Source organism: Hermetia illucens, chromosome 1 (assembly GCF_905115235.1).
Source record: "Hermetia illucens chromosome 1, iHerIll2.2.curated.20191125, whole genome shotgun sequence".
Taxonomy (NCBI): Eukaryota; Metazoa; Arthropoda; class Insecta; order Diptera; family Stratiomyidae; genus Hermetia; species Hermetia illucens.
The window spans coordinates 220,298,813-220,442,991 of record NC_051849.1 but is presented as its reverse complement, the minus strand read 5'-3'; the positions used below and the strand labels follow the sequence as shown (position 1 = coordinate 220,442,991).

Genomic DNA, 144,179 nt, shown 5'->3' with positions numbered 1-144,179 from the left:
GTGCACAGACTTATGTTATTCTGTCTGAGTTTATTAAAACCTTTAGCTGTCATCAAAAGTTTTAATACTAAAAACATCTATCGGGTCTGATGCCTACCATGAACTGCATTTGAAACCAAGGGCAGTGATGTCAAGAAAATGATGATCAACGAACCCAGCTATCGTTAAAGTAATTATTAGGTTTGTAAACATTCTTCTACGAGGGTAAGCACTTATTTGCAACGGATTAAAAAGGATTTCCTCATCTCTTGACCCCTGATTATGGCAATGATCCATTTCGGTCCAACTTTATATACCATCTACATGGACGTGGCTCCACCCTTGAGATCGGCACTGACCTGATACAACTTGATAATCATCTAAATGCTTTCTTCGAGTTTCCAGCTAAATGTAGCAAAATATTATAGGAACTGGGGCATAAAAAATGACGGTCCTGGAATCCAATTTGACGTAAATTTTTATTCACAGGCGAAACAACTAACACTAAAAATTGGATGATACTCGCCATCAGTGAAGTGTGAGGAACAGTTTGCGGTACTTCCCCCTTTCTCTATAAGAAAATGAATCTGAATATAAAAACCAAGCTGATCATCTATAGGAATTGAAGAAACCACATTATTTGTTACAAAGGTCCTACAATTGAAGAACAAAGAAGACCTCTTCGAAAACACATTCCCAACTCAACAGAAATATTCTTCAAAAGAACGGAGAATCATCCTCTTCTTTACCTTCAGCCTTTGTCCCGTTCACAAGCGGGGTCGGCTCGTCCAGATCGGTTTTGCCATTTGGCTCTATCGAATGCCTGATCTAGGTGCAATCTCGAGGCTTTTAAATCCCCATCCAGTGTATCAAGCCACCGTTGCTTAGGTCTGCCTTTTGGTCGTTTACCATCGACTTCGATGTTCAGACCAATCTTGGCAAGTGAATTCTCGTTAGCACGAATTGCGTGATCATACCATCGAAGACGCCTCTCTCGCAACTTTTCCACGATCGGTGCAATCCCATAACGATCGCGGATATCCTCATTTCGGATGTGATCAAAACGTGTCACGCCACTAGTCCAACCTAACATCTCCGTCTCCATTACCGCAAGACACCGTTCATTGTCTTTTATGGTCGGCCAACACTCAGAACCATAGAGAGCGACAGGACGGACAACATTGCGGTAAATTTTAGATTTGAGACGTTCGTTGATACGTCGATCACAAAGAAGACCAGTTGTGGTCGACGTATCAACGAACGTCTCAAATCCTAAATTTACCGCAACGTTGTCTGTCCTGAACGGAGAATCATACAAATCCACTGATTAGACAAAAGATACCATGAGAGTAATATTTCCCTTTTGTCACATTTCTAAGACCCAAACGGCATCACCTTTATTCTTATTCATTCTACTTGCCTAGCAGGGATGCATAAAAAATACGTAATGTGCTCTTTTTCAAATCTAATATTAAATAGAGTCGGATAGCATAAAAGAAAGAAGGGCCGCTTCCCATCTTACGTTGCTGAAGTTTCTTTGGCAGCCAGCGTTTGTCACCTTTAAGAATATCAAGTTATCACCTGTATTGCATTGGGCGGCGTCCAAGTATGCGTCTGCTGCGCAGGTCAAATTATTAATGAAACAATAGTGAAATATATTGTATTAAAGTGAATTTGAGGTGAAAACCGCAACATCCACCCCTTACTCCCTTTCTGGAACTGTACAGGATTACTTTGATATAATTGCAATATCAGAATTTCGCTAAATACCAGATGACCTCAATATGCAAAGTACATAGACGTAAATATACATAAATATTACTCAGTAAATTTCCATTGTTTTTCTTTTTATTGCCACATTAAAAGATATTTATCTATTTGTACACATTCGCCTAATTTTCGTTATTGATCATTATACGAAACTTGTCTATGAAAATAATATCAACAATATCGAAGTATAATTTTGGATATCTCAAATGGTTTTCGGCGTTTACAAAAATACATTCAAATATTTCCAGCGTGGTGTTCTGTGCCGGCTGGCCAATGTATTTCATAAAAGGCCGAGTGTGAATTAATTAATTTTTTCAAGAATGGGGGGTAATACATTGGATAAGAGTCATAGTAGCGATAGCGAGAAATAATAAGTGAATGCGGAAGATACTTTTGAGAGAGTTCCTCCGCACAAGCTTTTGCAGGCACATATGCATATATGCACTTTTGTATTTGCTTATCCATTGTATCTTCTACAAATATTTAGCTTTTCTAAATAAGCTCAGTAATAAAATCGAGTCTTTCAATATCAAAAGGTGAGGAAAGTGAAAAGCACTCTGAGGTTCATTGTTCAGTAACTGAATTCTCTCAGCTTTTCATCGGAAAGCATACTATATATATTGTACAATATGATGAACACTTAAAAACTTCGTAACCTTTGCAAGATATCATATCTTTTCAAAATTCCAAAGTGTCCCGCCAAGATACTTATCTGTCCCGGTTTTAGAGAAAAGTTTCATCATAATACTAACAGAATTTGCACCAAATTTTTCAGTATTGAGCTCAAATATTATTTCAAACATTTCGGCAATGAACTTTAAGGGGGAAAGCATCGGGAAGGGGTGTATGTTAAGGACACCTTTTTGTGAAATTTTTCGTTTGCTTAGTTTCTGAGAATGGGTCTTAATTTATCTGGTTCTTTTTGATTCTGTACAACCCCATACTTTTTAAAGCTGATCTCAGAATGAAGGACTACTTAGAAAAGTATAAATTGAGACCTTGAGATGACTGAAGAAGTGCATGGGAATCCAGAGACTAATTTCCAACAGTCAAGGTCTGCTCGCCAAAAAGTCTGGAAAGATAATCTACAGGAGGCCGGGTTGTAACAACCCCCCACCAAAGTTGTCAGTCTGACTGGTCATCGCACTCTTCATTCTATAATGGCCAGAGCATGGAACGCGTTGATCAATTTGTGTATCTAGGAAGCTTGGTTTCTACCCACAGTGGTTTCTATCATAATTTAAAGTCGCTTGACACATGACAGCGCTAGATCCATCTTTGCTGCATCGCCTAAAATCTGGAAATGCATTACCTCAACACCAAGATCAATATGTGTGCTAATGTTTTTTCTGTGTTGCTATATGGGAGTAGCACATGGAAAGTACCCACCAATGTTACTCAAAACCTCCAAGCTTTTGTCAATACTGATATAGTTACCCATGAACAAGTTGATGAGAAGCCAGCGAAGTTGCTGACTGCGTTTTAAAGTGGAATGAACGCGAATGGTGGACGGGGTTGCACCGGGAGCGTCTCGAAAAGTTCTGGAGGGAGCTGAAGTGCATTAGGTGCAGTTGACATGATATGCCCCCTAGGCATTTCCACCGAAGCAATTTTCAAATTTAGGCTGTAAATGAAAAACATCTCACTCGGAGTTGAAATCGACTGACGATATTCATTCGATCTAAAGTTTGTACTCTACAAAATGTTTACGAAAAATGCATGTGTATCCCTGTAGCATTGGAGCCTGAAGGGGCACCCACGTATGCACTTGACAAAACTTCAGCAAAAGACAATGAGTTGCACATATTCCTATAGACTATACAAAGAGGCCTAAAAATCCAACGCCCGACGTGGACTGGGGACACTTAAGAATATAAAGATAGAAAAACAAGTCGAAAAACCGGAAGCTAGACGCTTCAGGTATGAAAGGTTTTGTGTATTTCTTTTATGAAGGTATTTGATTGTGCATTTGTCCCATTTGCATGTAGCACGTAAAATATGCGTATATTACGTGAAAATAGCCACTTTCAAGTGATATTGACATTCATAGTCTTGAATTTGCAGAGGAGCGACAGTTTTGACCTAGTATAACTTTGTTAGTATTAGCGCGATTTTCACCAAATTTGGTGGGATCATGTTCTATACTGTAGCCTATATTGCTGCAAAATTTTGTGATTCTAGGGTGAACTTAAGGGGGGTTTTCCCAAGGAAGGAAAAAACGAGCGTCGACTGTCGGCACGTTGCAGGCAGCAGCAGATGCCCAGTGTTTAGGCGAGCCTTGAATGCAGTAAAAAAATTAGGTTGATGCAAATCAACCTCAACCACTGCGAGGCAGCGCAAGACCTTCTCTCACAGACCATCTATGAGAAGGGAATCGAAGTTGCCATAATCAGCAAGCCTTATCCCAACAATAAGAGCGGTGCCTGGACTGCAGATAAAACCGGCAAGGCGGCAATATGGGCGTGTGGAAATCAGGCCATTCAAGAAGTGATGGAGTTTCCAGAAGTTGGATTCGTCAGGGAAAAAATAGCTGGTATCTATATATATAGTTGCTATGCTCCACCAATCGCGACGATAACAGAATTCGAAGGAATGCTAGGTATGCTAGTCTCGGATGCAAGAAGTCGAAACCCCAAGATCATAGCTGGTGATTTCAACGGGTGGGCCGTGGATTGGGGCAGTCGCACTACGAACACCAGGGGCCGTATCCTGCTCGAGGCTTTCGCGGTGCTAGATTTGGTGCTTGCCAACACGGGAAACGTTTCCACTTTTCGTGGGACAGGGTCGGGCTCAATAGTCGATCTGACATACGTGAGTACCACATTGGCGAGGAGAATGACATGGCTTGTCAGTGAGCATTATACTCACAGCGACCACCAGGCGATTTTCCTCCAGATCGAATATGGGCCATGCGTCGATGCGTGTTCCCGTGAGGCTGGAAATCGGGGCTGGTCCGTGAAAGGACTTGAGGAGGATGCATTCATAGAGATGCTATTGGGAGGCCAAAGTTTCGGTGGTGCGGCTACGGAAAAGGTAGAGCAAATGATGGGACGCATAACGAGAGCATGCGACGCTGCTATGCCGAGGCGACGAGTTCTCGCAAAAAGGCGCTCAAACTATTGGTGGAATCAAGAGATCGCGGTGTTACGGGATGCATGTTTTCGTGCTAGAAGGATCTGCCAACAATCTAGAGCAAGACCAGACTTCGACGAGAAATTGCTAGCGTATGTGAACCTTCGAGGTAGGCTTAAGCAGGCTATACGGACCAGCAAGCGAGAATGCTTCAAGGAACTTTGCACAGAGGCAGACCAAAGCCCCTGGGGAACAGCGTACAGGATAGTTATGAAGAAGATGAGAGGGCGAACACCACAATTGACCTGCCCGCATCTTCTGCTCGATATCGTGACGGCACTCTTCCCCCCGGATAAAGGGGAGTACAAACAGCACAAGCGAGCACTGGACGTCTACACCATACCTGCGGTAACTGAGGAGGAACTTACGCAAATTTGCCGGAGAATTGGTGATAACAAAGCACCCGGTCTGGATGCTGTTCCCAATAGAGCCCTTAAACTCGCTGTTAAGACCAGACCCGACTGGTTTATCAGCGTGTTTGAAACATGCATGATAGAAGGAGTTTTCCCCGACCGGAAGAGGCAAAAACTAGTTTTACTCCCGAAGTCGTATAAACACCCAGGACACCCATCATCATACCGACCGATTTGCCTTATCGACACGGCAGGAAAGATGCTCGAAAGGGTCATCTACAACAGACTGCTCCCCATCATCGCAGATAAGGATGGACTATCGGAGCGACAATTTGGATTTCGTCAAGCCCACTCAACGATCGACGCCGTAGACGTTGTTTTGAAGCTGGCTCGAGACGAGATGTCGTCTAAAAAATGCTGTGCCGTAGTGACGTTGGACATCAAAAATGCGTTCAATTCCGCAAGCTGGGAGTGGATAAAAAGTTCACTGGCTAAAACGGGTGTCCCTAGTTACTTGACTAAGCTCCTCAACAGTTACCTTTCGGAGAGGACACTGTGGTACGACACGGGTGAGAGATCCAAGCAGTACACCGTCACCGCAGGAGTACCACAGGGCTCAGTGTTGGGTCCTCTCCTGTGGAACGTCATGTACAATGGGGTCCTTTTCCTCCCCGTGCCAAAGGAGGCCACGATAATCGGTTTCGCAGATGATCTAGCTGTGGTTGTCGTCGCGAAAGAACCTGAAGACGTTGAAATGTACGCTAATGTCGCCATAAAAGCGTAGCTGGAGATGGTTCAGCTTGAGCTTGCGGAACAAAAGACGGAGGCGGTCTTGATTACCAATCGAGGAAGAGGAATACGGCTAATATTCGCGTTGGTGGTCACGTCGTCACTTCGAAACCGGTTATCAAATACCTAGGGGTGATGATTGACGCTAAAATCAATTTCAGGGGACATCTATGCCTGTGAGAAAGCGGCAAATACCAGCGTATCATTAGCGCGGATGATGCCTAACATTGGAGGTCCAAAGTACAGTCGCAGATTACTTGTGGCCGGAGTGGTTGGCTCCACACTATTATACGCGGCACCAGTTTGGGAGGAAGCACTAGCGTGTGAGAGTAATCGTAGGAGAGTGAATATGACTTACCGCTTAGTGGCGCTAAGGGTGTGCAGCGCCTTCAGAACAATATCAGGCGAGGCAGCGTGTGTTATTGCGGGAATCATCCCGATAGACATTCTGGTAAGTGAGACACGCTGTCTGTACGAGACAAGGAAAATGAATCCTCTTGAAAAGGATGCGAAATACCGAATGGCGGCAAGGCGAGAGTCGCTGGAGAAGTGGCAGAAACGGTGAGTCGACTCGCAGAGGGGTCGCTGGATCCACACTTTGATTCCCCGTATTGAGGAGTGGATCCAGCGACGACACGGTGAGATTAACTACCATCTGACGCAATTCCTGTCAGGACATGGCGGTTACAGGAAGTAACTACACCAATTCAGGCTGGATGATTCTCCCTTGTGTCCTAAATGTGGTTGCACACATGAGGACCCGGAGCATGTTATGTTCCACTGTCCACGATTTCTCTCAGAAAGGAGGAGTCTGGAAGACTCCCTGAAAACCATCCTAAGCCCGCAGAACATCGTCGGGGAAATGTTGAAATCGAAGGGAAACTGATGTGCGGTGAACACCGCAATCAAACGAATACAAGAGGAACTTGGACGCGAAGAACGGAAGGCGTGGTCGCGTAAAGCGCAGTCCACTCCGCGAAGTAATGCTTTGCGGCGGTCCCGCGGGGAAGGAAAAAGGAGAAAGTGGGGGTGGTTTTAGTGGATGAGAATCCCACACGCTGCTGCAACCTGGCGCGGCAGTGTCTTTCTACGATTTCCACCTCCATCCATAAAAAAAAAAAAAAGACAGACAGACAGACAGTAAACCGATTTTAATAAGGTTTTGTGTTTACACAAAAAAAAAATGTAGATTAAAATCGGTGAAAAAAGGTCCAATTTACTGAAAGTGACAGTGGAGGTTAGTGGAGGCAAGGGGGCGATGGATGGAAGAAATGTTCCAAGTTTATTTTACTTACATGCTTACCTGAATGACAATCTTAATTTAGTTAGACTGTTGCTCGCCAAACTAAATGTTTTTGTAACTTCAATTTATCAAAACTATTCCAATTTTCCAAGTTCTAAAAGGACTTGAAGCGATGAATAAAATTTCGTATCTAAGCTCACCCAAATTTTCGGGAAACCAATAGTGTTGTAAAAGAATTGAATGGATGTCGTATGAATGATTAAAAAGAAACCATGCAGGACAAATTATTAAAAAGATAAAATGTACTTTTGTAGATCAACACTATATCAGCTTTCAGGGTCTTTTCTGATTCAAGCGCTATTTCTCCGCATCCACTCAACAATTGGCCTTCTACACGAAAGGCACTTACATATGTATCTGCAAGGTAATCTGCAGGTAGTATTCAACGGTCATTCAATAGAGCACCTTCTGTAGGACCTAGTGATGCCGGAGCTCAAATCCAAGGTGAATATTTTCAAGGTGTTCTACGTTTAATATAAGCGCCGAATTCATAATCCAATTAGTACCAAGTCAGTCCCCACACAATTTTATAACGCAATACATGTTACTTCGACCACAATTTATAACAATAATCGATGGAATATTAGCTAACTTTCATTATGTGATTTATTTGTAGGTGTTGAATTGTACACTATGTCCACAGATGGCAATTTTCCGGATTGTGTCCATAATTTAGTTACAAATGAAAGTGTATCTCGAAATTTCACTCACTCTCCTATTCAGAGCTCAAATTTCACTAATGATTTCAGAAAATGATAAGTCAAAACGTTGGAAAATGAAGGATAATAAAAAGGACTTGTACAGAATAGGAAAAATCGAAGAGAATGCGTAGTTTTACAGCACGCGCTTCCGAACAACTGAATCGGTAACTGGTATCTTTTAGATACTGATGCAGGCAAGCTTCCCCCGGATCTAGATTCTGCGCTTTATTCGTTCAGGTTGTTGTCATTCGTGCATACTATTGTATGTAAACAGTCAGCAGTGTTGCTCCTCAATTCACTGCAAGGCCTCTTGTCGGGAGCATGCAATCTACAGGTGCTACTGGTGAAACCTTACTACACAGATATTGTTAATGCTTACCACCACACTCTGTGAAAGAAAAGTTTTTCAAATGAATTTTTGGTGAAGTAGTTCTTGAGCTAGATATGAATGGATATAGATACTCGTATGTAAATGGATTCGTAAAAGTACCTGACATGCAAATATATTTCTTATTTTCTCATAGCTCAAGAAACTTAGCAAAGTAAAATCAGGTCATGACAGAATCTTTTGCTTTTAAACGGTTTACACTCTGGATCTGAAGAAAAGTGGGTACCAATTTACGTGTGTCATTGGTAATGCTAGTACAAATACGAAAGTTCAACTTTGATTGAGGCTATGAGGCGGTTTGTCATCGATTAACGTAAGCGAGTCGCGAGAATTCAAATGGTGAAGGTGAAGGCAACCTTAATTATATTAATTAAAGGTATGCTGTAGATATTATAACTGGGGTTTTCCAGGGAAAAATAGAAAGGCCTTTGGAAAGTTGGTTACGAAGCAAAGTTCGAATGATACGAATTCTACAAAAACTGGCTTTTCCCTAAAGTTCTGTAACTGCATTACATTTCAGACCTAGAAGGATATTCATACTTAAGGCAGCCTATTTTCCTAGGATAAGTTGCCAAGTATTTTTTTTGTATGGGTGGAGGTGGAAATCTTAAACTCACTCCCACCCACCAAAGCCACCCTCACTTCTCCGCCCATATCCCCGCGAACGACCGTGAAGTATTACTTCGTGTAGAGGGCTCTGGTTTACACCAACATCACTATGTAAGTACTTACTGTATCCACCGTATCTCGTAAGGTGTTGATTCAACTCGCCATGCTCGAAATTATCTCACCGTTGCTGCCATCCCCTGTAAATCTCCTTCCTAGTGTCTTTTTGGAAGCCCGGAGTCACTTCGGCCGGATTCACCCTCCTTCTCCGGTAGAGACAATGTACCTCATTTGTTAGAAGATCCAAGGGAATCATCCCCGCGATGCCTCACCGGATGCTGTCCTGTATGCACTGCACACAATCAGCACGATTCGCCGGTATGCCGAACTTACCCTTCCCTGATTCACTGTGTTATTCAGTGTGGATGCCAAGACAGGAGCCGCGTATGCGGGATGGATTTCAGCACCCCTGCGATAAGCAGCCTGCGACTAGATTTTTGCCCTCTAATATTATATTAGGCATCATCCTTGCTAGAAATGAGCTAGCCCATTAAAGCTCAACTTGTCATCGATCATTACCCCCAGGTATCTAATGATCGATTTTGACAGTATTGCTTTTCCTGCAATTGGTAATAGAGGTGCGCAAATCCTTAGTTGTTGATATGATATCGTATCACTTGAAAATAGGAAAGTGATATCACAAACATTACTTTTCATCACCTTCACCGTATATATGATGTTAAATCATGAACATTATATATTAACATTCAGCAGCCCATAGTACCAAATATTACTTATTACTAGAATAATTCGGCATAACTCCGCCATGCTATTAACATAGTATGCTGGTTCCAAGCCCAGGTAAAGGAGGAGGGTTTGAGGCAACGTACTCCGTACTATCTTCAGTAAAACAAAAATAAAATGCTAATATCAGGGAAAGAGATAAATAGAGTATAGTTGGAGTTATTCTACTATGCTAAATCCTACCTGATCTCTCTTGGTGACAGGCCCCGGGACAGGTCGACCAAGAAAATGCATACAATGTCGTTACAAACATGATGATCGGATTGAGTCACAAGCCTTGGAGAAATACTAGGGCGTCCACCTCAGTCGACGCGGCAGGACGGGCCCCGGTCTTGTCGAAAAATGAGCAAGGGTTCTTGGCGCATGGACGGCGTCAGGACGTAAGCAAGTTAGTCCGAACAAAACAAATCTGTGTCTGCACGCTGAATGTTGGTACCCTAACTGGAAAGACGGAGGAACTCGCAAGAGCCCTTCGGAAAAGGTGCATTGACATCTGCGCTCTGCAAGAAACCCGATGGTCTGCTGCCAAAAGCTGCGACATTGAACGCGAACGCGGTAAAAATGGCTACAAACTTCTCTATTTTGTTAGCCCACACACTTAATATGGTGTTGGCATTGCCATCTCAGAGGGTTTCCGTGATGCCATTAAAGAAGTTGAAGAATATGATGATCGGCTGATGAAGCTCACCATTATATCAGCTGATTGCACTATTCACTTCTTCACCGCGTATGCACCACAGACAGGTGGACCTGATGCCGAGAAAGTTGCCTTCTGGCAACTTCTCGATGAAAAGACTTGTCACGTGCATGCTGACGATTACATAATCATTGCCGGCGACCTTAATGGTCATGTTGGTGAAAAGGCAGACGGTAACATGTGCCATGGGGGAAAGGGGTTCGGAGCGCGCAATGAGGATGACGAGCGTATAATCGATTTTGCGGGCACCCATGACCTTGTACTTATGAATACATGGTTCATCAAACGATGGTCTCATCTTCCCACATTTTATAGTGGGAACAATAAAACGCAAATCGACTATATTCTCATAAGACGCCAACATTTTACCACTGTTACTGATTGCAAAGAGAGACCATCGCACCTCAATATCGACCGTTGATTGCCGTTCCGCGAATTAAGCCACCGATAAAACAGCGTGAGGAACGCACTGGCTCGCCGCGCATTAAATGGTGGCGATTTGGTGAGAAGAAAGAAGAAACGGTCTCACTCATACGATTGCCGACCATTACGAATGTGGAAGAATCATGGAATCAAATGAAAGACATGATCCACAAAGTGGTCTCTGCACCCCTGGGGGTCACCAAGCCGGGTAAGCGGTACATCAACCGAGATACCTGGCTTTGGAATGATGATGTTGAAATGAAGGCCCGTGAAAAAAAAAACGCCTCTACAAAATGCTTGCAAATTGGCAAATTTATAAGAATGCCAACCAGAAAGCAAAGAAAGCGGTCGCTGTCACCCGAGCGAACCATTTCAAAAATCTTTACGATAAACTGGACACTCGGGATGGCGAGAGAGATCTGTATCGACTTGCTAAAAGCGGTAACGAACGTATACAGGATATCGAACACTTCTGTTGTGTTAATGACAAGAACGGTACTTAGCTTACCAACCGTCGAGCCGCAACGGATAGATGGCGAGAATACTTCGAGCAGATTTCAACTGAAGAATTTGCTCATCCTCCACTTCCACAATCATTGCCGACATTTGGAGCAGTTCCACCAGTCAGCGCAATTGAAGTCGAGGAGGCAATAAAACAAATGAAGTCGGGGAAAGCAACAGGACCTGACGACATCGCATCTGAGCTCTGGAAAGCGAAGAGCTGGGACCCAACACTGTGGCTCAGTGAATTCTTTAATCGGGTTATTCAGGAAGGAAGTACACCATCTGACTGGCAAGAAAGTACCATTGTTCCAATATGGGAAACAGAAAGGTAGTCCAGCAGAATGTTCAAATTGCCGTCCGATCCGGTTACTTTCCCATACCATGAAGATTTTTGAACACATTCTTGACAACCGTATTCGCGAAATCGTTGAAATAACCATGAATCAAGCCGGATTTGTCAAGAACTGCGGAACTACTGACGCAATACACGTTGCGCGGTTACTCATGGAGAAACACCGTGAGAAGCATCGCCCTATTTACATTGCCTTTCTGGATCTAGAGAAAGCGTTACGACAACACTTAGTGCCAGAAGAACTCGTGCGGTGGGTTCAATTGCTCTACCACGATCCGAAAAGTAAAGTTCGAAATATGGCGGGTGTATCAAAACCGCTTCGTGTCTCTGTTGGTGTTCATCAAGGAAATGCCCTCTCACCACTCCTCTTTGTTCTTGTTATGGACACCGCCGCACGGGATATCCAACGTCCAGCGCCCTACCCACTGCTTTATGCAGATGATGTTTTCCTAGCATCCGATAGCAAAAATGATCTCGAGCAACTTGTTCAAAAATGGAATGATCGCCCCATGCAACTCGGTCTCAGATTGAATTTAAACAAAAACTGAATTTCTGACGACCGATCCCCATGAAACAGGCACAATCACTGTCAGCGGCAGTGATCTGCCCAGAACTGAGCGATTTAAATACCTCGGGTCAACGCTCTCAGCCAATGGAGAACTGCGTTATGAAATTGCTTCACGCATTAACGCAACCTGGATGAAGTGGCGTTCCACAACTGGTGTTCTTTGTGATCGACGTATCAACGAACGTATCAAATCTAAAATTTACCGCAATGTCGTCCGTCCTGTCGCTCTCTATGGTTCTGAGTGTTGGCCAACTATAAAAGACAATGAACGCCGTCTTGCGGTAATGGAGACGAAGATCTTACGTTGGACTAGTGGTGTCACACGTTTAGATCACATCCGAAATGAGGATATCCGCGATCGTTATGGGGTTGCACCGATCGTGGAAAAGTTGCGAGAGAGGCGTCTTCGATGGTATGGTCACGCAATTCGTGCAAGCGAGAATTCACTTACCAAGGTTGGTCTGAACATCGAAGTCGATGGTAAACGACCAAAAGGCAGACCTGAGCAACGGTGACTTGATACGCTGGATGGGGATTTGAAAGCCTCGAGATTGCACCCAGATCAGGCATTCGATAGAGCCAAATGGCGAAGCCGATCACGACGAGCCGACCCCGCTTGTGAACGGGACAAAGGCTGAAGAAAAAGAAGATTGCGATACAAGAAGGAAAGCTGTTTGTCCCATTCTTCCCCCATATACAGTAGGCGCTAAAGTACTTTTTTTTTCAGGAGGGTTTCTAGTTTAGTCTTTACTATTGATACAACATCATAAGCATGGTGTGTCACACCAATTCCCAAGTATTGCTTTGGGAGTTGCAAGTTATCCTCGAGTTTATTATGGTAGTGTCTCATAAACACCTCGCAATTGATCGGTTATCGATAATTATTAATGTATACTATACTAATGTGTAGCCTTGATATAAAATGAAGAATATTTCTGTTCACAGGACACTTGTAAGCCACTTTCGTCACTGACGTTCCACTTCTATCTAAAAGAAATTCTTTTTTGTCACCATCCATGCAAAGTATATTTGCAGATTGTCAATTCTTAATATTTATAGATTAGAAAAAAGACAAATTCCTTTTGTTTTCAAGATTATAAATATTTATTATTTTTAAAATTAAATGAAATTTAAACAAATTTTAACGCAAAATATGCATAAAAGTACTATATCTCCAATGAATCTTTTCGTAGCCAAATAATATCGAAAAAAGTCGTTCATATTATTTTTAGAAACTATAAAACTCAAACATACCCGAGTCAATGATAATTGATCGTATCACAAAATTTGCTTAAAACTATAACATTTTACACATCCCTTAAATATTATCATTACAGCAGGATTAATGCATTGTTTAATTCTTCGTTTATGTCATCCTAGTTATGAATTTCACATATATCCTTTATTTTTGCGTTGATACTTTTTTAGATTTTCAGAGTTAAAAGTTGTTTTTTTTTATTTTAATTTATTTTCTGGCAATTATATAAAATCCTTACTCACTATTCAGTGGTTGATAATAGCTTTGTCCTGTTGTGTTTTGTTTTTCATTTGATTCGTTTTAATTTGAGGAATAATTTAAGGATAAATTGAAATTGCTGGAGATTCACTTGGGGTCGTCTAAATATTTAAATTTTACTTGGTTTATATGCATTGTCGTTATGTTACTTTTAAACTAGGTTCCTAAACTTAATATTTGTCAGGCAGTTAAGTATGAATTTTTAAACAGTGTTTTTGGTTTTTGCTGCTTGCCTACTCTATTGCACGCTAGTGGCTACCTTACCAAGCGAGAAGTTCAGATAATTCAAATTCACTTTGGGTAAAATAATGTCTGACTTACGAAAATATTGGAATTTCTTTCATTTTTCAAATCATGCTTTCTATATATAAAAATATATGCAACTCTTATCATGTATCGTTTAATTTAGACATCAACGTTTCGCACAATGGAAAACATTAATCTTATTCTCATTGTCGTATCCTTAATATCAAGTTAAAGCCAATTTTTTCAATAAGTTAAATTTTTAGTTTCTTTTTTTAGATTTAAAATTTAGCATTTTGAGGAGGTCGCCAATTTGTGTTGATTGTGAGGTGCACAAAGAAGTGGGTTTGCTATTGGCTTCACCAGAGGACTTGGGTCAGCTAGACGAGGTGCTTTTTATTATTCAAGATTCAGACTAGAAAATATGGGTCAGATTATTAGGACTTGAAAGTAATATGAATTCGTAATTGACAGAATGATATTCTCGTTGCAGATGATGTCCTCCTGCGAGGGCTATGAGTATGAAAGTTAGTGGGATTGATGTGAAAATCGATGGGAACCAAATTCTGGTCTTTATACATATTTCAAAAATAGAAAAAAAAAGTAATTTAAAACGTCTATAGGAAGCGTAAGGCCAGAATGATTAGGATATATATTGAGGAAGTAGATACTGTCCTAGGAAAAAATCTTTAAAATGCTGGAAAGTTTGATCTAAAATATTTTAATTTGCTTCTAGGGAATCACATTTTGGTTGTAATTTTTTGATATATAAATGAAATATTTTATGACTTTTGAAATTGTGATACTTTCTAGGTTGCATTATTTGTCGATATATAGGACGGTCATGTATCAACTAATTTAGTTCTCCAATTAATGTGAATAATAATTTTTGGACTAGGAACACAATTTGTATTGATGGTTGCAGGACAATAGAAATTATAAGATAACTATAGAATAATAATATAAAATACAAATTATGTATATTATGACAAATGTAAAGCAAAACTAGACCAGAGATAATTACACAAGAATTAATCAATGGAAATTAACGTCAATTCAAACGGCTTCAAGGATTCACTTTACGTTTACAACTGCAACGTTCAAAAAGCTGGGACTGAAACAATGGGCGGCTTGTCACTCAAGAATGAAAGTGTAAACTAACTAACTATAATAAGGAACAATACGGTTATAGTCGATGGCAATATTTTTATAGACTTTTAAAAAACAGCTGAAACTATAACAATTAAACTAAATTCAACTCATGCAATGCATGATCGGATGCAAAACTTCATCCGTAAATTAAGAAATATGTCTAAAGTCAACAAAAACAACGGAAGGAGGACTCAATTGCCGTAACAAAAGTTCACTTTTAAAACTAGAGAACGAAAATTAAAGTGTATCATTCAGATTCTTCGAAATTTTATAGTAGAAAAATCATTGCGCATCTTCAACCGCAACGGTAATTGCGGACGAAAAATTTCGCCTCTAAGGTTTGGTGTTAGTACCGTATATGTAATGCAGTACATTGATGTGCATTCACGGGGTTGCAAGCACATGACTGCAGGCATGTGGCATTGCATAGCTGTTTATGGCTTGTGACATGAGATGATGAATCGCACACACAAAAGTCATCTAAGCGCGATCGACACACCGACACACCAATATATCAATTATATGGGTGGTATGGGTCCTAATAGACAAGGAGATCGATAAGGTCATCATCTTGGCTACTGATACCATCAATTCTGCTACATGCAGAAACACAAAGCACCTCAAAGTCGATGAGATTCAGTTTAATAAACTGGCGCACGAGACAATAAAACATCTGAAAGTCAGGCAGATCTGGCGCAGAAATCTCAAGCGAAACTTCCACAAAAATGGCAACAGAATTAACACCGAATATAAAGTGTTAATTCCTCGGATTAACTGCCTTAGTACATTAATTAGTCAAATGGTATGGCAGCAGATGTGAAACCGGACCTTATATGTTTGAACACATAAATAGGCCGTAACAGATCCAAAAACTTCATTCCCACCATGAACAACGAAACCATCAACAGCGACATTAGGAGAGCCCAAGTACTCGCGGAGTCTTTCCTAAATCAACTAAACTCGCTTTCGCCTAGAAACAACCAGGCCGTCAGTTCGATTATAGACTCGACAATCAAAGACATCTTTATGAGCATTCACTCAAATTAACAACCTTCTCCATCTGTAACCCATCCTGCAAACCAAATGACCCAACAACCTTTTTGAACTTATCACAGCCCGCAGCCATCACAGCCTTAACGGCAAAAAATCAACCGGACCAGATGACTATTGTCATCAAAAACCTCCCCAGGGCATCAATGAAGTTTCTCCTTGCAGTCTTCAACAACTGCATCAATAATGGTTACTTCCTCACTACTTGGAAAGTAGCGAAGATATTCACCATGAAAAAAAAGGCGGCTCTCACGAACCATAAAACTTCAGGCCCGTCTCTCTCCTTTCCAACTTGGGCAAGCTTTTCGAGAAAGCATGGACAGTGGGATTAGTCCAACATTGCGATCAGAAAAATATTATTCCGAATCACAAAGTTGGGTTTCAACACGCACTAAGCTACCTTCACAACTCAGTGAGCAGCAGGCTTAAAGTCAACAACAAATCCACAGTAGTGTGTGCGTTAGACCTTGAAAAGGCATTTGATTCCCTGTGGGACTCATTTTCAAAATAATCAGCCTTGAATTCCCTACACCGGTGATCAGACTTATAATAAGTTTCTTCGAAGATAGGCATTTTTACGTTAGCATAAGAAATAATTATTTCGATCTCCTACCAGTCATTTCCGGTGTACCGCAAGGATCGATTTCAGGACCTAGTATACTCTATAACATTTTTACGGCCGACGTTCCAATCCCAGAGAGCGGCACCGAACTATTACAGTTCGCTGACGACATGCCCATCTTCTCGTCGAGCTTCCGACCCGGTGAGGCAGCTAATGCTATTGAGAAATATTTATCAGATCTCTGCATGTACTACCAGACCTGCGGGACCAAAATCATCTAGGCCAAAACACAGGTCATCACTCTTCGGAGAAGATCCAGATACTTGGGATCTAGATCTATCCACAGAAAAGCTAGACGCTTAAAAATACGCATCGGGAATACCGTAGTGAACCGTTCACAAAAAATGAAATGTTTGGGAATGCTATTTCATATACACCTACGATTCGATCCCCACCTCAAACTTGCTCTCAGCAAAGCACGCGGTGCACTAAGTAATATCAACCCTTTTCTTCGTATGGATCACTTGCTCGACCAAAGCTATGAAGAAATGTGAGTCCTTCGAACACAGAATTTTGAGACAATGCACCGGGCTTGTCGTACAATTGGAAAACCAAGAAGTGGGGCCGCAACACCGAAGTGTACAGGCGAGCAAAAGTTAAAGCTCTTCGAGAGTTCACTCTTAACCTGTTAGAAAGATTCGTCGAAAAAACGGAGAATCATCTCAATCCACTCATGAGCTAACTGTATCTGGAGGGTAACTCCACCCCATTGGCCACATTCTTAAGGCTAGAAGTAAGAAACAAATGCTCTGTATTAAATGCAACTGTTGACTCTTAGAAGTATATCCATAAAAGGTGAACATTTTTTAGGACGTCCCCCAAGATAATCGAGCAAATTCGCGATATGGTTTTGGTGATCGACGAATCGAAGTGCTCGAAATAGTTGAGATCATAGGCAATAGTATTTTCGACTTTGCAAGAAAAATTAGGCAATATGGGTACCTCATTTGCTTTCAGTGAGGAATGTACGCTAGGGTATAGTCGACTCTGATGTTATTTTGGTGGTTTTCCGTCATAATACTGATAAGTTTCTGCGTTGATAAATTACTATGGACGAAAAGGGGATACATTATTACACTCCAGAGACAAAAGAACAGTCAAAACATTGGGTTATTAAGCTTCGATTATAGGATGCACGCGCGAGCATCTATACCGATTACTTGGAAAACAGGAAAACCATAACTGGTCAAGAGAATGAAGAAAGAATGTCCCCATTTGAAAAGAAAAAGATTTTTCGGTTGGGTAGTTTCTGAGAAGGGCTCCGTGAGAGAAATTATCGCTTTCCTGAATCTAAAAACGTAAGACTACGGACAGCCCGACAGGTGAAATGCAACCAGACAACACTGACGACGGAGGGGAGACTGCGTCTGAGGTAACGCCCTCCAGCGACTGCGAGTCCGCCTCGCAAACAAGCTCTGACGGGACGGTCAAGAGCTCAGTGTCAGTGGGAAAAATCTGCAATTCTGTCGCCCTGAGCAAGCAGAACAAGCGACTCATGAGGCAACTCGGGGAAGCCTTCGAAAATAACCGCCAGCTCACGGCCGTCATCAAGTCGCTCGAAGCGACGATCACCCGTACCTTCGGGACACCCAAACTCCCCGACCCTCAGCGAGGCCAAGAAGCGACAGCCCGCCAGCACAACCAAACAGCCGCCATTTAAACAACAACAACTACAACAATCGAGGCCAGCCCCTGCAGCCCCAGTCGAGCAGGAGGTAAGTCCTAAAATTCCTCCACTCGTGGTAGTCGAAAACTCGGCTACCTTCAAAAATACAATACAATCCTTTCTTTCCCAACTTCAACCTCTTCCGGACTGACCGGCCACAGTCCAATCCTCAAGGCTGGGACACTTGTGGCGGAACGGCCGTCCTTCTCTCCGACAAATCCCTAGTCACCCAAATCCACCCACTTCCCAACACCTTCAAATCCATCGAAATCACACTAATCTCCTTCGAATCCCAATCCACCTCGGTCTTCGTCGCCTCTGTATACTGTCCCAACCAATCCCTGGACACCCACGACTTTCTCCGTATCAAGTCCCTCTGCGCGTCCCAACATCGCACTCCCGGTAAAGAATTTTCCCTGATTATAGGTGGAGACCTCAACGCCAGACACCCGTCCTGGTTCGATGCACGGTCGAACCAGAACGGGGATCAGCTCCACCTGTTCCTCACAACCTCAAATCCCGCTATCAACCTAGCCCATTTTAGTCCAGCACTTCCGACCTACAACAGATCGCACTACCATTCCTACCTAGACCATTTCCTGATTAGCAGTAACCTGACTGTTATTCCCAACCCTAATACCTTCCCCTTCCTCGAAACGGTCCCCGGCATCAGCGATCACGACGCCATAATCCTCCACATAAAACTCCCGGAGAGAGTCGTTCGGTCCACCCCACCCTCAGTTCCCGACTTACAGCGTGCAAACTGGAAACACATCAACCTGGCCCTCAAAACCAAACTTCAACCTCTCCTACTCCCATCCAACCGTATAGTTTCTAATGAGTCCATCGACCTGACAGTTCGTTAATACACCGAAGCAATTCGGCAAGTATGCGACGAATTGATCGCTTCCCGTCCCTTAAATTACCGCAACTTAATCACCCTTCCCGACGATATGCTATCCGACATCCAATACATCCGCAATCCTCTCACGGAAATCCGCGAACTGGACAAGTCCATCCGCGAAAGAATCCTCACCCTATCCACCTAATATCTCCACAACCGCCTCCCCAACACCGAACTGAACCCTGGTACATACAGGAAACTCAGGAAAACCTGCCCGCGTTTGGGCAAATCAGTCCAACAAAACGCGATCCTACCCCAAAACATCCCACCCACAGAAAAAGTGAACGTCCTCGCTAACCACTTCCTACAAGCCCACCACTGCACCATCCACTTCCGTGAACCAAGTTTCGATAACGAGGTAAACGGAAAGATCTCCCAACTCCTAGCCCACCCCTCCTACCTCATTCCCAACCCGCACAAAATCCCTTCACCCATGCCCTCGTCGACCCAAATCAGCGAGAGAATATCCTCCCCATTCACTTTGTCAGTCCAGACTCCGTCAGGGCGGTCATCGCCGCGTCCACAAACAAGAAATCGGTTGGACTTGACAAAATCCGCTCCATCGTCCTCAAAAAATGCGCCCCAAGCATTGCTACCATTATGTCCTCCATCATCAACCACTGCCTTATCAACGTCCACTTCCCAACAGATTGGAAGAGTGCTGGAATTGTTCCTATTCCCCAAAAAAAAAAAACCAAAATCCACTAAATCCCGATAGCTACAGGCCTATCTCAATCCTCTCATCCTCCACCGAACTCGACGGGTGGTGCTCCTCGTAACGCTTGACGTCAGAAACGCCTTCAATTCCGTAAGATGGAAGGACATTCTAGGCACACTAGACAATACCTTCAACGTGCCGAACTATCCTTTACGGATTTTGAGGGACTATCTGAGGAACCGCTCCCTGCTTTATGAAACACTAGAGGGTCAAAGGTGGATGGAGATCACGTCGGGGGTAGCACAGGGATCCATCCTAGGGCCGGACCTCTGGAACGCTACCTATGACAGTCTGCTTAAACTCGACATGCTAGAAGAGTCGCGCCTGGTCCGCTATGCAGATGATGTCGCAGCGCTTGTTGCTGGACGCACTGTCGAACAGGCGCAAAGCAGACTCGGCATATTGATGTGACGGGTAAGCGGATGGATGACTACTCATGGTTTCAACCTTGCACTGGAAAAAACCGAAGTAATCATCCTGACTAAAAAGAGAATTCCGACCCTGCGTCCCATATCGTTCGGCGAGTCGATTTTCGAGTCAAAATCAGCGGTCAAGAACCTCGGGTTGACTCTTGACTCAAAGATGAGCGTTTCTGAGCAAATCCAAGCAGCAGCGAACGAGGCTGTGGCTGGAGTTTCGGCGTGAAGTAGGCTAATGGCAAACATATGGGGTCCTACGTCTAGCAGGCGACGTCTCCTGATGAGCTCAACGCAGTCTGTTCTGCTCTACGGCGCAGAGGTATGGGCTGGCGCTCTTAAAAAGGAGGTATATCGTAAACGCCTCGCGCAAGTACAGAGACGGGGAGCTTTACGGGTGGCGTCTGCATACCGCACTGTCTCTGGACCGGCCGTGATGGTGATCGCGGGAGTTATCCCCGTTGCCCTTCTTGCTAGGGAGCGTCAGGCCATATACAAGCGCAAGGGAGATGAGCCAAGGGAGGTGGTTGCTCGCGAAGAACGGCAACACACTCTAGACGAGATAGATGGACTGCGCGGCTCATCGGCAACTTAGGTGCGTGGCTGAATCGGAAGCATGGTGAGACTGACTATTTCCTTACCCAATTTTTAAGTGGACATGGAGGTTTTCAATCTTACCTGCACAAGATTGGAAAGACGCGTTCTCCGGATTGTGTGTTTTGCAATGGAGTCGTGGACGACGCCCATCACACTTTTTTTTCTTGTGCAAGATTTGATGGGGTTCGTCAGCAACTCTATTTAAACACAGGGGATCTCTCTCCAGACAACATTGTCGAAGAGATGCTGAGGACTGCTGACAGGTGGAACCATGTTGCCCTTCGGGCCCTTCTCGTTGCTAAGAAGATAGAACTCGACCGGTGGAGGAGCCGGATGGCAGGGGGCTCCTTGAACTGACAGTTCCCTTCCTCCTCTCCCCTCCCGTTGGTGAAAGGAATTCCCTGATTTGAGGGCTCCGCAAGGCGGGAGAGTTCGGGGACTAGCCCGAAGTAATGTGACAAACGGTTCCAGGCTAGCTCTCTGACGATGGGGAGGTGTTTAGTTGGTAGTCCGACGACGTACCGAATCGGGAGTCCAACACTGTGTGCCTAAATGCATTCACCTACCCTACCCCAAAACAAATAAACCTCTGCAAGCTAATTCTTAGCTTTCTTGATGGGCGGAAATCCTAAGTCCAACTCCGTAAACACCTCTCTTCTCCGTATTCTAGCCCGGCTGGCATCTCTCAGGGGTCAGTTCTCTCTGGTATCCTCTTCTCCCTGTTTACCGCAGACCTTCCCAAACCAACTCCACACCCAAACCCAATCCGAATCCTCCTCACCTCAGAAAGTCAAGCTGTTTTGCTACAAACAGCTTATCCGTCCCCTCCTCATTTTCGGCTCCATTTTCTGGTCCGACACCTCCCCCCACCAAATCGAACGATTCCGCCGCAAAGAGCGCAGAATCCTCCGCCACTGTGTCAACATCTACAAGAACGAAGACCGCTCCAAATACATCTCCAATCAGATCCTCTACGACTCCGGCAGGTAGCAATTAGATAACATTATAAATTAATGTCAGTTAATTCGGAAAAGTCGAATATATATGGTCCTCGTTGACCCTTATAAGAGATTATGCCTTAGTGCCAATCGTTGTCGGTTTCCGGGAATATGTTCCAGCTTCCTCGAGACTTTTCCAGAAGCGTCAAATCAGATTCAAAATTAAATCAACTAAGAATATGCAAACAATGATAACTAAAACCAAAATAGATTGCAAAATAATGCAGAAGAATTTTAGATAATCGTGTATTTCATTTTCTAATAAATCTCAACATGTTTTTTTTTCTAATTGAATATAACACAGCCCATTCCATTTTACATTTCCATATAAAACACAGTATTTGAGAAAACTAAAGCAATAATTAAAAATGCGAATAAAGAGGCAAATAAAGCTAAAAAGGATGTAAACGTGTGATATCCCACCTAGATCAATACAAATTCCTTGTTCAGATAAATCAATTTGAAGTCGACGTAGTGGTTTGGCCACACCCAAAACCCATTCTGGTAATTGAAAATAAAAGTTCATTCTATCTATGCATGCAACAATCTCCAACACAATAAGATTTTCCGTTTGTTATCTTTCCTTGGATGATATTCAAAATTTGCAATATTGTATCTTTCATTGTTTTTTTTTCGCTGAAAGTGAATTCGGAAGGTATCTACCCCGCAAGGATCTTATAGTACGTCTTATGTGTATTGCGAATGTTCATTACATATGTATGTAGATTAATATCGGCGCTACAGTCATCTTTAATTATGATATCCGTCTAGAATGCATTTATTACTTATTGTTTACTTTTATCATATTGGTATGGTTTTGAATCTTTCTTTTCCTAGAAAATACTGATTTCGTGTGTTGTTTTGTTAAACGTTAATGCTAATATGTTATGCATAGTAAATTCTATTTGAGTCAGAAAATAATGCGGTAAAACTATTGTGATAATTAGCGAACAGTTTGGCTATTGGGCGGGACTGAAGGTACTATCGGAGATGCAAAGGTAAATGTTGGTCTGTTGGCTCTTGACAATATCGATTAAGGGGGTCATCCCGTGTGTCGGATTCGAATTTTTTTTTGTGGCATAAATTGTATCTAGATATAGTGTAGAATATATGGGTAAAGTGATTTTTTAATATTCGGAGTCGTTCGGAAATTGTAGTGTTAAACGCGTGATAAGTCACTTGCCAGATTTATGTCGATCGCCGTAATAAAGCTCGTATTTATCGGTCCGAATAACGTTCGAATGACTTCGCTAAAAGGACAAGAATTGAAGCCAAGGCCGTACATGTGTTTCCTCAAGAAAGCTAAGGTTTATGGATTAGGTATAGCAGATTAATGGTCAGTTAAAGTTTTATGGCTAAAAATCGCATTCTACTTTTTAAATGCTATTTTCTCGAAACTGCATGTTGAAAATCGGCTGCCACCTAGCCCAAAATCCGTCCAACGGAATTCTTTAAAATTTTCACGACTTATTCAGAACATATTTCTACGGTCCGCAAACAAGGATAATTGCGATTCATTCAGAAGTTTTTTTTTTATTCATTGAAAAAGCCGTAAAAAAACACCAAAATTCAAAAAAAAAGTTTAACAACGCACCAAAAATTTAGTTTTTAATATTTTTTAATAATCCTAGTTTGCGGACTGTAGTTAAGTCTGTACGTTAAAATGCCGTTTACTTTTTTTCTCTAAGATGATTGCAGCGTCCTCTAGCGTGGCAGCAGGAAAACACCTTTTTTTTTGGAGATGGGTGTATAAATTGCTCTGTATTTCAATAACGAACTATGTGATTGAGCTGGAAAAATTACTATGCACGCTCAAGATATTAATAAATCGATGGTGAAAAATTCGTATTTCCATCTTTATCCAGTTTTTTAGAAAAAAATTCTAAAAAAAAAGCCAAAAAAAACGGCCTTCACACGGGATGACCCCCTTAAAAAAATAAAATAAAATAATGTAATGTAATAAATACGAGGAGTTGAAATCAAGGTGATTTTTCTGGATCAATAATCAATATCTGATCTGTAAAAAATATGACCCGAATTCCAGGATAAAAGCAACCTTCGAAAGGTAATAATAGAATAAATTCGAGTCCACGTACCCTACCCAATAGCCAACTACTCGCTGCCAAATTTCTTGTTATATAAATTCCCTACTTAGCATACTTCAGATTACTGATTTTGCCTAAAGCTACAGTTGAAAAAATTCTTCCTCACAGATCTATGTACTGAATGATATATATATATAGTATAGCCTGCTAATAAATATGAAACTGTAATCCTTCCTCTTGAGTACATAAAATCATAATAAAATCCTTCTTATGTATAGAATATTTCTTTAAGATGCAGATGTGTCCGTGTACGTATAAAATAAAGTAAATATTGTTTTACTTTTATTACAATATTAATCCTAATTAGATTATAGTCCTATATTGAATTATAAAGAAGATGCTAAATATTAACGGATGGAATGTAATTTCCAGCGTAATACAAAGTACGCGATGATCCTTAATGCAAAGAAAATTCCTATTAACGCTACGGCATCAATCCAGTACTCGGCTGTATCCATAGACATTTCTTCCAGGAATTTCTTTGGGCTACGGAAGTGACAGTAAATCGTTGAACATTTGAGTTTTTCCCGACCAAGACCGTAGATTGAAATCATTGCACCTAATAAAACGGGACATAGGATTAGAACCACTTTTCAAAGGAAGCTTTATTGAGTTTTAAAAGGTCTTCGTCGGAAGTATCTTTTCACTTACCTTCGAATCCATATCGAACGTAACTGACATATGTGACCCACTGAAGATAACCAGGGATTGTATCGAAATTGACGAAGAATCCCGAGAATAATATTGTAGGAATCGTTGAGACTGGTCCCAGGAATACACCAGCTTCCACATTAAGTCCAGCTCCGATTAGTAAACCCAAACTCTGGGCTACCAGCGATGTCAGTACATTTATCACTACGAACATTGTTATGCGTTGTGGTTCCATTGGTTGTGATGTTAGATAGTAAACAACTATTACGTATACACTTGAAAAGATAATCTGAAAAAAATGTCAAATGTTAGAATAATAGGAATAAAAATTGGCTTAATTGAATTTAGAAATCCAAAATGAGTTTTGCGAAATATTAAAAGTTAAAATTAAAAACAGTTGCGACGAACTACTAGTCTAAACCCTAAGACAATCTAATTTGGCAACGAAGTCAACTAAAGCGAATCCAGCTTCCTATGAACCTTAGGCTGTACAAAGTGACGCTACTCTAACTAAACTTTACGGATCTAGAATCATCATCAACGGCGCAACAACCGGTAGCCGGTCTAGGCCTGCCTTAATAAGGAACTCCAGACATCTCGGCTTTGCACCGAGGTCCACCAATTCGATATCGCTAAAAGCTATCTGGTGTCCTGGCCTACGCCATCGCTCCATCTCAGGCAGGGTCTGCCTCGTCTTCTTTTTCTACCATAGATATTGCCCTTATAGACTTTCCGGGCTGGATCATCCTCATCCATACGGATTAAGTGACCCGTCCACCGTAACCTATTGAGCCTATTGAGCCGGATTGTTGATGTCGAATGGTCTTGGGAGTGATCCTGCTGCTTTTATCTGGCCTCGCACATTGGCCAGGGTCAGCCTAGTCAGGCTAATTAATTTCGTCGGGATACCGAATTCTCTTATGGCCGTGTACAGTTTTACCCTGGCTATGCTATCATAGGCGGCATTAAAGTCGATGAATAGATGGTGTAACTGTTGTCCATATTCCAACAGTTTTTCCATCGCTTGCCGCAGAGAGAAAATCTGATCTGTTGCTGATTTGCCTGGAGTGAAGCCTCTTTGGTATGGGCCAATGATGTTCTGGGCGTATGGGGCTATCCGGCCTAGCAAGATAGCGGAGAATATCTTATAGATGGTACTCAGCAACGTGATACATCTATAATTGCTGCACTGTGTCATATCTCCCTTTTTATATATGAGACAGATAATGCCTCGTTGCCAATCGTCAGGCATTGATTCGCTGTCCCATACTTTGAGCACAAGTTGATGAACCACTTGGTGTAACTGGTCGCCTCCATATTTAACCAATTCGGCTGTAATTCCATCGGCTCCTGGCGACTTATGATTTTTTAGCCGATGAATTGCACGGACTGCTTCTCCTAAACTTGGTGGTGGCAGTATTTGTCCGTCGTCTTCAGTTGGTGGGACCTCCAACTCGCCGATGTTCTGGTTGTTCAGTAGCTCATCAAAGTACTCATACCATCGCTCTAATATGCCCATTCCGTCGGAAATCAGATTTGCCTCTTTGTCTCGGCAGGTTGAGCATCGAGGTGTATAAGGCTTCATCCTGCTGGCTTGTTGGTAATACTTCCGCCTTCTATGCCTGTTGCGGTTGCTCCCTGTACTTTTCTAGTTCACAGACGTGTTGGTTCTCCCAGGCTTCCTTTTTCCGTCTTTGTATTTTCAGTGTTTACTTTCTAATCCCCACTTCCGACTTAGCACCGATGTCAAAAAGAAAATCTGTTCCGCAAAATACTACTCGCGACCTTCCAAATGATATCTCACATGGCAATGTTCAGTGAAAAAATCACACCACTTTTCAGCATGTACCTTGACCATTTTCTCCTAAAGTCAACCTAGAACCATGTCTATAAAGGTGTAAGTTCATTTTTTCCTGATGCCGTCTCCAAGAACATGTGATCATGCCGAGGCGTAGATTTTGGAGGCCTCACCACATTTTCTCCAAAGATGCCAAAATGTCAGAGGGACAATTTACCATCCTCCGGAAATCCCTGTGGACAAAAATGCTGGACAATCAAGGTTTTCGCGTTGGGGTTCTCCATTTGGAGTGCTGCCTTAAAGTGGCTCCAGTAGGTGATCCTGGCTTTGAGTTCTGCCTCCCCCCCCCCCCCCCCCCCCCGTATGCGGGTTCGAACTGGTGAAGAAACTGCATAGTGAATCCTACCTGCTAGTAAAAAGGGCAGCCAGAGACGTAAAAGAAACTGACTTAATGCCAGTTAGAGTGGTCGAACCTATGCAAACCAGTGATGGATAAATGGAAAACAAACGAATGCTCTGCGAGGTGAGATGAAACTGTTCATGGATGAGGATACGGGAACTGCTATACCTCCAAGTGCGGCTTTTCTCAGAGAAATAAAATACCAGAGGATCGAGTTTCTGGCGGTACGGTGTGAGGGAAACCCAAATCATACACGGTCCGTGGCATACGCTTCTAACAGTTAGACTAAGTTTATGTCGAAAAACATAAAGACTGGTCAAATTAACCTGCAGCATGCCAAAACCTCTTCCTATCTGCTGCCAGCAAAGCTGACAAAGGGTTTGATTTAATAGAATCTGTGGCATTGGATTAGTAAAGGGGGCTAAGATCTCCTATGATGAAAGATCCATAAGACTGAGGGCTTGTGTCCTGAGGTCAAGACGATTACATTATGATTTTTTGTATCCTCCACCGACGTAAGAGCTAAGGGTCTGGTATCGTATGCAGAAGCAAGTGGTCTCGAACTCTTAATAGGTTGCGATGCGAACGCTCAACATTGTCTTAGAAAACCTGAAGGTTAAGGTAGTGTTCATACCGAATTCAGACATATCAGGTTGATTTCATTCTTGGTGAAAGGCTTGGAGAGACTGGTTGAGCGTCACATTCATTGGAAGGCGCTTAGGTTGCACCCACTTAATGAAAACCAACATGTTTACCAGGGTGGAAAGTCCTGTGAGGCTGCAGTTCATTCCTTGGTTTCCAAGATAGAGGATACAACTCTGAAGAGCGAGTACGCGATGGGGGTGTTCGTGGACAATGAAGGTGCGTTTGACAGTGTGTCTTTTCAAAAACTTTGTGTGGCCGCGAGAGCGCAAGGTTTTGATGATGCTTTAATTAAGTGAATCCATGCTATGCTAATCCAGAGATTGCTGTGTGCTTAAGTGGGTGTCGATTGCTACCTAATAGCAGAAGCAACGAAAGGCTGCCCCCAAGGAGGTGTACTGTCGCCACTTCTGTGGAATATGCTGATCGGCTATACGAACTGCAAAATTTGCCAATACACGCTGAAGGGTACAACCCTTCAACTTTCCGAAGAAGTAAAATATCTGCAAATCGCTCTAGATAAAAAGGAAACAAACATGTAGAGGTAAAGTTAAAACAAACTCTCGCAGCTTAAGGATTGTGCAGACAGACCTTTGCCTTGACATGGAGACTCAGCCCTCATGTGGTAATGTGGATATATGTTCCTATTATTAGCCCGATATTTGCTTATGCATCCGTAGTGTGGTGGGTTAAGGTGAGACAAAAAGGTTATCACCGTAAACTAGCCGCACTGCAAAGAAGTGTGTGTCTGGGTATTACCCACTCTAGGAGCACGACATCCGGCGCAACTCTGAATACGTTACTCAATTTGCAGCCCCTGGATATATTTATTTAAAGCACTGCAAAGAGAGCAGCTCATAGACTAATTCGATTAGATCTATGGGAAAACAGAGAGAGAGCATTGGAAGAGTTACTGGGAGTATTGAATCCAGTTCTTACAATGCCTTCCGATTGTCGGGCCCCCATATATTTGTTTGGTAGAAGATAGGAAAGTATCCTGAAACACAGAGAGGACTGGGAAGTCCCAGAGGAATGCGGGATATATGGAAGTCTTCTACTCCGATGGCTCAAAAACAGAACAGCGCTCTCGGGCCGGAGTCTACCTCTCGGATAAAAACGAGAAATGGGCTTTTCCTTTGGGACAATATACAACGATTTTTCAAGCCTTATGCGATCCTAAGGACGGCAAACTGGGTGATTGACGAGCAGTTAAGGGCAGGCGCATCACAATTTGCAGTGATAGTCAGACTGCATTGAGGGAGTTGAGTAGTCCTTTGGATCACCTCGAAAATCGTTTTCGTGGGTTCCCGTAGCAGGTATCCACCAGCCACATTCAGCTTGGTCTATCAGTTAAGGTTGGAGAATCCATATTTGATCGGTGGCCGTAACGTGGATGGGAAGCAGTTGGTCTGTCCTTTTTGACTATTCAGGGGACCAGTGATCGAATGAAAAATTATTCCAACAACTGGCCAGATATTTTTGTTAAAGCTGGGAGCGAGGATTTAATGGGCGTCTTATCGCTGGTGAATATTTTTGAAAAGTGCTGAGACCCAAAACTATCTAAAATTTGCATCTCAACGCCTTTCACGTCTAGAGTTGACCTAATGATGTTGCGACTTGCCAGTAAGTGTATGGTGCATTCAGCTCAACTGGCGGCCAGGTGCATTGCGGGCTCTTTCGGCAAAATCGACAGGACGAACTGAAGGTGGACGGCGGGCTTTCGGTTTGCAAATCTTGGCGGCGACGCAAGGAGAAAATCCCTTGAATAAAAGTATCGATAAATACAATATTACTCAACCTAATTATCGAAATATTGGTCAAACGAATTTTTAAACAAGTCAGGAAACCGGAAGCTGGACGCTTCAGGTACAAAAGGTTTTGTGTACTTTTTAGTATGTAGTACGTAATATATCCATATATTATGTGCGAGTATCCACTTTCGGGTGATATTGACATTCATAGCCTTCAATTTTCAAAGAAGCAACAACTTTGATGTATTATAACTTTGTTAGTAATAGTGCAATTTCCACCAAACTTGGTAAGATCATGCTCTACATTATAGCCTACATCGCCGCAAAATTGTTAGGATGAACCTAAGTAACATACTATTATTAACATTATTTCAATAGATATTGATATGGAAGGTATTTCGGAGCCCAGCCACCATATAGTGGCAGCTTCCTGATTTTTCGGTTTGGTAGTTTCTGAGAATGGCCCCCTTAAATAAATGATCACTTTCAACCCCCCGCACTCCCACCTTTCCAATAAATGACAAAACTAAAACCGGCTTTGAAAAGTACTAACCGACACCTTTAATTTGATATCCCACATGATTATATTTGATGAAAAAAAATTTTACACCCCCCTTTTGCATGTATGTGGACCCCCTTAAATTCGACGTAACAGGATATAACTCACTGTATGCGTGAGCGTTCACAGTTCCCACCTTTCTACCAAATTTGGTGTCAATCGCTATTACCATCTACTCAAAGAGTAGTACCAGCAAATATTGCGTGGTAGTAACCCTGGATGTGAAAAATGCATTCAATTCGGCTAATTGGAATCTAATACGGAAATCTTTAGCGAAGGTTGGTATTCCCGCCTATCTCGCTGCTATCGTCGATAGTTATTTAACTGAAAGGATCTGGTATGACACCGATGACGGACCGCAGGAGTACGTTGTTTCCGCAGGTGTCCCGCAGGGCTCCGTGTTGGGCCCACTAGTGTGGAACAATATGTACAACGATGTACTTAACCTTCCCCTTCCGGAGGAAGCCACAGTGGTGGGTTACGCTGACGACATAGCACTGGTTGTTGTCGCAAAGCATCTCGAAGATGCTGAGTTATACTCAAGCGAGGCAATCAGTGCTGTCAAATGCTGGTTAGAGAGCTCTGGTCTGACGCTTGCAGAGGAAAAAACTGAGGCGGTCCTCATCACTAAGCGGCGGAAGAGAAATTACGCCTGTATTATAATCGGGAATCACATCATCACTTCCAAGCCGACCATCAAATACTTGGGGGTGGTGATAGACAGGACGCTTAGCTATAAACAACATGTGCGGTATCTTTGCGACAAATCATCAACTGTAAGTATGGCCCTGGCAAGGATGATGTCGAACGTGGGAGGGCCAGGGCATACCTTTAGGTTGCTTATAGCAAGGGTGGTGATCTCGATTATGCTCTATGCAACCCCAGTTTGGAGGGAGGCGTTGCGGATGTCAGTTAATACTACCAAACTGAATGCAGTCTATAGGAGGATAGCTCTGAGGGTATGCTTTGCCTTCAGGATTGTCTCAGATGATGCAGCATTCGTCATCTCTGGGATGATGCCGATTGGCATCTTGGCAGATGAAATGGCGAACATATACTATGGAAGCCAACCTCTTCCTCATCGCGAACGAAGAAGACTGACAGGGAGAGATCCATAAATAGATTGCAAGAGCGGTGGGCACGCTCGGGAAAGGGTCGATGGACTCACAGGCTCATTCCTGCCATCAAGGAGTGGTTGGAGAGACGACACGGTGAGATTAATTATAATCTCACCCAGTTTCTCACGGGACATGGAGGATATCTCCAATACCTCCAATACAGGTTTAAATTGGAGACCTCACTCGACTGTCCAAATTGTGATGGAGTCCCAGAGGACCCAGAACATGTATTCTTCCACTGTCCGAGATTTGTGGAAGAAAGGAGGAATCTAGAGGAGACTCTAGGAGAGGTGCTGGTACACAAAACCTTAAAAAGGTGTTATCGTCGACCATGAACGCGACTGGGAAGTGCAAAAATGCTAAGTGGGCATACAACTTCTGCGCAGTAAGATATGACCAGTTCTTAGAATACACGCTCCTATCATAAGATTTTTGTTTTTTTGAAGATTTAATCACCTAAATTTATTTCAAGTTAATTATACCCCTTTCTTACTTATTCTAGTTTCAAACTTAGTCATAAATTATTGGATTAATTACCTGAAATGGTAAATCAGCCAGTGTCTTGGCAAAGTAAAAAGCTTTTAACGAGTACCAGTAGTTCAAATGTTCTCTTATAAAAACAGCCATTTCCATAGGAACTGAAATTTTAAAAAATTCCAAATTATTACAAAGAAATTCATCTGAAAAATTTGTTTACGCGCACATTTAGGTGTGGAAAGATTGTTTACGTGTATAAGAACGTCTGATGTTTACTTACAAGTCAGAATTGTAGGCATCATTGCCGTGAACATCGTGAATAGCGTTGTGAAAAATATGCAACCGGCGTTACTCATCACTTTCGATGCTTCATTTCCGATATCGTAATAAATCATACCGATTATAGCACCTGCGTGAATTGTGGAGAAAAGGAGTTAATTGGGAGTCGTTTTTAGGAAGAAAACATCCAGTTTCCATTTGAACTAAATGAGCCCTACGTACCTACAATAATATGTGACACTAAGCGCATTTGCGTTAGCATCTTATCACGCATGATTGTGAGGAAGGCTCGTTTCAGTAATATCCAAAACTGAACCCATCCACTCGTTGGGAATCCGGCCTTGTTAGGCAGAGTAACTACACTTTCATTCGAGTCCAGCAAGGATGTTGTACATGTCGCCACGCCTGACAACCCTATTGGATTCTTGGTCACTCCATCCTCATTGTTTGGCATGTTGATGATGGTGCAGTCCGACTGGTTCGATGACAGCGAGTCCTGTTGCTGATATTTCGGTGGTTTAAGGCTATCACTGTTCTGTGTTTCCGCAACTGGTCCTGTTGAGGGCAGTTGCCCCTTGTTACCTTTCAAGAGATCATTTGAAATGTTCGATGCAGTCGTGCCATTCGTTATGGCGTCAATTCCATTTGATAGATCCGTTAAATTCGAATGATTATAATTCTTACATTTACCGTTGTTAACGGCCATCACTAGCTTATGAACACTTTCGCCATATTCCCCGCACGCCACCTCCATCACATAGTCCGCGGGATTGTGGTAACCAGGACATTCATATCCCATAGCAGCAAGGAAGGGAACCAGCCCTCTGACACGTCCTTGGTATATGCACTGTCCCTCTGCCAGCATATAAAGGTTGTCGAATTTCTCAAATAGACGCGCTGATGGTTGATGAATCGTACAAACGATCGTTCGGCCACCCCGTGCCAGGGATTTGAGCAATGAAATTAGTTGAAAGCATGTCGAACTATCCAGACCTGAGGTTGGCTCGTCGAAAAACATCACAGGAGGATTATTGACCAGTTCTAGGGCGACTGACAGCCGTTTACGTTGTCCGCCCGATAAGTTCAGAGTTTTCGTATTGCTCGATTCTATTAAGCCTAGAGTTTCGAGGATTTCGTCAACAACTACTTTCTTCGTTTCCTTTGTCATGTCTTTGCCTAGCTTGAGGTTCGCTGATACCATCATGGCTTCGCGGACTGTAAGGTATTGAATCAGCTTATCATCTTGCATAATGTAACAGGAAAGCTTCCGAAAACGACGTAGATTTCGCTCTTTGCCATTTATCAAGACGGATCCACTCAGTTGTGATGTTCTGAAAAATAGGAACATTTGATTAACATTGGATTCATGAGTATCTGATGATTAATAAAAGATACAATGGCTTTCGGAATCGCAACCCTCGTTTTAAATGAACGTAAACTTAATTCAAAGGGTCAAAGGGCGAAACGTGGATTGGTACCCACGATGGAACATAAAACCTGGGAAATGCCTGCTGAACCAACACCAACAGCTCTACTACCAAACCCTATCTCTACCTCCACGTGGTGACCGGTGGGAGCTCTTTCTTAACGAAAAGCAGACGAAGAAAGATGAAGGCGAGTCTCCCGCGCCTAAAAACGGGACAAATTGTACCAACTGGTCCTCCAGGTTGGGGGTTGGGTAGGGCTGACAACCCTACACGGAAAAGAACTTGCTACGAAGCCACAACAGGAGCCTCGGACAGGACGGATTATACAACGACGAACCCGGCAACGACAACGGAATAACGATTTGCGGATTTTCTCATGGAACGTGCGCTCTCTGTACAGCGATGAAGCTGATGAGCAGCTAGCCGATACCCTGTCCCAATATAGGGCTGATGTAACAGCGTTACAGGAGATGCGTTGGATAGGGACCGGTTTCCTGGAGAAGAGCCGCTACACCATATATTATAGCGGTCATCCAGTAAACCATGTGCTCGGAGTAGGTTTCTTAGCCAGCCAAAAAATGAAACCTGCTGTTATCGGCTTTGAAAGCATAAGCGAACGGGCTATGCACTCTGCGCTTGCGAGGCAAGTTTAGAAATATAAGCCTCATAAACGTTCACGCCCCTACAGAGGAGACTGCAGAGTCGGAGAAGGATACCTTTTCCGAGGCAGTAGGACGAACCCTCGAAGCCTGTCCCAGATATATCAAAGTCATACTTGTGGATTTTAACAGCCAAGTAGGGAAGGAGCCTGTATTCAGGCGATACGTTGGCTCCCATAGCTTACACGAAAAAACAAATGATAACGGACTGCGGATTATTCAATTAGCAGGGTCACACGAAATGGTTGTTGGAAGTACCTGGTTTGCGCGGAAAGCGGTCCACAAACATACGTGGGCCTCTCCAGACGGGACCACTTTCAACCAAATTGACCACGTGTTGATTGAACGCTGCCACCTGTCAGCCCTGATGAATGTCAGAACATATAGGGGGGCCAATATAAAATCGGACCACTATCTCGTTGGCATAGTGCTCCGGGCTCGACTTACAACACCACCTAGAATCCCCTGTGACAATCAGGTGGGAGTTAACACTGAAGCCATCCACAACACAGCCCTTCGCGACACCTATAAGAGGGAAATGGATGCCGCAATAACCGCAGTCAACAGAGGACCTGGAGGTGAAGCATCAACAAATGATCTTTACAACCACCTGAAGAACGTTATCATTGATACGGCCACAAACATACTTGTCCCCAGCCGCAAAAGGTGTCGGAACGGCTGGTTTGACGATGAATGTAAACTAGCAACGGAACGGAAGAATGCCGCATATCGAGTAATGTTGCATTCTCAAAGAACGCGGGCACGCGCAGAGACTTATCATGAACTCCGTCGAGCGGAGAAGCGACTTCACAGACGGAAGAAGGAACCCTGGGAGAACCAACAAGTCTGTGAACTCCAAAAGCACAGGGAGCAACCGCACCAGGCACGCAAGTTTTACCAACAAGTCAGCAGGATGAAGCCTTATACACCTCGATGCTCATCCTGCCGAGACAAAGCGGGAAATCTGATTTCCGACAGAATGGGCATATTGGAGCGATGGGTTGAGTACTTTGATGAGCTACTGAACAACCAAAACATCGGTGAGTTGGAGGTCCCGCCAACTGAAGACGACGGACAAAAACTGCCACTACCAAGTTTAGGAGAAACAGTCCGTGCAATTCATCGGCTAAAAAATCATAAGTCGCCAGGAGACGATAGAATTACAGCCGAATTGGTTAAATATGGAGGCGACCAGTTACACCAAGTGGTTCACCAACTTGTGCTCAAGGTATGGGACAGTGAATCAATGCCTGACGATTGGCAACGAGGCATTATCTGTCTCATACATAAAAAGGGAGATATGACACAGTGCAGCAATTATAGAGGTATCACGTTGCTGAGTACCATCTATAAGATTCTCCACTATCTTGCTAGACAGGATAGCCCCATACGCCCAGAACATCATTGGCCCATACCAAAGAGGCTTCACTCCAGGCAAATCAGCAACAGATCAGATTTTCTCTCTGAGGCAAGCGATGGAAAAACTTTTGGAATATCGACAACAGTTACACCATCTATTCATCGACTTTAAAGCCGCCTATGATAGCATAGCCAGGGTAAAACTGTACACGGCCATGAGAGAATTCGGTATCCCGACGAAATTAATAAGACTGACTAGGTTGACCCTGACCAATGTGCGACCATTCGACATCAACAACGGTCTACGACGAAGGGATGCGCTATCATGCGTCCTCTTTAACCTGGCCCTCGAGAAAGTGATCCGTGATGCCGAGGTAAATGCAAGAGGTATGATTCTCTTTAAGTCCACCCAACTACTGGTCTATGATGACGATATCGACATCATGGGAAGAACCACCCGAGACGTAGAAACTGCCTTCATCCAGATCGAGCAGGCGGCGATTGGCGCGAGATCTTGGGCTGCACATCAATGAAGGCAAGACAAAGTATATGGTGACAACGTCAGCACCGAAGACGAATCAACCAACAACATCAAACCGCACTGGTCAAATACAAACACGAAGAAGAATAAGGATAGGAGAGTACAACTTTGAGATCGTTGACAATTCCTCCTATCTAGGGTCGAAAACAGCTACGATGATGAAATCTGCGCACGGTTGTTGTCAGCCAACAGAGCCTATTTCAGCTTACAAAGACTGTTCCGCTCGAAACGTCTCACCATAGGGTCAAAGCTCTTATTGTACAAGACTATGATCTTGCCAGTCCTCATGTATTCCTCGGAAACTTGGGTTCTAAGCAAGAAGAATTGCGAACTCTTGGCCGCGTTCGAGAGAAGAATCCTCAGAAGAATTTTTGACCCCCCACATGAAGATGGACGATTCCGTAACCTACACAATGACGAAATCTATGAGCGATACCATGACCGTCCGGTTGTGGATAAAATCCGGCTCAATAGGTTACGGTGGGCGGGTCACTTAATCCGTATGGATGAGGATGATCCCACCCGGAAAGTCTATAAGGGCAATATCTATGGTAGAAAAAGAAGACGCGGCAGACCCTGCTTAAGAAGGAGCGATGGCGTAGGTCAGGACGCCAGACAACTTTTAGGGATGTCGAATTAGTGGACCTCGGCGCAAAACCGGGATGTCTGGAGTTTTTTATTAAGGCAGGCCTAGACCGGAAACTTAACTGGCTTTATGTGCTCTAACGCACCACATTCACATAAATTTACTAAGCGTATTCTCAGCACGTAGCATGCAAGTAATATTTTTACAGGTGTAACGTTGGAAAACAAGTAGTGCATGGATTTCGATACATAATTAAAGCACCTGTTTTATAATACCAATAGCGAATGCTTTACAATTAACCTCCTAAAATATCCCGTGAAAAACATTTAAAAATTTCCATTGAAAACTATCTCCAATGCTCCGTAAAATAGCAAAAGGACGAAATCAGTTCACAGCCACTACCAAGGGGAAGCAGTTACTGCTTTTTTGCTTGTACGACAAATCCTCATTAATAATTGCCATTGTATCGGTATTGATTTCAGCCTACATTATACTCACTTGTATCCTGCTAAAATATTCATAAGAGTACTTTTTCCTGCACCTGATGGTCCCATTATAGCCGTCAATTCGCCCGATCGAAATTTCCCACTGACGCCTTTCAGGATTGTTTTGAATCCGCGTGCTCGTCCCTCCGATACGGAGTAGGAGAGATCCGTGAATTCAATATCAACAGGCGGCCGTTTTGGTAAATGTGTCAGCGTCACGTCCGGCTTCTTCTGTCCATTGGGACTATTATTGTGAACTTTGCGGGCCAGGATATGATTACCGGACACGGATCCATTGCATATGTTATTTTGTGAGCTGAAATGAATAAACAAAACTGAATTATTAACGACGAATATTTCATTTGAGTAGAACAGATGGGTTCATAAATATAAAACGATTATCCTTTTTCCGGTGTAACTGATAATTGTCAAACTACCAAAATGGGAATTCCCCCAAAACACACGTGAAATACATACTTAATCCGTTTAATCCAAACATTTTCACAAGGCAAACTTTCAATGCTGTTCGAAACTTCACGCAACGGATTTCGATAGATATTCAAAGTGCGCCTAGGAGAGCTATCCTTGCGGCTCAGGCGAACGTTCGTAGACGACGAACCAGGCAACGTTAATTCGATACTTTCGAGACTACTACAACCCGAATACGTTGCCATAGTTTATGGAACTAATAGTCGAACTCCGTCCGCACGAAACCAACTAAACTTTCAGCACGCTAGTAACTCCTTTTCTGTAGTTATCCGTTCCTTGCGTTCTTTACCAACCAACAGAGAGTTATTGGGCCGAGGCCCTGTATCGTGTGTGGTAGCAGGAAAACTGAAGTAATAACACCAAACTGGGAGCATTCCTATCGGCTTCAATCGCCCTACTCGCAACAGTCTTAAGTGGTTTAATAAAATCAGACAATGAATGAAATATGAGCTCCTCTCATACACGAAAGCTTTGTTTTAATTTGAACTCCGTTGACATGTTTAATTGTCGAGTTAAAGTTCAATAAAATTACAGGAATGGATGCGCGATTGAACGATGCTTTGTACATGGTTCTACCCCAGACGGAATGCAAGTAGGTGCAGAATACGGTTGGAGAGAGCTATATTTGAAAATAGAGCACCAAGGATAGTCTGGAGTTATCATAGTTGGTATGTAGAGTCATTCGTTACCCTGTATTTGACAAAAAAAAGGAGTCATCTCAAAATAACGTACTATAGTTCGGGAACCAGTTATTCTATTCATTTGGGAGAGTCTTAGTTCCCAATGCTTTTACATTCAGTTCAGGTCGATGGGTCGAAAAAAATGAGATGCAACTCTGTAGAAGATATGGCCAGACACGCAGAGATAGGGCAACATCCCTAGATTCACAAAAGGGGTCACTGTTACTGACAGTGTTAAGTAACTCCCTGTAAGGTATAATAAAACTGCACTTTTCCGGGAATCGACAGCAATGACACGCAGGTTTGGCTGACGCGCTGTGCCCCACATAACTAGAACCTCTTATACCACATAAGGTAGAATGGAAAAACTTAGTTTTTCCCAGCAAGTAGAGCTGTCAACCCCCGCCCACAAACTCAATGGGTCTTCAGTCTAGGGATTTTTACATTCGTCCGTCTTAAACTCATTCACTAAAACAATCTAATTGTACTTTTCCCAACTGGGACGAAACCATATATGCACCTAAATAGGCCAATTCTCCAGTACGAAGTCGGATACCGAATGCCACGACTCCTCTTCAGCAAAACAGAAAATAACATCAGAATATAGTCGTGTGGTGACTAGCGTCAAAGAACAAAGTGCCACAACAGAACGATAATTCCTTTCTTGTCTTCAAATCGATATTTATCGATTTTTATTTATTCTAAGGAGCAGATAGCTACCTATCGCAATCTTTTAATGAAATTCCATTCTATGTAGAATTTGTAAAGACGGAGGCGCTAACACACCAGTCAATGGAATAAGCTGCGTTCGAGTCTGAAGTCTGAAAGTTTATGTTACGTTGCACTTACGTAGTTGGTGCAAATGCACTATGCTTGGTGCAACCAATTCATATTTTCTGATCCAATAATATTTTTCAATAATTTATGCTGTTTACTGTAGATGTGTAGGTAATGGAGTGCTTATATAATTGGATGCAATTATATTCGTTGTATGAATTGCAATTTAAGGTTTTAATTTGTGAGATCACGAGGTGCTGTCTGTATTAATAGCAAATGAAGGGGCTTTTTATTCAACTCAACAAGATATTTGCATGAAAGTTTTTAAACTAATTATATATCGAAAGCAGCCCTAGAGCGACTATCTAGCCATCAACAGCGGATTTCAAGGCTACATGCTTCAAATACAATCTTTAAGATAGATTACTATCTCACATAAACTTGGATCCTTCGCTAGTTTCCAACTAGTCTGCACACTGGTGCTCAGAGGTGGCGGGGAGGAAGACAGGGCGGCAACCCTGTCGGCTGAATCAAAACCAAGTGGCCGAGGAGAACCTCCACGTGGTGGCACCGGCAAACGCTATATCGCATTGGCTTGCCGGTCGTGATACAGTAGGCGAATGCTCCAAGGCTTAATTAGGGCGATCAGACCCGAGTCTGCACAGGGACTCATCTGAAGTGGCTTCCGCCACGAAGCCTTACCAGGGGTATACTGGTACCATGGGAACCGGGGTAGCCTCTGGACTCATATACTTCGGGAGAAATCCTGTCGTATATGAGTACAGCTCGGTTGGTTGCGGTTGGCCCCCTAGTGGGAGCTTCATGGGGGTTGTTGGTGACGCTCAAGCGAGAAGAGACCTTCGGGCCTCGGCGTGGTGTTGCGTTTCAACACGGGTGCCGTACTCCTTAGTTCGATAGAGATTTAGGTAGGTCTTGCATCCACCAGTATGAATGCTAAGTCATGTGCTTGGTATAGACTGGTACCTTTGTTGGTTATCACAGCGGGGCTCTGATTGTGATCACAAAATCAATCCGTGTCTTAAGAAGACCATAAGATTAAGTCTCCACGACAAGTACCTACGTTAAACACCCAAGGACTTAGTCTGCACACTCGTTTACAACACTTGACTCAAGAAGAATCACATATTTTTAAGTTGATGATTACATGGCCAATTATGGTCCCCCTCAAATAACGTTGGTAGGGTAAAGTGCATACCCTGCAGACTCCAGAAATATTGACTACTTCAGAGACCAAGACGGGTTCGAACTGCTGTGGTTAAAGCCACCCTGTATAGGCCGGGCCTTCTGCAAATGAGGGACAGTGATAGCTTGTTAATCTGGTAGAGCAGCAATCCATCTGGCCATCTGAGGAACAAATTCATTACGATGAATCAGAACAAATCTGATGAAGTTAATATGCAGATGATTGAACAGTCTCTCAGGCGAATCTCAATTACAGGTGGTTATTCCGGCATGTTGCGGTAAACGGGGTACCAAATTTTCCAGACGTTAATCCCCACGATCCTGAGATTTGATTTAAAATCCTGGAGGCAAGCTTTGTGAGATATAACATAAAAACACCACAATAGCAACATTTGGAAGTTATAGCGCTCCTGCCACCGAAGTCCGCGACATAATTACAGAGACCGTAACAGACAGCTCATTAACCGCTTACGCGAGCAATTAATTAAGCGATTGTGAGCCAGGAGAAGATAAGATAGTTCATAGAGGACACGTATGTCAGTAACGAGAAACCCTGCCCGTTCCTCTGCCGTCTGCAGTGTCTCGCTGGTATTACAATTTCGGAGCCGCTGATGAGAACTCTATGATTAAGACGCCTGTCATCTGCTCTTCAACCTTTTATGGCGACGATGGATGACTAGCCACTACAAATTGCAGCCGACATAGCTGATAAGCTCTACGCTACACTACGTCAAGTATCGTGAAAACAACTTCCTCGCCTTCAACAATGGAAACCAGTTTAACGCAGTTAGTCTAGAAATTATTAAGTCAGCTTGGAGAGCTGCGGACGGAGCTACACAACGATCAAACAGAAGTCCCAGCCCGAGGATACTTCCGGACGTAAACGTCGACGCTCTCATTGTGATCGCATTCACAGGCCAGATCCGAAAGTCTTCGTCCCCAAGGTATATGTTGATATCACTGGAGATTTAATGTCGAAGCTCCCAAATGTGTGAAACCGTGTAAGTGGAGTTACGTTCAACAGAAATACGAGAACACGGCTCCTCATAGACACAGGTGCCAACATTCCAAGGACCATGTAGAAAGATACGGTTCGAACTTTCAGCTGCCAACGGAACACCAATTGCAACATACGGAATCGCTAACCTCACCCTCAACCTCCCCCGTGGAGATATATTATAGTGGACGTTTCTAAACCCATACTTCGATCAGATTTTTTAGCACATTACGGACTCCTCCCAAATCTTCAGCACGGTTGGCTTCGCGATTCAATAACTCAACTTACCTGCCAAGGGGAGATGGCAGAATGTACAATCCCGATCATCACCACAATTACTGGAGGAACCCATTATCATGATATCCTACTTGAGTTTCCGAAATTACTCGCCCCTTTTCAATAAATGTCAAAATTAATACCGGCTTCGAAAAGTACTAATCGAGACCTTTCATTTGATACCCATGGCTATATCATTGTATCATTAAACTAAGCACCATAGAGTCAGAACGCCAGGACCACCAGTTGCTTTAAATCTCAGATGATTAGCTCCGGACAAGCTGAACATTGCGAAAAAGGAATTCAATACTATGATCCAGTAAGGATTGGCGCGTCCCTCCATGTCTCCATGGACTGCACCCTTGCTTATGGTGCCTAAGAATAATAACGAGAGGAGACCATGCGGAGATTATGGCGCACTCAAGGCTCGGACTTAGTCGGCAAGTACCCAGTTCGGCACATCCACTATTTCGCCCAAACGCTCTATGGTAAAACTGTCTTCTCAACAATAGACCTGATAAGAACATTTAACCAGATCCCGGTAGCTGAAGAAGACAAACCAAAGACTGCCATTAAAACACAGTTCCGCCTTTACGAATTTCCGTTAATGACATTCGGTCTACAGAATGCGGCGCAAACGTTCCAACGATTCATCGACGAGGTTTCGGCTTCTGATGTGCCTACATTGATGACGTATTAGTCGCTTCATTTTCACGTGAAAAGCATGCCAGCCACTTAAGAACTCTGTTCCAAAGGTTGAAACAATATGGAGTAGTCGTGAATTCAAGCGAATCCGTTTTTGCTCAGCACGAGGTTAGTTTCTTAGGATACTTTGTCTGAAAGGAGGGGACACGTTCCTTGCCAATCAAAGTCAAAGCGATCTAATCGAACCCGCAACCAAGCAACGTGAAGCAGCTTGGAGCATTCTTGGGTATGCTAAATTTTTACAGAAGGTGCAGACCCAGATCAGTAGCAGGACAGGCACCACTCAACGAGATTCTTCACGGCTGCTTGCACATTCAAAATCTGACCCACCTTGTGCCATTTTCTGCGATACATCTAACTTCGCGGTTGGAGCAGTCCTTCAACAGCGGATTAATTTTTAGCTTTCTTTCCAAAAAAGCTCGGTCCAGCGGAAAGTAAATACAGAGCGTACTACCGGGAACTATCTAGCGATAAAACAATTTCGTCATATGGTTGAGACAAGGGAGTTCACCATCTTTATGGATCACAAGCCGCTAACTTTCATCATCATTAACGGCGCAACAACCGGTATCCGGTCTAGGCCTGCCTTAATAAGGAACTCCAGACATCCCGGTTTTGCGCCGAGGTCCACCAATTCGATATCCCTAAAAGCTGCCTGGCGTCCTGACCTACACCATCGCTCCATCTTAGGCAGGGTCTGCCTCGTCTTTTTTTTCTACCATAGATATTGCCCTTATAGATTTTCCGGGTGGGATCATCCTCATCCATACGGATTAAGTGACCCGCCCACCGTAACCAATTGAGCCGGATTTTATCCACAACCGGACGGTCATGGTATCGCTCATAGATTTCGTCATTGTGTAGGCTACGGAATCGTCCATCCTCATGTAGGGGGCCAAAAATTCTTCGGAGGATTATTCACCTTCCATAAAAAGAACGAGTGTTCACCACGTCAATTTCGGTATTTAGATTGTATTGGACAGTTTACCACCGATATCAAGCACGTATCCGGTTGCGACAACGTTGTCGCGAACGAAGAGTTTTAAAATGCAACAAGGAAACACAGCGCTTCGATTAAAGCAATTCCAGGTTCCGAGAGTCAGCTGCAAGCATGTGTGATATATCTACTGATACCATCCGATCTTACATCACTCACCCATTCCGAAAAACTGTTTTCAATAGGTTACACTACTTATCCCACCCAGGAACAAACGCCATCGTTAAACTGGTAACACAGAGGTATGTTTGGTAATCACTCAAAACCAATTGCAGGAATCAAAAGTGAGTCGTCATGTGGCTGCACCAGTCGGTACCTTTGCCCCACCACCATCTAGATTCGAGCACGTTCTTCGGGATCTTATCGTTATGCCTTATTGCGAGGGGCAACGCTACTGTCTGACCATGATAGACCGTTTCTCACGTTGGCCGGATGTAGTACCAATCCCCGACCAAGAAGCCATCACGGTTGCCAGAGCGTTCCTTGGCACATGGATCTCTAGGTTCGGTATACCACTTTGGATCACCACAAATCAAGGGAGATAGTTTGAATCGAGGTTGTTTCATAAACTGGGCAACCTGATCGGTGCAACCCATATCAGAACTACAGCATATCATCCGGCAGCTAATGGCATGGTCGAGTGTTTTCACCCTCAGCTCAAAGCAGCAATAAGATGTCACAATAGCTGCTGGATGGAAGCATTGTCTGTCGTGCTGCTAGGCATTTGCATAGCTTGGAAGGAAGACCTCGGTGCAACTACAGCAGAAATGGTGTATGGTCAGCCATTACGCTTCACTGGCGAATTTTACAATTTACAGTCCAACAACGCCACTGAGTTGAAAGAGCGTTTTCAAAGGTTACGTGCAGTCAATGGCAGTCAACATGACAGCGAAAGAATCTTCATATTCAAAAACCTTTCAACAGCACGATGGCCGATGGTATTGAAAGGAACCTCATCTAGGACCAACAACAGTAAACCTCCGTGGCAACGCCACCCCCAAGAGAGATATCGGAAACATCGTTCAAGTTTCCGTTCAACAACCTGAAGTAGAAAACTCAACGAAATTTGGCAGACGGGACAGATTTCCTGATCGTTACCAGGGAGGCTATCAATAATTTAACAATAACAAATAACAAATATAAAAAGCCAGTTTCATTTAACTATAAAGCCTAGTGCGGATTTGCTGAGGGAGAAGACTCATGGCTTTGGGTTTGCGAACGGCCAAGGCAACGATATTATCTAATCTCTTGCGTTAGCCTACTTCTTGGCATGTTTCGAAGCTTGCACTGCGGAGGATTAAAGATATTAAAAATCTTGTGGACGGTCCGTGGAAACGATGGTGATATCATTCAAATAGGTTCTCTCTTAAGAATATGGCCCTCAGTTCGCTGCAGTGAATATCCTGAGATAACCATGCGAATCAACAGTGTCCAACGGTCTTTGGAATGCCCTCCTCTGCAATGAGGAATTGATAAGAAACCTTTTTCAAGTCCATAAATTGGAAAACATTGCCACTGACATCTCTCGACGATGAGGCGATGATGGCTGTTTGATAAGGTACAGCGGGTTTGCCAAGTAAACAGGCGGGAACAGAATGAGGTTGACTCCGAAAAAGACGTCCAATAACATGAACCGGTCACGCATCAATTCAAGTTCTATCCTAAAAGTGTTAAACCGAACAAACTTGATCTAGTTGGGATTTATGTTCTGGTCTGAGGTCTCCCTGTGATATATGGAGAGACAGATCTTCCGCCACTGCACCCGCATATTTAAAAATGATGAAGGCCCTTTATGATTCCGCCCAAACACCGCGTATCGACGGTTTCACAGTCAGATACGAGGGGATATTCCTTGAAAGATGTCTGCCGCATTCAAAACCCCCACTCGTCTAGTTGACAGGGAAAGTTTTCACCTATAGCCCCCCCTCCCCCCGATTTTCTAACACCATTGAAGAATTGTGGTGTTTATTCCTCGTTGAAATGTCATAGTGCCTCGGAAAAGGGGGGGGGGCTATTTTTATGTAAATAATAAGTTTATTAGTAGGAAAATCGTCGTCGCGATGAACAAGGTTACGTAGGCAGACAGCCCCTTTGCCCAACTTCCCCTCCCCACCCGTGCGGGTGCTAGCGAGAGCGATGGATAAGAAAATGGTCCTAACAAAAGACCCTGAGTGGTTGGACCTGCGCCTCCCCCCACTGAACTAATTAACTAACTAAACAGGCGAATACGGACTGCTTTCCCAAACAAATTAATGTACCCAAGTGAATTTTCCAAAGAGCAACGGCTACATTATTGTGCGGTTTCTTTATAATTCATGATGTCTCTACGGGACACATGACCCCTTGCATGTACTATGTTTTACTATAAAGCGCAATACTATTTTTCACGCAACATTCTCGAAATTCCATATTCAATCAGAGCCAATTGAATATATTTATCGAAAATTGAGTTCAAATGTTTCCACTTTTTTCAGCACCACTCGTCTGATGACTGGAATTTTCCACCTACGTATATTTGTGTAACATGTACAAACATACATCAGACTCCATAGAAATTAGGTTAGCTTTAGTTCACTAAATTTAGGTTCCGATTCGACTGTAATTATCCAAAAAAAGATATTTCTGTTCATGTTTCAACTAAGGCAGTGTTTAGTCTGTTGCATATGAAAACCATAAAAAAGTGAAATTATACCAAAAATCGAGCTCCATTACTTCATATGTATGTAAACGTGAGTTGGAAGATACAATGGAAATTCGCGTTTAGGTTTGATTGTGTTTGTGTAACTAAAATTAGATTTATAAAAATAAAACCGAATTTTATCGTTAGTATCGATTTGGCAACAGAATAAACAATTCTCCATAGGCTAAGTTTAGACGGGGGGGAAGATTCGTTCTTTGCGGGGGCTGCGTACCGAATTCAATTTCCATCTATTCTAAAATATCATTTGAATTTATAGAAATAAATAGGATTGGCTTCACAAATATGTCGCCGAGATTATTAGCTAGAAGTGGATGCAGTTACATTTGCGTTCGGAAGTGAAGCTTATTTCAGTATCCCCCGGTTTCCCTGAAGGCTCAGAATTTCAATGTTTGGTCAGATAGGGGGGGGGGGGGGGAGGCTACCAAATAAACACCTTCCCATCGTCAGAGAACTAGCCTGGAACCGTTTGTCACATTACTTCCGGCTGTCCCCCAAGCTTTTCCGCAATGTGCAACATGGCTCCACTTCTCTGAGCTCCTCAGTGTCTCCCCGAGAAGGTGTGATCGGCCGTCGTCCATCATCACGCAGGTTTAAAAACAGTGCAATAGACAGACCCCTACTGCAAAGCTCCCCGTCTGTGTACTTGCTCAAGGTACTTACGGTATACCTCCATGTCAAGAACATCAGCCCATACCTCCGTGCCACTGACAGACTGAATTAAACTCATGGAAAGAGGTCGCCTGTTACACTTAAGGCCACCTATGTTTGCCATTAACCAATTTAAGGCCAAATCTCCAGCTGGAGCCTTGTCTACTGCTGTTTTGGTTTGCTCGAGAAAGCTTATTTTCCCGTCGAACGTCAGTCCAAGGTATTTAACCGTTGGGCTTGACTCGATTATCGACTTGCCGATCTCGTATATACATATATAAAGGGTCAGAATCCTCTTTTTGGTCAGGATGACTTCTTCGGTTTTTGCCAGTGCACGACTGAAACCATGCGCAGTCATCCTTCCGCTAATCTGTCCCAACAATATGCCAATTCTTGACAGAGCACCCGGAAACAAGTGTCGTAATATCGTCTGGATAACCGACCAGGTAGGATTCATCTGGTAGGTCGAGTTTTAACAGACTATCGTAAGAAATACTCCAGGTGTCCGACCCTAAGATGGATGCCTGCGCTACCCCCGACGTGACCTTCATCGTACTTTGACCCTTTAGCGCGTCATAGAGCAGCGAGCGTAGTCTCGGGTAATCCCTCAATATTCGTAAGAGATAGCTCGGCACGTGGGAAATATTGTCTGGTGTACTTAGAATTTCTTTCTATCTTACGGAACTAAATATATTTCTGACATCAACCGTTACGAGCAGCACCACCTATCGAGCTCCACTGTGGATCGCCCTGCTTTAATATGGAACTGCCGTGGCCGATGCTAGAATACCAGTTCATATACTTTTGCCGGGATACCATCGGGTCCTGGCGCCTTTCACGATACGTACGGGATGTGCAGCTAATAGTGTTCGTACAACACGGTCCATCTGCTTCGCCCCAAATGAATAGGGTTTCCGCAGGACCACGATTTTTCTAGTTACCTTTCTAGTTATAATCGAGTCCCCACCTTGTCGACTAGGTCATGCCAACAGCGAGCTTCGCTTCTATTTATCGCCCCGCAGAGTCTCCTTTTGGCTGATTTATACTCTGTTATTGCATTACAAATCGTCTCCCGGTCGTTTAGGCGTTATATTAAGCGGCTTTTATAGGGTCAAGATCGAAGATAGCGGAACAGAAGTATTTCCCATTCAGAAAACGAAGCCTGGTGGTGGCCTGGTACGTATGCAAAAACTGTGACCCCACGTTGGGCGCCAACTCTATTAAGTACGCGAAAAGTGGCGCCCAATGTGGGACCACGGTTATTGAGTACGTTACAGAGTTGGTGCCTAACGTGGGACCACAGTTGTTGCGTACGTAACAGAGTTGCTAAAACAAGTACTGGAACAGGCGTTGTGTGATTAGCCAAGTATGTCTGCCCAGAGAATCACCGCTGTGGATCTCGTGGGGGCGAGCAAAATAGAGACGAGACTAGAAGACCCAGTTTGGGTAAAAATAGTAGAAATTCTCGGAACGATACTGATGGAAGGCAACGAGATTACAGAGACTCGAATGAACAGCGCCGACATGACCACCATGATCGCGAAGGTAGAAGTCGTGCTAACTCCAGAACAAATCATTCACAAGGTCCCACCCTAACTGCCAGTATGACGAAAACTATCATAAACAACCGAAAACGATCGATAGGAAAGGAGATCGAAAACGTGGCATGGCAGCATTTGCTGCCATTTGCAAACACGTAGAAGGTTTGCCACACTCGATACCATCCTGGGCATGGAATCTCTACAGACTGTCGTTGACAGGTTCATAACTGAATTCACGTCTTTCAGCGCGACCCCACCAACTCGAGATTCGATGAATTTTCCGGGGTTCACCTTCGCGACGTTTCACACACAGAGAGGCCACAGGGGTGGTGCACATCAAGAGGTTGCGTCATCCACTTCAAACGTGATGTATTGATGGCAAGGTATGTAAATGATATTTTCACCATTGTCCATCAACACAAAGTTGAGGAAATACTGGAAGTCCTGATTAAGGTACATCAGAACCTAAGATTCACAATGGCAATAGAGGACAATGGAGAACTCCCATTTCTTGATTTAAGGATCACTAGAGAGGAAAAGGGGATCAATTTGGTTTTCTATAGAAAGCCTACCTACATCCAGCGAATAATTGCGGAAAATTCGAACCACTCCCATTCACATAAAATGACCCTTTTTTCGTACGTATTTACAAATAAATAACCTATCCCGTGTTAGGAAGAAATCAACTGTTTTTCCTTTTTTTATTTAGAACTTCAGAGTTATTTCAATTGACCACTTGGGAATTTTGATATCCAGAAAAAAAAAAACAAATCGGATGAAGGAAGGAACTAAATTGATAAAGTGGGGGGTGATCAGAAAAAACCGCGAATGGTAGGCGCACTCTCCCATCATTTCATCAGCTTGGTTGATTACACCAGCCTACAAGTGGATATCAAGAGAGTCGATAAGTGGGGGGGTTCATAACTCGTCAGAGAAAACAGAAAATGGTTCTATTCGCTGACCCGCCTGTCATTAGGCCGAGTACTGTCTGAGCTGATTAGTCAGGGATTTTCTCGGCCGAACACTCGGTAGGTGTAATTGGGGCTTTACCACTGGCTTAATTCTCAATATTTTTTACGAAAATTTTCTGTTCGCTTCCCTCTGGTGTCTGGGTGAGGCATGTCGGTTCAGGAGCCGGCATTGAAGCCACCCTCGACCAGGATCCGCCCCAGGACAGCGTCGATCAGAGCATCTAACCTGTGTCGAAAGGTCGGCATTGTCTCATTCAGTGTTGGACAGAGGCCGAAAAACTTTACTCTAAACACCGAATCTAGACAAAGCCCGAACCCAGAGGGCAGCAGTGTCTGATAAGTCGAGGTGCCATTAAGCTGGGTCCTTGTTTCGGTACTGTTCGCTGGTGAGCACTAGATCACGAGCGGTTTCACTCCGATACATCTGTAAGATGCGGATCATGTTAACGGCTTTCTAGCTTTTTCCAGTTCTGCTCTGGAGGTTGAACACCGCCCCGAGTCTGAAGTACGTGCAGCGTTCTTACCAAACGAGCCACGATCCATGCATAGAACTCAACTCTCCTTTCCGTTGCAGATATTCGCCTTATAATCCAACTAGCCGCGTCTACGGCATGTTGCCCTACTGTCAAGTCCCTGGCAGGTTGCCAACGTGTACACATAATCTAAACATCTGTAACATTGGGTGCATTCCTATCCTACATACTACCTAAAGAAATCAAATTTTCACACTGTTAAAAACTTTACTTGCGTACGGTTCGGCAATTTCCACCATAGCGAGTTTCGGCCTCAAGAATACGCAGAGGTGATACCAATCCAGGCATTGACTACCTCCGAGCATTCGCGCTTAATAGCCTTTTTAACTTTGCTCTTTCCTGTGAGCCAGTCAAGATCTCGGATTTCCAGAGAGCACGTGGGTTCCAGGCTAGAAACCAAAGCTTTCTCTCCCAGTAGTGGCTTGATCACTTCACAAAAAGGTATCTTTGTTTGTGTTCCCCAGGCCTAATTCGACGAGGCTTGTTACGTACGCAACAACTGTGAGCACCAGCTCTATTACGTACGCAACAAATGGCGGTCAACATGGAACCACAGTTGTTGCGTACGTAACAGGCCTCGTTGAGTTAGACAAGAAGAAAAAAAAAACAAAGGAACGATTCTATGAAGAGGGCAAGGGCTACTGGAAAAGAAGGCTTCGGATTCTAGCCTGGAATGCACGTTCTGGCGCCTAATGTACCCCACAGTTGTGTACATAACAGAGTTGGCGCCCAATGTGGGGCTCCAGTTGTTGCATACGTAACAGAGTTGTTAAAACGTGTACCCTAAACCCTCAGGACTTATTGTGACGTATTGGTGTGATCAATATGCATTTCAGTCTGTCGATATGACAACGGTTCTGACAAATTTCGCTTCACTAATTTGACCTTGGCGTGATTGCTGCTCTATGTCACCCAACGAGAATTCATGACAATCATTAGTTAGACCACGATCTTCATTTCCTTCAAAAATTTCAACATTAGAAGTCTTTACATCTTTCCCGGTGCTTTTTGAGCTTCACCTATGCTACCCTTACCTGTATTCAACTTGTCAAGTTGTTCACACTGAGTTGTTTCTGTCTATTTTCAGATTTTTCATTTAATTTCTTTACATCAGTCCCTTTTGGAATATATTGCTCTTTGTGATTCGCGGGAACAGCCTTGCATGCAGACGGTTCCGAGGACTTATTCAATTCTTCATTAGTGGCGAGTTGTTTGCCTTCTGGAACCAAATCATAACTACCTATTTTGGACAGGCGATCTTTTCTGTGATAATTTTTCCGAATGCCTCCACGTTGATTCAGGATGCCTATTTAATGTTGCCTGTTTATGATCTGTACAATCATTCTCCATAAGCTCCAAAGGCTGGCTTGCGTGTGTATCAGTGGGGCAATGAGGACATGCCCAACGGCATCCCTCGAGGTCCTTCTGGGATTAAACCCTCTTCATCTGCATATACAGATGCAGGCAAGGAGAGCAATATTCAGGATGCCGGTAGTATGAGTGAGGCAGGGAGCTGCCTAAATCGAAGGAAGATTGATATTCTTTCGAGGCGGTATCCCGAATTACTGATACCAAGGGATAACATGACAACAAGGTTTCACTTCGATAAGAAGTTTGAAACACGTTGGGGTAACAAGGCAAACTGGGAGAGCGTGGCTGCGACATACGGCTTAAACCAGCAACTGATTACTTGGTACACTGACGGATCTCTCACAGCAGAGGGAACGGGTGCCGGTGTCATTGGTCCAAGGAAAATGTACTTTGAGCCAATGGGTAGGGACACTAGCATATTCCAGGCGGAAATTTACGCCATAGACAAATGTGCCTCCTTTAATCTGCAAAGGAGCTATAGGGGGCAGAACATAGCTATTCTCACCGATAGCCAAGCAGCGATCAAGGCACTTAAGTCCAATCAGGTGAACTCTAAACTGGTATGGGAATGCCTTGAGAAACTGAATACACTCGGCTCGTCCAACAAGGTCTGGATACTTTGGGTTCCAGGCCATGCTGGGTTGGAGGGCAACGAGGCAGCGGACGAACTAGCCAAGAAGGGGGCAGGGACGCCTTTACGCGGGCCAGAACCCTTCTGTGGAATCGGAAACGGTTTCATGGCTATGAATCTAGGAAATGAAGAGGAACGGTTGGGGGAACTATACTGGGCGGATCTACCAGGGATGGTGCAGTCCAGGGTGCTTATTGGGGTATACGATCCCTACGCGCAAAGGATTGCTTAAACTTCACCAAAAAGAACCTCCGAATCATAGTGGGAATTCTCACTGGTCATTGTCGGCTGAACTACCACCTAGGAAAGCTAGGGATATCTACGAACACTGCCTGCAGGTTTTGTGAGGAGGAGGACGAAACTTCTATACACGTCCTGGGACAGTGTCCGGCACTTGTGCAAAGTAGGTCGATACATCCCGGAGAACACTTAATACCAGATGCAAAGCTGAAAAATCTGGAAGTAGGGAACATACTAAAATTCCTAACGGTTATAGGCCTGCTTGAGATACTATGATCAATAGGTACACTATAACCAGTAAAAGGGGCACAATAGTTCTTCAAGGACGCAGTGCGACTTTCCCTTAACAGAACAATAATAATTGTTGTTATCAATACTTATTGCAGTTTGCCTTTTCGGTGAGTGTAACTCCATTTCAGGTATTTTGGACTTCTCTGTCTTCTCTTCAGCGGAGATTTTCATTTCCAATTGTTTCCGGAGTGCATTTAGATGACCTTCACTATACTCATTAATGTCTACTTGGTCTTTTCTTTAATCTTGAAGTTTCTTCTGCTTTGGAGGCCCTTGTTACTTTTCTCCTCGTTATATTTCATTCGTTTCCTTGAACTATGAGCTTCATCCACTTGCACTTTTCTATTTATATTTTCCGATAACTGCTCATCATCCCTGGACGAAGCTGTGTTCCTCCTTTCTGTTGAATTTCGCATAACATCTACTTCTCTTCGATTTTCAATCTCTTCTGTCGAGCTTCTATGGCTTTATTCCCAATTGCGATTTTTATCCACTTTCTGGCCCCGGTTTGAGTGCTCCATATCTCTTCTACTCCTAGTGTCAGTTCTTCGTTCTTTGCGATATTGTCCATCACCATGTGTAAGCCACGTTTTCGATCTCCCTGCCTGTCGATCGTTTTCGGTTGTTTAGAATAGTTTTCGTCCTTTCTATGACGATCACGCTCATACCGGCAGTCAGGGTGGGAACCTTATGAATGATTTGTTCTGGAGTCATCACGACTTCCACCTTCTATTCCATAACGATCATGCTGTTTGTCTCGATCCCGATCGCGATCATGGTGGTGATGTCGGCGCTGTTCCTTTGAGTCTCCGTAATTTCATTGCCTTCCATCAGTATCGTTCCGAGAATTTCCACTATTTTTACTCGAACTGGGTCTTCTAGTCTCGTCTTTATTTATATTTGGTTAATCACAGAACGACTGTTCCAGTACTCGTTTTAGTAACTCTGTTACGTATGCAACAACTGTGGTCCCACGTTAGGCACCAACTCTGTAACGTGCTCAATAACCATAGCCCCACGTTGGGCGCTAGTTGTCGCGTATTTAATAGAGTTGGCGCCCAACGTGGGGTGATAGTTTTTGCATACGTATCAGATCATCACCACGCTTCATTTTCTGAATGGGAGGTACTTCTGCGCAGCTATCTTCGAGCTTGATCCTGTAAAGGATTTCGCTGAGGACCTCGGCAAAGCCTTCCAATCCCAAAAAGGCCACCACTACGCTTCGTTTCCCGAATGGGAGGTACTTCTGCTCAGCTGTCTTCGAGCTTGATCCTGTAAAGGATTTCGCTGAGGACTTCGGCAAAGATCTTGCCTTCCGACCCCCCCCCCCCCACCTTTCATTCCATAATCTGCCATTCTTGCAGCGTGTTGTTACCTTCTGTCCGTCTTCGCCTGCCCGTTGGGGAGTTCCGTCCCCACGTACTCGAGGAGGGTGATCAGACCCGAGTCTGCAAGGAACTCATTTGAAGTGGTTCTGCCACGAAGCCTCACCGGAGGTTATCTGGTACCATGGGAACCGAAATGACCCTCTGAGAGCATATGCTTCAGGAGAATTCCTGGAGGATGTGTTCTCGGCCCGGTTATTTGCGTTTGGCCCCCTAGTGGGAGTTTCATGGTGGTTGTGGTTATGCCTACATCGCGAGCAGAGCTCCTTGGAGCTCAAGCGTGGAGTTGCGCTGTACAACTCGGGTGCCGTACCCCTTAGTTGCGACAGAGTTGTTAGATAGGCCTCGCATCCACTGGTATGAATACTGAGCCTGCACTCAGTATAAACCAGGACCGCTGTGCTTGCATGGTGGGGCTCTGATTGTGGTCACAAAATCAATCCGTGTCCGAAGAGGACCGTGGGATTAAGCCTTCACGGTAGGTACTCACGTTAAACCCCCAGGACTTTCGTCTTCGCCTGCTTCTTTGACGCTAGCTGGGGGCCCAGTTTCAACGGTTTCCTCTGTGCCTCTTTCCGGAATAATAGCGCACAAATCTGACTAAAAACTATTCCCGCAATCTCTTCATAATTCATATCTTCCCAAAAAAGCTTATTTCGAACCGCTCCGCTTATTTTGGACACTTTCCAACATTATTTCCGTCATTTACCTGTTTTATAGTCTTCACATGGGGTTGCATTATTGGTGATAAAATATTCGTCGCTAACAATAGCCTCATTCTATCGCCGCAGTCCAAAATGGTGAATAATTCACAATTTCGCCGGGCTAATGTTGACCTAGAAACTAATTTTTCATTACAAAAAATTTGCATATTTAATCGATTTATTTTGATATTGGCGTACGGGAAAGTGCAATTGGACGTCGCATACAGGAGTGCAGTTGCACTTCTGAGGAAATGTAGGGCGAAATTATTGCACCCGTATGAGTTTGTATAAAACATGCATGGATATGTAACCCATATGGGCTACAATGCAAGTGGTTATCTTCAGTTTTATTGCACTTGCATAATTGAAGCTGGTGTGGAGAGAGCACTGAATTTGCCACAGTATTTCGTGCTTTCAACCAAATTCCGCCAAAGTGTTTTATGCAGATATTGTTTGTTTTATGGCGAAGGATGCATCATTGAAAATTTTTTCTGATTTTTCAGCAGACCTAAATCCTAAATCCTAAATCCTCCGTTCGCCATATCAGATACTCGTATAACATTTTCCTGCAATTGCTCTCTTTAGGTTTCACTACCGCCCACTACAACTCGGACTGATATTGGCTAATAATCAGTGCAACTCGTTGGGAAGTATCTGGAAGAGAGCCAAAAGGCAACTCCAGGAAGTGGAAAAGGAACGTTTGCAGGGTGACTTGTGCAGCACTTGTGGTTCTGTAGCTCCAGCTTAAATGTTCATCGAGGTATGCAAGTTTCCTGTTCTACCGCTATTAAACACAAATATTTCCAAATGGCATCAAGTTATTCCCTTGCTAATCTATCTATTCTGTATAATGTCTCCGTAAAGGATAATAATAACGAAATAGAAACACACCTCAATCGATAAGCATGATGGCGATGAGCTTGGAAATATTACGCGAGAGAATGATGAAAAAGTGCAAAAATACTTCTGAACTAGGCTATCAATGAGCTCAGTGAGGTTCAATAGGTCAAAGTTAATGTTGGGTAATAATAAACTTTATGCCTTCCGATCGTTTCCAATATTCCACGACCCAATATTTTAGTTTATTTGGTGTAATCAAGTTTGTCCTAATTTTTGGGTCGAAGGTCTTTTTGCGTTTTAATCTTTCATTTAACAGGTGAAGGTAAGCCAAACAAAGTTTCTCGAAATTGTTATTATTACTAAACGAATCTCCCGGTGAACGGTGAGGGTTTAACATGAGTACCTGATGTATAGGTATATTCCCAAAGTCTTCTTCAGAAACGGATTATTTTGGCGACCATAACCGAGCCTTACCGGTTTCTATGGTATCAGATACCCTCTGATGAGTGGTGACAAGAACCACTTTAGATGAGTCCTTTGTAGACTCGAGTAAGATCACGCTTCTCGAATGCGTGGGGAAGGCACACAACTAGAGCTGGCTCCGTGCCGTAAACCGCAACGAAATGTTTTACCAGTCAACAATCGATGTATATAATACAACACATGAGGCATCTCAAGACAGCACTAACACTGCAAGAAGATGAACTACTTTACCTCGCCAGGGGGGAGCTCATATCAAGCCCAAAGTCCACGACAGAGATCCCAACGGCAGACACTTCTGACGTACTCATATGACGACCTTTCCTACTTTCGTTCCATCTAGGTAATATGCCACTTAGGCCCGCCATCCACGGTCAGATCGACCTGTTAGTTAGGCCACAAGCGCTCGCAATGCCACCGCCCACCAGTTGAAATGATTGCATCGTCCACGTATCCGCAAGCCGCAACATCATTAGTTCAACTCTGAACGTGGAAGGCGTTGAGATGCAAATTTGAGATAATTTTATGCGTGAGCATTTTGTTTAGGTACAACATTGTGATTTTTTTCAGATTTTTCAGTTGGATAGGTTTTCGGGGTGCACATTTTGAGACCTCACTCTTCTACGTTTCTTGCAATATGAGAAATCAGATCAGTTTCGAAAAATACTAATCGAGCCGAATCATATTATTCCCCACATGACCATATTGTATGAAAAAAAAATGTACACCCTCCTTTCGCATGTATAGAGCCCACCGCCCCCCTCCTTAAACTCAACACAAAATAGCGCCACTTGCTATATGTAAAGGGATTCATAAGACACATCTTCTCATCAAATTTCGTAGCAATGGCATCAGCCGGTTCCGAATAAATGGGGTGTGATAGAGAGACAGACATCGAATCTATTCTAAAAAGATTTCGTTTCACACAAAACCTTAAAAACATATCTGGCCGGTTGGTTGAATCAGTTTTCAATTAATCGCCGCCTGAACAGTCAAAACTGGAATCCAACTACACCGCATCTCTTCAGGCGTCACTGACAGGCCGAACTGAATGTGGATAGCGGGGTTCAGATGTTACACTTTCATCTAATAACTTTTTGACCGCAACCCCTTCACCTGATTACTATTCATGAGATCTGATTTTAGTAAAGGTACGTCCGGCCTGATCCTACGTTCTGGGGCATGCCGGACTACCTCCATATCAAGAAGAACACCAAAAAAATACCTGCATGCTGCATGCTATGTAGATACAAGATGGCTTACCAAAAACACTACTCGCTCAGTTAAACGCGTCATGACCTCGATTTGGCGGGGATACAAGTGAGATTGTGACTCCCAAGTATGACACTTTCTTCCTGTATTTTAAGCACGCTCCGTATTACTTGGCCAGAGGCGAGGGATGTAAGGTGCCTTTCAGCAACATCAGGACGGTTTTTTTCGTTGAGGGAATAAGCCCTGACAATACGCGGTATCCTGCGGCACAAATTCAAGTTGTGAATGACAAAATCATCCAAAGAAGTAACGCAGCAATTTAGGTAATTAAATGCGTCTTTGAAATCTACAAAGAATCCAGACATACATCAAGGCGCCGTCGGTGAAACCATACAGTTTGTCCGACGGCAGATGTGATGTTTTCATCTTCAGTCGCTTAGCCATCATCCTATCCATGACGTTACCAAAGGTAGGTAGAAAAAATATGGTTTTTTACGAAGTCACTCACTGCTCACTTAGTAAGGCACCAATCTCCTAATACGAAATGTCATCATAATCCCATCGTTCACTTCAATGCCAAAAAGTCGTTACGTCGTTTCCTTTTGCATATCTGGTAGACTCTTCACCAGGAGTGGTCGCTATGCTCAACGACTGTTTGGTCGACTTTTGTCTACAGGATTCTTCCTTAGATTGCATCAATAGCTCCTTGTTAGACGATGCCCCCCCCCCCCCACTTGTTAGCGAGACTAAATTAATCAACATCAACAAGGAGATTAGTGTCAGTGAGTGGTTAGAGCACAAAGCTGTCGTACGGAAGGTTGCGGTTCAAATCACACTGGCGACAGTGGCATTTGTATCGTGATTTGTTGTGGGATACCAGCCGCTCTCGCTTTGAATGAGTACCTGAGTCAAATCAGGGTAATAATCTCAGGCGAGCGCAATGCTAACCACATTGCCTCCTACAGGGTACTGTAATCCTGTAGCGTACCGTTACGGTCTTGAATGAAGTGCTCTAATACACTTCAAGGCCCTGACCCAATTTGATTGTTGCGCCAACGATTATTATTATTTCACAATGGCGGCGTACGCTTTGAAATTTCTTCCTCAGACTGTGGACTTCCCTCTGCTTACTGTGGAGATCACTCGTTCACCACATGACATGTTTCAGAGCTTTCCGTTTAGGTTTTCCCAGCATTCAACAACTCAATTTTCTTAAGCACTGACACAAGTGGGTACTCAGGGAAATAAGGCCGGCCGGCTAACTCCTCCATACGAACAACATATTCCACCCAGTTACACCCATGCGGATTTCAATGCGGTAATCAACAGATAATATTTGCACTCTTGTTAACCAGCACGACCTTAATAGGAGTGTGGTCACTAACATTGCATCTATTCAACGGCATCCTCTACGACTCGAAAAACACCTTTGCTGCAACATGCAATACGCGTAACATTGATGTCACTGACGCCCCTAAAGTTTGAAGATCTTTAGGAAGCGTCATCATATGAAACTAGACTTTTTCTTGGAAAGATTGAAATTCAATCATATCAGGAAACTGTGGGATGTCATTTTTGTTTGGAGAGTGAAGAACGATTATAGTCTTTGACTCGAACAAATTAAGGCAAATGACAGCATCATCAGTGCCCTTCTCCATAATGGATCTACATAGAAAGGACATGACATCTAGTGAACTTAACTTCGCATCACAACGTAGGTTGGCGTGATCATCAACTGACTCCGCAAAAATTAGAGTCTTATCAGCCCTTGTGCTTTTAAGGACGCTTTGAGACCCTTTTTCTTGAGGGTTTTCAAAAATTTGGCTACGCTGCCCCCTTGAGGCACTCACCCACAGGCAATATTAAGCCATCTTTCTCAACCTAGCTCAATTAAGATTAAAAAGGTGAAAATTTCTGAAATCAGAGGGTATAATATCAAAGCACCTAAATTTTTGAAAACCCTACTGGAAAAAGGTCTTGAAGCGTCCTTAAAAAACGCATGGGCTGGTGACTCTGATCTTTGCGGAGTTAGTTGATGATCACGCTCATTAGAGAGCAAGGGCTCAAAGCCACCACTCGAATCCCTCCCACCCTAAGGGCATTGCCAATGATTATCAGAGGTCTTCACAGGGAAACACACCATGAAGATATCATGTCTGAACTAACTGCGAAGCGCCCATAATTAAAACTACGTTCGGTTGCAAGCTTTATGACCAGGTTGGATAGCACTCTTCACAGGGAGAAATCTCACGCTTCCAATCAAATCTCGATCCGGACTTTTCATAGCTACTTTCGGGGGAATGAGTTTTATCCCATACACAGGACCAGGAGTCATGAAGTTTATACGGATGTGGGGTGAAAATTAACCAGGCCCTGTATTATCCTCTTTTTCATGGAAAATTCCCCCTGTCTATCCCCTCTCGTGAGTGAGTGAGTAATAGATTATTATTATTCTGTTAAGGGAAAGTCACACCGCGTCCTTGAAGAACTATTGTGCCCCTTTTACTGGTTATAGTGTACCTATTGATCATAGCATCTCAAACAGGCCTGTAACCGTTAGGAACTTTAGTATGTTCCCCACTTCCACATCTTTCAGCTTTGCATCTGGTATTAAGTGTTCTCCCAGATGTATCGACCTACTTTGCACAACTGCCGGACACTGTCCCAGGACGTGTATAGAAGTTTCGTCTTCCTCCTCACAAAACCTGCATGCAGTGTCCGTAGATATCCCTAGCTTCCCTAGGTGATAGTTCGGCCGACAATGACCAGTGAGAATTCCCACTATGATTCGGAGGTTCTTTTTGGTGAGGTTTAAGCAATATCCAATCCCTGGACTGCTCCGTACTCTGTATGTGCAGATGGAGAGGGGTTAATCCCAGAAGGACCTCCAGGGATGCCGTTGGGCATGTCCTCACTGCCCCACTGATACATACTCAAGCCAGCCTTTGGAGCTTATGTAATTCTCTGCCTTGTGTGCTGAGTTGGGTTCTTTCTGCCCAGATTACCGCTCCATAGGTAATCATTGGCCTTACTATTGCAGTATATATCCAAAGTAGTATCTTTGGGCTGCTACCCCATTTTTTTCCTGCTATGAATCTACAAGTCATCAGAGCCCTCGTGAGTAATAGATACAATGAGACTTCAGTGGTAATACAATTTAACGATGACAGTTTTAGGTGGCCTTTTCAAAAAGAGTCTTTAATTTCAACTGTGGTATTGCTTCACTGTGTTGTCAATCTCCTTTGCACTGTGCTGGATTTTGTTTAAGTGTCCAAAACCACAATTTTTGATGAATGGAATCGTCCAAAATACGGGTACCATGGCGCTATATTGAATTATTCATTGATTTATTAGTTTTATTCGCAGTGGACTGATAAGTTAGCACCCTCCTGACGCAGCTAATAAGCAACAGTAACAGCATAAATTACAGCAGAACACATAATTGCTTAACGAAACCGATAATATGATACAATAAGTTTCAGGTTCCACTAATTTAATAATCGCGTCATGTATACAGAATCACTTGGAAGTTATTTAATTATGAGCACTGGTCATGGTCGGCACCTTTACGACCTTTCGTTCATATCCATATCGCGTCTTGGGACTCATTTTAGAGTTCAAGGCTTTGCCAAATTGAATGGACACATAAGCGAACTATGAACACATTGTGGATTTCATTCTTTTTCGTCCTTTGCACGTCAGGTGAGCACGAGAAAAAATCGATATGACACGTGGCACTTGGTACCTATAAAATACAAGAAAATCCGCGGTTGGTGAGCAGATTCCCTTTTTCGCAATATTCCTTGGGAATGTGATTCTCTTAATCCTAGAGTTTCTGTCTTTGTTTCCTTGCGGCTATCGGCTTACTCAATCCTCCAATTTGATAATAAATTGTATCATCATAACCAGATGGATAAATTTAGTATCTACGGAATCATTCGATTCGAAGTAATGATTCCAAGCCGTTTTTAGTTCGTATGCATGTTCAACGAAGTTTACACAACTGTTCAAGGACATCGTCATATCCTAGGGTTAAGCATGTCCTTTGAAGGAGGAAAGAAGGACATTAAACTTTTGCGTGTGATTTCTATGATGAATAAAAATGAAGTGACGCATGGATGGATGATTAATGACGTTGAATGTTTGTTAAGTATCAAATTAACAAAAGGAACTACAGAGCTTAAGCCAAGGAGTAAGGTAGTTGAATGATAAATTATGCATGGAATTTGGACTAGTTCAAGAGACTCGTGGTAGCGACCTTGTTCGATAGTTTCAAAACAGCGTTTCCAGACATTATCCGCACGTAATGTAGATTTGATCGTATATGCCCTACCCACGTGGCCCACATCTTTAATTTTAGATAACACCTACCCCAGTTGACTACTTACATAGTAAACCGATTATAAATTAATCCGGTATTATTTTCAGATTGTAGATATGGGAATGATGGAAACAAAAAACTTCATTAATCTGAAAACAAAGCTTGGGACTAAGTGCCACAGTTTGAATATCGAAGCGTTTCTCAAGAGAGGAGAAAGCGCACGTTATTATTATTCTGTTAAGGGAAAGTCGCACCGCGTCCTTGAAGAACCAATGTGCCTCTTGTACTGGTTATAGTGTACCTGTTGATCATAGTATCTCAAGCAGGCCTATAACCCTTAGGAATTTTAGTATGTTCCCTATTTTCAGATCTTTCAGGTTTGCATCTGTTATTAAGTGTTCTCCCAGATACCTTGACCTACTTTGCACAAGTGCCGGACACTGTCCCAGGACGTGTATAGAGGTTTCCTCCTCCTCCTCACAAAACCTGCAGGCAGTGTCCGTAGATATTCCTAGCTTCTCTAGGTAATAGTTCAGTTGACAAAGACCAGTGAGAATTCCCACTATGCTTCAGAGGTTCTTTTTGGTGAGGTTTAAGCAATCCTTTGTGCGGAAGGGGTTCGTATCCCCCAATAAGCACCCTGGACTGCACCATCCCTGGTAGGCCCGCTCAGTATAGTTCCTTCAACCGTTCCTCTTCATTTCTTAGATTCATAGCCATGAAACCGTTTCCGATTCCACAGAAGGGTTCTGGCCCGTGTAAAGGCGTCCCTGCCCCCTTCTTGGCTAGTTCGTCCGCTGCCTCGTTACATTCCAACCCAGCATGGCCTGGAACCCAACGTATCCAGACCTTGTTGGACGAGCCGAGTGTATTCAGTCCCTCAAGGCATTCCTATACCAGTTTAGAGTTCACCTGGTTGGACCTAACTGCCTTGATCGCTGCTTGGCTATCGGTGAGAATAGCTATGTTCCGCCCCCTATAGTTCCTTTGCAGATTAAAGGAGGCACATTTGTCTATGGCGTATAGTTCCGCCTGGAATATGCTAGTGTACCTGCCCATTGACTCAAAGTACATTTTCCTTGGACCAATGACACCGGCACCCGCTCCCTTTGCTCTGAGGGATCCGTCAGTGTACCAAGTAATCAGTTGTTGATTTAAGCCGTATATTGCAACCACGTTCACCCAGTTTGCCTTGTTACTCCAACGTGTTTCAAACTTCTTATCGAAGTGAAACCTCGTTGTCATTTTATCCCTTGGTATCAGTAATTCGGGATATCGCCTAGAAAGGATATCAATCTTCCTTCGATTTAGTAGCTGCCCGCCTCTCTCATATTACCGGCCATCCTGAATATTGATCTCCTTGCCTGCATCTGTATATGCAGATGGAGAGGGGTTAATCCCAGAAGGACCTCCAGGGATGCCGTTGGGCATGTCCTCATTGCCCCACTGATACACACGCAAGCCAGCCTTTGGAGCTTATGTAATTCCCTGGCTTGTGTGCTGAGTTCGGTTCTTTCTGCCCAGATTACCGCTCCATAGGTAATCATTGGCCTTACTATTGCAGTATATATCCAAAGTAGTATCTGCGGGCTGCAACCCCATTTTTTTTGCTGCTATGGATCTGCAAGTCATCAGAGCCCTCGTGGCTTTCCGATAAGTGTTTCCGACATGTGTCTTCCAGAGTAATTTTTGATCTAGCGTAATTCCCAAATATTTGACCTCTGTTTCTCGTTTCACCTCCATATCATGTAATGTTGTGGCTCTTAGGTGATCAAGCTTACGTCTCCTAGTGAATGGTGCTATGGTGGTTGTGGCTGGGTTGATCCGCAGTTACGCGCACGTTACGATTATATTCAATCCCGACTTCAAGGGGGTGCAGCGAACGAACGTGCTAAAAAACAAAAAATTCAGACGCCATCAATCAATGAAATAGACACAGGCCTGAATTTTTGTTGATTAATTTTCAAAGGCTATCGTACGGAAGGTCACGGTTCAAATATCACTGGTGGCAGTAGTACCTGAGCCAAATCAGGGTAATAATCTCGGGCGAGCGCAATGCTGACCACATTGCCTCCTACAGTATACTGTAGTGTACCGCCACGGTCTTGAATGAAGTGCTCTAACACACTTCAAGGTCCTGATCCAAAATGGAGTGTTGTGCCAACGATTATTATTATTAATTTTCAATGAAAGCATTTAATCTAAAATGTATATTTTTTAATTTAATTCGAAAATTCTAACGTTGCTGTGAGATAAATTCCATTTATATATGGTGGCCAATAGCGAGGCATAGCGTATCCGCCATACGTACACACTATCATTTCTGATTTGACGAAATGGGCTGTATCCTTCCCAGACCCTTCCGAGAAGCCTGCATTCATCCTCTATTGCTCTGCGCCATGTTATTCTAGGGAGACCCACTCGTCGGCTACTCTATGAAAGTGGATTCCATGGCATGGCATTGTCCCTCAAATTAACACATCTACCAGTAACTAATCGTACGGCGACTCAAGTTATCATTCGAGGTTTCCTCAAGCCAGAGTACACCAATGCCATGCGGAGAGAGGTATTAACGAAGGTTTAGAGCTTTTGAGTAATATTGTTGGTCACTTTCCATGTGCTGCACCTAGATAACAGCACAGGAAGAACTAAGAAGACTATGCACAGGAGATTCAACTCCCAACACATTCTTAGAAATTTTATGGAGACCGGAAAGCCTTGCATACGTTTGACTGCGGGCGGAGTTGCGTGACTCAAATTCCACACATAAGGGCTGGTTTAGTGCCGTGTCGTGTGTGTGATGCAACCGCTTCCTGCTAGGGTAAGATGGAGAAGCACACACAAGAAAACCATCTAGGCGACATCGAAACACCATTACACCAATACCACTTACCTACCTCGTCCCTACCCGAAAGGTGCTCAATGAGATTCCTTGCTCCTTTGCATTTCTAAATTTTAGACAAAACAGTAAGTGATAATGCTGCTAATGCGTCAGGTGACCACCGTTGGCCGAGAGACGCTACCAAGATAGACAAACTGATCGACACCCTCGGTATTTTACCCATTAATACAGATAGGAGGGGCTTGATGACCAGTCAGACTGTGAGCCTTAGTTTTGTTGGTGTTTATCTTCAGTCCCACTCTGCGTGCTTTCCTTGACAGATTAGAATTTGGGAGGAAAATTAACTTGATAATTAGCGCAGGGAAAGTGTTGAAATCGCTGATCTTTTCTAGGTAAAAAGAAGAAAAAATTCTGGTAGCAACAGAAGGATACATTTACTAGGAACACGGGGTAGAGGGATCGAATGAAATTACATTGAAAATAACCACAGTTGCAGGAAGAGTACGAGATCACCCCAACTAATTTGTAAGGCACACGTAAATCAGAGTATCCAAGTTCGTTTAAAATTACTGGAAGTGTATTGAACAAGAGAGGAGACCAAAGAGAGAGGATTTTTTCAAAAGAAAATCAAAAAATCTGTTAAAAACAAAAAACTCATGGTTTCTATCAACGCTGCTTCAAACCATGTACTGATTCCTGAGGGGCCGTGAGAAACGTCCTTACTATTCCAATTATTGGCCCCCTACATGAGAATGGATGATTCCATAGCCTATATGGAGACGAAATCTATGATCTATAGCATGACCGACTGGTTGCGCATAAAATCCGAGTCAATAAGTTGCGATGGGCGGATCACTTAATCCTTATGGATGAGGATGATCCAGCCTAGAAAGTCTATAAAGCCAACATCTATGGTAGAAAATGCCGAGATAGACCTTGCCTGAGATGGAGCCAGACAGTTTTTAGGATATCGAATTGGTAGACCTCACCGCAAAATCAGAATATCAGAACTTCCTTACTAAGGCAGGCCCAGACCGGATACCGGTTGTTGCGCCGTTGAGGGGATCATCTCTCTTATCCCGCATGTTTCGTCAAAAAGGCTTTCCCCGTCAGTTCTTGATGAAGAACGAGTTCAATACCTATGGTCCCGGTCACTACTTTGTACGTTCTATAAAATCTTCCCAAAAATTCTATAGAGAAGAATTAGACTGTACATCGATAAAATGATTAGCGAATACCAAGGAGGTTTTTTGACTGGAAGATCGGCCACTGATCACCTATTTACGGTTAATCAATTATTCGTGGACTGAAGAAAGCATATGACAGTATTGGCCGAAATATACTGTATACTGATTATGCTGCAGGTTAAAGTTGTATAATCTGACAAGTCCTCACACAACCTCGGGGCGGCCACTAGAAACGGTCTTCGGAGAAGGCAGGAGTGTGTAGAGCCGGGCTGAGAACAGGCTCATCCAATTGACGAGAATCTCCTTGCCTGCTGGTCATGTGTTAGGAGCAAGTGGATCTGGCAAGAAGATGAGCCGGAGTAATAGCCCAGGGATCGTTTTTCCTGCACTGAAGAAGCTGCGAATAGGACCCCAAGTCAAGGTGGAGCAGCATACGCCGGGGACTGTAGTGCCAATGAGGAACTTGGCACCTTCAGTTTCAAATAAAACCTTCACTCTCGGAATCGAGCTAGCCAGGGTCGACATTCCTGCCGGACTACTCGTGTGACCAAGACTGAATTAACAAAAAACAAAATAAACCGACTAGAGAAGAAGAGGTGGTGATACCAGACGAATCATCGGAGGACGAGCTGCTGGCATCCAGCCAGGAGACAGTAGCCATCGAGAGCAATACAATCGGTGTCAGTCGTAGCACCGCTGTGCTGAAACCAACCGCAGACGGGCTAGTGGCTTCCACTGCCTCAAGCTGCGTGTAGCGAGTACCAGACATAGTACTCCTAACCCGAAACCGTCGACGCCGAGGGATCCTTCTAAAGTAAAGACCGACAAGAACATCGGTCACCGGAAACCGGCTCAGAAGCGAAGGTTTACTGGAGTCCTTCTCAAGAGCCACTACCAGGAGGCCAGGCAAATTCTCAGCAAGATAGCTAAGATTATAGAGGCCGGTACTGTCGACGAACGGGATCAAAAGGACCTCGTTAAATGCCAGGCGATTGTTGAGGAATGTAACAGCAAACGCCTGGCAAACAAACAGAAGGCCAAGTCCACCAAACGCAATCGATCTCAAGACGAGATCAGATCGAACAAAAACACAAGCGGAGCAGAAGGGGCAAGACCTCGGACGCTAAGTGGCCTTTGGAGGAAAGTAAGCAGGAACAACCAGCCGACAAGCCACGAATTGCGAAACTCCTCAGTGATGTGGTCAGGAGCCACTTACGTGTGGCACTGGCGGATGTCCATTCCGCTAGCCATGAGGCCAGGCTGTCGGAGAAAATCATTAAGTATCTCCTGGACGCCAAGGGCGAACAAACGGGATCTATCCCTTGCTTTGATTCCTCTGAGGTGATCCATGAGTTCCACATTATATGATAGCTTGCGAGGACCAATGTGGCCCGCTTACAACATAACCCGATCACGAGAGCTCCTATGCTAGACGTGTGCAAATACGGCGGTTGGAGATCCGTCCCGGAGAAAAGAGAGAAACCCTCCGGCACTTCCTTTGCGATTGCCCTGCTCTAGCTATAGTCACGCTACAAACATTGGGCAAAATTATACTTTGGGGATCTTAGGGAGATTTCTAGCGTCAAAGTGGGAGAGCTGCTTTCCTTCGTGAATGCTACGGGCTGACTCTGAGGATCTGAGCTCGCTGGACTCCCCCTCGTTTCATAATAGCAGTCACGGTCTTAGGAGTTTGTGACATCAAAATGGAACACCACAGCGCTAACTAGGATCCTCGGAGCAGCCATTGATACCTACCTACCTACCCATAATAAAACGTGTTCTATGCTACGGATATGAAACATGGATCCCAACATAAATTTTCAAAAAACTGGTCAATATCTTCGAGAGGAGGATGCTGAGGAGGATGATTAGAGATAAACGAGAGGACGACCAATGGCGAATCAGATAAAACCATACCAAATCTGTGATCACCCTGAAGTTTGTAAATTAATAAAACTTTGGGAGTTTCAACGGTCTGGCCACGTTTAGCGTATGGACGACATGCGGATACCTAAAAGAGTATTCCAAGGCAGGAAAGAAGGACAAAGACCGCTAGGAAAAGCTCGAAAGCGCTGAGCCGTTTCTGTAGACGAAGACAGGACACGGAGGATGCGATCGATGGATTGAGATGATTGGAGGGAGGATATCCTGAAAACCAAGGTCCGAAATGGGCTGTAGTACCTCGATGACGACAACTAATCTGATTTGACTTAGGCACCCATTAACAGCTGAGTCGACTGATATCCGAGACCTGGCCTACAATACATATTTTGTCGCGACCATCGGTGAAATTTGAATTCTGATTTAATGCTTTGAAGAATATCTCGCTTGACCAAAACGTGCTTTTGTTTTACTGGAAAGGTTTAGTGGGCTCTGACACCTTAAATTGTAGATGTTGACCTTAAATGGTCGATCCCAATATAGACACCGGTTGTAGTATGTAACTTTATTTCCTTTTGTTTTATCAAACTGCGTCCTTTTGTGTCTGGAATTTATAACTAAACCACAAATATTGGCACTAGGCTGTGTTTATTCGTTATGTTTTATGGATGGCACATATTGTATCGGTCATTAACACCAGAATACTTCTCGAACAATAGGTTTTGTGCGGTTCCTGGAATTCCCGCAAAAATTCTAAAGGCACTTCATAATACGTATTGCATTACAATCTTCTAACTTTAGATGTAATAGCATTCTCCCAGTTAAGGTTTTCCTTATCAGACATGGAGACAAAATAGGTTGACCAACCATTCTCCTGGGAATTGTAGGGCAAAGCCTTAACTCATAAGACCATGGGCTCAATTCGAACCATTGTAAACAAGATAGTAACCGAAAGTTCCATAAGGAATACAATCTCGTTTCTAATTATTCAGAAATGCTCACAACCAACCTAACCCCTCCCCATCCCGCAAGAGGAGACATGGCATGCAGATTATTTTGAAATTCCCGAAGTGTCACTTTTTGCTTTGTGTGCTGGAGCACCAAATGACTCACATTGGACGTTCTGTTATAATTAAATTATCGCATAGCATACGATGGCGTCAAAACATGATTAAGGTGAAATAGTGATTGAGGGGGGCGCTTAGTCATGACTGAACAATTTGGAAAAGGTTTGAAGTGAATTTGATTTGTGACAGAGTATGACATCGGGTGCTTTTCCCTGTTCACAAGGGGTAGCCTCTTTGATTTCATTCATTTTCAATGAGATTTGCTTCAGTTTCATTATCATCGGACTTAATGATGATACAAGTTAGCTCCGAGCACTCAGGCCATTATTAGGCCCATTGTACTATCCCCGTAAGTTGCCTATTCAATGGCTTCCCGCCTATGGTGTTCGCAGGCTTTAGCGAATCTGGGAACATTCTCAAGAGGCAGAGAGTGTGCAGATTCTTCATTGAAGAAGCTGCATAAAAAGTGCAGGGCTGTCTCCTCCTCCTCCTCACATTGGTGGCACACAGCCGAAACCACTACCCTAATCTTTTCCATATGTTAGTTTAAGGGGCAGTGTCCCGTCAAAAGCCCTACTAGGGTTTTCATGTCCCACTTTTTAAGGGACAACAAAAATGCCGCTCTAGTGGCCCTAGGCTCTTTCACAAGGATTTTCGCTTGCCGGCAAGAGTCCAAATTTCTCCACTTGGTTGCGTGAATCCTTGTAATTTCACCCTTCAGAGTAGCCTTGGCAGTAGATGGTCGGATTCCAAGAGCTGGTTCTGGCTCCACCATTGTGGATCCAGACCCTCGGCGAGCCAGTCTATCAGCCTCCTCATTACCGGCGTTGTTAGAGTGCCCCGGCACCCACATCAGGAATGTTTCGTTCAGTCGGCAAGTTTCAGCAGCAGCTGATGACAACTCCACACCAACTAGCTTAACATGTTGTTGCCATTTAGTGCTGATAATGCCGCCCGACTGTCGAAACAGATTCGAATGGTGCGACCCCTCCATTTTTGTCGCAGACATTCTTCTGCTGTCAATGAAATGGCATATATCTCCGCCTGGAATATGATCGTCATTTTTCCAGGGGGTCGGGCCAGTTCTATAATCGGATTCTCCGAGAACACCCCTGCGCCCGATCCATCCTCCATGACTGACCCGTCGGTGAAGATTATTAGGTCTGTAATCTGAAAAGACTCATGGCCACTTGTCGACCATTCTTCTCTTTCGGTGATTACGACAGTGTATGTCTTTTCAAAGACGAATCTGGAAACCATATGATCGGTCGGCATCAGGACCACCGGATGTGTTTCAAGAAATTTCCAGATAGACGCATCCCGTTGGATTGGCCGCCTTTCCACGTCCCAATGGTATCGAGCCTATATGCGTCGTTGGCCGCTTTCCGTTTCACCTCCAAGTGAATGGGGGGTAAATTTAGGATAGCTTCAAGTGCCGCAGTCGACGTAGTACTCATTGCTCCAGTAATATTTGGGCAACCAAGTCTCTGAATCTGCGTTAGCAGCTTCCTGTTGTTAGCAAAGTTCAGTCTTGGCCACCAGACGATGCATGCATACATCAAAATGGGTTTTATTATGGATGTATACATCCAATATATCCGTTTAGGTGAAAGTCCCCAGGTCTTACCTATCGCATTCCTACAGCACCAGAGCAATCTGCAGAATTTCTGATATTGTTCCTGGATATGATGCTTCCACGAGTCAAAATGTACTCCTAAGTACTTGACTGTTTGTGCCAGCTGGATTTCCGCCCCTGCTAAGGTGGGTAGCGTATAGCTGCCCCACCTGACGTTCCTAGTGAACATAACTAGTCCAGTCTTCCTAGCGTTCACCATGAGTCCATTGCGGAGGCACCAGCTGTGGATTACATGCAAAGTTGCATTCTAGCGGTCGCATACTGTGTCCGCAAACTTGCCGGTAATTATTACGGCTAGGTCGTCCGCAAATGCTTGCGCGAAGACTTTTTTGTCCTCCAGGAGCCACAGCAGAGTATCCATCACCAAGAACCATAACAATGGAGAGAGAACCCCTCCCTGTGGGAAGCCCCTGAGACATCCTGCTTCAATAGACTTCTGGCCGACCGATATGTGGATTTTTCTCCACTCTAGCATGTGAAGGATCCAACTGATTAGCAGCGGTTCGATTCCATGCTGTCTTGCCGCATCACAAATTGCCGCAAATGAGGCATAATTGAAGGCACCTTCGATGTCCATGAATGCGCCTAAGGCGTATTTTTTTTCGGACATCGCCTTTTCAATTTTTGCCGTAAGTTCATGCAGTGCTGTCTCCGTGGATTTGCCTTTCTGGTAGGCGTGTTGCCTATGGTGAAGTGGCCACTTAGGAATGTGTGTCTCGCTTATGAACCGATTCTAGTCCTTTTAGCAGAAAGGATGTTAGGCTGATCGGTCGAAAGCTTTTTGCGTCTGTGTAGGTGGGTTTTCCTGGTTTGGGAATGAACAACACCTTCACATCACGCCATTTAATTGGAATATAAGCGTGTGCTAGGTATGCACGATATATACTCCGAATGTGTTGACCCAGGGCATCCATTCCTTCTATTACTAGCGCAGGGATGATGCCATCCGGACCTGCAGACTTGTATCTATGGAACGAGTTAAATGCCCATTTCACTCGCTCCAGTGATACTACTTTGCATGCCAGATTCCAGTCTCTCGGTTGAGGGCTGTATGCACCTGTTGGCCCCGAGATTAGATTTTGGATGCTGCCTGGGAAGTGTACTTCAAGCAAATGATTTGCCGTTTCTTCATCGCTTTCTGTGTACTTTCCATTCTGTAAACGTTAATAAATGACCAGAATCCGCTTCAGATTTGAGGTTGCCTCAAGAGAGTTAGTCTCTTTGCAAAAGCGTCTCCAAGATGATCGTTTAGCCGACCTTATGCTCTTCTTTAGAGCCGTCTGTGCCTCTTTATAGCGATTCCAGCTAATGCTTGATTCACCCTTCAGAGCACGATTAAGGAGCATCTTTGTCGTTCTCCTCTGTTTTGCCAAATCCGAGTTCCACCATGGTGTTTTACCCTACTTTGGCATCTTGAGTGGATAGCTTTCTTCGAAAGCGTCTCTCATGCTAGTTGTGATCATCTGGGTTGTCTTCTCAATTCCAGCAATGGATTTGATGCGCTTCCCAGGGATCGTGACTCGGGCGCTAAATTCTATTTGATACATTACCCAATCTGTCTTCCTCGGATTCCGAAATAGAGTGGGTGGAGGTGGATCCATCCCCATAACGAAATCAATGCGTCTGTGATCCGAGAGTGTGATATCGTTTGATACTCTCCACTCTCCGATCAGAGCCGCGATGTCAGGAGATGCCACCGTGATGTCGATGACCTCTCGCCTGACCACGTTGAAGAAAGTGGGTTCATTACCCACATTTAGGATCTGCAAATCGGTTTCTATTAGATACTCCAGCAGTCTCGATCCTCTTGCATTGATGTTCGAACTTCCCCAGCATATGTGGTGAGCGTTGACATCACATCCTGCTATTACCCCCACTACTTTTGACATATTAGATAGCTCTGAGGAATGTTCCACTGGGAACGTCTTCTGCGTCGTAGGGGAAATATGCAGAGCACCATAGTATCCCTTTATCTCCCTGTTGACTTTTTATGGTTAGCTTAGCCGATGTGGTGTCGCTATCACATAGGTCGTTAACCAGGTTAGCCTGGAAGTCTTTGGAGACTACCATGCAGGTGCGGGGTCGATCGCTTCCATTGACATACAATAGGTCAGCATGTTGGAAGTTTAGGCCCCTGACTGCCCCACCAACAACCCACGGTTCTTGTATGAGATATATAAATGTCTTGCAGCTATTGATCCGACGACTGATAAGTGCAGTCGCCGCTTTACAATGCTGCAAATTTACTTGGGAAATGTGGCACCTCATATACGTTTCAGGTGTAGATGCCGGGAGCTGCATGTCCCCTTCAATGGTTTTAGGAGCCGACACTTGTAACGTGACGGTCCCCAGCCCATAGTAGAGCCGGCAACCCGATTTTTCCCGAACCTTCTTAACAGCAGATTCGGGAACGCCGATAGTGAGAAAAGTGCCCGGCCTATCGGTTCTCTCTCCTGTTTTGCTGCCTAGCAGCAACCAGGTGGAAGTGTTAAGGTCGTTCTGTACACCAAGTTGTTCCAGAACCCCGACACCATTTCGCTCTTCTTCTGGAAACCAGAGAAAACACTTTTTGAACGATGGAAGCTCAGAGACCCTTTTCAAGGTAAGTCGCGCACCCTCCCACACATCGTTAAGGGAGGAGCAGTACTGCCTGAGCCACTCGTTCATGTCTTCGTCGGCAAAGTTCAGCCGTAACATTTTACGGTATACACCTACCAACTCAAAGCAAAGCTTAATGCCTTGCGCGGACGCAGTCCTTACAGCTAGGAGAAGTTTCCTCCTAAGCTGTTCGCACTGCTCAGTATCGTAGCCGGATGGATTAGAGTCGTCATACAGGACCCATCCATCGGCTTCGATAGCCTTGACTGCAAATGAAGGCCTAGCCGCTGTCGGCCGAGCCCTCTTTGCTGCCTTTTGTGTCGAAGAGTTAGGATCTTCCGAGGACCGCTGCCGCTTCGGTTTCCCCTTAGCCGCAGGTGCCCCGAACGCTCCTTTCCCCCCAACGTTGGCACAGCTCTTGGGTTGTGCGTTGTCCGGAGGCGGTTTGCCCGAAGGCGGTTTGCCCGGAGGCGGTTTGCCCGAAGGCGATTTGCCCGGAGGCTGTTTACCCGAAGGCGGTTTGCTCGAAGGTGGTTTGCCCAAAGGCAGTTGCTGATACAAACGATACAAATGCAAGACGAACACAATCATCCATGACGACGGATTCAAACCCAGAAAAAGGAGACTGAGGGGCTATCGATCTACCAACACAACTAACGCACTGTGCGGGAAGTAAAAGCATCAAGAAAAGTAAAAAAAATAATGGAACATGAACCAAGTGATATCTTCTAAGAAGCCTATTAAATCAGATATTTACTTACTAATAATCAAAATAATCCAAAAATAAATTGCTGATGACAGTTGTCATCCAATAAATTCCAAAAAAAATCTATTTCCAAATGCATAGGCCACCTTAAATTCAGGAAAATAAACAAACCGACATTGTGATTAGGCTGGTTCGACTACTTTACGGATAATGGGCAAATGTGTCCACTATTTATAGATATGTACATTGCCGTCATGGATTCTATCGATTCCCAATTGCCGACCTTTGATACTGAAATTCAACACGAAATGCCAATTCGCACTCGTGCCTAACATACTGATATGATGGCGATAGTGTCGTCACTAACAAATGATTTTATATTTATGTACTTAGTTTGTATGCAAGAAGATACCCTGGAAATAGATGTAGATTTTTTCGACTGTTGACTTTCGATTTCAAGTACACACTGTTGGGTTTATTGAAACTATTTTGAAGGACATTCATAAATGGGTGCGTACAATGAAAGTTCATAGAATGTTTAGAGTTCATGCATTAAAAGATATAAATTCAGTTGAAAACTAAAACAGAAATGTCGCCAAGTAGCATTAGCTTTGTTTGTTCTTTGTCATTCTGAGAGCATTAGATACTTAATGCTAGAATGACTTCATAGAAATGGAAAGAGTCAACGAGTCACACGCAGACACGCTAGGCATATCTAGCAGTGGAGTCAAGGTTCATTAGAAAGCTTTGGAGGAGATAAAATATGGCCCCATCTGTCTCACGGCGACCATATATGTATACATTCATAGAACCGCTAAAAACTGAAGGTGTCATGAATGCTCTATGAAATTTTAAAATTTTAGTATCTCTCAAAAATTCCACTTGAAATTGCCTTCTTAGTACTTTTAATTTTCGCTAACGAAGTGCATTCACTCACCAATTAACTGCCCGAATTTCCCACTTCAGACCAGAATAATATTGCGCCGATAACGTATCTTTATTGTTCACGATAGCAGATTTATCAACAGTAGGAATAAATCCTATACGTAAGTCCAATCTAAAGATTTAAATGCTGCACTTGGCAAGGTCATTTGTAATCTTTCTTTGAAATATAAAAAAATCTAAAGGGATTTGCGACTGCGGTGGCAGCATTAGTGCCTAAGACCGTGACTGTTGTTATAGGAACAGGGAAGCAGAGTCCAGCTGGCTCGGATCTTCAGAGCCAGCCCGTAGCATTCACGAAGGGAAGCAGCTCTCCGATCCTGCAACTAGAAATCTCACTGAGGTCCCCAAAGAATGGTTTACCCAGTGTCCGCAGCCTGACTTGAGCCAGAGCTGGGCAATCGCAGAGAAAGTGCATGAGGGTTTCCCTTCCTTCTCCGCAGCTTCGGCAATGCGAGTTGTAGGGTAAGCCGAGCCTAGCGGCATGGTCCCCTATGGGCTAGTGCCCCGTACAGGCCGCCGTAATCTTGAATGCATTTGCACGCGTCTGGCACAGGAGCTCTCGTGATCGGCCTATGTTATAAGCGGGCCAAATTCTCCTTGACTTAGCACAGCTTGTAAGCCTTCGCCATCTCAGGCCCGCGGCTGTTAGGTAGTGCGAGTAGACTCGGCCCCCGACAGCCACCAGCGAAACACCGACTGTATTCGCCGAGGGACTGCCAAGAGCAGAGCCTTGTCTGGCCAATCCGTCAGCCCGCTCATTCCCCTCTATGTTCCTATGCCCGGGAACCCAGCAGAGTGTTCTTGAGCGTGCCGCCCAGATGGTTGAGCGCGTCTCTGCACTGCCCCACCAACCGGGAAGATGTCGTCGTTGAGTACAAGGCCTTGATGGCCGCTTGGCTGTCGGTCAGAATGGCTATGTTACGCTTGGGGCTCGAATCACGCTCCAGCCATCGACAGACTTCCAATATCGCCAGTGCTTCCGCCTGGAATACACTGGTGAAACCTAGGAGACCATATGACTTGGATACACCGTGTGTATTCGAGAAAACCCCCGCGCCGACTCCATAGGCCATCTTTGATCCGTCCGTAAAGAATACTGTGTCATAGTCTTGCAACACGCCGCCGGTCTTTCACTTTGCCCTGGGATAGGACTAAAATTTAGTATTGCTCCTACTGTATCGGTATCTGAGGAAGGAACCGGTGAAGTCCAAATCACACAAGTTAAAATATCAGCAAGTAACATTCATCCCCATTGCAGCCAATTATGGCAAAATCCGCAACACATAGAACCACAAAAGCAAAAATTAAAGTTAAATTCGATCATGACAATTCAAACCCGAGTGAAAACGCATCCCTCAGTTCATCAACGGAGAGCCTGGATCTAGACTTAGATTCTCCACCTATTCAGTTGGGGGGCAATTCTCCACCTATTCAGTTGGGGGCCAATTCTCCACTTGGGTAATCGGAGTGGTATCCGTGGACATGTCAGAGGTTGCGAAGAATCGAACGATATCAAACCCTCAGATGACAGGCGCAAGAATTTCGTAATGAGCATGGACTTCAGACCGCTCCGTACAAAATAGAACCCCAGCATCCGAGTTACGATCCTTAGCAGGCACATCAAATCCAAACCCGGAATTCAGAGCACAATCCAGATGGTCACAACTAGTATAATAGAAGCTTTCAAAGAGAGCTACCCTCTCAATATGCGAAAGTGTGCTAAAACACCATGTGTGTCAGATTTGGCAAATCAGAGGAGGTCGTCTAGGACACTCCTCAATCGATACAAAGAGACTATGAAATCTCAACAGTGGTCGATCATCATGGATACGATTTTGCGTAGAGACTAATCCGATTGAGGTGACATCGAAGTTGAAGCGAATCCTTGCTAAAGAACGTACTCAGCAGCTAGGTAGCCTACATTTACGGAGCGGAAGGTACACAGAAAGCGATAAAGAAACGGAAAACCAACTGCTTGAAATGTACTTTCCAGGCAACATGCGAAATCTCGACGATAGCCGAATACAGTCATCAATTGAGAGACTGGATTGTGTCATACAAAAAAGTGTAATTTGAGCGAGTAAAATGAACTCGATCCATGGAAACACCGGGATACCACCATTCCTACCCTAGTAATAGAAGGAATAGATGCCTCAGGTTTACAAATTCAAAATTAAGTTCCAACTTGTTGGTGTAATCGGAGGGTGATAAAAATCCCAGAGACCCACCTATACCTTTTACTAGGAAGACTGGAAAGGCTAGTAGATCGGTTTATAATTGATACATACAATGCAACATGCCTACCAGAAAGACAAACCCACGGAGACAGCACTCCATGAGTTTACTGCGAGGCAGGCAATATGTCAAAGCCTATTCCTCGCTGTAGACACATTCACGTTCATCGAAGGTGCCTTCAATTATGCCTCTTTCGCAGTGATTTGTGACGCAGCAAGATAGCATGAAATCGATCCACATATTGGTCGAACGGAAGTCTGTTGAGACCCAATGTCTTAGAAGTTGCTCACTGAGAGGAGTTTTCCCTTCTCTGTTATGGCTCCCGGTAATGGACAACTTGGTATGACTTCTGAGGCACACACACGTCCTTGCATAAGAATTCATGAACTGTCATGCCAGATCTAGTGTTTGCTCATCTCTGGTGCGTGGACAAAAAATGTGATAACACCCACCGCGTATGTTCGAGAGGCGTCGCGCCTACTACAGGACCAAGAAAGAGACCCATTCAAAAGAAGCTCGTCAACTCTGAAATCTCCACCAGTGTCAAAGACGGTAAAAGATAAGATACAGGCAGGGTCAATAAACGCCAAAAAATAAGGAGCGTATAGAAGGAGTAACCCCGTCGAGGCTCATAGAGAGCAGAGTCCCGATCCGGAGGAATTACTATTCACCCAGCTTGGGGTAAAAATAGCTAAGCTGTTCGAGTTTATCAAGGACAAGCACAACATGCACCAAGCCATAAAGAATAAGGTGAGGGCTACTACAGTCATTTATAATATATCGCAGATGGAGGAAAAGAATACCAAGGATACGCCGAACTCTGCTGTCTAAACATTGTCACAAGCGACCCAAGTTACGTCTCACGGAACTGTCATCGGATTATGGCGAAATAAACAACTACGCGAAAAAGATGGGGATACTCTAAACAGGAAAAACATAATTGCGAATTCGTCCAGAGGCGATTGTTATTTCTGCTAAGGGCAATCTGTCCTATGCGGAGATACTCAAAAACCCAGAAAGGGGATCTCATGGTCGAGTTGAAAAGAAGAACTTGCGTAGGTGTCTATTGTGGGATGCATTAAATACCTCATGTTTGGGTAGTTCGCGAACGCATGCACCATTCATTGATCCGATTGATGCAGAAAGTGTGGGGAGAAATACCATATTGCCAGGGAGTGTAATAGGGACCTAAAGTGCCTATTTTGCGGACTAAAGGAGGGATGTCCGGAATTTAGCAAGCGGCTGACTGCACTAAAAAAATGAGATTTATTCAAATAAACCTCAATGGTGGGCTTGTGATCGATAGGCCATTCAATGTACTGCAAGTCAGGCCAGTGCCTTTGTGTCGGCGAAAATAAGTGGTGATTGCTGGTGAATTTAACGCTTGGGCCGTTGAGTGGGGTAGCAGAGCATCAAATGCAAGGTAGCGCAGCTTATTAGCAGCTTTTGTACAGATGGCCATAGTTTTGGCTAACGAAGGTGTTGACAACAACTTTCAGAAAGGGTATGTTCTGGTGTATCAACGAACGCCACACCCACAGCGATTACCAGGCAATCTTCTTCGAGGTATGTGTGTAGCCACAAGGCAAGGAACCATCCTATCCGAAACCGAGAAAGATTTCAAGTTGTCTGCAGAAGGTTTGGATAAGAATACCTTCATAGAGGAGTGGTTAGACCAACCTGATAAAGTAGGCGCCTCTACGGAAAGAGCTGTCCACGTGGCCCAATGCATAGCCAAAGCATGTGGCGCTTCCGTGCCTAGGAGGTGCTGATTCCCTAGTAGAAAACCAAACTACGTGTGGAACGTTGAACTGACCGGCTTTGAATCAGCCTCCTATCAAGCCAGAAGAGCGGCTCAGAGGGCGCTAAGTAGAGTCGATGAGGGGCAAAAAGAGTGCGCCTATAAAGGCACCCAGCAAAATCTTCAAGTTCACCATCCAACGAAGCAAGAGGAAATGCTGATTCAGAGGCCATCTCCGCAGATCACGTGTTCCACCCTCTTGCTGAAAATCATCCAGACGTTATTCCCCCAGCAAGAGGAGGGTACCGACACATTCCAACGACCTCTCAATGTCACGGCGATTTCGCCAGTCACCAGAGATGCTGGAGATATGTGATAGAATAGAAGACAATAAAGCCCCTGGACTGACGAAGTACCGAATAAGGCCCTTAAAGTTCCAGACCGGATATGTTCGCTAAGTTATTCGAAGTGTGCATGTCCGAAGAGATATTTCCAGCGGCACGGAAGCGCCAGAAGCCTGTATTTCTGCTAAACCTGGTAAACCTCCAGGTGACCCACCTGCATGAGGCAGACCCATATGTCTTCTGGACACTCATTCACTCATCTATAATAGATTACTCCCGGTTGTTGAGATTCAAAGAGGCCCATCAGATCGGCAATATGAGTTCCGTAAAGCCAGATCAACCATTGATGCCATCAAATTAGTTTCTGGTTTGGCAGAAGATGCAATTCAAGGAAAGAGTAACACAAGAAAATATTGCGTGGTATTTACCTTGGACGTGAAAAATGCATTCAATTCGGCCAATTGGAACCTAATACGGAAATCCCTAGCGAAGGTTGGTATTACCGTCTATCTCGCTGATATCGTCAGAAATTATTTAGTTGAAAAGAGGCTCTGGTATGACACTGATGACGGAGCCCAGGAGTACGTTGTTTCCGCGGGTGTCTCGCAGGACTCCGTATTGGGCGCAATACTGTGAGAAATAATGTATAGCGATGTACTTAATCTTCCCCTTCAAGAAGAAGCCACGGTGGGGCAACATAGCGCTGGTTGCTGTCGCAAAGCATTCCGAAGATGCTGAGTTATACTCAAGCGACACAATCAGTGCTGGTAAAAGTTCACTAGAGAGCTCTGTTCTGACCCTTGCGGAAAAAGCGGAAGCCGTCCTTATCACTAAGCGCCAAAAGTGAAATTACGACTGTATTAGAATCGGGAATCATATTATCACTTCCAAGTCGACCATTAAATACTTGATAGTGGTGATAGGCAGGAAGCTCAGTTACAGGCAACAAATCATGCACTGCAAGTATGGCCCTGGCAAGAATAATGACGAACGAGAGAGGGCCACGGTATATCTCTAGGTTGCTTATAGCCAGCGTCTCAATCATGATCTATCCGACCCCAGTTTGAAGGGAGGTGTTGCGGATTTCAGTTGACGCTAACAAACTGAGTGCAGTCTACATGAGGACAGCCTTGAGGGTATGTTCTGCTTTCAGAACTGCCACAGATGATGCAGCGATCGTCGCCGGGATGGTTTCAGTCGATTGTAATAAGGTCCTGTTTCACACAAAGCCTTAAAAAGTGGAAAAATTTACCAAGTCCTTGAACTTGGTACTCCAGAAAGGCTGATCCCACAAATGAGCTACTCACAAAGATTCACTGACGGCATAACCTTCTGAGAGCGAAAGGTTACACAGGTTAGTAATTTTTAATCTATCTAAACAAATTACACATTTTCCGAAAACATTTTCCTCCTTTGCCTATTCATTATTGAACATAAATCCAACCTACTTTCCAATCAATTTCCTTCGTAAGGCAACATAAAAACGACTGGTTAAATGGAAAATCACCAAACACTATGCATATAGGCGTACACGTCACTTAGCCCACCCATCAACTGTTGGATTAAAGTCACTCGTTGAGTGAATGCTAGTCTATCACGCGATTTTTACGAACACAACACTAATCTCACTTACCCTTTCATCCTAACCCCTTCCTTCGGTTGCCTCATATTCAAAGTGGCTAAACTAAAAATAAAGTCGCAATCATAACTGGTAATCGATTTCCATTGTGACAGGGTTGACCTTGACGGGGTGTTGATGGGAGGGGGTGAGTTATATTCTTTCGACTGAATGGATTGAATACCATTTCGTTCGTAGGACCATGTGGGTTCCAATTGTATGCATGGTATTCAGTGGTAAGGCTATTTTTAATTCATGCCTATTAGTCCTTGCGAATAGATAGAGCCTTTGGAAGTGATTTCATAAAGCCAAAAGGACTCGTTTTAATTTATTGTTTTGAATGCATATGTGTGGGTTTTCGTAATTACTTTCAAGGATGAGGATCGGAGATGGTTGCCAGTTTTTAGCAAAGGGATCACATCAAGGATAGAATTTCTCTGTAATTGCATTCTAAATATCTCTCCATCCTGACAGGATTCTCCTCCTTCAGGACTCTCATGAAACTCAAAAACGCAGTGAAATAAGTGAAATACTTACCCAAAGTTCGCTGCACCATTTTTAAGGTTTTCCACGAAATCCGGTTGCATTTTTGCTGTGTTCAGAACAGCTGGCGTGTTGGTTTGGTAGGTCACAGCACCCACGGGAAGTATAACGGCTGAATTTGGCTCGTCTTTGGTGAAAAGTGGCAGATGAATTTTCCCCTCGTCCATTCTGCCACCGCAGCAATTCGTTTAAGATTTTAAGAACACAATAAGATTTTTACCGGAGTTAAATGCTTCTAACAAAAAGTTTTACGTAGTAATTATACATAAGAGCGTCTCGCACACGGCAAAACCATCTAGAACTTCACATATGTATCTATTAAACTCTTGAGTAACTTCCTTAAATCTTACTTCATTAATACTACGTTTTACTCTTGTACACTTCGAGATTCATTGGAGATTAGAGCATGTAAATTACTTATCGGGAACACACTGAACAACTGGCTTTTTAACATTATTATCATCACAACAATACGAAATATTTAATATGAAGTCATTGAAGATATTAATTACTGCTACAAACCGCTCGTCAAAATCCGATGCACTTAATTTACTTGATCTGCAATAAAAGAGAAATTAATCGTTTATTAGAAAACCAAGGATTATCGAAAATCTTTTATTACGGATTCTGATCGTTCGTACCGAAGAGAGCTCCAAATTGAGAATGAGTTAATACAATCAACAATTGAAACATGTTAATTCCGCCTACGAAATTTATCTCAGGTCCAATATAGATAAGAGATAAAGATATGGATGGACAGTAGCCGAAACAATGTTGCAATCTTTACAGCCAGCTGCCAGAGGAAATTTGATTTGGTATCGTTCGTTTAAGGAATATGGACAAGCAATTGGCAGATGATTTATTGTCCTCTATTATTGGATTAGAAACAAGACGATTTGTTGGATTTGGTAATAATTTTTCTTGGATACGTATCAAGAAGCAAATGAGCTATCGCCAGCCAAGATAAACAGCTGGAAAGTCCAGTTTACTGAGGACAAACAAATGGATTAGCAACGTTCTAGCTTCGAATGAAATTCATGTAGGCAAATGGGCTCCGAAAAGATTCTTTAGTGGAGATTATTTCTATTCTTAAGATACATAGTAGAATCGCTGATTCCACAATATTTGCTCAATACAGATATGATCCAACGTTCCGAGGGGGGGGGGGGGGGTCATGTATCATGTCATGTATCAAATTAAAGGTCTCTTAGTACTTTTCAAAGCCGATCTTAGTTTTGACATTGGTTGGAAGAGTGGGGAGCGCGGGGGGTTGAAATTGATCACTTCTTTAAGGGGGCCATTCTCAGAAACTACCAAACCGAGAAATATGAAAAAAATCAGGAGGCTGCCACTATATGGTGCCTGGGCTCCGAAATACCTTCCATGCCGATATCTGTTTAAATAAAGTTAATAATAGTATGTTACTACAATTTTTTGTAATTGGTTAGAAACACCCCTTAAGTTCATGAAATTTTGCAGTGATTTACGCTATAATATAGAGCATGATCTTACCAAGCTTTGTGGAAATCGCACTATTACTAACAAAGTTATAATACCTCAAATTTGTTGCTTCTTTGAAAATTGAAGACTATGAATGTCAATATCACCCGAAAGTGGATACTTTCACATACAGTCTGTCAAGTAAGAGCGTGGTCGTGTTAATTTATAAAAAAATTTATTTGATGAAACTTTCATATTCATATATTCATTGTACATATTACAAACAATGGTGCAATTCGGTCAATAATGTGTCCAGTCACCACCGGCGTCGATAATTGCCTGGCATCTCCGAGGTATGCTTTCTACTAATTTGACAGCGTATTCTAGTGGTAAGGATCTCCAGATCCGACGAATTTCGTAAGACAACTGCTTGAAAGTGTATGTGCGTCTTCCACGAAGCTTCCGTTTAATATATGCCCACACATTTTCGTGACAATCGGTCTAACCGTTTCCGAATAAATCGGGTGTGACAGACAGACAGACAGACAGACAGACAGACAGACAGACAGAAGAATTGTTAGATGATCTTGTTCATGACGCAAGGGGACGAGGTCCAAAGGTGATAGCCGGTGACTTTAATGCGTGGGCTATCGAGTGGGGCAGCAAAGAGACTAACGCAAGGGGGCGGTCCTTATTAGAAGCATTTGCCCAGTTAGATGTAGTTCTGGCCAACGAAGGCAATGTAAACACTTATCGGAAAGGGGGAACTGGTTCAATTGTAGATCTGACTTTTGTCAGCCCTGCGCTGGCACGTGGCATGTCCTGGCAAGTTAGCGAGGACTTCACGTACAGCGACCACCAGGCGATCACCTTTGAACTAAGGACCGAGCCACAAGGCAGGAGACCCGCACCCCGGAAGCCGAAATCCAGAGGAACACCAGGATGGTCTGCAAAAGCGATGGATGAGCCAACATTCATGGAAGTGTGGCTAGACCTGCCTAGCAAAGCCGGCACGTCCACGGATAGAGCTCTCCATGTTACACAAAGCGTCTCCAAGGCATGTGACGCGTCGATGCCTAGGAGATGCTCATTCTACACTAGAAGACCCAATTATTGGTGGAATAGTGAACTTGCCAGTCTTCGATCGATTTGCCACAGAGCCAGACGAACGGCTCAGAGGGCAATAGGTAGGATCGATCAAAGGCAAAAGGAGTATGCCTATAGGGAAGCCCGCAAGAACCTCAAGCTCGCCATCCAGCGGAGTAAGAGGGAATGTTTCAAGGAGCTCTGTTTAGAAGCGGACATAAATCCGTGGGGTAGCGCCTATAAAATCGTGACAGGGCGATTCAGAGGCCGATCATCACCGCAGATCACGTGCCCTATGCTCTTGTTGAAAATAATCCAGGGGTTATTTCCCCAGCAAGAGCGGGGTACTAACACTTTCCAGCGTCCCCTGAATGTGACGCCGTTTCCACCAGTCACCAGGGACGAGCTGCTGGAGATCTGCAGTCGAATAGGCGACAGCAAAGCCCCGGGTCTGGACGGCATACCGAATAAGGCGCTCAAACTTGCCGTCAAATGTAGACCGGATATGTTCGCGGAGCTGTTCGAAGCGTGCATGTCCGAGGGTATCTTTCCAGCGACGTGGAAGCGGCAGAAGCTGGTGTTGCTGCCTAAGGCTGGCAAACCGCCAGGGGAACCGTCCTCCTATAGACCCATATGTCTTCTAGACACTATGGGGAAAATGTTGGAGCGGGTTATTTATAATAGACTACTCCCAGTCGTCGAGAGCCAAGGCGGCCTTTCAGATAGGCAGTATGGGTTCCGCAAAGCCAGATCAACCATTGATGCCATCAAAATGGTTACTGGCTTGGCCGAAAATGCAATTCACGGAAGGGGTTCTACCAGCAAATATTGTGTGGTGGTCACCCTGGATGTGAGGAATGCTTTTAACTCGGCCAATTGGAACCTTATACGAAAGTCTCTGGCGACGATTGGTGTTCCCACCTACCTTGCCACTATCATAGATAGCTATTTGCACGAGCGAACATTGTGGTATAATACCGATGATGGACCCAAGGAGTACATTGTCTCCGCGGGTGTCCCACAGGGCTCTGTACTGGGCCCACTACTGTGGAACATCATGTACAATGATGTGCTTAACCTTCCGGTTCCGGAGGAGGCCACGGTGGTGGGTTACGCCGATGACATAGCACTGGTTGTGGTCGCAAAGCATCTCGAGGATGCTGAGTTGTACTCAAGCGAAGCAATCAGTGCTGTTAAGGCTTGGCTGGAAAGTGCTGGACTGGCACTCGCGGAGGAAAAGACGGAAGCGGTCCTCATCACTAAGCGCCGCAAAAGAAATTACGCCTGCGTCAGAATCGGGGATCGTATCATCACTTCCAAGCCGGCCATCAAATACTTGGGGGTGATGATAGACGGAAAACTCAATTTTAAGCAGCACATAGAGCATACTTGTAAAAAAGCATCCACCACGAGTATGGCTCTCGCAAGGATGATGCCGAACGTAGGAGGACCGCGGCATACTTGCAGGCTGCTCATAGCCAAGGTGGTGAGTTCTATCATGCTGTATGCAGTCCCAGTTTGGGGAAACGCGCTGCAGGTTTTAGGAAATGCATATAAACTGAGTAGGGTTTACAGAAGAACAGCCTTAAGGGTGTGTTCTGCCTTCAGGACCGTCTCAGACGATGCAGCGTTCATCATTTCGGGAATGATGCCAATTGACATCCTGGCAACCGAAATGATGAACATTTATAACACCAGGTCCATCTCTCCCTTATCGCAGGTGAAAAAAGCCGAAAGAGAGAGATCCATAAGCAGGTGGCAACAGCGATGGAACCAGTCAGAAAAAGGTCGTTGGACTTACAGGTTGATCCCTTCCATCAGGGAGTGGCTGGAGAGAAAGCATGGGGAGATCAATTATAATCTCACCCAGTTTCTCACCGGCCATGGAGGATACCGTCAATACCTGTACAGGTTTAAATTGGACACCTCGCCTAATTGTCCAAACTGCGACGGGGTCCCGGAGGACCCAGCGCACGTATTCTTCCAATGTCCTAGGTTCGTGGAAGAAAGGAGGAACCTAGAGGAAACTCTAGGTGAAGTGCTATCACCGGAAAATTTTGTCCGGAGAATGGTAGCTTGCCAGGAAGACTGGGATGCGATCAATTTCATGATCGCAGTGATCCAGGAGAAACTGCGAAAAGCAGAAGAAGTGAGGAAGGCGCGGTTACGGACCCCGCGGGAAGACGGAAGGAGACCTAGCTAAAGTAAGCTAACTCCGCCCCGTGATGTAATACCTAAAGGTGGTTCCACGGGGTAGGGGGGGAGTCGGGGGTGGTTTTAGTGGGTAAAAATCCCACACGCTGGTGTGTCCAGACCAGTGTCTTTTGAAGATTTCCACCTCCTCAAAAAAAAAAAAAAAAAAGACAGACAGACAGACAGACAGACGGACAGACAGACACCGTCTCGATTCTAATAAGGTTTTGTTTCACACAAAACCTTAATAATATATGGATATATTACGTGCTACGTACTAAGAAATACACAAAACCTTTCGCACCTGAAGCGTCCAGCTTCCGGTTTCCCGACTTGTTCTATCGTAATATTTGTTGATCAAAAAATATAGCCAACAAAAATTGTTGGAACTTCTTTCCCAGAGAGGCAGAGGAAAAAGACCAATTTAATTTTACTTTCAAAAATAACTTCGCATTCTAAAAAACTACTTGAAGAACAATTAATTATTAAATCCTTGTTTTGGTGAGAACTTCTTAGCTAATTTCGAGAAAAACAAAATTTTATTAAAACCTGTTCACTGGCTATCTATCCACTCATCTGTCTGTCTGTCATCTGCACTTTTTCAGAAGTAGTGATACCTACTGACAGGAAATCCAGGGGACAAATTGGATTTGTGAAACCACACGCATGCGCTGAATAACATCGTTCTAAGTGTACGTTAAAGGGACTCTGCACATGTGCAGAAGGGAGGTGTAAAACTTTGACCAACTATACAGTGTGTGTGTGTATGGTGGGGGAGAAGCTTCAGCTTCTGAGCACTCAGGCAGTGTTGGCCCATTGTACTCGCCTCGCCCGTCTAACGGAAAATTCCGGATTCGTTAACGTATCGTAGGATTTCTGTTAGTGGATGTAATGCTACTCGTCGCAATTGAAGAGCATCGGCACCAAAGATCTGATGCCTGATGCGTCCATAGGCGGGGCATTCACATAGGAAATGCTCCGTGGATTCCGCTTCCTCATTACAGGAGGGACACGTATCATCTTCGGTAATTCCTATTCTGAACATATGCCCAGCTAGTGAATTATGGCCTGTCAGAATGCCCACAATACACCTGCAGGTCCTCCTGCTTTTCGACAGGATAAACTTTGCGATACGTATGTTCGGTGCTGGCAGGAAAAGTTTGGTGTGTCGAGCAGCATTTAGGCTCTGCCACCTGTCATTATGGGAAACTTCTTCCCAGTTTTTGAAAACAGATTTAGCCAATGCTACTGATACTCCAATTATTGGCTCCGATCCCGGCATAGGGGAGATTGACCACTATTTCGCTAAAGCGTCCGAGATTTCATTTCCCTCTATGCCACAGTGACCAGGTACCCAGAGTAATTCCACCGTATTGAATCTAGACATAGAGTTCAAACGGTTTTTGCATTCCTGAACGATTTTCGAGGTGATCAAAGGACTGCTCAATGCCCTCAATGCAGCTTGACTGTCACTGCAGATTGCGATGCGCCTGCCCTTCAACCGCTCGTCAATCACCCAGTTTGCCACCCTTAAGATCGCATAAACTTCGGCTTGAAAAACCTTTGTATATTGTCCCAAATCAAAAGCCCACTTCTCGTTTTTATTCGAAAGGTAGACTCCGGCTCCAGAACCCTCTTGTGTTTTTGAGCCATCGGTGTAGAAGACTTCCGTATATCCCGCCACGCATTCCTCTGGGTCTTTCCAGTCCTCTCTACGCTTCAGGGTAACTACATATCTTCTACCAAACAGATGCATGGGGACACGAGAATCGGAAGGCATTGTAAGAACTGGATTCAGTCCTCCCAGTAACTCTTCCAATGCTCTGTGCCCCCCCACATCCGTTGTTTTCCCATAGATCTAATCGAATTAGCCTATGAGCTGCTCTCATTGCAGCGCTTTGAATAAATATATCCAGGGGCTGCAAATTGAGTAGTGCATTTAGAGCTGCTCATGGCACCAGTGATACCCAGACAAACAGTTCTTTGCAGTGCGGCTAGTTTACGGTGAAAACCTTTTTGTCTCACCTTAACCTACCACACTACGGATGCATGCACATTACTACATGAGGCCTGAGTTCCCATGTCGAGGCAAAGGTTCGTCTGCACAGCCCATAAACTGTGAGAGCTCGTTTCATCTTTACCTCTACCTGTTTATTCCAAAGAAGTTTTTTATCTAGAGTGACTCCCAGATATTTCACTTCTTCGGAGAGTTGAAGGGTAGTACCCCTCATCTCAGGGAGACAAAGTCCATCCAGTTTTCTCCTTTTTGTGAATAAAACCAATGCGGTTTTATTTGGATTAACTGACAGACAATGTCTAAGGCACCAGCTGTCTATCAAATCAACGGCACCTTGTATATTCCTACACACCGTTCCAAGATCCCGATCAACAGCAAGTACAGCCACGCCATCAGCATAAGCTTGAGCGTGTATTGGCAAATTTTGCAGTTCGCATAGCAGTGAGTCGATCAGCATACTCCACAGAAGCGACGAAAGCACACCTCCTTGGGGGCAGCCCTTCGTTGCTTCTGTAGCCAGGTAGCGATCGACCCCTACCTCAGCGCACAACAATCTTTGCGTTAGCATAGCATGGATCCACTTAATTAAAGTATCATCAACACCATGCGCTCTGGCGGCATCACAAAGTTTTTGAAAAGGCGCACAGTCAAAAGCCCCTTCAATATCCACGAACCAACTATACAGAGTCTAGCCATAAATACTGTCAGTAGCGTTGCCTAACGGGAAATTATGACGGGTGGAAGGCGGTAACATGTCAAGAACATTGTTGCCCCTCACCATGCCCATTCTTAACGTTTGCCGGCTGCACATAGTACCAATCGTCTGACATAAAATTAGCGCCACGAACGATATACTGGCATCTACCCGTGTTGATGACTGAACGTCGGATAATCCCTGGCTGGACCGGCTGGACCACAAATTGTGAGACATTTTAGTGCGAAATGCACACCGAATACCCCATCCAAATGTCGAGTTGCTCAAACCAAATATCGTCGCAGAAAAACCGTTAGAGGTTGCGCGTAAGTGTACTGCAATGGACCATGCATTCAAGGCTCTTCCCCTTTCCAGAAATAAATCGACATTATTTGACTGAACTATGTAGGAATATAGGGGTATCAAGCAAACGGTCTCGAATTATACTTTTCGAAACAGGTTTTAGTTTTGACATTAGTTGCAAAGGGAAGGAGTCAAGGGGTTGAAAAAGATCACTTAAATTAGAAAGTCAAAACCACGATGATGCTAAATATTCTCATTCTGTATATCCTAAAATTAATGCAATATGGTCTCAGATTGAATCTGAAAAAACTTGAATTTCTGATGACTGATCCTCATGAAACACTTTCAGTGGCAGGGACCAGAGCAATAAATATATCGAGTTGTTATTAGCCAATAGAGAACTGTGTTGTCAAATTTCTTCACAGATTAGCGCAACCGCATCTTGAGGTAATGATAACGAAGATGTCAAGTTGGACCAGTGGCGTAACACGCCTTGACCACATCCCAAATGAGGATATCCACGATCAATATGTGGTTGCATCGATCTAAAAAAATTGCGAGAAAAGCATCTTCGATGGTCTGGTCACGTAATTCGAGACTTCACTCGCTCAGATTGGTCTGAACAATGAAGTCGATGGTAAGCGACCAAAAGGCCGACCGGCCGAAACAACGGTGGCTTGATCCGCTGGATGGGGATTTGAAAGATTCGCGACTGCATCCAGATCAAGCTTTTAATAGACTAAAGTGACGCAACCGATCACAACGAGCCGACCCCGCTTGTGAACGGAATAAAGGCTAAAGGGAAAAAGGAAGACGAATACAAATATCGATCATAAACCGAAACTCTATCTAGAACACGAGATCGAGAAGCTGACGCTCAACCAACTCGGCCACGTTTGGTTTAAAAAATTGCTTGTTTCGAAGTTAGACTCCTTAAGGCTTTTGACATAACCATCGCACCAATCAAAACGCAATACTTTATGTGAGATCCGCGGTTAGAGGTAATCAGAATATGTACAAAGTCAGCGCTACCCTCTTCTAGAAGATTGGGGCCACTACTTAGTCTTCCACGTACTCATCTTGAAGCACTTTTAAGCTTTTTGAAATTATTAGCCTAAACCTGCTCCATCAGCTTATTAAAGGGCTTTTTGTTTTGCACTTACGCGCCTTCTTCTACTTTTTTTTAGAGCACCAAGAGAGCTACATAAATTAATCCCTTTCTACTACCACCAAGTTTACGACTCTTCCATCACCGCTGGTTTCTACTGACTACTTCGGATTACTTATCCTTGAGCAGCAAGGCACACTAGTGTTCGTCATCAACCGTATACCGTGTACTGACACAAATTTGGTTTTTAAATATACGCACGTTCCTCGAAAACAATATCGAGGATCCTCAGATTGCTTGCTTCATCCAATTAGAACAAGAGTTTCAGCACTATAAGCTGGACATTCTGAATTTCAACCGGGTTAAATTTACGGGAGAGCGTCGCTTTCCCTCTCGTATTATTGGTCCCCAGGAAGCCTGACGAAGGCCAGCGTAAATCCGGTTTTAGACTAGACTGGAGAAAAGGCCTTGCAGATATGGGTTGAAAAAGAAACTAACAAAACCAAGGTTCTCAATTTGACGATTATGATAATTTTGCTATCTCTATTAATGGGCAGAGCATTGAACGCGTTGATCATTTTGTATATTTAGAAATCAGATCATCAGATTCGATTTCGCTGTTTTGACTAAAATCTGAAAATGCAGCTATCTCACTATCTCAACATCGACTTCAATTTAAAATTGCTTCTGCTAATGTTCTTTCCCACTGTCGCTTAAAGCTCCAAGCGTGGTCATCGAGGTCCTATTGCTTGACAAAATTTCGAACAAAGAATTTCGACGGCCTACGGAGAAGACAACAGTAGACAAAGTGGGAGGAGTAAGAGAGCTTCATTGCTGGCTATGACATTATCCAAGAATGGCCGAAATATGATTCGCGTCGGAAACATATGAGACAGAATAATGGAGGATGAGTGCAAGCTTCTTGGCAAGCAAACTTATTAGCGGCAGCACGATGCTTCGACGGTGGACAACAAACCCTAGCTCAAGGTGAATTTCCTGTAATAGAATCAAATATTCGTGGACTTCAGCCAGGCCTAACGAATTTATTGAATTACAGCGAAATTGGAAGGCCTTAACAGAATTATGATGTTTCCCTCAACAGTTCAAGTTAGAATCAACAATATCCTGACGAATGCATTTGCGACAAGGCGATGAGCTTGCTTTCCGTACCCTACACAACGATGAAATCTGGGAGCGATATCATGACCGCCAGGTTGTGGATGAAATTCAGCGTCATAGGTTACGATGGGCGGGTCACTTAGTCCGTATGAATGAGGATGATCCAGCCCGAAAAGTCTATAAGGGCAATATGTATGGTACAAAAAGAAGACGAGGCAGACCCTGCCTAAGATGGAGCGATTGCGTAGGCCAGGACGCCAGACAACTTTTAAGGATATTGAATTGGTGAACCTCCGCGCAAAACCAGGATGTCTAGAGTTCCTTATTAAGGCAGCCCTAGACCGGATACCAGTTGTTGCTCTGTTGATGATGATGATAAGCTTCCAGTTCTTCTGTTCAATTTGGCACTGAAGCAAGTTAAACGGAAGTCCTGCTCTATAAGCCCTGCGAAAATGTACCTTCTGTAGTGTACGGTTAATAGGGGAGATGCGGGCAAGACAGGGTAGCGGGCAAGACGAGGTACTCGGTCTTTTAAGCACTTCTAGTCGGACAATTACGATCGTTCCAACGCGTCACGATGCAGCGCTATGTTGGCTGTCACTGTCGTTTGGTATAACACGTATTTTTTTACTTATCAGTAGAGGGGCAGGGCAGGCAGGGTAGGGACAGTTTGCTCATACTTTGCTGCTTCACTTGGTGCGTGTCCACTACGCGGATTATAGTTGTATGTATAGTTTTTACGGAAGACGAAGAAAAAAAACTGTGTGGATTAACAACCAAAGATCTACAGAACCAAGCTTACAATCTAGTAGATCAAAATTGTAAACCCTACCCTTTCAACACTCAAAAACAAGAAGCTGGCAAAGAGTGGGTTCAAATGTTCTTGAAAAGACATCCTGAATTGTCACTAAGAAAACCCGAGAAGTCTTCTCGTCTTCTCGTCTCTAGACGTTAGGTATCCCTTCTTACCCTCCCCTCCCCTATTATTATTATGATACGGATGTAAAAACACAAACTTCCGAAAAACTGGTCAATACCTTCGAAAAAACGACCAATCGCGAATCGTATACAGCCATGAGTTGTATCAAATATTCGATGGCCCTGAAGCCTCCAAAAAATAATTAAAGTTCGGAAACTGCAGTGGGCTGGTCACATGCTACGTATCTAAAAGTATATTTGAAGGGAGAACAGAAGAACAGAGACCACTAGGAAACCCCTGAGAGCGCCGGGCAGAGTCTGTTGACGGATACATCGCATCGCTGCGGATTTAAGGGACGCGATCAATGGGGGGGTGTTTGGATTAAGCACGTCCTGTAGAGCATCGACGACATGCTAAGTTTTGAGAAACTAGATTTTCCCAAAAACTCACTTTGAAAGAATATTCTACCACTTCTGGACGTTTGATATGTTCAAGTAAAGATAAGGGGCCAAATTTCTGGATTCACCAAAGGGATAGTATGGGAAGGAAGCACCTGAAGAGCACATTCTTGGTGCTGAACAAATTGTTAGATAGGTTATTTTTTATTCAAGTTTAATTAAAAATAATCACTTTTCTAGGGGAGTTCATATATTAAAAAGTCGAAGATAGACTTTCTACGCTCGGCGCATTGTGAATGAAGCAAAACAGTTGGCTTGACCTCTTTTAGTAACTTTTCGTGTAGTTTCTTTTACAAAAGAAAATTTTATTGAATTATTGAATAGGAACAATATCTGAATGCATTTAGTCGTGTATTGCCTACTTTGTTTTTTAAATTTGTGATACGTTCATACAGTAAGCCCTCATATCAGTTAACTGATTAACGCGACCTTTGATATACACAGGTGTTCACTTCCACGATTAAAAAAAAAATAAAAGAAATTATTAATTATAGTTTGCAGGTGGATTTGATAGTATAGGAACGCCAGCCGTCTATGATATGTGACGTATGTACACACTGAAAATGTTGTTACTCAGCAGATATTAGCGGGTTCAGCTGACCGTAATTGGCCGGCGTACTTATATTCTCTATTGTTCAACATATTAGCTCGTAATTTTAAGGGTTAATCGATCTTTTGTGCTTAAGGAATCACACTAACCGACATTTTTGTACAAAAAGGGAGTCCTAAGTCCACCATCCAAAATTTCTCTCTTATTTCCTAAACAAATACGTTGGTGATATGCCTCGTAGTATTTTTGAATTGTATATAAGAGGACAAACCATATCCGGTAACCAATGTGGTCAAAGGGTAGTATGGGTCTAAGGGCGAAACGTGGATTGGTACCCACGATGGAGCATAAAACCTGGGAAATGCCTGCTGAACCAACACCAACAGCTCTACTACCAAACCCTATCTCCACCTCCACGTGGTCTTAACGAAAAGCTGCAGACGGAGAAGGATGAAGGCGAGTCTCCCGCGCCTAAAAACGGGACAAATTGTACCAACTGGTCCTCCAGGTTGGGGGTTGGGTAGGGCTGACAACCCTACACGGAAAACCGATGTTACTAAGCCACGATTTGCGCATTTTGTCATGGAACATGCGCTCCCTGTACAGAGATGAAGCTGATGAGCAGCTAGTCGATACCCTGTCCCAATATAGGGCTGATTTAACAGCGTTACAGGAGATGCGTTGGACAGGGACCGGTTTCCTGGAGAAGAGCCGCCACACCATATATTATAGTGGCCATCCAGTAAACCATGTGCTCGGAGTAGGTTTCTTACTCAGCCAAAAAATGAAACCTGCTGTTATCGGCTTTGAAAACATAAGCGAATGGCTATGCACTCTGCGCTTCAGAGGCAAGTTTAGAAATATAAGCCTCATAAACGTTCACGTCCCTACAGAGGAGACTGCAGAGTCGGAGAAGGATACCTTCTACGAGGCAATAGAACGAACCCTCGAAACCTGTCCCAGATATGATATCAAAATCATACTTGGGGATTTTAACAGCCAAGTAGGGAAGGAGCCCGTATTCAAGTGATACGTTGGCTCCCATAACTTATACGAAAATTCAAATGATAACGGATTGCGGATTGTTCAATTAGGCTGTTGGAAGTACCTGGTTTGCGCGGAAAGCAGTCCACAAACATACGTGGGCCTCTCCAGACGGGACCACTTTCAACCAAATTGACCATGTGTTGATCGAACGCCGCCACTTATAATCCCCCCCCCCCCCCCCCCCCCCCCCCCCCCCTCGAATAACAATACCACCTAGAATCCCCTCTGGCAATCAGTTGAGAGTTACCACTGAAGCCATCAACAACACAGCCCTCTGCGACACCTATAAGAGGGAAATGGATGCCGCAATAACTGCAGTCAACAGAAGACCTGGAGGTGAAGCATCAATAAATGATCTTCACAATCACCTGAAGAACGTTATCATGGATACGGCCACAAACATACTTGGCCCCGGCCGCAAAAGGAGTCGGAATGGCTGGTTTTGACGATTAATGTAAGCTAACAACGGAATGGAAGAATGCTGCATACCAAGTAATGTTGCATTCTCAAAGAACGCGGGCACGCGCAGAGACTTATCACGAACTCCGTCGAACAGACAAGCGACTTCACAGACGGAAAAAGGAAGCCTGGGAGAACCAACAAGTCTGTGAACTAGAAAAATAGAGGGAACAACCGCACCAGGCGCGGAAGCTTTACCAACAAGTCAGCAGAATGAAGCCTTATACACCTCGATGCTCATCCTGCCGAGACAAAGAGGGAAATCCGATTTCCGACAGAATGGGCATATTAGAGCGATGGGTTGGGTACTTTGATGAGCTACTGAACAACCAGAACATCGGCGAGTTGGAGGTCCCGCCAACTGAAGACGACGGACAAATACTGCCCCCACCAAGTTTAGGAGAAACAGTTCGTGCAATTCATCGGCCTAAAAATCATAAATCGCCAGGAGCCGATGGAATTACAGCCGAATTGGTTTAAATATGGAGGCGACCAGTTACACCAAGTGGTTCATTAACTTGTGCTCAAGGCATGGGACAGCGAATCAATGCCTGACGATTGGCAACGAGGCATTATCTGTCTCATACATAAAAAGGGAGATATCACACAGTCCAGCAATTATAGAGGTATCACGTTGCTAAGTACCATCTATAAGATATTCTCCGCTGTCTTGCTAAGCCGGATAACCTCATACGCCCAGAAGATCATTGGCAACAGTTCAGATTTTCTTTCTGCGGCAAGCGATGGAAAAACTGTTGGAATGTGGACAACAATTGCACCATCTATTCATCGACTTTAAAGCCGCCTATGATAGAATAGCCAGAGTAAAACTGTATACGGCCAGGAGAGAATTCGGTATCCCGACGAAATTAATAAGACTGACTGGGCTGACCATGACCAATGTGCGAGGCCAGATAAAAGCAGCATGATCACTCTCAAGACCATTTGACATCAACAACGGCCTAGGACAAGGGGATGCTCTATCATGCGTCCTCTTTAACCTGGCCCTCGAGAAAGTGACGCCAGACAGCTTTTAGGGATATCGAATTGGTGGACCTCGGCGCAAAACCGGGATGTCTGGAGTTCCTTATTAAGGCAGGCCTAGACCGGATACCGGTTGTTGCGCCGTTGATGATCATGACGAATGCGGTTACGCTGCTCCCAGGTCAGAGGTGAGACAGCATCTGATGAGTGGTCTCTGCCCTGGACGAAACCGCAAGATGTCTATAAATTGTTTAGTGTTACGAGACCATGTCTAAAAGACCAAATTCTAACGTATATTCCCAGCAGGAACCCTCAAATTTCCAGTGAAATTTATTTCGATATATGATGCATTCCTCAGATGCAAATCACTTCCAATATAAAATATAATTCAAACTCTTTTCCAAATTGAAACCAGAATAATTTCACGGAATTCTAATTCGTTTCTGAAAAGTAAATTGAAATATCGCCTTCGTTACTAATTTATTTTGCAAATTATTCAAATTATATTTCGGGTAATAATATCTTGCTCAAATGAGCTAGCCCACTTAGCATCAGCGTTATCGAATAGATATAATTGGCTATCTTGAACTGATTTCCAACACCACTTCGTCCCCAAATTACCCTCTTATTGTTATAAACAATGCATCCTTATGTCCCCAGATGAAATAATAAATCAATAAATTGTGTACTGGCTGCACCTTAAGTATCTATAATCCAACGGTCGATTATATCTTACCGAATCACTAGAGGTGCTTTGTAGTGACGTCATATACTCATTAGTGTACCTGTGATTGAAATTTATATTATTATTAAGTGGTTTGCTGTCGTCCCGGACGACTGACACGCTCAATGTTTATTTGAACGCGTTGTCGTCCATTGTACCCAGAATCGATGTTGTCATTGTCCCCGGGTTGCGTTCATTCGCACTCGGTTATTCATTATCACCGCGTCACGTATGTGTTTATCTGGGGAATGTTCAGTTTGTGTAAATTCGAATGTTTTGTAAAAAGTCGGGTGTTGTACTGAGGAGATAGCACTGACTTACATACATATTTATGTGGGGTTAATCTAGTATAATAAGTACGCACTTGGAGTCAAATTTGGATAAAAGATTGTGTGTCGCCTGATTGCTTTAAGCATGAATAATTCTCTTTTGACTGATTGTCTGATCAGGACGAATAAATTAAATTAAATTAAATTAAATGAAAGTTTTTTTATAACTGACTGATCAACCAATAACTTATGAGAAATCAACAATTCTTTTTCAAAAAAAGGAAACGCTTTTGTAATGACAAATAGGAATGGTCAGTCTCCATCCGGAGACGACCAAAAGAGGAGAGCTAACTCGAAAACTGACGAAAAGATGGCGAAATTGACCATGAAGGTCCGCCTATAAATATTGAAGCCCCATCAACATGTGCTTGAACGCCCCTATGCTAGCCAGGCTCGGAAATGTGGGAGGGTCATTTGAGCGCTTTGATCCCTCACGTGTCATTTCACTTCAATTCACTTCACGTATTCAAAAATAGGAACTAACGATTTCGTCCAGGGCAAAGGCAACTCATTAGCCGCTGCGTCACCTCTGCCCTGGGAGTAGCGTGACCGAAACTGGCAACAAGTGGAAATCGCTCCTTTATGTATTCGGAAAAACACCGCAAGGGTGCGAATTATATCCAAGTGAAACCGCCAGTAGTTTGAGCCTAAGTTTTCCATTTGGACCGGTGAACTTAGGATCCCTCAATATCCTAAACAATAATTCACGTGTGGATCGTGAAAAATAGTCAATAGTTAATGAACTACTTAATGATTAAGTCTCAAGACAGGTACCTACGTTAAACACCGAGGACTTCTACAAGGAAGGAGGTGCTCTGAGGTGGCAGAGAGGAAGATGGGGCGGCAACCCTATCGGCCAAACCAAAACCAAGTGGCCGAGGAGAACCTCCATAGTGGTGGCACCGGGAGACGCTGTACTCACTTTGGTTTGCCGGCCGTGATGCAGTCGGCGAATGCTCCAAAGGCCTAATCAGGGTGACCAGACCCGAGTCTGCACGGGGACTCAACTAAAGTGGCAAATTGGTCACGAAACCTTACCAGGGGTATACTGGTACCATGGGAACCGGGAAAGCCCCTGGACTCACATACTTCGGGTGAACTCCTGTTGTATCTGAGTACAGCTCGGTTGGTTGCGGTTGGCCCCCTTGTGGGAGTTTCATGGTGGCTGTGGTTGTGCTCAAGCGAGAAGAGACCTTCGGGCCTCGAGTGGCGTTGCGTATCAACACGGGTGCCGTACTCCATAGTTCGGTAGAGATTTAGGTAATTCTTGCATCCACCAGTATGAATGCTAAGCCATGCACTTGGTATAGACTGGTACCGTTGTTGTTTGTCTCAGCGGGGCTCTGATTGTGGTCACAAAATCAATCCGTGTCTGAACAGGACCGTAGGATAAGTCTCACGACAGGTGCCTACGTAAAACACCATGGGCTTCTACAAGGAAGGAAAATTGAGACTTAGGAACACTTGCTTCGGAGGAGAAGGCGTGAAGCCCAATACTTGAAAGTGCACGTAGAGCCTAGCCGAGGACCATGTTGAGAAACTTTTGTTTCTCTATCCGAGACACCAAAACGAAATTCTGAGCTCCAATAGGCTACCTTCACTGATTCAAGTAACCAGAACTTAGAAAATGTTGGACCCCACGTTGGGCGCCATTTGAAATAATTAATTGAAAGAGTTATGGTCTTTTGACGATCATTATTTCAATTTGTCATTAGACTTTCTACCTTTTTGAGCATTCAACTTTGTATATACCATTTCCAAAAATTTACTCAGACTAGAAATCCATTATGCAATCGACAGTGGTCTGACTGTCTCACACAATCCGCTACATCATTTTTGGGGCTATATATCTCGCTATTTCAAAAGTATCTATCTATATATAGACTTTCATTGCTGACTCTGTACTTCCAAAGATTACAGGCATTGTCTAGCTTTTGATAAAATACTTTTCTATTCTTATCGCACCACGCAAACAACACTCACTTTCGTCAAACCTACCCCATTAATTGTAAATTATGTTTTTACTTTTTTCGCAGAGCAGTTTTGAAAAATAAGATACTTTGCTCCGTTTCCGCTTGCCATTCAGTTCTAATTATTGCATGGGAATTCAAGTTGCCTTGCCAACTACCGCATGCTTCCAGGGTAGATAATGTTTCTGTTTTTCGCTTTCATGTTTTCCTCTTTTATTCGTTTTTAATAGTTTTAAGTTCGTCATTCAACTATATTTCCACAATGGCGATATGGTTTTTTATACATACGTACATATGTTGGTGTCTGGCAGCAATTAGGTCGTTTAAACACTTCATTGTTCCCAACCGTTGTCAGCATAGCTAATTGAACGAACAGGGAAAAATCATGTATCATTTTCAATGGGACAATAACTGGTTCGATTAAAGTATCAAATTTAAGATTTTATTGGTGCCAGTTAAAACAAGCTTTAATTACAAAGATCCAATTATGTATTATACAACATGGTACGACTTAATCAGGAGGTATCTAGCTTCTAAGAAAAGTGGGTGTCCCAAACCGATCAACCTATGAGGAGTGGTCAGATTTTGGCCACCGTGGCATCCAATGCTACAAGTGACTCCAGCAGAAATACCCATAATAAAGACGAAGAATGATGGACTGAAAGGAGGACGCTGGTCAACGAAGGCTATTACGACCAGAATCAGGAAACGGATCCATTCAGAAAGAGCCCATCAGTTTTAAGATCTCCCCCAATGCTTAAGATGACAAAGGAGAAAGCTTAGAGAAGGTCAGCAAATGCTTAAGGCGAAACTGTGTGTAAAAGGAATAATCCAGCTAAGACTCATCGGGAACAAGGCTCTGACCTGGAAGAACTACCTTTCAGATAGCTAGGAACCAAGATAGTTGGGCCCTTTGAGCTTATCAACGACAAGTACAACATGCACTGACCCATTAAAAGCATGATCACAGTCATTAGAGCCTTTTATACTAGATTGCGAGAGGAAGGAAGAAGTCCCAAGGAAAAAGAGAAACCTGCTGCCCCCCTCCCTCCCCCTGCGGTCCAAGTGACACTAACTCAAACGGCATCAACCTGGAGCCAAATAAAAGAACGCAAAACAACGTGGGAGACCTTTATGGAGTCAACACGCGCTTCAAATTGAAAAGTTCATAAGAGGGAAAGCATGTGCCCTAAGTGCAAACGTTGGCTAGGCAAGCTGAAAAGAAATAAAAACTATGTATGAACCAAAATCCTAAATTCCGATCGATTTAGGAGATGTAGGAACAAAGGGCATATTGCCAAAGAGTGCAATATCCTCCTACCTGTGGAATGTCATGAGGCTGAACACTGAAGTTCGTCGAAGCTCTTCGAGTAGGCAGAGCTGCGCTGGAGAGCGCTTCAGGGGATGGTAGCGTTGCAGCTGATACTGTCGTAGATTCAGTAGTGAACCTGATAGCATGTGAGGCTTCCATGCCCCGGAGAAGCCCTAGCCGTGACAAGCCATCTCTGTACTGGTGGACGGCAGAAATTGCCGACCTACGGAGGGAGTGTAATAAGCTCCGCAGTTTGGCACAACGTTTATATGGCCAACAATAAGGCATACGCTATAAATACAAAGTATAGTTCAGGAAAAAGGAGACTCCGCAGCGCGATAAATAATGCCAAAGCTCGCGGCTGGCAAAACCTGGTCAGCGAGGTGAATGATGACCCGTGGAGACTTGCCAACAAGCTTGTCACCCGGAAATCGGGGCTCTGCAGAAGCCCTGCTTACTAAGTACCAAACAAATGGACTGCTTTGTACGGGAATTATTCCCCAGATATCTTGTACAGGTTGATGTCAATAGCGCGGAAAGTGTCGAAGATTGCTCCCTTTTCACAATGCGAGAGTTCGATGAAGCGATTCTCACCATGAAAAACAAGAAAGTGCCAGGTCATGATGGTATCCCGGCGGTAGTTCACCAACTGGTGTTCCGCCAACGGCCAAACTTCTACTTGGGTCATTCAACGCTTGCTTGAAGGAGAGCGTTTTTGTTTGTCGCTGGAAGGTAGCCAGACTCGCGCTGATTAGCAAGGAAATAGGAGACCCAGATCTGCCGTCTGCATATCGATCGCTATGAATGCTTGTCATGACCGGGAAAGTGCTAGAGAAGCTCATCAGGAATAGACTCGCTGAAGCGATCCACGCTGCTCGGGATTTATCCCCAAGGCAGTTCGGCTTCAGAACAGAGAGATTTACAGTGGATGCTGTTATGGAGGTCGTGGATGCGGTTCATCAAATCGAGGAACACAGCTACAGATCTACTTATAACGCTTGATGTCAGAAATGCCTTCACTTCCGTAAGATGGACAGATATGCTAGGCACATTAGGAAACTCATTCCACGTGCCAAGCTATCTGTTGCAGATATTGAGGGATTATCTGAAAGACCGCTCCTTGATCGATGTCACCCTAGAGAACCAGAGGAGGATAGACATCACGTCGGGAATAGCACAGGGATCCATCCTAGGCCCGACCTCTGGAACGCTTCCTACCATAGTCTGCTGAGACTCCATATACCCGAAGAATCGCACCTGGTCGGTTATGCAGACGATATTGCGGCACTTTTTGCCTGACGCACTGTTGAACAAGCGCAAAGCAGACTTGGCATATTGATGCGACAGATAAGCGACGGGACTGCTCATGGTTTCAGCCTTGCGCTGGAAAATACTGAAGTAGTCATCTTGACCAGAAAGAGAATGTGTCCCATATCGATTGGCGGGTTGGCTATAGAGTCAAAACCAGCGGTTAAATACCTCGACTCGAAGATGAGCTTCTTTGAGTAAATCAAAGCAATAGTGGACAGGGCTGCAGTTGGGAGTCTACAGATGTCTTTTTATGGGAGCAACAGAGTCGGTTCTGCTCTACGGCCCGGGGGTATGGGCTGGTGCCCTTGAGAAAAAGGTACATCGTAAGCGCCGGGTTCAAGTGCAGAGACGGAGAGCTTTGCGTTTGGCGTTTGCTTATCGCAACATCTCAGAACCGGCCGTGATAGCTTTCGCGGTAGTGATCTTCGTTGCACATCTTGCCAATGAGTGTAAAGCGATCTACTGCCATAAGGGCGAAAATTTAAGAGAGGTGGTCGCCCGTGGAGAACTTCAACGCATCCTTGCCGGGTGGCAACTCTCTTGGCGAAATGAGTCAAAAGGCGGATGGACAATTTACACCCATGGCTGAACCGAACGTACGATGAAATTGATTACTTCCTTACCCAAGTTCTAACCGGGCATGGAGGTTTTCAATCTTACCTGCACAGGATTAGGTAGGCGCGATCTCTTGAGTGTGTGTTCCGCAATGGAGTGACGGATAACGATGAACATATCTTTTTCTCTTGTGAAAGATGGGACGCTTTCGTCACCAGCTTTATGGAGGAACAGAGGAGTTCTCTCGCGACAACATTGTCAGCGAGATGCTGAAAAGCGCCGGTAGCTGGAGTCGTATTGCGCATTATGTTTGGGCTCTTTTTAGTGCGAAGAAACTGAACTCGACCGACAGAGGGACCGGATTGCAAGGGATTCCCTGAACTAACACTCCCTTCCTCCTCTCCCTTCGGCTAGCCCGAAGTAATAAGTCAAACGGTTTCAGGCTAGTTCTCTGATGACAGGGAGGTGTTTAGTTGGCTGTCCAACAGCGTACTGTTGCGGGAGTCCAACACTCTGTACGTAAACGCATTCACCTACACTACTCCAAATAAAAAAAAAATGTTTTCAAAGCTCTGCCGAGACTCTCAGTTTAGGACTCAATAGCTAGGAAAGATTGAAATTCCTGAGGTTATCTCCCCATATCCGTCCATATGAAAAGCCAGATACTACTTCACATAGATGAAACGAGGGCATACACACTTCGTGTTCCTAACTATGGAAAAAAAATCCTTCATGCAAATCTTCAGTAATCTTGTGCCCAACTGGTGGAGTTAATATTGATGTTTTTTCCAATAAAATTGCTGGTAAAGATTGAATTTTCAATTCCAACCCCACGGGAAGTTGAGTGATAGGGGAGGTCCCCTTCCTTAGTTACCGTATGCAATCTCGTGGCGATCACCCGAGGGGTGCCTGCTACACGTTTTCGGCGGGTCTAGATAGGAGAACCTTCGCTTTCCCCTGCATATTTTTTCTACACTTATCCGGAGGACATCCTATTTGCAGGAGGTTGAGTCAATCGTAGACGTAAATTTCCCAGCTTTTAAATTATAGAAGAAGCCAAAAAGCAGGAAACCCGCATTGCCAAACTGAAAATCGAAAAGAAGTTTGTCTGCAAAACAAATGGATGGATACTGGGGCAAACATAGTTAGACCAGCCTAATAAGGCAAGTACTTAACGTAAAGGGTTGTTTATATAACTCAATGCGTCGCCAAAGCATATGTGGCGTCCACGTCTAGAAGATGCAAACTTTATAGTAGTAGGCCCAACTTTTGGTAGAATGGTAAACTGGTCAGTCTTCGATCAACTTGGCACCAAGCCAGGCGGACGGCCAGAGTGCGGTAGGATCAGAGCTCCTGGAGATTTACGATAGAACAGGCGGCGGTAAAACCTGGGTTTGGAAGGCATTTCGGATAAAACCTTTAACCTCACGCTGAAATCCAATACTCACTGAATTGTTTGAAGCATGAAATCGTTATCCGCGCACGGTTGTTGTCAGTCAACAGAGCCTATTTCAGCTTACAAAGACTGTTCCGGTCGAAACGTCTCACCATAGGGTCAAAGCTCTTACTGTACAAGACCATGATCTTGCCAGTCCTCATGTATTCCTCGGAAACTTGGGTTCTTAGCAAAAAAAATTGTGAACTCTTGGCCGCGTTCGAGAGCAGAATCCTCCGAAGAATTTTTGGCCCCCTACATGAGGATGGACGATTCCATAGCCTACATAACGACGAAATCTATGAGCGATACCATGACCGTCCGGTTGTGGATAAAATCGGGCTCAATAGATTACGTTGGGCGGGTCCCTTAATCCGTATGGATGAGGATGATCCAGCCCGGAAAGACTTTAGGGACAATATATATGGTAAAAAAAGAAGACGAGGCAGACCCTGCCTAAGATGGGGCGATGGCGTAGGTCAGGAAGCCAGACAGCTTTTAGGGATATCGAATTGGTGGACCTCGGCGCAAAGCCGGGATGTCTGGAGTTCCTTATTAAGGCAGGCCTAGACCGGATACCGGTTGTTGCGCCGTTGATGATGATGATGAAATCGTTATATGGATGTCCCTGGAAGCAATTGCTATTGCCGATAGGTACTTGCATTTGAGCGGTCAAAAGGTAGTATAGGTGGCAGGGCAAAACCGCGAATAGGGAATTCTTTTTTTATAAGAAATTACAAACACAACAAATTACAAGGATGAAGGCGTTTCCTGCGGCTAAAAACCGGACAAATTGTACCAACTGGTCCTTTAGGTTGGAAATCGGATAATGTTGACTGCACGGAAAACAAATGTTACAAAACCACAAAGGGTGCCTAATATGAATGGGTTATGACGAACTCGGTAAAGAAAACGGACAAACTGTTTTCACATTTTTCCATGGAACGTGTGCTCCCTTTACAGAACAGAGACCCTGTCACCATATAAGGTTGATATCACTGCGTTACAAGAGATACTTTAGCTAGGGGCCGGTTTCCGGTTTATGTACCATAAAATATAGCGACCATCCAATGAACCGTGTGTTCAGATTTGATATTCTATTCAGCTTAAAACTGAAGCCCACTGTTGTCGGCTTTGAAAACATAAGCGAACAGCTATGCACTGGACGCTTGCGAGGCAAATTGCATAGGAGACTGGAGAGTCGGAGAGGGATACTTTCTAGGAAGCAGTGAACCTTCCAAATATAGCCCAGGTATGATATAAAAATCACATTTGGGAGGCTTTTTCGGTCAAGTAGGGACGGAGCCTGCATTCAGGCAATGAGATGAATGTAAGCTAGCAACAGAACGGAAGGATGCTGCATACCGAATAATGCAATATTGTCAAACAACGCGGATACGCCCAGACACCTAACATGAACTCCGACCAGCGGAGAAGAGGCTCTACAGACGGGAAAAAGAAACCTGGAAGGACCAACAAGCCCTTTAAACTTGAAAAGTACGGGGAGCAACCACACTAGACGCACAAATTTTCCCAACAACTTGGCAGGAAGAAGCCATGTATACCACAAAAATCCTTGCTGACACACAGAGAGAAGTCTGATCTTCAACCATATGGGCATATTGGAGTGAAGGGTTGGGTACTGTGATGAACTGCTTAGTAAAGAGAATATTGGCGAGTTGGAGGTCCTGTCAACTGTCAAATACTGCCAGCGCCGACATTGGAAAAACAGTTCGTGCAATTGATGGGCTTAAGAACCATAAGTCGCGAGGAGCCGATGAAATGACGGTCAAACTGGTTAAATATGGAGGTAACTAACTACACCAAGCGGTTCTATCTATCTTATACATAATCACGCAGTCAAGCAATTATAAAAGTATCAAGTTGCCATCTATAAGATATTCTCCAATTTTTTGTTAGGCCAGGTAGCCCCATAGGCCGAAAACATGATCGGCACATACAAAAGAGGTTTCACTTGGGGCAAATCAGCACTTGGCTGACACTGACAACTGTGTGAGGCCAGATAAAAAACAGCATTATCTCTCTGGAGAGCATTGACCATCAACATGCATTCTTTTTAACCGGCCCCTGGGCAAAGTGATACGCGATGTTGATGTAAATCTGATAGGCACCGTTCTCATCAAGTCCACGAAAATACTGGGCTACGCTGACGATATCAATAACCTTAGATGTACAATCGACCTCCATGTATTCTTCGGATGCTTGGGTTTTTAGCAAAAAAAAAATTGCGAAATTTTAGCCGCGTTGGGGAGAAAAACCATCATCGGTGTAACAACGCGAATACTACGACGGTCTTGTTGAGGATAAAATCCTGATCAATAGGTTGCAGTGGGCGGGTCACTTAATCCGTATGGATAAAGATGATTTAGCCCGGAAAGTCGGTAAGGGTATTATCTATGGCATAAAAGGAAGATGTGGACGATTCTGCCTCAAATGAGTGCAGTGCAGGACAGGCCGCTAGACAGGTTTTAAGGACATCAAATTTGCGTACCCTGGCGTAAAATTGGGATGTCTGGAGATCCTTACTAAGGCAGGCCTATACCGCATACCGACGAAGTATGTTATAGCGAAATTTTATGGTTTTAAAATGAATTTAAGGGGGGAGTTGCAGTATACCTTCAAAATGTAATTATTGTAGGTAGGTAGGTAGGTATCAGTGGCCGCTCCGAGGAGCCCAATTAGCGCTTTGGTGCGCCGTTTTGATGCCACAAACTCCTAAGACCGTGACTGTTGTTATAGGAACAGCGAAGCAGAGTCCAGCCGGCTCAGATCTTCACGAAGCCCGCTCATTCCACTCTATGTTCCTATGCCCGAGAACCTAGAGGAGAGTAACCTTGAGCGTGCCGCCCAGATGGTTGAGCGCATCTCTGCACTGTCCCACCAACCAGGAAGATGTCGTCGTTGAGTACAAGGCCTTGATGGCCGCTTGGCTGTCGGTCAGAATGGCTATGTTACGCTTGGGGCTCGAATCACGCTTCAGCCATCGACAGTACTTCCGCCTGGAATACACTGGTGAAACCTGGGAGACCATACGACTTGGATACACCGTGTGTATTCGAGAAAACCCCCGCGCCGACTTCATAGGCGATCTTTGATCCGTCCGTAAAGAATACCGTGTCATAGCCTTGCAACACGCCGCCGGTCTTCCACTTTGCCCTGGTTGGAAGGTCCACAGCAAAGTTTCTCGTAAAGTTCAGCTTGCATGTGACCTAGTCCGTGGGGGATGCCCAGATTTCTCGAGGTATTTCACCTAGGATGTTGCTGTGGCCGTAGGACTTCGCTGCCCAGCATCCGGACTCACGTAGTCTGACGGCACTGCACGCTGCAACATATTTGATGTGGAGGTCTATGGGGAGGAGATGCAGGAGTACATTGAGAGCATCTGCCGGGCAGGACTGCAGAGCCCCCGTAGCACCTGCACACGCGGTTCTTTGAATCCTATTAAGTTTCGTTCTATTGTATTTCTTCTTCAAAGCCTGCCACCATACAATAGAGCCGTACGTCAGGATCGGACGCACTACAGCGGTGTACATCCAGAGAACCATCCTCAGCCGGAGACCCCATTTCTTTGCAAAGGTTCTCTTACAGGCATAGAAGGCTATACAAGCCTTCTTAACCCTCAGTTCTATGTTCAACCTCCAATTTAGCTTAGGATCCAGGATTACACTCAGATACTTTACATTAGAGGAAAGAACCAATCTTTATTCATTCAGCCGTGGTAGTTGGAATTCAGGTATCCTTGTCTTGGTGGTGAAGAGCATCAGTTGCGTTTTGGTTGGGTTTATGCTGAATCCGCATCTTGCGGCCCACAGGCACACCTTTCGCAACGCTTCTTCCATGATGTCGCTCATAATGGACAGAAACATCCCTGATACTAATATCACCAAGTCGTCGGCATATGTCACCACCTTTACCCCGCTGCTATCCAATGAACATAAAATTTTGTCGATTACTATTAACCAGAGCACCGGTGAGATGACGCCACCCTGGGGCGTGTTCCTGTTCACAGCTCTGGCCAAGTGGTTGCCTCCCAGATCGGACTGGATTATCCTGGTACTCAGCATGGATATAATCCAATGCGTGAGATACCCCTCCAATCCAATACCGGTCAAGGCTTCCTTGATGGCGTTGGTACTGATGTTGTTGAAAGCTCCTTCTATATCCAAGAAGGCAGCAAGGGTATACTGCTTGTACTGCAGTGACCGCTCAACCGTGCCAATTACCTCGTGGAGGGCGGTTTCTGTGGATTTTTCTTTGAGGTAGGCATGCTGGGACTTAGAGAAAGGCGTTCTCTCCATAATCGTCCTTAAGTGAATGTCCAGGACGTGTTCTAGGGTCTTCAGCGCGAAAGAGGTCAGGCTGATTGGCCGAAAGTCCTTCGCGGACTCATGACCGCGCCTGCCTGCTTTCGTTATGAAAATCACCCGTGCGCGCCTCCAGGACTGCGGTACGTATCCTAAAGTGATGCAGCTCCGGTAACAACCCTTTTCTGCTGCTTCTGTAGCATGACTGGTATTATGCCATCTGGGCCTGGAGATTTGTATGCGGAGAAGCCGTTTACAGCCCAGCCGATCCTATCCCCGGTAATTACCGATTTGATAGTCTCGCACAGCTGGGATTGCCTCACTCAACTCTCCAAGCGAGGTTCTGACTCACAGTCCTCCTCGCTGGAAGGAAAGTGCGTTTGCATCAGCAGCTCCAAGGTTTCGCTAGAAGATTCCGTCCAGGAGCCTTCCGGCTTTTTAAGGAAGGATGGACTCTTATGTTCCTTGGACAGAATCTTACTGAGCCTCGCGTATTCACTAGTGCTTTCAATGTTCTGACAATAGTCTAGCCAAGACCGCCTGAGTAGAAATCATGGTGGAAAGTTTTTTTGTTGAGAAAAGTGAGCTTGATCGAGGCTTTGTTTTCCACAAAATTTAAAGGTTCATCAATTACAAAGTAAAACGATTATGCTGAAATGAAATTCAATTCTTCCCAAGTTTTCTCACGCCTAAGCACATTAATCTTAAAAAACAAGATAAGGCACTAGTGCAACTGCAGCTTACGTGTTTAGTGCTCTTAATAATGTTTACAACAGAATGGTTGTATGCTAAGTTTACAATTTAATTGTAGCGAATATGAGACCAAGCGGATTTTTCATGGCTAGCTATTCTAACTACACTTAAGAGCGATAAAAATTGCAGAGTATCTGTTTTCAGCCCGCAATACTTGCTAGCTGAATCGAACGATTAGATGGCGTGGTTTAAATGAAGCCTTGAAAGACTACTTGGTACACTTGAAAGATACCTACGGTGTATCCCCTCTTAATCGTCATGTATTTGCCCTAAAGCATGTACTACTCGTAAAGGAAAAATATGCACTTTGAACCTAGCTTTAATCCCAATTATCACTTTCCTAAAAGATACTTTGATCATAACGTATTTTACGCATAACTAAGATGAGAGGCGCCCAACACAGGATTGACTAAGTGTTAATATCTAACGTTCGTTGGCCTGGGAGTAAGTTTACTCAACTGTAAAATAAAAAAGCTTAATATTTTAGATAAACAAAGAAGGCGATGGTGAATCGCTTGGGTAATTCCTAAAGTGCATTTATAGTCATCGCTGTGTAGCGATGGTTACCATTTAACTTCCACATCATAATTTATATTAACCATTCGTGTCGTTTTGGTTTATGTTGAAGTTCGTTTTTGTTCAGAATCGAAGTATGGAAATTTATAAATTGTTATCTACTCAATACGTTTACAATTGCGGGAACGACCCGAAACAGGTCCGCCCTGGTTGGTGGTCAGAAACAGAAGGAAATGCAGTGCCAGATGTGCCGATGGTAATGCAATGCATCGGCGGAAGCGTTAACACTGCCGGCGATGCAGTCGTTGGTTCATATTTCCACTGAGCACTGGCCAATCGCGCCAATGTTGCTAGCAGGTGAACCTGACGCTGACGCTTCGCGGTTGCTTTTTCGGAGCGTCCCCGGAATCAGCGAAAGCTGTCGGTCTCAACAAGCCCCCCCCCCTCTTTTGGGCCTGCCCTGGACGTCGAGGAAAGAGTGCTCCCATCACTCCAGGACTTTAAAGAGATCCTCATATGATAGGTGCAGTGGCCTTCAAGGAGCCTCCACACTAATGATGACCTGCGTGCATTTCTTGAGGTCCCTAGGGGTGTCAACCTCGGCATCGAGTGTCGGGAAGGTTTAATCGGCTACAGTCTCGAAACCGCGTCGCTGAGCCGATGCAGCAGGCTAGAGTTGCTTAGCCCTGCTCAGATATCTAGCACAGGGTCAGCGGGAAGTTGCAGATTCTCCCCGTACATCATCTCTGCGGGACTGGTCATGAACTCCTCTCGATGGGCTGTTGGAAGGCCGAGGAGGATGAAAGGCAAGGACTGCGACCAAGACGGATCGTCGCGAGCCTTTAAGACGGCCTTCAGCGTCCGATACTGACGTTCTAGCATCCCATTGGACTGCGAATGGTATGCAGGGTCCTGTGAGGTTTGAAACCAAGGAACACATTGAAAAATGCACTCGAGATGGTCCAAATGCTCAGGTCTGGAAGAAGAGGCGACCAAAACATCAGACAGCAGAAGTTTAAGTTTCGTAAGACTTTGTTGTTGTTGTGTTTTTAGTTATCCCACGATGTCCCGGTAAGCTACATGAGAGAGAACTAAGTTCCCTGGTCCGGCTTATGATGACCATACGTGAAGACGAAAAGTGGCTAGACTCTGGGCCTATGTATGCCAGCTGCCACTCGATTGAATAGGAAATTTGCTGTTTATAGCTGAGACTCCTTGTATATGTAGTAGTTTCGTGTTGCCAAAACTGGTATTAACGTTGTAATCTGTGTAGTTTCCACTTATTTGTTTAGAGTCTGTTGAGGGTCTTGATTGTGGGAGCTGTTTGCGAATCAATGAATTCTGGTAATTTCATCGGTAGCATGGGGAAGAAGCTAGCAAAAACGCTGCCTTTTCTCTGGAGATTTCTTGGTACTCTAGCTGCCAGTCCTCATTGACCATGTTTGAATGTGCCATATAATATCATTCTCAGCACGCGTGGTTGTTAGATGGGACCCACTATAGATGGCCCCTGTAGCCGCATAGTGTACCATTCTATTTAGGTGGATTCCACTTTTTGCCGGAACCCGTATCATTTTCAACTGTTGGATGTTCGAACGCTCAATTTCGCTGACGATCGCCCAATATGATTGGATGGTTGGTCTTTTGGTTTTTTAGCAGTGAGCAGGCTTCTTAAAAGTCCGTTATAATAACTACTTTCTCCTGAGCTCTATCTTTGGCCAGCAATGTAGGCTGCTTGATACCCATGAGTTCCGCAGAGAGGACCGTCATCGCTCTCATTCTACAGCCTACTTTTATATGGGAAGATGCTGAGATCAGAGTACAACTCGTGAACCCTTTTGTTGTTGCTATTCTTCCGGATCAGTTTAGTTTATTTAGAACTTTTTCCATCCAGTTTGTGGCATCCCCACCTGTCCTGTTCGGCCCATTTCAGACTTCACGGCCTCTGGTTGAGCAATGACCTCTGTGAAATACCATGAGGTTGAAAATTTCCCTGAAACATTTATATACTTTCGAGAAGCCATTATTAACAGACGGTTTTCTGTCACTAGTTTGTAAGAGGATGGTGAAGTTCTTTTAAGCCTAATCAACTCTTTCGCTGCTATGAGGCTTTTCTAAATTTGTATGGGGGTTCATTAGCAAGGGCATGAGCAACGTGAAAGGGTACTGATTTGGTTAGCCCCAGGTGCCTTTTGAGCTGGGTAACAACTACGGAATCTACTACATATTTGGGAGATCCAACAGTTTAAGTAGGAGCGTAATCGAAAACCGGTCTAAACACTGGTTGAAACAGTTTGACCAGTTTTTTGTGTTTGACGTCCCGGGAGAAGTCCGTAGAGAAGTTGACAATTCTTCACACTCTTATTGCCTTTCTCATCATATTGATTGACTTTTAATTGACAGAGAAGCAGTTGTTGTCCAACCCAGAAAAGTGATTTCCTTATTTTGCCTAAGCAGGGTTCGAATCACCAAAATATGACATGTTGCGATTCTGCTTCTTTTGAAAGTGATTACGTCAAGATTAACCGGTAAGCTAAGCGCACCACATTCGTTAAGGAGAATGTTGACTTGGTGTTATCTTATGGAGAGTGGTTGGGTATAAATTAAAAGTTTTGGGTTCCTAACGCTTCCCTGGGGGTAGGCAGGACAGAGTGGATGATTCACTGAAATGTTTGCGCAGCGTTGCACAGGCCAAATGTCATCCTGGTGAACTCGACGAGTCCGAAGGTGTGCAGATAGCCGTTTTGGGTATGTCTTCGGGAGCTACAAGGATTTGGTGATACTCCTTGGCCAGATCCAAGGTTGTGAAAACACGGCATTTTGTCAATGATTGTACATAGTCATGGATGAGTGGAATAGGGGATCGGTCGGGAATTGTTTAAGCATTGAGACGCCTGTAATCTCCGCAATGCCTCCATTCCCCGTTTGGCTCAGGGACCATATGGAATGGAGATGGAAGGTTTAGAAATACCCTGTTTCAGGAGATCATCAAACTCTTTCTTTGCAACAGCTAGTTTCTGGGGTGATGAGGAAGGCACCTTTGTGAAGATCGGGGACCCGGTAGTGTTGATGTTTTGCTGTGGATCGCGCTTAACCGGCTGGGAGAAACTACTTTTAGTAGTGATGTTGCGATGTTTTCATTGAAGTGCGCGACTGTTTTGCAAAAATCTGTAAAAACGTCTGCTTTAGGAATGCAATCCGACCTGAAATCTAAGAATTTTTTGAATCGACACCCATTGCCAAAGATTAGCTTTACTGCCAAAGAAAAACATTTCACGAGAAACTACGCTTTTTCCAAACTTTAGGATTTCTGCCAAACTTAATGAGAAATAGTAGAAACGTTTATCTCTGTAATCTTCAGTGAAATTCGAACTTTCCTCTTGACTTCTTGGGGGTCGAAAATTAAACGGAAGAAAGAAATGTCGGTTGGTCAGGACTGCACACTGTAGCGATTTTTCATGTGGAATATGATTTATATATCTATGAAGATGTATCTTCATGCATACATTTACATCTACAGAAAAATCATGTCAAAGGTTCCGGGAGATAAAGAGTTGTTTTTCGCTAAAAATCCTGACGCTTCGAAAATCCTCTCTACTATTCAACATTCCAGAGAATGTATAACGTAAAGTTACAACGATGAATGGCCACTTGACTGCCTTATTACAAAAATAAATCCCCGCCTCCATCACGTACATAGTGCCATGGTGGAATTCCATTTAATGCTGAAACGACTTGAAGTTGTTCAGTTTTTGTTTTTCCTTCAGCTTAAGCAAAGCTAGGACGAAAAAAAAAATCGATACCTTCACCCGGGATTTCTAGTGTAATTCCATGCACCTACTTAGAGTGCTACTATCCATGTTTTATGATACGATAACTATTAAACAGTTGACGCCGAAATTTCATCCCTACCAAAATGAAAACGTTTTTAATGCCTGACCCTCAAGGATTTCGTACTTATTCCGCAAACGAAACTAAAGTCCTTGATGTAATCTTTTGGTTTGTATCGAAACTAGCCACTTGTTCTTTTTCTTCAAGGTTCTCAAAGTACAACTCCATTCCACCCCCCGATACCCTGCCCAAACCGCCAGGATGTTTTTACTTCTTGGCCGAGTGGAAATCTAACATGTGTTCCAGGTTTATCATATCGATTTTCCGAACGAATGCCGTGCTTTGAGCACCATTTTCCCACGAGATGTACATATAATCCTGACTCCATACAACATATCCTGGCGTGATTGTACTTTTTTTTTAAAACATTTCAAAGTGTGTAGTTATAGTGCATCATGACCTCCTTATTCAACTGAATTCTTAGATGAAAAAATGCTTCTAACAACATTCGCCGAAAGTCTACTGGAAGGGGAAAATACTGGAGCAGGATTTAAGGATTGAAAAGCTTGCAATTGGTGCGTTATTAAAATTTTACACTTTCCTGGATGGAATGGGAAACAGAAGAATAATTATCTTTATGACCATAGCATGTTTGAAATCCATTAAACAATTTTAGGAACTATTGTTTCTTTGCTGTTTTAATTATTTTAAGGAGCTGGCTAGTGGTATTCGTGCTAGTTGAATTGGAAAGCAATACTTAGCCAGGACTATATCATGGTCTTTGGAGCTAGTTTTTCGCCGAAGAAATAAAGAAATTAGAAATGCCAATCGATTATAGAAAATATCCTGCCCTCAAGGCCGACTGTTCAGTAGATACTCTCAGTGAAAAATTGCGATAGTATAAATTTGCTCCGTTACTTTATGATGAAAAAGATGCGTTCCGAAGAGTAGAGTAATCGCGTCTCGGTCGCAGACTGAATCTGAATAAAATAGAATTTCACCCCTTTGGCCTTTCACAACTGGTGTTCTTTATGATCGACGCATCAACGAACATCCAAAATCTATCGCAGTGTTCTTCGCTCTGTTCGGCCATTATATGTAGTTCTTAGTGCTAGCTGACTATAAAAGACAATGAACGACGTCTTGCGCTAATGGAGGCAACCATTTTTAAAACATTTGGCCAGTAGCATAACACGCCATGATCGCCTCCAAAATAAAGACATCCTCGACCGATATGGCGTTACGTCGACCGTAACAAAAATGCGGGAGGCGTCTTCGATGGTATGGATATATAATTCGAGCTGAGCCAAGATCATAGATGAGAACCGACCAAAAGACAGACCGAATCAAATATGGCTTGACACAGGAGATGCTGATCTAAGAGCTCTTCCACTTCACTCATGCCTGGCCTATTTTTTTTTTTTGTGCATACACGGAGGTGGGAAATCTTACAAAGACACGTCCGCCGCAGCTCCGCCGCCTGAACGGCGGAACTACAGCGGGCGCGTGTGGGATTCACACCCACTAAAAACCACCCCCGTCTCTCCAGCCCCAGCCCCGCGGGACCACCATTGAGGTATTACTTTGCAGGGTAGGTTTGCTCTTAGGCACTCATCCTTCGCCTATTTGCAGCTTTCCTTCTTCTTTGTTCCTTCAGCAACTCCTCCTGCATTTGGATGATTGCGGAGCCAACCGCAAGCCACTTCTCCTTGGACTCCAGCATCTCAGTAACCAAGCTCTCCGGGGTCCCGCTCCTGCCCAGTACCTGGTTTAAGCTCCTTCTCTCCATCGCAAATCGTGGGCAGTGAAACATCACATGCTCTGGATCCTCCGGTATGCCATCGCATCTGGGACAGTTCGGAGAATCATCCAACCCAAGCGGTGCAGATACTGCCTGTAGCAACCACCGTGCCCAGTGAGGAACTGGGTAATGTGGTAGTTGGTCTCCCCATGTTTTCGCTCAAGCCACACCCTAATGTTGGGAATGAGCCTGTGCGTCCACCGACCTTTCGCAGACTCGTCCCATCTGCGTTGCCAGAGATCAAGCGACTCTGACCTTGCCGCATTTCTACGCTGTGCATGCCCCTCCATATGTCTTGCACTGTACAGGACACTCATTTCTTTAGCCAGAATGTCAACCGGGATCATGCCTGCCACCACCAATACTGCCTTATCTGATGTGGTTCTAAAAGCACTGCAAACCCTCAAAGCCATCCGCCGGTAAACCGAGTTCACCTGCTTCCGCCTCTGAGAGTTTGCAAGCGCCTCTGCCCACACAGGCGACGAGTAGAGCAGGATGGAGCGCACCATTCCGGCTAGCACCAACCTCCGCCAATGTTTCGGCCCACCAATATTTGGCAACATTTTTGCAAGTGCCGTGGTGGCACTGGCTGCCTTTTGGCATGCATACTCTAGGTGTTCCCTAAAACTCAATTTGGTGTCAATTATTACCCCCAGGTATTTGATAGCCGGCGTTGATACGACCGTATGTCCACCGACCTCCACTTTCACAGTGTTATTTTTCCTGCGTTTCGTTATTAAGACCGCTTCTGTTTTCGCGTCCGCCAAGGTCAGCCCGGCCTTTTCTAGCCAAGACTTTACCGCTCTCACTGTTTCTGTTGCGTAAACCTCCACATCTTCTGGGTGTTTTGCTGCAACAACCACAGCTAGGTCATCAGCAAAGCCGACAATCGTAGTCCCCTCTGGGTCGGCAAGAGCAAGCAGCCCATTATACATGATATTCCACAACAGGGGACCAGGCTGTGACAATCTACTCTTTGGGGCCCTCATCCGTCCCGTACCAGAGAGTCCTCTCTGAGAGGTAGTTTTCCAACAAATTCGCTAAGTATCCGGGGACACCTATGTCAGCCAACGCCCGTTTAATTCTATTCCAATTGGCCGAGTTGAATGCGTTTTTGACATCCAACGCCACCACGGCACAGCAGCCGCAAGAAATCAGTGCACCTTTTGCCAGGTTTACCACCATGCCAATTGCGTCCACCGTAGAATGGGCGCGTCGGAAACCAAACTGGCGTTCCGACAAACCATTGCTGGCTTCGACGATGGGCAGGAGTCTGTTGTAGATGACTCTCTCCATCATCTTCCCCATTGTATCCAACAGGCAGATAGGACGATAAGACGCTGGGTTTCCAGGTGGCTTGAAGGCTTCGGAAGCAACACCAACTTTTGCTTTTCCACTGGGCAGGGAATATTCCTTCTTTTAGGCACGCCTCGAAAGTGTTGGCGAAAAGTTCGGGCCTAGTCTTCACTGTCAGTTTCAAAGCTCGGTTGGGGATGCCATCCAAACCTGGGGCCTTGTTTTCACCGAACCTACCACATATTTCCCGCAGCTCCTCCACAGTTACAGGCGGTATTATGCCGTCATTTAGCTGGACAAAAATTTGCCTTCGCCTATTTTCGTGGTGAGGGAACAGAGTGGTAACAATCTGTTTCAGGAGGCGCGGACAGGTCACCTGGGGTGATTTCCGCAGCCTTTTCATCACCACTCTGTAAGCCTCGCCCCAAAGGTTTATGTCAGCATGGTCGCACAGCTGTTTGAAGCAATTGGCCTTTAGGCGGCCACGCAATTGCTTGTGTGCCTCCTCTCGACCGTCGCCACCGGGTTTTCCCCTGAGCCTCTGGCAAAGCCTCCTTGCCCGAAAACATGCGGCTCGCAAACTTGCGATTTCGTTGTTCCACCAGTAGTTGGGTTGCCTACTGGGGAGCAATCGCCTTCTGGGCATAGTAGCATCGCATGCTTCCGTCACCCATCGAGTGATCTGGGTGGCTTTCTCTCCAGCCGTACCATTCAGGGATATGTCGGATTTGAGCACCGCGGAAAACGTGTCCCCCTCGAAAGCTTTCACTGTCCAGCCAAGCATGCCTGGCCTATGACCGAGGAAAATAGTTCAATACATCAAAACGTTACGACGTCACTTCTGAACAGGATAAAAATGACAGAAAACATGAAAGGATAAACAAAACGTGGTGGGGGTGAAGCAGTATTGTTTGAATAAGTGTGTAGCGACTGCGTATTTTTAATTTTCCTTTATTTATTTAAATGAGGACTGCGCTCTAGGACGCCTTAGGGTGTTATGTGGAGTTCAGAATGTTAATTAACCTATAACTTCTGGAATCAGACTGGGGAAAATCTACTTTTTTAGAAGTAACTGTCCCCTGCAGACTCAGCAAAGAAGATGTGCACTGGAATAAAAACTTGCAGAAGGACTAACCCCATACAGAACTCGGGTTAATACCCAAGCTGGTTAGTAAAATGATGGACAAATACATTTTTGGAGAACTCCATTTTGGTGCTCGTGGACTTGTTCGGGCATTAATCGTCAATTTCTCAAAGTAAGGTATAGCTCTGCGATTGTGGTTAGCAAAAAGCAAACCTACTACCTCAAAACGCTAGGTTCCCCATTTTTCCCTAAAATCTCGTTCTTCTACTATCCGCAATATATCCATGTTTGGTGTCCCCAACGTCGATTTCGTGTCGAAAGCAATGACACGAAAAGAGAGCTGTCTTTGCCATCGGCAGTGCACCCTTTTGGATCTTTCTCTTGGAACTTCGACTAGCCGGAGATTGCACATTTTTCCGAGCCTCTGAACTACAAAGCGGGGCAAAAGTATTGTTTCTGGGGGTCCAACACGACAAACACTGCGGCGTTTGGCCACTCACCTTGAAGAAACTGGGACGACACGAGATGATCCCAACGCTGGCCGGTCCCGGAGCAGCCGTTCCACTGAGAATATCACTGCTGTTACCCAAGATGTCGAAGGGAACCCTGAAATACCGACCAGACGACGTGTAACGCCATTGGGTATTAGCCAGTGGTCCCTACCCAGAATTTTGGTGGAAGATTTTAGGATGTTCCCTTACAACTTACCGCATTCTTTCTCGCCTAATTGGATGAATTCGGACTTGAGAACATGTGGTTCCAACAGGACGATGCATCGGCGAACATTGCTCGCCCAACAACCGATATTCTGAAGGAAGCATTTCCGGGTCGCTTAATCTCTCGTTTTGGTGGTTTGCACTGACCTGACAGATCACCCGATTTAACCGTTCTAGACTTCCTTTTCTGTTTTTTTTTTTAAGCCACAGGTTTACATCAATAAGCCTCAGACTTTTGAAATCATTAAGGAGAATATTCGCCAGGAATGCGAGAACCTGGCATCCGAAGTTCTGGCAATAGTGATGGAAAATGTCATAAAAAGGGCCAGTATGGTCAACAACTCTGGCGCCGGACACTTGGCTGATATCATTCAAAGTTTAATGGTTTCACAAGCAGAACCAAAGTTTTTCATTAAAATAATACAATAAAAGAACAAAGGGGGAAGAAAAAGGAGAAGTAAAAGAACATCGGGTGATTACTTTTACCCCACTTTGTAGTATTTGACAACTATTACATGAATTTTCTTTTAATAGGTGGCCCTTTTCCTTCCTCTACTGGTTGGAGTTTGGCGACAGGAAGTCCCCACAGCTTTTCAGCCAGAAGCCCTCATTTGATCGGCTCTCAGCGATGATGCGCTGTCAGAAAGCTAAACAAAAGTCGCCTTTTTACAAATAAATTTTATTTAGCATATAAGTACTTTTTGGGAGTTATTTACTGCCTTCATCAGCCTTTAGCTAAGCAACTCCCAAAATAAGTACTTATATGCTAAATAAAATTTATTTGTAAAAAGGAGTAGCTATTTGTTTGACTTCTACAACAACCTTACAAGTAGCAGAAGTGATACTAACCACTGTGGGTGAAGTCGAAGGGTCTGGTGCCCCTAATATGATCAGACTGTCATAAGTGCACAAGTCCTCTAGTCTCTATGAGCAATCAATACTCGTTGATGAACTAGTTTTCTCGGAGCCTCCTGTTACCGCTGTCAGTACGCGCGAGCCGCACCCCTTGTTGATTTTTCCAGTGGACATCGACTCTGTGGCAATGGAGTTAGAAGTATTTCGACTTAGCCTGGCCCCGTTGATATCTGTAACCAATCGGAAGCCAGGCCGCTGCGTCCACCATCGATCAGTAACAGCGCCGCGCTAACTTTCCGGCATCCAACCCACACTAATGCTGGTATCGCCAGCCGTACGGACCGCAGGCACTGAATTGCAAGGCACCTTCTCAGACATGCAATCAGTGATCATCGGCGCAGGCGTCTTGCTCCAACCTAGCCTCCTCATCAACGTCCGAAGTAAGAAATTTCAGGAGTCATTGACCAACTTGCCTTGTACGCATCGTGGAAGTTTCTTTTGTCCACAGCCTTTCCATCATTTTGGAAGTTGCCACAGATTCTGAAAAAATCGGACGTCGCTACGCGGCTCTCCTAGAAGAATTCAAGGACGTCTTTCCTCCATAGAGTACAGCCATCTTGCTCGAGATTCATGCAACAGGCCTCTGATCGTTGGGCACCCGCCGGTCCTCACTTCGAAGCCGAGAAGAAACAATTTCGCAGAGCAGAGCATTATTCAAACATCGTCCAGTCCGCTCCACCTCGCCTCAAAGGCAGAAAGCATATGGCGAATCGCCGGGTGACTTCAGATGTCTAATCGCTTGTAGGATCCCGGAGCATTAACCGCTATCATTGAAGATTTGTTGCAGGAAGTGAAAGGCAAGGTCTTCTCAGTGATTAATCCCCACAAGACCTTCTAGATTCCGATCGCAGAAAAAAACATTGAATTCACCCGATCATCTATGGCTCTTCGAAACACAGCCCAGTCGCTTCAATGTGGCGTGGAGCATCTTTTGTAAAACTATTTGTTCATGCCACTTAGCCTACATATTCACGGCTACGAGCGACCATGATCAACACAGTTAACATCTTCGACAGCTTCTTTCCACCCTGTCTCTCGTGAAAGTGGATTTCAACCCGGACAAATGTGTCCTGGGCAGGAATCCAAGTGGAACACCTCTGCCATACCGTCTCTTCACATACCAAGCTATCGAGGACTTTCCAAGGCCACAGACAGAACCTCTCAAGGGAGTTTCCGCCGAGGATAAAAAAATCCCACTTAGTCTGAACTCCCGAAGTAGAAGCTGCATTTCAAAGCAGCAAAATACAAATAGCCGACGTTAAGATAAACTCGTTCTTGCCATCAACGGCCCTTTTTAGCGTGAATTTCCCCGTCGTACCCGGCGGTCTCTGAAGGTAATCAAAAAAGGTCCTAGCCTCGATGAACTTGTTGGCTGGCGATTTCGACCGCAGAGCAGAAGAGATTCCAGCACACTCTATTTCGCACCTCTGCCCTACGGAGTAGTGTGACAGAAAACGGGTATGAATATTGTTTGCTCCGTATACAGGTCTTCTTAGTCAAATTCAGAATTTTCCAAATCCATTTCAGATTTTTCCATTTCAAATTCAGATTTTTGCATTTCAAATTCAGAGCTTTCTCAATATTGGTACCTGCACTACCAAGAAAAAGTCCGTTGCTCCTGAAAATTAGTGCGGGTTCAGGACAACTATATCGTCAAACGAAATTATAGGAACTATAGCCAAGTTTGGGGACACAGTAAGTTATTCACGATGAGCACTAGGAAAGCTGGACTAGGAATATTCATTAGCAACGTTAAGTGGAGAAGCTGGACACCACCTTCCGAAGCAGCTAACGAAGTATATACGCTTGATGCTATTGGCTTACCCAAAGTGGATGAATCGTTCGGTTATGCGTCCAACTGGATGACCATCAGGTAGCTCAGGTGTCTGCTGATTATATGATTTCAAGATTTGTCTACAACATACTATGTCGTAATCACCGGAAGAGAAGAATGGTTGAACGCAAGACAAAAATGGCTGAGTCATTTCTTTGAAATTTATTGTGATAGTTAAGCAGCATCATTAGCGCTGAATAGCAAAGCCAGATCAAGGCAGTTACTGAGCTGCCAGGGGTTGTTACGGAAATATTTCTGATGCAGAGTATCGCTGTTAATGTTAATTCCAAGGAGAACATTGGAATAGTGCTGGCTCAGGAGCCCTGGGTGTACCGGGGGCAGATTCGCGGTCTGCAAGGAGGAGACATGCAGGTAATTTGGGACTCTTCTTGTGAAAAACCAAGAGCTTGCATAATTCTCAAACGTAATTTAAAATACATATGTCTTTCAGAGTTCTTAACCAGGGACCCTGTGGCTATCCAAGTCTCATTGGAAGCCGGGAGGAGCACTCGAGAGGTAGTTGTAGCATCGGGGTACTTCCCAGGAGACGAGAGCCGGGCTCCACCGGAACAAGTCGCAAAGCTGACGAAGTATTGCGAGGAGAGGGCGTTACCACTTCTTCTCGGCTGCGACGCCAACGCCCACCACGAAGTGTGGGGAAGCAGCGACACTAATCGTAGAGGTGAGTACCTTCTCCAATTTATTCTTAGCAATAAGTTAGAAATATACAACGTAGGGAACACTCCAACATTTGTGACCAGCACCAGACAAGAGGTACTAGATATAACTCTAGAAAATACCCTAATGAACGGGATGGTCAGGAATTGGAGGATGTCGGATGAACCCTCAATGTCTGATCACAGGATAATCAGATTCGACATTGAGGGTAACTCCAAAATAAAAAGAATAATAAGGAATCCCAAGAGAACGGATTGGGAATCCTACACAACGCACCTGAGCAACAACATTGCCCACCTTCAAGGGGGCGGTGACATCAGGAGCGAATTGGAATTAGAAACGATGGTGGAAGACCTCAACGCAATCGTCATTGACGCATATGAGGCCAGCTGTCCGGCCAAGACAGTCAAGTCATCAAGGGATGTACCATGGTGGAACAGGAACCTAGCCAGGATGAGAACAGAGGTACGAAAACTCTTTAACCGGGCAAAACAAACCGGGGACTGGCGGAGGTATAAAAATGCACTGACTGCGTATAGCAACGCGATCAGCCAAGCGAAACGGAATAGCTTTAGGGAATTCTGTGAAGGGATTGAACAGATCACATTAGCAACCAGGCTGTACAAGGCTGTAGCCAAAGACGGGGGAATATCCTCCGTCTGCTTGAAAAAGGAAGATGGGACATTCACCGAGAATGAGGAGGACAGGGTACACCTGCTTCTCAGAACTCATTTCCCGGGGTCCTACCCCTCGGCGGCAGGCGACAACAATCTGCCTGACACCCCAACAACGAATAAAAGGGGAAGGAAAGAGAGCTGGAAACTAGCAAAAGAGGTATGCTCAGAAGCTAGGCTAAGATGGGCAGTGGGAACTTTTCAACCAATGAAATCTCCCGGAATAGATGGCATTTTCCCAGCACTTATCCAGAGAGGCTTAGGAATTATCTTAGAGTCTCTTCTGAGGGTGGTAAGGGGGAGCATAGCACTGGGTTACATACCAAGGGCATGGAGACGGGCAAAAGTGGTCTTTATTCCGAAAGCGGGTAAAAACGATCCTTTTCACCCTAAATCTTTCAGACCAATCTGCCTAATATCGTTCCTACTCAAAACGGTGGAGAAGCTCATAGACAACTATATTAGAACTAACGTTCTAAAGCGTAATCCCCTACATCACTGTCAACACGCTTACCGGGCAGGAAGGTCAACTGAAACTGCTCTGTATCAGCTGACAGAGGTACTACGGGACGCCATAGAAACAAAAGAAATTGCGCTGTGCGCGTTTTTGGATATCGAAGGAGCATTCGACAACACATCGCACACAGAGATACAGGATGCCCTGAGCCGCAAAGGAGTGGGAAACACCCTGGCACTCTGGATGGGCAAAATGCTTGAAAGCAGACAAATAGAGGTACAAACAGGTACAAATTCTATTATCATGAACACCACTTAAGGCTGTCCACAGGCTGGGGTACTAGCGCCGCTAATGTGGAGTATGGTAGTGGATAAACTCCTGGACGTGTTAACTAATACTGGAATACAAGCCCAGGGCTACGCGGACGATATTGTTCTAATCTGTAGGGGCAAATATGAAGATACCCTATGTGATAGAATCGAAACTGGACTAAGGGTTACTAGTGCCTGGTGCAGAAAGGAGGGACTGCGGATCACCCCAGCCAAAACCACCATAGTACCATTCTCTAGGAGGCGTAAGCTTGATTACGTGAGAACCATAACATTATATGATATGGAGGTGAAACGAGAAACGGAGGTCAAATGTTTGGGAATTACGCTAGACCAAAAATTACTCTGGAAGACACATGTCGGAAAGCCACGAGGGCTCTGATGACTTGCAGATCCATAGCAGGAAAAAAATGGGGTTGCAGCCCAAAGATACTACTTTGGATATATACTGCAATAATAAGGCCAATGATTACCTATGGAGTGGTAATCTGGGCAGAAAGAACCGAACTCAGCACACAAGCCAGGGAATTACATAAGCTCCAAAGGCTGGTTTGCGTGTGTATCAGTGGGGCAATGAGGACATGCACAACGGCATCCCTGGAGGTCGTTCTGGGATTAACCCCTCTCCATCTGCACATACAGATGCAGGCAAGGAGATCAATATTCAGGATGACCGGTAGTATGAGTGAGGCGGGGAGCTGCCTAAATCGAAGGAAGATTGATATTCTTTCTAGGCGGTATACTGAATTACTGATACCAAAGGATAACATGACAACGAGGTTTCATTTCGATAAGAAGTTTGAAACACGTTGGAGTAACAAGGCAAACTGGGAGGGCGTGGCTGCGACATACGGCTTAAACCAGTAACTGATTACTTGGTACACTGACGGATCCCTCCCAGCAGAGGGAGCGGGTGCCGGTGTCATTGGTCCAAGGAAAATGTACTTTGAACCAATGGGCAGGTACACTAGCATATTCCAGGCGGAAATATACGCCATAGACAAATGCGCCTCCTTTAATCTGCAAAGGAGCTATAGGGGGTAGAACATAGCTATTCTCACCGATAGCCAAGCAGCGATCAAGGCAGTTAGGTCCAACCAGGTGAACTCTAAACTGGTATGGGAATGCCTTGCGGGACTGAATACACTTAGCTCTGGATACTTTGGGTTCCAGGCCATGCTGAGTTGGAAGGCATCGAGGCAGCGGACGAACTAGCCAAGAAGGAAGCAGGGATGCCTTTACACGGGCCAGAACCCTTCTATGGAATCGGAAACGGTTTCATGGCTATGAATCTAAGAAATGAAGAGGAACGGTTGGGGGAACTATACTGGGCGGCCTACCGGGGATGGAGCAGTCCAACGTGTTTATTGGGGATACGAACTCAAGTGCACAAAAGAATGTTTAAATCTCACTAAGAAGAACCCCCTAATCATAGTGGGACTCACTGTCACTGCCGACATAGAAGCTAAGGAGTCCGTAGATATCCTGCCTGCAGGTTTTGTGAGGAGGAGAACGAAACCTCTATACACGTCCTGGGACAGTGTCCGGTACTTATGCAAAGTAGGTCGAGGCATCTGGGAGAACACTTACACCAGATGCAAAGCTGAAAGATCTGGAAGTAGGGAACATACTAAAGTTTCTAATGGTTATAGGCCTGCTTGAGATACTATGATCAATAGGTACACTATAACCAGTAAAAGGGGCACAATAGTTCTTCAAGGACGCGCGACTATATGAAATCAATGTGAGGAGTGGAGTAGGAACCAGTAATTCATTTCAAATGCAGTCGCCTAGCCTCTTTAGACGTAGGACGGAGATACTTCAGAAAGGTTTTTTCTACGATGAATCTGTCGCTATAAGACGTTCGGAAATTAAGGCAGTTGAATAGGCGATTTTAGAGGATAGCACAATCTACCTTATAGACAGCCTGAGTGCTTTGAACTGCTGCTCGCCCAGTCTCTCAATTTGACTCATCCTTAACCTAATTCAAATTCAAAACGACAAAAAATTAAAAAGGACTAAAAGATATTTGGCAAAGATTTACCCTGCAGAGCAAAGCATAAAATTTAAACTTCATTATTGACGCTCATGCTACAATCTGCCATTTAAAAATCATGTTTTAAACTTTCATAATGCAACAGAGAAACTTTGATTAAGAAATTAAATATGCACCAAGTCCTCACGCAATGATTGCTTTCTACGTTCTTACGAGAGTATTACGTACGGGTGCCATTGAATTCTGTGAGCCGGCACCTAGGTAGAAGCAACCCAAGTGGGTGGCAAAGAGGAATTTAAGAATATGCTGGGAAGAAACCTTATTAAAACTAACGCCAAAGGAATCGGGATGAAAGCCAAGAGAATTCGTAAGCGCGACTTCTGGAATACGTGCTGATTCCAGACATGAATTCCGAAACACTCCAGCCGAGTGCATTTTATAATCCAAAGCCATTCGCACAAAACAAAACCATTTGCAGCTTTGCTTGGCACCAATCCATGTTTTCTGCCTGGAATGAGGTCAGGCCACCTACCCTTTAGCTGATGCCGTGCACACGGTGGCATAATAGGACGATTTTTCTCCTGACATACGAAAAAAAATCAACTCATGTTGCTGTGAGCTTCCTTATACATGCCCAAGTGTTTTTCACCTCTCCTGCTATGAAGCATGGAGCATCAAGTATGAATGCAGCCGGAGAACAATTACCGTCAATTCTGCATGCACATTATAGCATGCGCTATATTTTGCGTCCAAGTGAAAATTCCCATTGAAATTTCCGTAACGCCGAGTGTTAAGTTTCAATGAGGACGGATCAGCATGAATTGAAGTATCGACCAAGAGTTTCAATTTCAGGGAAACGCAATAACTGGAAGGAAGAAGTCTGGCTGGGGGTTTGGAACGATAATTGCCGAGACGGGTAAGGATTGGGGGAAGGTGTGTCGAGGACGTCAGTACGGAAATATTCACCTTTGGGCTGTTGAGCACCATCCTTTCCATTTTCGCAAGACATGTATATTATCTACGCTTGTTTTCGCATTTTCGTATCACAACATTTTGGCAATAATTTCCAAACAGGCCGACCCTGGGAAGCTGTCGCCGATGTTGACCGTATTCAAGCCGGACGAAGTACCTTTCTGTCAAATCCCGGACCACTTGAACACAGCAATATTGACTTGAACTAAAATAGCACTAGGCAACGTAACCGTGACTGCGAGAACTCACAATATTTTCCCGACACATTGCCAATTTCAAAATCGACATTTTCAAGTGGAAACGCGAAAAATCAGCGACGCACAAAAACTAAAAATTCACTAGAAAGACTCGGTCTCATCGCTGTCTGGATGCTGAGCGTGCGCGCCTTTGTCTTTCATTCCTACAGCACGAAAAACTCATTCGCTGAGACTGACTAAAATTTTCACAGAGACGCCACGGTATTCATTCAACAATTTTAAGAGGAAATAGACAGATTAGATACATTCAGCTGGAAAATCACTCGAAACTGTCGTCACCGCTACCATATTAGAGTCGCGGAACTAGAAAATCGATTTTTTTTGACACTTCCCGTTTGCCTACGTACAGGGTTTGGCCTCTACTCGGTGCAATAGCAGGATATTGTACAACACCAGCGACGGACCGGAAAGAACAGCTGACAGCTAGAACAGTGAAGCTGGCACTGGTACTCGACTAGCGGTCGATATACCTCCCTGGTTGATTCAGGCCTGTCCGAATCTCAGATTCGTGAACGGAACTTCAGCGGTAGTTCGAAGAGAGATACCGTCGTGCTCTTGGAACTTCTACACCACCATAGCTCCTGGCTCGCCATCAAGTGCTCTTTCGTCTTCATACCATACCAAATGGTAGGTCAGGGAAAACTATGACAAACCTCGAGTTGACTGTCTTGCTTACCACGCAGAATCATCGCGGGGGAAATCGACGAGAGCGGGAGCAACATTTCAGGGAAGTATCGCTCTTGCTTTGTTTCTAGTTAGTAGACTACAAAGCCTTGTCGATTTCCAGTAAAACAACTATTTTTGTTCATTATCTGTTGCAACGGTCGCCCCATTATGAAAAAATATCTACGAAGCGCGTCAATGGTACTAAGTAATCTCCATCAAGATACTCAATCTTTCGGGTTGTTGGTGCCCGTAAACTTGGAAAAATAACGAATCCAACATCGGCACTATGCTACTAGATGAAAACAAACGTTTGGAGACTTTCCATGAACCACGTGCTCTCACAAATGGCGTCACTCGGAAGAGGAAGCCGTACACAAAGTGCTTCGCGTGGTTGCAATCCGCTCCGTCCAAAGTATCTCTTAAATTGATTTGATTGCTTCGCGTTCGCATTCAGCGTCAGCCATACAATCATACATTCCACATACGCTATCTGCCGCCACACTATCTGCTAAGTAAAGTATATCTTGAGAGCGCAACAAAGACCCCCGCGTAACGCCCCGCAATTAAAGCCAACACCGAGCCACCTACGAGTGTACTGTGGACTCATTGTGCAATCCCACATTGGGTGCCGTTTACACAATTTCGGGCCATGTGCGTTCTTCGTTCGCATGAACCCAGACAAGCATCGTTTCTAATAAAAGGGATCTCTTACACTCAAATGCACCGAGAATGCACTAAAAATGGACCGAAACATAATCATATGATTGAGTGCATTGTGTCAGCGACGAGAACCGGGGGACGTCATTCAGTTGTACGAGGGAACAAAGAGATTCCGTGTTACAACCAACGGGTGCAGATAAGATGTAAGTATCTGGTGAATTTGTAGCGTAATAAATGTTTAGATGTATGAATGGGTTCGAAAGTGAGCTCTTTAATGTAGTGTTCTTTCCTTGTTTCGGCTCAAAAAATAAGGGGAATCCGAGAAGAGTCCTGAAGAAAGTAAAACTGCTCAAAACAGTGGGCGAATATTGGCGTATGCGCTTCATCGCCACTTCTATATACAGATATATTTTAAAACATATGATTACCATGTGGGTATGTCTTTTCCTTTGTCATGTTTTTACCATACCCACAGTTGCACAAAATATACCGATCCAAGGACATCAGGTAATCAGGAAAAAAACTGGGTTAAGATTTCTTCTCCGAAGAATTTTTGGCCCCCTACATGAAGATGGACGATTCCGTAGCCTACACAATGACGAAATCTATGAGCGATACCATGACCGTCCGGTTGTGGATAAAATCCGGTTCAATAGGTTACGGTGGGCGGGTCACTTAATGCGTATGGATGAGGATGATCCCACCCAAAAAGTCTATAAGGGCAATATCTATGGTAGAAAAAGAAGACGAAGTAGACCCTGCCTAAGATCGAGCGATGGCGTAGGCCAGGATACCGGACAGCTTTTAGGGATATCGAATTGGTGGACCTCGGCGCAAAACCGGGATGTCTGGAGTTCCTTATTAAGGCAGGCCTAGACCGGATACCGGTTGTTGCGCCGTTGATGATGATGAAGATTTCATTAAAATCCGAAAAGTACTTTCACTTACTTTACTCACTTCAATTTAATATAATTCGTATTCTTGACGTCTTTGCGATTATATATAAATGGAGCGATTACCACCTGTCGTTACTTTCGATGACGTGCTCCCAGGGCAGAGGTGAGGCAGCGTCTGATGAGTTGTCTCTGCCCTGGACCAAACCGTCAGTGAACTTTTTTGGAAAACTTGGGTGTTTAACTCAAAAAGAGGAGTCCGTGGACCACAAGAGAGGAAGTAATCTGCTTCCGAAATAGTCCGGTCCTTCATCAGGTAGGTACGGACTCATGACTCCCAGCATCCTCAACAGCTTCTTTGTCCCGAAATTTCGAAGTTCTATTTACAGGAAAGAATTTAAAATCTAGAAGAGAAAACACAAACTTAAACTAATCTGAGCAAAAAACAAGTCGGGAAACCGGAAGCTGGACGCTTCAGGTGCGTGTATTTCTTAGTACGTAGCACGTAATATATCCATATATTATGTGAGAGTATCCACTTTCCGGTGATATTGAAATTCATAGTCTTCAACTTTCAAAGAAGTAACAAATTTGAGGTATTATAACTTTGTTAGTAATAGTGCGATTTCCACAAAACTTGGTAAGATCATGCTCTATATTCCTAAATCACTGCAAAATTTCATGGTACTAGGATGAACTTAAGGGGGGTTTCTAACCAATTACAAAAAATTGTAGTAATATACTATTATTAACTTTATTTAAACAGATATCGGCATGGAAGGTATTTCGGAGCCCAGGCACCATATAGTGGCAGCCTCCTGATTTTTTTCATATTTCTCGGTTTGGTAGTTTCTGAGAATAGCCCCCTTAAAGAAGTGATCACTTTCAACCCCCCGCGCTCCCCACCCTTCCAACGAATGTCAAAACTAAGATCGGCTTTGAAAAGTACTAATCGAGACCTTTAATTTGATACCCCACATGACTATATTTGATGAAAAAAACATTTACACCCCCCTTTTGCATGTATGGGGACCCCCCCTTAAATTCGACGTGAAAGGATCTAATTCACTGTATGCGTGAGCGTTCACAGCTCCCACCTTTCTACCAAATTTGGTGTTAATTGCTATAACGGTCTCCGAGAAAAATGCGTGTGACGGACAGACAGACAGACTGACAGACAGTAAACCAATTTTAATAAGGTTTTATCTTTACACAAAACCTTAAAAACAAAAAACTCAAAGTGGTACTTAAGTCGTAACTGCAAAAGATAGGACCTGAAGGGCCGGACTGAACCTGTGTTGAAAATAAATCTTTTGAAAACCGGAATATAAACGAGATTAATGAAAAAGCATAGAATTTCAAAGAGTCCTTCTTTCCAAAATTTGAATTTCACACAAAAATCTCCCTTGCTAGGTTCGTCAGTGGGAAGGACAAACGGATCCAGTACGTCACTGTAACCTATGAAGTTATTCAAACAATATACTGCAAATTTAACCGTTTTCTTTTGACTATAAAGCAAGGCACATTAAGTCATAATTATAACGTAATTTTTGCTAGTCTAACCTTTGTGTTTGAAGTCCAAAAAGTATCTAAAGCTACCGAGCCCTGTTGTCAATCAAAACACGTTACCAACCAATACAGTCTTCCCGACAACGACGAAAACATGCGTCTACTTCATCATAGTAAGGACCTCTAACATTCCATGTATGACTCCCAAAAAAAGTTTTGGAGATGGCCAAGCGTAGCATTCCGTCATAGTCCTCCTTTGCAAGATAATATTAACTCCATCCGTATTTTAGCCCGATACAGACGAAAGGATTAAAGAGGAAGAGATACATATTTTTCATTATTCCTCCATGTTTGGATTCAAAAAACTCAACGCTAATGATAAACTGTGGCCGACCGGGCACAGACAGAAAAGATCAAAAGCGTCGAACGTTGGCAAGTAGAGTCCCTGAACCTTATGAAGGCTCCTTTTCGAATTCCTAACACAAAATAAAACGAAGATGATGGAAAGATAGTTTCCAGTATGGTCATACCTCTAAAAGGTTTGTGAATTCTACGCTCCAATCCTTAAAAGAATACCAACACGCAGAACTCCTTAAAGTATAGGAAGCTCTACTCTGCAAGCACTTGCTCTATAGGAAAAAACGTATAATCCAAAACTTAGGAGACCGATTCAAGCGTAGTCGGAAAGCAAAGTGGGAAAACTATCCATCTTTTCACAGTTTCACTTTTATGAAAGCTAGCAAATGAAGAGCCCACATTGGGCGCCATTTGTAGTAACTCTACAAATTGGGGTCAGTTTCAAGCTAAGCCCATGGAATCCGTGAATCTCTCTACGACGCTCTCCCACCTTGAGTCCCTCAAAGAATGCTTTATCTAATGTCCCCAGCCTAGTCCAGCTAAAGCTAAGCAATCCCAAAGGAGGTGCCTGAGGGTTCTTCTCCTCTCCGGAAGTGGACAATGCCAATTGTAGGGTATGGCGAGTTTGACGGCATTTTTAATTACCGTACGGAACTCTTTTCGACTAAAAATCGGTTTTTCTTTTTCATCTCTAGCCTTTGTTCCTTTCGGGAGCCGATTTGCTTGTCTAGATCGCGCCCCGCCCCTTTCTTGGTTATAATTGTAGTCCAGGTGTAGTCGAGAGGTTCTTAAATCGCACCTAACGTATTAAGCCATCGCTACGACTGCGATGTTGCCCTCGGGACGCCTCGTGCAATTTCTCCAGAGATGACCAATTTCTGGTTTTCCACATCAAACTGTCTGTGATGACAAACGAAATTTGCAATGACTGAGATGGCCATCCGGATTGACAATAGTTGATTAAGAGGACAGAGCTATCCCAAAACCAGGAAAGGTAACCTAAATTGATCATGGAGGTCAGACAATTCCTAAGTGCATTCCTGGATCTACAATCCAAGAAAACGAACACCCGATCACTCGTAGAGCCGGAAAACTCAAAACACGGGTGCTAACATCGACAAATGGATGATCCACGACGGAATGCATCCTAATCTGATGCCTTTTCGTTTAGCGTGGCATTTTATGAGATGACGTTTGTAGCTAAGTTTTGTGGAGTTCCTACAAAGGACGGGGAGGTGGAGGGAAAGAAGAGATATCCTTCCTATGCACTAAAAACCGCATGCATAATCAACCGCCAACGTCGAATTAAGTTCCTAATTGAGGTTCCAGTATCACGCCGTTTCCTAAGACTTTCGTCAAGAGGAAGCACCATACAGTCAATGCTTACTTCCCCGAATTTCACGTTCAGTACGAATACCATCAAGTTGATTTTAGGCCTAAGTGATCCATACTCCTGACACCGTCATAAACATCACCCGTGATCGGACCTGACATATTGCTCCAACTCTTCGGTAAAAAGTCACGCGATTTTGGGAGAACTCAAACGTCGTTACGCGGCTTTCCTACAAGAAATCAAGGACCTTTTCTCTTTACGCAGCCGTCTCGCACCCGGGGTAACCTATAAGCTACCTACGAGATGAATATAACGAACCACCCATCTTCGAAATCGCGATTTTCAGAAGCAGGAACTCCTTCGTCTATCGTTCAGGAAGTGAACATCATCTCGAAGACGAAGACGGTACATGGCGACAGGTGACTGAATGGTTGTACGACTCCGGATCATTCTCGCTTGGATATCATCGAAAATTTCCCACCGGAAATGAAAAGCAAAGTTTTTTCGATGGTCCACCACCACAAGACCTTCTACTAAATCCCAATCGCAAAAAAAAGAGGAAAGACGGCGAGCACAATGCCATTCGGCCTCTTCGAGTTGACCCTGCCATCAATGTTTCTCAGCAACGCAGCCCAATCGCTCTAATGCAACACGAACCCTCCCTTAAGGACTATCCGCTCGGGCGGTGTTGCTAAAACATCATATTCGGGCCTTCGAGAGACCATGGTACTTACGACATCTGCGAAATTACGCATCAACCCTTCGATACCGGGCCTCTTTCGCATATATTCCAAGGGCAAAGAAATCTGCCGAGCTCCGTTAATTCCTAGGAATGCTTAATTTTCACCGCAATTACATTCCGAGAATTACTGGCATACTAGTTCCACTGAATGAGCTTCTGAAGATGATAGAACGTCTTGTCTACTCTGGACGCCTGAAAGAGTAAAACAGCATTTTCCGCCGCCAATACAGCCTAGTTCTTTCCACTGAATGTCACTCTAACCCTTAGAACGGATGCATCCAATACCGCCACGGCGCTTCCCTCTCCTCTCTGGGGCAGGAATTCCCTCGTATTACCTGGCAGTTCTGGGTTTCTTCTTCAGAAAAGTGTTGAATGACGGGGGAGGTTACAGCACCTACGATTGAGAGCTGAATTCATAAGGATTTTACTCCTTCTGGTCAGATGGAAACATTGTTATCCTGATGCTTTGAAATGTTTGCTGTTCCTTATTCAGATACAAATGTTTTGTTTTTACGTACTGTGGAAAATTAATGTCTGTGACCTACCATATCCGCCCTTGTGGTTGATAGCTGCCAACTCGGACTGATCTTCCCCAGCTTCTAGGTCCATTGCAAATGATGCGAAATTTAGAGTTCTAAAATTGTCCACAAACGTAAATGAGCTATAGCCTATCCAGGCTTAGCTTCTCCATGCCCTATGAAATAACAATAGTCTCTCAATTTTACTTCCGATTTGGCCCAACATTGGGCGCCATTTGTAGAAAGGCAAAGCTTAAGAAGTTCATCCTTAGTAAGATCCGGGCCAAATCGTCTTGTAGGTTAGGTCCAGCTTGCAGTTTGTCATTTAGATTTACCCCAGTTGTGGTCTTCGCAGATGCATTAAAAACCGGGCGTACTTTTGTTGTGGAGCTTTCTAGTTTGATAACTGGACGATGAGGAAGGTAGTAGACGTCCCTATCCTCTCCAATGAAAAAGATCTCTTGCGCCATACCAACTCAACTAACTCAATATATTCACTGATCATCATCATCAACGGCGCAACAACCGGTATCCGGTCTAGGCCTGCCTTAATAAGGAACTCCAGACATCCCGGTTTTGCGCCGAGGTCCACCAATTCGATATCCCTAAAAGCTGTCTGGCATCCTGGCCCACGCCATCGCTCCATCTTAGGCAGGGTCTGCCTCGTCTTCTTTTCCTACCATAGATATTGCCCTTATAGACTTTCCGGGTGGGATCATCTTCACTGATAGAATTGTGATTTTCCTCGTGTGGCTGAGGATCCCTATCTAGGCGTCTAAGGAAACGCCTGTTTCTGGAGTTTACTAGTGGGGCGGTGGTTCTATCTTCTTTGAAGGGTAGAGTCACCGCCTGTCCAACTTTGATACATTATCTCGCACTCGCTGTTTGCTGATCCCCCGGGGGACTGCCTGAGCCAAAGGATTGTTGCAGCGCGCGTTTGAAATTTATGGTCGACATGTTTGATAACACTGTCTTCACTTGGTTCTTTTTTCGCGAGTACTTGACCTGATAGTATCCAACTTGGTTTCGTTTCTTGCTTTTATGTTAAACTTGGGATCAATGAGTCGCAGTCTATTTGTCCATACAGGTTTATCGACCATAGAGTCCTCATTTGGCAGAGGGGTTGCTAACGAATCCATTACATATGCTTCTACGCTCAACGGGAACGTTGATTCGAATTTAGGAGCAATACTTAATCTGACTACCTTCCGGATGATTGCCGCATGTACACCACCACCGACGCGAACGTTTTACATTTAAACAGCCTCAACTTTACAGAGGGACGAAGACGGCTACGGTTTCGTACCAGGGCAGAGCCACTTCATCAGACGCTTCCTCACCTCTGCCCCGAGAGCAGCGTGATCGAAACGGCTCGCAGATGTTATACGCTCTCTTTTATAATTTGCAAAACACGACAAGAATGCGAATTATAATAATAATCGTGGGCGCAACAATCCATATTGGATCAGGGCCTTTGAAGTGTGTTAGAGCACTTCATTCAAGACCGTAACGGTACACTACAGTATACTGTAAGAGGCAATGTGGTCAGCATTGTGCTCGCTCGAGATTATTACCCTGATTTGACTCAGGTACCCATTCACAGCTGAGTCGATTGGTATCCGACGTCAAATCCCGATAAAAATTCCACTGCCACCACAGAGATTTGAACTGCGACCTTCCGTACGGGAGCCTTGTGCTCTAACCACTCAGCTATCCGGACACACACATATGCGAATTATATTCAACGTAAATCCCCCCATAGTTCGGACCAAAGCTTGGCCGGAACTAGACACTTTTTTTAGGGATTGGGGAGCCCTAAGCTCGCATCCACTTGATGCCGGACCGGACCAAATGGAGAGCCATTTGAGAGCGTGTGAGCGTCTGATGAGCTGCCTCTGCCTGGTACGAAACCGTCGCCATCTTCGTCCCTGTTTTAATTTTTGAACCTTGGGTGTTAAACTCAAAAAGAGGAGTCCGTGGACCATAAAGAGTGGGAGCAAGTTGTTCTCTATTTGGTCCGGTCCGGCATTAAATGGATACGGACTTAGGACTCCCCAATTCCTAAAAAAAGTGTCTAGCTCCAGCCAAGCATTGGTCCGAATTATGGGCGGATTTACGTTGAATATAATTCGTACTGCTCTCTAATCCCTAAAAAAAGAGTCTCAATTTGTTTTCTGCCTTTAATGGTATGAAAGCGGCTTGTGATCCTGGATCGATCAAAGGCCGAAGTGTAACGCTTTCTCCATCTTGGCCGGTGGTTTTCAGTAGTGCTGTCGCCAACATCAGGCCTGGGATCTGTTGCTTGCTCGCCGTATTGGTCTGCACCTCCTTCTTATAGTGAAGCAAAGTATGGTGGTACTTATTGCACTCCAAACACCGGGTTTTGCATAGATTTTTTTGAATTAGCTTGGGATAGACAATTCTGACATAGTTTTTGCTGTCTTATAAAGTGACATCTTTCATCGACCGAAAGTTTCTTCAAAGCAGAATGTTTCCCTTTACAGTAAGAACACCCCTTTTTCGACAGCGTCGTAAAGGATTTTTTCTTGGAGATTTGTGGTGTTGTCGACCACTGTTTGATGGCTAGGAGAAGCTGATGTCTCTTTACTAAGAAAGCGCAAAGTTTGTCCCCTGAGGGAAAATCTTTTAAATCCCCCATGCTCTTCTCGTAAAGGTGTTTTGTTATCAAATCTACGCATAGTAGTATAATTATCGGATCCCTTTCCATTAACAGGTATCGCAGATTGTGGAGGTCAGCCAGACAATTCCGAATTGTTGTGTTATTGGCCATAGGGTCGACTGCTAACCTATAGTCCAGTTTCTCCATGTCAAGAATGGAGTCCATATATTCTGCCGTCGGGTGCCAGATATTCGCGAAACGTTATTCCAAGATAGCTAACGCAGCTTCATATTTGCTGGTGGTTAGCTGCAAATGTGATACCGCCTCATTTGCGGCGGCAAGTATCCGAGTAAGTACTACAGTTCTTATATGTTTATTAGCGCATGGTTCAAAAGAATGACTGCCTTAAATATCACCATGAATTGCTCCATTCCTTGCTGAGCTCTGTGAATACCGGAATCTGAATAGATGGGAACTTTGGTAGTTTCTGAGGTATGATGCTTAACGCTGGTTCCTTGAAGCGAAGATGGCAGAAAGAAAGGAGTAGGTTCGCTTTGCGGAGGGTGGGGTTCGCCACGTGCCCAGACTCGGGTGGAAAAGTGTTTTGCTAAGATTTTCGGCGATTTAAAAAGTATACATGTACATTTGGGCTTTTTAGACGAACTTCTCCAAGGTATCGGAATTCAATTTCATTCGCCAATTTCGGTTTCTTCCTAATTTTGTATGGCTTTCTAATATTCGCTCCCTTCTGAATGACATCTATTGGGTTTAGGGCTTTCTTCCTCTTCGAATATACTGATTATGTGTTACCCTCCAAGCACTCAGGCCCAAACCCACTATCCTGATTTTCCCAAAGTGACAGTTTAAGTAACTGTGTCCTATTGAAGCCCCTACTCTACACTTCATAGCCCCTTTCTTGAGGAATAATGTGAATGCTGCTCTTGGCGACCTTAAGTTCTTTCGTAGTATTTGGTTTGATGCTAAAAACCGGGATCAAAAACTGTGGAGCCAACCTGCTAGCAAGTCTATCTGTCACGCTCTATACTATCATGTATTAGATACCCTCCTGTCCACTTCAGGACCTGACTTCTTGTGGTATTTCTACTTAGTGTTGACAACGCCGTTTAACTATTGAAACAGACTTTAACGGCGGCTTTTCCGGAAACCCATTTAAACTTTTTTTTATACATATTGCCGACTAGTCAGTGAAGATGTTTGCTAAAGGAATGCACGTATGGATGCACGATTAGCCCTCTTTCCAAGCCATAATGGCGCCAAGACAATACGCCATATCGATTTAATGAGAGAGAGAAGCAGGCGGAGATACATACTATACCGCACTTATTCTTGTAGTAATGCGACTACACAGTTTGACTGCGAATTTGCCGATAGTATTATCCACAAATGTTTGCGCAAAGATTCTTTTGTCCTTCCGAAGTTTTAACAAATGAAATCGAGCCTATGGACTAAAACAACTTACTTCAATCGCTTTCTTTCTAAGATAAGAATGTTCTTTTACTCTAAATTGTGAGGCAGCCTGGTCACACACTACAAGTCAAGGTTGGATAATTCGGCAAGTCCTCATATGACCTCACTGTGGTGGTTGTTCGAATCCCTTTGGACGGGCCAAGAATGTGACTGGGAGTAGGTTCATTCAACTGGTGAGTGGACCATGTGTTAGAGGCAAGCGGATCAGCACATCATCGGAGGATTGCTGTCATCCAGCCAGGAGACAGTAGTCGTCAAGGACTGTACAGTCGGTACTAATCGTAGCATTGCTGTGCTGAAAAAACATACCGGATTTTCGGGAGCGAGGCGACAAACAGATTAGCAGTCTTCATCTTTGAAACCATTGTCGTCGAACTGGAGGTAGCAAGCACTAGCCATAGTATTCCTGGAAGCCAAAGAAGATGTGGAGGTCTACTAGAGTCCTGTTCAAGAGCCGTTAAATTAATGGAGACGATCTGGAGGCACTTAAAAAGGCGGACTAATAAGTGCGGTTTGGAGTCAGTTGCGCAAAGGTGAAAGTGTTCTGCTTCTCTAAGCCAGACCACGGATCTACGCAAGCAGGTCTGTAGCCCTCAGTAAATCCGTTGCCCGTCCTACGAGAGGAAGACATCGACGTCGCATTAATATAGAAGCTCTCGATTAAAGGGCTCTGAGGGAAATATTACATAGCACAAAGTACACCAATCGGGATAGACTTGGAAAGAGATGAGTCCCTCTTTGATTTGTTTATCGGTGTGTAGCAGGTGCAGTGCACCAACTTTCCTATTCTCTAGCTCGGAGAAATATGACGATTGGGAGAATGTACTTGATACACACTACATACCTCACTAATCGACAATGAGACTTTCAGGGTGAAGAACTATACAGCGCCTAACTCGAGATCCTTCTCAGGTCACAGGTACTTACATTCAATACTTTTCAATCTAAACTTCAACTCTCTCAGAGTAGTATCGAATGAAATCAAGGTCTCAAGAACAAGCTCTCTGGTGTGCAAATCTGTCACATTGGCATGACAGACGAGTTGAAGTCAAAGGTCTTGGCTCCAAAAAGCCATTCAAAACTGCGTTCAAAGTTTTGTGCCCTACAAAATACAGCAAAAAGACCATGTTGTCATGCTGTAATGGAGATTTTTCCAACTTCAGAAAGTTGCCCAAAGGCGTCTCCAACATTTCCTAGCACATAGTCAGCCTTACAAGGACTGCCTAAAAAATTACCGTCTTTAAGACAGCCAGGAAGAGATCCTAGATGAGGTACCTCCCTTTTGATTCTTTCAATCCTTTTCGGAATATCTCAATTCGGTCAATCCCGAAAATGCAAAGTATTCAAGAATGAGGTCATTTTACCGAATATTTTAGCTCTCCTCCCCTAAATCATTCGGTCCATATCTTATCAGCCTTCCAGCTTGACCGTAGTAATTTCTTGGAAACTTGACGTAATTCAAAGCTTATCAATTGGAAGAACGTGTGCGTTTAGATTTCCTTACGATTTAAAATGAAATTTTTGTATATTTCTTACTTATCTCAAAAATTTGGTGCTCCCCAGACTTTTTAATAAGAGAATTGACCTTGACATTTTGACTTTGGCAAGCACGTTTCACAAAATAGATGCAAATGTAGGTTGCCAAAAATATAAGTGCTAGAAATGGTTGGCTTTAGCGATGATTAAAATTGACGATATCGTTAGGAACTATGGGCCTAGCTCTAATTATAGAAATATAGAAATGAGCCCGGCAGTATGACCTCAATTGAATTGGTTGGTACAACCGAAAAAGTGTTGACATGTATGCACCAGAACCAATAACATTGATGGAATCTTGCCAACAAACATATCTTTCGATTAACTTATCTGAACTGTGGTCAACCGAATTCCAATTTAAATGTGGTCACGATATTCAGCCAAACTTGGTTTCCCAAGCACGATGTCTTCTTTTTCGTAAGCCCTATCAACCGCCCTAAGGGTTTTAAAGAAGCTGATGCCCCCATCTAGGTCTAGCCTTCGAGTTATTAAGTACAGATGTGCTCAGCGTCGACTTAGCACCATCTTTGGTTCCAACTTACATTCTGGCTCTATTAAATTAAGATTAGGTTGCTGGGTGGTTGGGGGCAAAGTCTGAGGTCGAATGCTAACAGCTAGTACTTTTTACGATTTCTGACACCAGAAAATAGAAATAGATTCATTTCAAAATGTTTATTTGATGTAGACTCTTTGCTGTGGATCTGTGCCTGGACCAGGGAAACTCGGGGCAACGATCTGGGAGAACTACGCTTGGTTTCAAAAAGGGAGATAATAGGTGCAACAATCTAACCAAACCATGGATATCTAGGTCGATAAATGACGATCTCAAAACCATGAAATCTGAGGCTGATTTGATAGATTTCTGGACCAGATGTATCTGCATCTAACTAAGCACGTTTCGGATCGTTTTCCACCGTATCTTTCATCTGAATATTTGTACAGTTCGGACTAATGTTTGGAACCGGTTTGGACTCTGAAGTCGATGTATTTGCACATGAAAGCACAAAGTGATCAGGAATGAGCCACAACAAAAAATGTCCAACAAAGCTCATGGAGCATGGATGCCTGATGTTCGGTTTTCCAGTTCTTGAGCATTGTTAGCGAGGCTGACTCATCATTTTCATTGCCCTTGGGGGAGAAAAGTTCAAATCACCTCAACTCGAAATGAATTTGTCAGTTATGGTTTAGTATTGGTGATTTGCTGCTCTATTGGTAATTGTAATTATTTGGTAGAATTAATGTTTTTTAGTATTTGAAGTTAATGGATTTTCCCAAATTGAGGATATTCAGAAAATATATTTTCCAGCCATATCAACTATAGTAATTTTTTTTAAGGATGGAAACCCGTCCTCCCTCCACAAAGATATAGAGATGGACGGGTGATCATATTACCATCATCGAGCGCGATTTATACAAACATTACAAAATCACCTAATATCATAGCATTACCAAACATCACCTAACATCACCGCATTAACTTACATCACGACACAACCAAAAGTGATGATGATATTACTTCTGTGATAGATAATGTTCTGTGACGTCATATCACATTGCAAAACATCACCAAACATCATTGCTGTATTGTGTAATACAATTGGCACCTGCAATGGTCGGGTACAGAGCCGATATCCACGCTGATTATTGGTTACGGATCTGGAGAACTGGATCCATTATATGTAGATGTCCACCACCTCTTCGGCAAGAATATCGATCATTCTAGTAATGGTGTGTCGTGCATTGTCCGACAGCGGTCCTTATATAAACTGCATTAATCTTTTAGGCAACCACAAACGATATTATATGGTCACCGGAACCGACTATTATTGCCCCCACCCCCTCAGCAGCCGAGACATCAAGGATATTATTATACATGCTATTCCACAATATTGATCCCAACACAGAACTCTATGGAACACTAGTGGAGATAGCAAGTTATTAATTCTCCCAAACTGCTATCGATAAACGCAGCGAGCTAGCTGGGTAAAATGATCATTGCATCGTATCATCAATGCATTAAGCGTACACATTACGCAATACATGCTGGCTCTACCCCTTCTATGAGCAACCTCGCAAACATCTTCAGCTCCCACTTAATAGTCAGCTTGGTTGTGTTGAGAAGCAGTTTTTTGTTATCTCCAATCCTGCTGCGAATCTTCAGCAGTCCTTGTTACTATAGGTATTACTACCGCATTGAATGATCTCTTGAGTCAACTCTTCAGTTGAGCCTGTACTCTTATTAAAATAACCTCCGAAAAATGTCGGCAACGGATTGGAGGATGTGACTAGTGAAGAAACGTGGCCTATGAATCTTGTCAATACAACTCTGTAGACACTTCCACACATGTCTAGTTCTGCACATAGTTATCTGAAACGATCCTTTTTTCTTTGCAGCGAACTTGACGTTCCTACGAATTTCCGCCAACTCCTCCCTTGGCCACGCGTTTGGCAGAGTGACATACCAACCTTATCAGACACTATTCCAGTATTCCACCAGCAGTTCGACCTACTCCTGGAAATGTGTATGGTCATTGCGTTGAGATGTAAACATGCTGGCGCAATGAACTATGTCATCCGAATGGCTCTCTTCGAGGGTTTGTGACGTATATGCGACTTTTTTCAATATAAAGCCAGTTTTTTGCTGCCTCATTCACTACTGTATGGCATGGTTACCACAAGCACTGCTCTACCTGTCATCGATACATTACTGTCGAAGTCTCTCTGTCAGGTTTGTTATTATTATTATTATAATTCGCACCTCCGTTTTTAAATGGACTGCAAACGCATGTCCTTTACATCAATGCCGTGTTTGAGATTGATTTGAATCAACGTCGACTCCTGCGGAGTTTTAAATTAAGGACACTTATCGCTTCCATATATTCCGCCATAGTATTTAATATTTAATTCTGCTGATCCCAAGCTCAGACAAACAAGGACAGTGTGAGGCTACATCATACTGTCCAGAGTAACATAAAAATGAAATGCTGAAATCTATTGAATAGGTAAGAGGCAAGCCACGCTACAATCCCTTAAATGGAGCATAGCGTTCAATGCGTCGCTAGCATGTGTAAGATTTTTTTCTTAAACTTACAATTCTCCTCTACTGGTGCACGCCATGTGGTTCTTACGGACACTTTGGGCTAATAAATTGCATACCATAGACGGTAATGGAGTTGTCCTTTCTTATAATATGACCTATCTACTGCTAATTCTGCCTACTCAACAACATATTCCCAGGTCCCTCGTACGCAGGCGCAGCTTCCGGTGGAAATTTCGTCACCGATGACTCGAAAAGAGTAGGTATTAACGAAGGCTTGAAATTTTAAGGAAACAGTGGTGGCCACCCTCCAGTACTGCTTCCACATAACAAAATAGAGAAAGCCGAGGAGATAATCAGCTAAGGCGGATCAGTCCTATTATACCTAATATCAAGCTCGGTAGAAACAGTTCAACTCTGGTTGAATCTCCTAAGTCCCGAGTAATTGGGTCAAGTTCCATGATCCGATGAGAGAACGAACAGATATCCCCTAAGCAAGGCAGCATGAAAAACGTGACGTACAACAAGCAGGAATAGAAACAGCGACATAGTGCAACTTACTTACTAGTAATTAAGTAACGATTATCTGCCTTGTTGTGGTGATCGAGCTCAGCAAGAAAGATCCTCTACAAAACAGAAGGTGACACCTAAAGCTAAGTGATAATCAAAACCTTGAGGCAAGATGTGACTACCATGCCGAGGGTTGCGTGGTCACAGGAGTTAAGATGTGGCCGTGAACGGTAAACTTTGGGTACCAGGCGACCGCGTTCAACTAGGCTTGTCTTGACAAAAAGGAGCTCTGCCGAGATCAACTTACTTTCCCCAATGAAATTGGCATTTTTTTTTTTTTTTGGGGTAGGGTAGGTGAATGCATTTAGGCACACAGTGTTGGACTCCCGATTCGCTAGATCGTCGGACTACCAACTAAACACCTCCCCATCGTCAGAGAGCTAGCCTGGAACCATTTGTCACATTACTTCGGGCTAGCCCCCAACTCTGCCGCCTTGCGGAGTCTTCAAATCAGGGAATTCCTTTCACCAACGGGAGGGGAGAGGAGGAAGGGAACTGTCAGTTCAAGGAAACCCCTGCCATCCGGCTCCTCCACCGGTCAAGTTCTATCTTCCTAGCAACGAGAAAGGCCCGAACGTAATGGGCAACACGGTTCCACCTGTCAGCAGTCCGCAGCATCTCTTCGACAATGAAGAAGAAGAAACTGAAAAACAAAAAACTTAAAAAAAATCGAAATTACATCTCGATCTTGAAGATCCAACCCCGAGTGAAGGGGCAACCCTCAGCTCATCGATGGAGAACCTGAGTCTTGACTGTGACTGTGCAAACTGCTTTCAAGCGGACCGCCTCCCGGCAAATCACAATCCACGGGCTATCCCAAGGTTGAATTGAAAGAAGCATTCGGGGCATCTGCGGCTAACGCAAAACCGAAGAGGCAGGGGTCCTCGGACGACCCCAACTCTTAGGCAGAACGGCTAAGTCTTCATTTGCAGCCAAGGTTATCGAAGCCGATGGATGGGTCTTGCATGACGATACTAATCCATACGATTACGATACTGAGCAGTGCGAATCGTCTTTGAAAAGGCATACACTCTCGTAATCACCAAAAGACCAAAAGAGGAGAATGGTCGATATATGCCCATGAGTCTTTTCGGATTACAAAGTTAATAGTCTTCACCGACGGGTCAGTCACGGAAGATGAATGGAGCAAGGGTGGTCTCGAGTCTGAAGTATATAGATGGCATTACACGCCAATATATCTGATCCAAAATTCGTACCATTTTTAAGGGCGATGGTGAGGATCCCTAAAAAAAGGGCATCATAAATAGGTCATTTAATGTTACTGTTTCAGCCGTAATCTCAAGGCATGTTGTATTAAATTAACAAATGCATCACTTTTCATTTGTCTATTTGGACTACATTCGCTGCCGCCAAAAGTTCAATCTCTGCTGGCAGCCCATGACACCGAGCTTGCCAACCCGTCGTGGTTTCGGTCCGAATTCTGGTCATTTCTAATCGATTTCAATGAACAGATCTCTTTGAGAATTTTTCACAATGATGCAGCCTCATCTCGGCTTCCGCGTTACTACAAGAGGCCGTTCATTGCCATATAGTTAATCAACACTCAGAACCATAGAGGATGCGAGAGAAGACGAGGCAGCTATAAATTCAGAAGTTGTGGCACTGACTGTGATAGTATTTGCTTGATTGAGTCGGTCGTTAAAAATTCAGTTTTATTCAGACTCAATATAAGACCGGAATTAGTGAACTATAGCTCAGGCGTCAATGAACTGGGGTAGGGGTCTCGTCGATGGGGGTACACCTGTTCCTTGTGCACGAAGCACTGGTACAATTTCCATGAAAAAAAAATCAATCACAAAACTGAGGAGATAGCCAGGATGCAGTTGGGCACAGCATGAAAATGCGTCTCCCGGCGTAGCACCTAGCAAAGGAAACAGCAAGGGCTGAAATATCCGACGAGACACCGGGATGCGCGCAGCTAAATAAAGAAGAAAGTGATGCGGCACCTGGAGCGGGTATAGCAACTCCAGTACCTTTCAGTGCGACTGTTTCGGAAAGAAACAGAGAGGAGGTCACTGCGCAGGTCTTAAATAAACTGAGTTAGGAGCCACATTGGTTATTCTTGCGAAAGCAGAAGAGACTTATGAGGGCATTCCCCGCAAAAAGCAAAGACATTAAAAGCCGTCAGAAGCACGTCTGATAAAGTCAAGGAGTACACGAATGATGGAGCACCAAAAGGAAAGGTGGGGAGACGAAGGAGGGGTAGTACTCCAGCTCTGCTCATTAAAGTAATGGAAGGCAAGACCTTTGGGGAAGTGCTTAGCGAGATTCAGGAGATTCACTACAGCTTTTGGAACAGTTGGAGTCACGCTGGAAAGCACTCCGGAGGGTGATGACGATGTAGCTGACACTGTCGCAAAATCAGTTATGATTCTGAAAACAACGCCCTGCGCAACTTCCATGCCAAGGAAGGCAAAGCGGCGTAACAACCCTTCTATATATTGGTGGACGGCGGAAATTGTCGAGCTTCAGAAGGAGTGGCAGAGGCTCTGCCGTTTAATACAATGTTTAAACGACCGGATCGGCCAAAAGGAGACTTCACAGCGCAGTAAACAAAAGCAAAGCTTGTTGTTGGTAGGACCTAGTCGATGAAGTGAGTGGCGATCCGTGGGGATTCAATTATAAATTGGTAACCTGAAAGCTCTGGGCCCGGTAAAAACCATGTTCATCTAAGGGCGATTAGATGGACCCTATTGTACAGGCACCATTCCCTGCATTTCCCGAAAGGGTCGATGAAATCAACGTCCAATTATGGAACTGGCCCGACCCCTCGGAAAGACGACGAGCATATTCCATTCCATTTCATTGGCAGCAGAAGAATGTGCGACAAAAATAGAGAGGCTGCACCACTCGAATCTGTTCCGAGAGGCGGGTGGCATAATCAGCACTAAAAAGCAATGGCATGCAAGCCAGTTGGTGTGGAGTCGTCATCAGGTGATACTGAAACTTGGCCGACTAAATGAAACTTTCCTGATGAGGGTGTCAGGGTACTCAAACATCGCTGACAATGAGGAGGCTCGCCAAAAATTTGGATCCGCAATGATGAGGCCAGAACCAACTTTTGGCATTCGGCCATCCGCTGTCAAGTCTACTCTGAACGGTGTAATTGCAAGGATTCATGCAGCCGAGTGGAAATATTTTAACTCTTGCCGGCAGGCGAAAATCCTTGTGAAAGAACCTAGAACGGAATTTTTGTTGTCTCTCAAGAAGTTGGACATGGAAATCCTAGTAGGGCTTTTTACCGGACACTGCTCCTTAAACTACTATATTGAAAATATCCGGGTGGTGATACAAGGGGCCTACCAAAGGGCTGAGTGCTCAGAGATGCGGCTCCCACCAATAAACTAAACTACTAAGC

The 144,179-nt window shown here is 44.2% G+C and overlaps 1 protein-coding gene across 5 annotated transcripts; it reads right to left on the bottom strand.

Moving 5' to 3' along the window:
- Positions 1-24,247: 24,247 nt before the first annotated feature.
- LOC119650582 (ATP-binding cassette sub-family G member 1) lies at positions 24,248-125,414 on the bottom strand. 5 transcript variants are annotated; one of them, XM_038053431.1, is made up of 9 exons: positions 124,609-125,414; positions 98,117-98,184; positions 80,419-80,982; positions 37,102-37,404; positions 32,254-33,362; positions 32,033-32,161; positions 31,813-31,913; positions 25,008-25,296; positions 24,248-24,915 (listed from the first exon to the last, which is right to left on the bottom strand). In XM_038053431.1, the coding sequence occupies exons 3-9, from the start codon at positions 80,589-80,591 to the stop codon at positions 24,704-24,706; spliced, it is 2,316 nt and encodes a 771-aa protein (XP_037909359.1). In that variant the 5' UTR covers positions 80,592-80,982; positions 98,117-98,184; positions 124,609-125,414; the 3' UTR covers positions 24,248-24,703. The 5 variants fall into 5 exon arrangements, with proteins under 5 accessions (XP_037909359.1, XP_037909349.1, XP_037909368.1 ...); XM_038053421.1 differs by lacking the exon at positions 98,117-98,184; XM_038053440.1 differs by lacking the exons at positions 98,117-98,184; positions 124,609-125,414 and adding an exon at positions 81,066-81,136.
- Positions 125,415-144,179: the final 18,765 nt, after the last annotated feature.

What these genes read in the sequence shown, in the direction of transcription:
- LOC119650582 (XM_038053414.1), bottom strand. Translation starts at nt 37,762, where the DNA reads ATGGCAACGTATTCGGGTTGTAGTAGTCTCGAAAGTATCGAATTAACG. An exon ending in GTTTGGATTAAACGGATTAA is followed by an intron (nt 37,405 to 37,565) that starts GTATGTATTTCA and finishes TATTCATTTCAG; the next exon opens with CTCACAAAATAACATATGCA. An exon ending in GATGCCTACAATTCTGACTT is followed by an intron (nt 31,914 to 32,032) that starts GTAAGTAAACAT and finishes TTAAAATTTCAG; the next exon opens with TTCCTATGGAAATGGCTGTT.